Source organism: Gymnodraco acuticeps, unplaced genomic scaffold (genome assembly GCF_902827175.1).
Source record: "Gymnodraco acuticeps unplaced genomic scaffold, fGymAcu1.1, whole genome shotgun sequence".
NCBI lineage: Eukaryota > Metazoa > Chordata > Actinopteri > Perciformes > Bathydraconidae > Gymnodraco > Gymnodraco acuticeps.
This window is the reverse complement of record NW_022990856.1, coordinates 63646-205626: the sequence shown is the minus strand read 5'-3', so window position 1 is coordinate 205626 and position 141981 is coordinate 63646. Positions and strand designations below refer to the sequence as shown.

Here is a 141981-nt window from a genome sequence, read left to right as displayed (position 1 = left end):
TGCAAATTGACTTAAGTGCAATCTAAACTTGTTTAATTTGTTAAAAGGGAATATTAACATGTTTCTACTTTGACATATTGATAAGCTGACACTGATCTCTCTGCAATTTATTAAGCTGCAGTCATATTTGAGCATGGGGTGGTCGCTCCAGGGAGGCTGGGGGGGTGAGTTTCTCCTCAGTGGCTCTGTCGATGGGCCAGCCCCAGGACTTAAAGAACGCAGACAGGTTCATCCCCACAGTCTGGGAGAAGGTCTCAGCATACAGGTTCATCTTTCCACTGTTGTCACTGGGGTAGTTGCTTATCTTGTGGTAGGCAGCAAATACCTTTTTAAAGGCATCCCAGCCAAATATTCCTTGGAGCTACATGGAGAGACATCATTTCGTAAGATTTAACACATTTACTGCAGTAAACTAGAAAAGTGTTAAGGGGCAATTCTAGCCACACAACAATAGAGTAGTACAAATATATTGTTGCACGGCCATAAGTCCATCACCTAGTCTAGAGTGAAATATCTTAACATTTATTGGATAGATAGCAATGCAACTTGTTAAAGACATTGAGCTCCTGTGGGGATTAGTTATAACTTTTAAAAATGTTTAATTGTCCAATACTAAGGAGATTTAATTCTTCATAAGATTTGAGTTGACCTCTTGGACCGGGGTGTTATTGAGATTTTTGGCGTGAGCCTTACCCCATCTTTGTTCAGAGTCTGATTTACACTTATGAACCACATTATTCCTAACATGGAGTTATTAATTCTCCATGTCCCCAAAACCAGTCCAAAGTCTTTCCACCTTTAAAGTGCTGGACCATTGGCCAAACCGTTATGTTACCGCCATAATCATACGTTCTACAACAGTTGAGGGATATTAGCAGGTCAATTAACTTTCAGCCTTACTTTTTCCTTATTTTTTAGCCTGTGTAGGTTTCCATTTCTGTTTAAATGTCAACTGTAGTGATACCCAGGCATACGTATTTTTTCCACATAATGTAAAACACATCAACTCTCTTTCACCTGCAGGTATGTCTCCAGGGCCGTCCACACATTCCAGTCGCTGAGATTCTTGCCTCCCTTAACATACTTATCTACAGTATTCTTCCGATTTGTCAAGATCATCGATGAATGAGCCTGTATTGAACACAGTCAAGTCATTTTATTACAAGTAGGAAATAACAATAATTCTCTTAGAGATAGCTTTATTGGGCCTTTGGTCATACGTTTGAAAATACTGATATATGATATCCTTCTTCATACCTTTTCTCTTTTGAGCCCCAGCACCTCTTCATGCACATACACTGACCAGAGGTTGCATGTGGCCTCTGTGGTGTGTGGTCTGAACTCCGAGCAGCTTCTCTGTTGGTTGTGTCCCAGTTCATGAACTTCTCCCCACAGGCATGCAGTCCTGGTGTCATTTGGTTCGAAAAGCTCAGCAGCTGATTTTGTGTGTATCATGACTGGATAGCCTGCATGCATCCAACCTGATTCAAGAGGAATACATATCACAAATCTTACAGGAATGCTTCTTTATAGTTCATATCTTTATTTCATGAGCTCAACATTTGAGAATGAGTTAAAACACACAGTAAGCCTTTGAGCTGCAAACAAATGATCTCTATCAACCAATGCAGGTCTTGGAATAACAAAGCAAGTATAATCTGGGACTAAGACAGAAAATCTTTCCAAACTTGTTAACAGTTTTTTGAATATCTGAGAATGTGAAAGCAAAACACACTTACCGGCAGAAATCTGCTCATCTGCTACCATACGTTCTTTGCGGGAGAATTTGTGTGGTATGACAGCCAGTACGTCATCTCTAATAGAAAGTGACGTTTATTTGTAGCACTTTACAATAAGACTACCCTTATAAAGGGGTTTACGAATAGTTTGTCCATCCATCCATCCATCTTCTCCCGCTTATCCGTGGTCGGGTCGCGGGGGTAGCAGTTCCAGCAGAGAGCCCCAAACTTTCTTTTCCCTGGCGACATCAACCAGCTCTGACTGGGGGATCCCAAGGCGCTCCCAGGCCAGCGAAGAGATATAATCCCTCCACCTGGTCCTAGGTCTACCCCTTGGTCTCTTCCCAGCTGGACGTGCCTGGAACACCTCCCTAGGGAGGCGCCCAGGTGGCATCCTAACTAGGTGCCCGAACCACCTCAACTGGCTCCTTTCGACGCGAAGGAGGAGCGGCTCAACTCCGAGTCCCTCCCTGATGACCGAACTTCTCACCTTATCCCTAAGGGAGACACCAGCCACCCTGCGGAGAAAACCCATCTCGGCCGCTTGTATCCGCGAATATCCAACGAATAGTTTGTAATTAATTTATTAATTAGGTTGTGAACACTTTATAAATCCTTAATAAGCTTTTATAAGGCATGAAACAGGGCAACTGTGACTGGTTGCTTGCCAAATAGTGAGCCCGCATTTATCTGTACTGCTAAGCCTTATTGGTAGTAACTCATTAATACATGGGAATGTGTTTTACACTTTACAATAAGGCTCCCTTTTGGCAACTATAAATGTTAGTAACTCGTAAATAAATGGTCATAAAGAGATGCCAAGAAACATCAAGATGGAAGGAGGGGAATTAACTCAGTGAACAACAGATACCAAGGATGTTGGCTGATGAAGAAGACGAAGTAAGCTAAGTAGCCAATATAAGGCTTAGTCATCTTGCCAAATAGTGAGCCTGTGTTGATGTTAGAACTGGTTTATAAATGGTTCTTAAGGATTAATAAAATGTTTACAACCTAATTAATAACCCTTTATAAGGGTAGTCTTATTGTAAAGTGGTAACCATTTGTTTTACCTTACCTTAATTGTCCCCCTGAAAGGATGTCTCTCCCTCACTTTAAATTGTTTTTAATCCTAGTAGTTTCTTTGAGATCAGACCTCTTTTTCCAGAAAGACATGTGTTCAACAAACAAAACACACAGTTTAGCATAGACGGAGAGACAGATCATTCACCCACAGTATTCAACTTTGCAAATGTGTTGGCAAAGATAACTTTAATATTTTAGAATGTTCAAGTAAGATAAAAGAATGCAAGTTCATCTGTCATTGAGGCATGTTAAAATTTCCTGTAGCCTGACATTGTCAGTACCATTTAAATGTAGCTATAGCAGAGGTATCCATGCAGTTTTGCAGTAAAGCACAAGTAAACATACAATGATACTCCCTTCTGCTTGTTAAGGAAGAGCATTCAACCTTTTTATATAACATTTAATGGCGAGTGAGAAATGAATAACATTTGATGATGATTTTGATACATTTCATGACTTGATCTAAATTCTGAGCTTTGATGCCTTTAATGACTCTATAAACCGTCTCATTTACTTGGGACTCCAAGCAGAGAAGACTGGTCGGTATAGTCACAATGTCAAAACATCTATGAAACAGGTTAAGAGTTTGCCTGATGCACTGTGGCAAAGAAGATAACGGATGTGTTTGGGGTTATCTGCTAGTTTACTGTAAACCTCACTTTGTCTGACTGACAAAATAAAAATGTATTGTAGTGCCGTTGTGAAAAAAATATGATGTGAAGAACCAACAGATGGAAAGCCAGCACTTTTAGTGAGCTGTAAGTACAACATATTTCTAGAAGAAAGTTATGAATGATTAAACACTTCACAGACATTGGTTCTGTTGTTTTTTTTTAATGATTTCCCAATTCTCCCAAATTATTATGTTTTGCCAGAGGTATTTGCACGCAAGGACAAGTAAGAAGTCCGATTTGCTTTTTCTAAAAAGTATTGCATTTGAAACATCAAACCCCCTCCTGCACCTCATTGGATTGTAATCAGACAGGTTATAACACTTGGTACAACACGTTGATACACAGATTGTTGGCTGATTGCAGTACAGGGCTAGTAACAGGCCACTGCATGCAATAAGAATGTGTGTTGTTGAGGCACGACTTGTTGGCAGCAACAAAGAGTTTCATTATGTATTATCAAAAATTAAACCATCCTCATCCAATATCAGTTCCAAGGCATCTGAGCTGAGAATCTTGTGTGTGTGTGTGTGTGTGTGTGTGGCCTAGCATTACTATACTTGTGGGGACCTAAATCTGTTTACACAGTCACGTGTGGGGACTCGCCTCCCTTAGGGGGACAAAATGGAGGACCCCATGAGGGGAATCATCAATTTTAGGGGGAAGACTTGGTTAGGTTTAGGGTTAGGGTTAGGCATGTGTTGGTTATGGTTAAGGTTAGGATAAGTGTCCAGGAAATGTATGTAAGTCAATGTAATGTCCCCTGAAGTGATGTATACATGGTATGTGTGTGTGTGTGTAGTGATTATGTGAGCAACTGAGTGAGTGACTGAGTGAGTTTGAGTGTGTGTCTCAGTATTGTAGACGGATCACATTTTATCGAGAGCATTTGCTGCAGTTGGAAGCCAAGGCACTGGTAAAAATCTAAAATTTGACCCAAACATCACACAAAGGTTAACATTTACATTTTCCTTATTAGTATTCATTCAACCAACAATAGATGAGTAAAAATCAATACAGGGATGAAATAACTGTTTATTTGTCATCAATTTTATACAACTGGAAAATATGAAGTTATTATAAAGAAATCCATCAATGAAATACACATCTTACTGATCCCAACAAGAAACATATCTCTGATGGTGTTTGAGTTAAATGACCCTGAATGAAGTACTTAAGGTGGCTTTCATAATAGTGCCATACATCTAATGAAACAATTACCAATTGTATTATTGTTGCTGAAAAAGATATAAAGCTGCTTATTTTGTTGCATTTGTATTGACAGTGAGCCACATTAATCTGCATAAGTAAAAAGTGTCTGCTCATAATGATGAATATAAAGAGAATAATCACCCATCTCTACAGCTCTATGGGGTGTCTGTGATTTACAGGCTAACCAGCTGTATTAAACTGCTTTAAGCTGCAAGGGGGAGTCAACATTTTTTCATGAATAATCATAGAAGTGTAATTGTAATCTGTTACATTTGTTATGAAGAATATATTCTTTCAATTTGAATTTAGTTATTATCGTTTCACTATTAGGTTAAATCACTACAACTATTAAAATAAACCCTGTTCCCCAAATTAATGCCAGTTATAACACAAATCGCTCTGGAATGAACTCCGCTGCAGTTGGATGTTCAGTCATACTGGACCATGGGGTGGTCGCTCCAGGGACGCAGGTTGCAGAGTATCTCCTCAGTGGCTCTGTCGATGGGCCAGCTCCAGGCCTTAAAGAACGCAGACAGGTTCATCCCCACAGTCTGGGAGAAGGTTTCAGCATACAGGTTCATCTTTGCATCGTTCTCGCTGGGAAAGTTGCTCATCTGTTGGTAGGCAGCAAACACCTTCTTAAAGGCATCCCAGCCAAACCTTTCTTGGAGCTACATGGAAGGAAATAGAGTTTATGAAAAAGTAGAACAATTAACTTTCATAAAATAGAAGAATCCTCACAAGCATTTGATCTAAACAATGATGGTGCTGACGGATAAACCGTGGCGTGGTCAATCAGTCTAAAACCTTAGTTTACCATTAACATGCAAATGTTAGCATGCACTGTAGAGTATGAATGGAGAGGATCAATCGGTTTGAATTGGTACATTTACCAGACCAATCACATTGGATCCGATCCAAAAATGGTAATATCAACAGTTTTCTTTCTCTATTGCATCTACTTCTTTGCATTTTTATGCTGTTTAGCATTCCCATTCTGAATGAATGTTGAATGTCATCTAACCCAAGCATATTTTTTCCACATAATATAAAACACATCAACTCTCTTTCACCTGCAGGTATGTCTCCAGGGCCGTCCACACATTCCAGTCGCTGAGATTCTTGCCTCCCTTAACATACTTATCTACAGTGTTCTTCCGATTTGTCAAGATCATCGATGGATGAGCCTGTATTGAACACAGTCAAGTCATTTTATTACAAGTAGGAAATAACAAGAGAGATTGAACTCTAATATGAAAATGTCTCTTAATACAATAATACTCTTAGAGATGCAGCTTTATTGGGCCTTTGGTCATACGTTTGAAAATACTGATATATATGATATCCTTCTTCATACCTTTTCTCTTTTGAGCCCCAGCACCTCTTCATGCACATACACTGACCACAGGTTGCATGTGGCCTCTGTGGTGTGTGGTCTAAACTCCCAACAGCTTCTCTGTTGGTTGTGTCCCAGTTCATGAATTTCTCCCCACAGGCCTGCAGTCTTGGCAGAATCTGGTCTGAAGAGCTCTGTAGCTGAATCTGTGTGTATCATGATGGGATAGCCTGCATGCATCCAACCTGGATGGAGAGAAATAAGTAACACAGGAATGTATCTTTCAAAATATCTACACAAAGATTTGGAGAGATTGTACCTTTTGTAATTTACTGTGATGAGCTTATGTCTTATGTATGTCATAGCAGTTCATTAAGATAGTAATAACTAAAGTACATTATCACTGCCTTTACATTTCTGAATCATGTGGGCCCTGTCCCAAACACAAAACACAATACACAAGATCAAAAATACTATGTAGAAATGCAGACATTACATCAAATGGAAACTGCATAACAATATTTACGCCATTAATCCTGGCTACTATCAAAATTACAATCAATAAAATGCAATTCTATCCTGTTAATTAATGCATGCTGGCTTTTAGGGGTGGGAATCACTAGGCTCCCCACGATACGATACTATCACAATACTTAAGCCACGATACGATAGTATTGCGATTCTATGATATGCTAAGTATTGCGTTACGATATATTGCAATATTGCAAATCACATGCGTCATATATCCATGTCCTTCTTCCCTTCCTGGTTAAAAAATCCCAAATAATTCCACACCTTTGATTAAAACGCGACCGCCGCATTTCTGATTTCTTTCTCTGTTGACTCCATCTTTGTTTTGACTAACTTCCTGCCAATCCAAATGACATTACCCATGGCCATGACCCACAAGAACAAGCTCAACACCATCTAGTGGATTGAAAAAGCAATTGTTACCAAAACTTTAATTTGGATTTGCAATATGAATGGTTTATGTAAATAACCTAATTTGTGTTCTTTGAACCAGAAAAGTAGATGGAATTGTTTTTGTTACTAGTGCTAGTGGATCACCGGAGCTGTTAGCGGCGGAGCCTCTTGCTTATCTTTCTTACAGTGCAGACGCTTTTCTGCTTGCTCTTGCCTCTGCTTACTTTTTATGCTGATTTTCCTATTCTTATTCTCTGAAAACTTCGAGCAGCGGCTCCTGGACATTAACTTATCACTGGGACAGTTCATCTTCGTAAATAGACGGAGGGTTTCAGCCATATTTCAACATTTTTACGACGACGTCAGTCTTACAATAGCGTGGCCTAGCAACAGCTAAAGCCTGGTAGGCTACTGCTATTTAGCTTAAGCTAGTTGGTAGCAAAATGCCTCCGTTCTCTACAGATGACTTCCAGAAACTTATACAGAAGATGGCTGTGTTGGAAATGAAAATGCAACGGTTGGAAGTTAACGTGGAAGTGAATGGACTATGTCGTGGGAATGACACGACTTTACCAGTGTTGCTAAGTAATGGAGAAGGGTATGCTAACTCACAGCTAGTTAGCAGCTACAAAGATTCCAAGGAACAGGAGGGCTGTGTACCGGGTAATAAATCTACAAGTGGTAGTCCTCCCTGGAACTCTCTGGGTGCAAAGCCTAAGAGTAAATCACTTCCATGGGATTTGGGAGGACGGATAACAGGCAGAGCCCAGAGCTCCGAAATCTGTGATGCGACCGGCTGGCCTGCATTGTTATCACCCAGGAAGAGCGCCTCTTCAACCCCTATTCATACTAGGAAACAGCCGTGGACAGCTGCTAAAGGGAGAATTACAAACAATCCTCCTAAACCACCAAGTGTGCCAATCCAGAACAGATACGCTCCGCTGACCGAGAACCGGAGATCTGATGACTTGGATAACCTGTCCTCTTCACGCAGCAGGGTAAGGACCAATAGCTACTCTAAAAGTAAAAGGCTAGAGGGAAAGCTAACGACTGGGCCTGAAACTCTGATTGTGGGTGACTCTGCTGTAAGAGATGTAAAAGGTCTGTGTAATAAGAACAACACCAAAGTACTCTGTTTTCCCAAGGATGTGGTCTCTGACTTGGCTGAGAAGATCCTGCATATTGGGGCTGAACATCCGACTGTGAAGAATGTGGTACTGCACATTGGAACAAATGATGTTGTGAAACAACAGTCAGAAGTGCTGAAAGAAGACTTTAAATGTTTGTTGGAAACTGCCAGCTCTCTAAATGCAGAGGTGTTCATCAGTGGCCCTCTACCGCCAGTCAGAAGAGGAGTGGAGAGATTCAGCAGATTGTTTGCACTGAACACCTGGCTTTCAACGGCCTGTACTGACCATTCTGTTCATTTTATTGACAATTTTAACTTTTTCTGGGATCGCAGACATCTTTTCAAGGCAAATGGAGTTTGCCTGAACAAGTCAGGAGTGAAATTGTTTATCTCTAACATATTCAACTGCCTGCGTCATCAATCTGTTCCCTCTGCCAAGGACAAGCGGCAAGAGGAATCAAAACACGAGAAAGACACAACACATCACGCAGAAAACCCTGAAGAATTATCACTGCACCCGCCTGAGGAATGTTCTGATTATGGGAGACATATGAGACACATGGAGGAGTCTCCACTGCCCCCCCCCCCTGTCAACGCCTTTGAGGATACTCCGTTCACCCTTTCACCCTCGCCCACCCTCCTGGAGATCGATGAACACACAAAGGAGATACAGAGGGTTGGCACCGATTCCTTCCTGGAGTTCAAAGACCAAACGAAGGCGATACGCAGGGCTGGCACCATGTCCTTTACCCCCCGCTCCTCAACGACGCCCACCAAAATCACCGCGGAGACGCGCACCATCTCCCCCGTCCTCATCACCGCGCCTACGTCAACCACCTCCCCCCCCTGGCAGCATGTCCTCTACCCCCGCACCATCTAGCCCGTCTCCATCACCGTGCCTACGTCGACCACCTCCCCTCCCTTCGAGGGGGCTTCTGCAGTCTCCGAAGCCTGATAAGGATGTGTGTGTACAAAACACAACAAACTCTTACTGATATGTGATGGGTCCAGGCTCAAGGGCGTATGGCACTCTCAACTCTTTCAAGGACATGTCGGGGCCCTGCCTGCCAGTAGCTTTGCCGATATCTGTGTTGATAGGTAATAGATTAAGAGCGGTGAATCATAGAAACAGGAAGCGCTCAAACGTTTGTGTGAGTGTATCTAATTTAGCAGTGATTGCATGTCAGCCACAGCTTGTTACAAAAAACATGACTGATAGTGTGTTTAACAAACTTAAACTAGCTTTATTAAATGTCAGGTCTTTAGCAGGAAAAACATTTTTAATCAATGATTTATCACTGAGCACAATCTCGATTTTATGTTTTTAACAGAAACTTGGATTGAACAAAATAACAGTGCAGCTGTTCTTATCGAATCAACCCCTCCCAACTTTAGTTTTATGAGTCAGGAAAGAATGCATAAGAAAGGGGGTGGAGTTGCTATTCTGTTCAATGATGCCATTCAATGCAGGAAGACATCTTATGGAAACTTTGATTCTTTTGAATATGTGGCCCTCCGGCTGAAATGCTCCTCTCGAGCTCTGTTCCTAAATATCTATAGACCACCCAAATACTGTGCAAGCTTTTTTGATGACTTTACTGAACTGCTGTCTATAGTGTGTATTGACTTTGACCGTCTAGTCATTGTTGGTGATTTTAACATCCATGTTGACAACCCCCAGGACAGAGGGGCTAAAGAACTGTTTTGTGTTCTTGATAGCTATGGACTGACTCAGCATGTGACGGAGCCCACGCACAATAAGGGGCACACTCTGGACTTAATTATCTCAAAGGGTCTGAATATCTCTAAGGTTGTGGTGACTGATGTTGCACTCTCTGACCATTCCTGTGTTTTCTTTGAGAGCTCTATTTCTGTTCACAAAAATGTTCAAAAAGAGGTAACCACAAAGCGATATTTAACTGAAAACACTAGGGAAATGTTTACTCAGAATTTCTCTTCCACACTTGCCCCTGCCAACATCTCAGTAAATGAGCTAGTAGATCATTTTAATTCAAAAATTAAAAATGTTATAGATGCCATTGCTCCAACTAAGGTAAAGGAAGTGTCTGGCAAGAAAATATCTCCATGGAGAAAGGCCATGACCGTGAAAACAGAAAAAAGAGAATGTCGAAAAGCTGAACGCAGGTGGCGAAAAACAAATCTCCAGGTTCACTTTGAAATCTATAAAGAGAGACTTGGCCTCTATAATTTGGAATTGAAAAACGCACGACAATCGTTCTTCTCTGACATCATTACCAAAAACAAAAACAACGCACGTGCCTTGTTTGCTACCGTCGACAGACTAACTAACCCCCCAGTGTCAGTAGCCTCTGAATTTCTATCCACCAGGGCGTGCAATGATTTTGCCTCCTTTTTCACTGACAAAATTCAGAAAATCAGACAAGCAGTCAGTGCCTCTGCATCAGGAACAGTAAATGTGTTGTCCCTATCTCCACTTAACATCAATTCAGACATCATGACACAATTCCATCAGATTAATGATAAAAACCTAGAGGACATTATTCAACTTCTGAAATCCTCCTCCTGCTGCCTTGATATTATTCCAACAGGATTTTTCAAAGATGTTTTGCCTTGCATGGCCTCAGATCTACTTCATATAGTAAACAAATCTCTTCACTCAGGTATTTTTCCACAGGCCCTGAAAACTGCAGTCATTAAACCGCTCTTAAAAAAGAATAATCTAGATGCTTCAGTAATGAACAATTACAGGCCCATATCAAACCTCCCATTTCTAGGTAAAATCATTGAAAAAGTTGTTTTTCAACAGTTGAGTAATTTCTTGCATTTAAATGACTGTTTTGATGTGTTCCAGTCAGGCTTTCGTCCAAACCACAGCACTGAGACTGCTCTTGTAAAGGTCTTTAATGACATCCACTTAAACACAGACAGTGGCAGAACTTCAGTGTTAGTATTATTAGATCTCAGTGCTGCGTTTGACACTGTTGACCACAGCATATTACTAGACCGACTGGAGAACTGGGTGGGACTTTCGGAAACAGTTCTGAATTGGTTTGAATCCTACTTAAAGGACAGAAACAACTTTGTTTCTATAGGTAAATACACATCTGAGTTGACAAATATGACATGTGGGGTTCCTCAAGGCTCCATCTTGGGGCCTCTTCTCTTTAACATCTACATGCTACCACTGGCTCAGATAATGAAGAACAACAAAATAAGTTACCATAGCTATGCAGATGACACACAAATTTACGTAACAATTTCACCAGGAGACTATGCTCCAATTCAAACACTGAGTAAGTGCATTGAACAAATCAATGACTGGATGTGTCAGAACTTTCTCCAATTAAACAAAGATAAAACTGAGGTAATGGTTTTTGGAGCCAAGGCAGAACGTATAAAAGTTAGCGCTGAGCTTCAGTGTGCAATGTTCAAAACAACAGATAAAGCCAGAAATCTAGGTGTAGTCATGGACTCTGACCTGAGTTTCAACAGTCACATTAAAACTGTTACTAAATCAGCCTACTATCACCTAAAGAATATATCTAGGATTAAAAGACTAATGTCACAGCAGGATTTGGAAAAACTTGTCCATGCTTTTATCTTCAGTAGACTGGACTACTGCAATGGTGTCTTCACAGGTCTCACTAAAAAATCTATTAGGAAGCTGCAGCTAATTCAGAACGCTGCTGCTCGAGTCCTCACTAACACTAAGAAAGTGGATCACATCACTCCTGTTCTGAAGTCTTTACACTGGCTTCCTGTGTGTCACAGAATAGATTTCAAAATACTGCTGCTGGTTTATAAAGCACTGAATGGTTTAGGCCCAAAATACATTTCTGACCTCCTGCTAAATTATGAACCATCCAGATCTCTCAGGTCTTCAGGGACTGGTCAGCTTTCTGTCCCCAGAGTCAGAACTAAACATGGTAAAGCAGCGTTCAGTTATTATGCTCCAAATATCTGGAACAAACTCCCAGAAACCTGCAGGTCCGCTGCAACTCTGACTACTTTTAAATCCAGGCTGAAGACTTTTCTTTTTGTCGCTGCTTTTAATTGAACTATTCATATCTTAGACTGCACTGTAACTTTTATCCATGTACTTTTTTCTTTTAATGTTTAATTGACAGCACTGTAACTTTTATCCATGTATTTTTTCTTTTAATGTTTATTTTATTAGCTTTTCTTTTTAATGACTGATTTTAAATGCCATTTTCTTAATCTCTTTCATTTTTTGTAAAGCACTTTGAATTGCCTTGTGTTGAAAAGTGCTATATAAATAAACTTGCCTTGCCTTGCCTTGCCTTGCAGCGGGGAAACTGAAACTGTGAAATGCATTTGCGCATAAGATTAATTGCGCCGCATTCGCGCATAAATCATCCGCAATATGAGGGCCCCTCAGCAAGGTGAGGCCCCACGCAGTCTGCGTGATCTGTGTGTGGCGAGGGGCGGCCCTGGTCAAGTGTAAGACCATCTTTCGGATGGATATGCTACAGTTTATATAATAAAATATCGATACTTGGCTTCCATGTATCGATACAATATCTCCACGCAAAGTATCGCGATACTATGCTGTATCGATTATTTCCCCCACCCCTAGTTTTCTTTGTATTCAATGACAGTTAATGGGTTGAAAAAAACACAAATGTCATTCATCTTTTACAACACATGCAGCAAAGTTATCAATTGAATATGTGAGAATGTGACAGCACAAAACACTAACCAGCAGAAATCTGCACATCTGCCACAAAACGTTCTTTGCGGGAAAATATGTGTGGTATGACAGCCAGATCTGCAATGCCCTTCATGATGTCGTTCCACAGCGCTGCCACCTCATCAGGGCGCTCCAACTTTCTAACAACATCCGATGGTACGGTAAGGATAATGTTGTCAAACTCAAACTCTGCCCAGGGTGCTGGAGCTGTGCGCAGTGACAACCAATCAGCTGCTGTTGTCACACCTGAAATGAAAATAGGATTGGTGTTGAGGTGAAATAAAAAAATGGCTTTACAAGATTGTGATTATTTTTCAAATAATCCATTGGGGAAAGATTAGAGGAAGTATGGGGACCAAAAGCTTTATGATTGAAAAGAGAATACTTTACACCTATGTTGGCAAACTAATCATACAATATATTATCTATTGTTAAGAGGACAACTTCTACAACCCTAAAATCATGAAAGAGTAGTCTTTTCATCTCATGTTATCATGCAGGAGCTTCCAAACTTTTGAATCGTCGAGTACATTATTCATTTAATTAAATTTGCCTTTTTTGTGTATCAAAACTACCATTAAGGTTTAAACTGAGTGAAGTCAACAGTGACCTAATAGAACATGTTAATCCAGTTATAGGCTTTAAATCTTTTGTGAGGAATAAACTAGAGAGGACCCTAGTCCTGCAAGCAGCAAAACTGCGTCATGATGTCAATACGTTTATCTGAAGAGCACGGGCAGATTTTAACACACACTCACCAGACTTGTAGTAAGGAGCAGGCATAGCAATCTGCACCACGACCTCTGCCCCCTCCACCTTTGTGTTGGGTGGAGCCACCAGGTAGATGAGTCCCCCCCACAGGTTCCACACCTGCATCTTCTCTGCTGTGACAGGAAATTGCTCACAAACAGATCTTGCTCTCTTCAACTCATCCTGACGCAAGTAGTCTGTTTGGCAACCTATCTGGATCTGAGGGAGATATAGAACATGTTGCTGCTTTGAAAACCTCTTTATAAAGTCTGCTGTGCTGTCGTTTGATTTTTCAGTTGAAGAACACCGTACATTGGACACAAAACGGGCTATTCTAGCATAAATCAATGGCCGCATTATAGGACCGTATGTGAGAACAGAAATATCTCATTTCCTTGGTCCTTTCACGTAAACATTAACCTTGTATTCTCAACAAATTACAGCAACTTCTACTTATCAAGGCCCAAAAGATCTCTTTAACTTGATAACAATGAATAAAAGGCCTTGCAATGTTGCAGGTGTTGATTGCAAAATTGATTTGTTGATATGTCTGACATAGATATGTATATAATATTAATACATTTTACTTAATATAAATATTTAGAGAGTGTTGTCATTTCAAAGATTATATTGCTCTCAATGGAAAATCTGTGATTTGGGGCATTATTGATAAGAGTGGACCTGAATCGGTGTTCTAAATTTGCATCAAACACATGAAAACTATATGATTTATGTACTGTACCGTCCAGTTCTTGTTGACGATGTTTGCTGGTAGGATCATCTCTGTCTTCATACCAGGAGAGAGGTACAGACCTGTACTGATCCACTCATTCTCATCTGACACACAAAAAGAGCAGCAAACGTTATAGTGCATGTAGGACATGAACAAGAACAAAATCTGCCATCATTATGTAAATTCAAAGATATCAAAAACACAGCACTACATGCTACATTCTATATTAAATACTGACGAAGTAAAGGTCTGCAAGTTTATCTCACAATTATTTTACATTTCTTCACAACAGTGTGGTCTGACCTGCTGTGATAGTGCTTATCCTCAGCTTTCGGTTATAGACGAAAGTCATGTGATTATCCTTGAAAAGGTACGAAAGGAGAGCTTCCGGATCTGGGGATGCATCATAGACCTCTTTCCCCAATCTGAGAAGCAAGTGGTCTTTTGGACTCTTTACAGGGTTTTCCTCACTCACCTTAAAATAAAAATAATAAAATATATCCATTTCAAAAATCCTGTTCTCTCAATAGCCAAGACACTGATCTCCGATTCACTGGCACCACACACTATTCAACATTTGTTAACTTCTAAATATGATATTCTGATATAATATGAATATTGTTTTCTAATTATTTATATTAAACAGTATATTCATTACTTTGATATGTTCGACTGCGTAGATGCACCAAAACAATGGACTATATCCCTAAAAGAATAAATAATAACAAACAGCATCCCTCTTTTTACACATACTAAACTCAATCATATGAAATATTAAATCAGCCCACCTGTGGCATGCCGGACTTCTTCAAAATGTCAGTGAGTATGGACAGCACCTGTGTGTAGGAGTAGCTGTCATAAGACTTCATCATCAGGAAGTTGGTACACTCCATGCCCAGTTTTTCAAGTTGTTTTCCCTCATGCTTGGAGAGTTCTTTGCCTTGTGTAACATGACCAGCAAAGCTGCGTAGGAGGTTTCGAAAGTGGCAGGTGTACGTCATTTCGTGGCTGGGCACAGTAGCCTTGTAGGAACCTCCTGGAATTGTTGCCGGCCGCCATAAGGCTCAAGCCCAATGTGTTCAGGATCTTGTTTTCTGAAACACAGTTCAACAAACATGTCTTCATTTAATGGGTTAATACTCCAGATTTTATAGTCAGGGTTTGATGGGCTGTGTCAAAAAGAATCCCCATATAACCAAAGTGGTAATGATATAACTTAAATGTAAGTTAATCAGAGATCTGTAACATGTCAGTATATAAAGCAGCAGCATGGTTTTATTGATTTGGCTAGATATTCCACTGATCCAAAACAGACCCATGGAAAACTAAACCCAACATTGCAAACTAATGTTTATTTTTTTAAAGAGGGACCTGAGATAATTAATCCTAAATGCTGTCAACAAAAACCGACCAAAGAGAGAAAGGACAAAGACACTGTCAACAGCATGAAGTGCTATCAATTGGCAGCAATGGCCAAAATAGTTGCAATATAACAACAGAATAGCAATAATGAAACCTTCTTAAACCTTCTATAGCTAAATGGGGAATAGACGGAAAGAAGATAAAACATTTTTAACTGATTTAATTTCTGTTAAATAAGTTCCTGGTAATTTTTATTCAAAATGTTCTCCTACAATGATTATGAGGTACCACAGAATCAAGTAGGATTTTGAGAATGCTCAGACCGTAATCACTGACCCAGGTAACACCAGATTTTAGTATAACACCTGACTCAGAAACTAAACACCTTAAAACCCCATGATTCATCACTGAAAGCATGTCCAAGTGGCCCCAGAATGTGTATTCTGTACTGATAAACACGGATATTAGACCTGTTGCATTGAAATGACACCCTACCTAGTCGGATTTGACTGATGTGTCTGATAACTTTTATTCTGTCATTCCCATCTTGTCCTCATGGTGTCATTAGTGTTCTCCACTGCCTGACTGACATTCACACCGGCTGAAATTATTGCAACAATTACATTTTTATTTTTCTGACGCAGTTCCACCAGCTTAAAATATATGGTCCCATATATCAGCCCCGCCTTTTTGCATTCAACTCTACTCGAAAATCTGTCCATTCGTGGCTAACTACCTTTATTTAAAACCCCACCTTTGTGATTCTTCCTGTACTAACTGTTGTCCATTATGGATAACCCCACCCAACTTCTCCTCCAACAGTTGGACAGACAGTGGAGCTCCTTCTCCAACAGACAGCTCCAGCTCCGCTGTCACAAGGACAGATACTGTACAGGAAAAATATTCCTGCCTACTGCCATAACACTTTATAATAACTCACTTCTGGCTGGCAGAGAACTCACTGCTACATCGTTTTGGTTCCTCCTCCCATGAACAACCATGAACATTTAGGCACAACTGCTCTTTACACAACTGTAATTTATATACTATATTAATATATGTTACTGTAATATATTGTACAACAGTCTAAAATATTTAGAACATTTTATATTGAGTATTCTTGTGGTTCACATAATTTATACTGTAGATATGTGCATAGTTGCTGCTATCTGTCTGCCTGTCTGTCTGTTTGTTTGTCTGTCTATCTATCTAGTTATCTGAAACAGCAAATGTGTTTCTCCCTTAGCTCTGTAGAAGTCATTATGTTGATCTGTATTTACAGTATATGTCTGTGCCTGATAACTGTTGAGGCATTGAAACATGCACTGTATCAGTAATTATGTGGGGCAGCATTTGCATGCTTGTGTCTGATATGTGTAAAAGCAAACAGGGTTCAAACATTGCCATCTTGTTAGTGCCAGTGGGTTGAAATAGGAAAATTATTATGGCACATTATCATACCTGAGAAATCTGTTTTGGGGTTTTTTCCAGGATGTGACTGTGCCCACTGCCACACATGCCCACCAAGCAGCAGGCCTCCTCCCTCTGCTACAAAGTTTTGGATCTCCTCCACAGGCTGATTGTCGTACGCTCTACAGACAAATACGCTCAGGTCTGTCCTGAACGCTGTCTCCTTGTACTTTAACTCTGACTTGCTGAGAAGATTGTGGTTAGGCTGAACACCAATGATCCCCTTCCTGCCTTGGTCCAACCAATCAATGGCATTTTTCCAGAAAGGAGCCAGTTGCTGTAATGAAACACGTTATTTCAAAAGAGACAGTATTTACTCATGAAAAATGGTTTGGCAAAAAACATGAAACATTAATAAGCACACTGCAGAAACCAAACTTCCAGTGTTAAAATCGTACAAAGGAAATGACTTGACATACTGTAGCAACGTTTTTATCTTATTTTTAATTTAACTTAGAAAGACAGCATTCTAATAATAATCAAGAATTCAGACTGTACATGTGACATCAGAGGCACTTCATGTGTGATCACAACGACCCGCCCCTGTCCATAGTAGCTTCCTGCAAGAAACGGCCGTCCATCCTCAGTGGTACCAATGGGGAAGGCTAACGGGCCATGGATTAGTGCCTCAGAAGCTACTATACCATCGGTGAGGTCAAACTCTGAAACCCCCTGGAGTAAGATCTTCAGGTCTTCCTCAACATTTTTACGAACACTGCAGGACAGAGAAGGTAGAGGGACACAGAAGGAGATGGTTGGAGTAGGAGAAGAAAATGATTCACTAGTCACTAATGTGAAATGGAAGAGGAGTATTAACTGACCGTAAAGTCATCCATGAGGATGGGATCTGAGGGTAGACAGGCAGGATCTCTACCTTCCCACAATGCGCAGAAAAGTAGATCCCTGCCACAGCAGACACTTTATTCCCTGGGAAGTGTAGCAGTGTGTTCTCTTTTGGCTTGGTTAAAGTCCAGTGCCACGCCTGACCTGCTATCAGCACTCCTCCTCCAGCTTTCAGAAATGCCACCAGGTCTTTTGCATCTGCTTCCACGCCGTAGGCATCTGTCACATAGACACCAACCTCCCTACTGTCACTAAAGGACCCAACAGCTTTAACTTTGAGGCCAGATTTGATGAGGTTATCAGCGACAGCCTTCACTTTATTGTTGACCCCCACAGTGAGGTTGTCAGATCCTTCTCCTCTCAGCCAGGTCACAGCGTTCTCTACCAGAGCAGGAAAAGCGGTCAGATAGCCCTCATGACCGAGGACCACAATCCTTCCTCTGCCGTACCGAGAGGCTGCCATTAAGACCTGGCCTTGGCTGTCGATTGCTAAAGGAAAGGCATGGTCTCCATTCAGCACCAGGTCACAGGGAACACACGGGCCATTGAGGTCCAGCTCTTTCAAGCCTTTCATCAGGGACAGGTAGGCCCCTTCATGATAGGACTTTGTGGTTTGGGTGCTCATGGTTTGAAGGATTAAAGCTCTAAAGGTTGGACGTAAATAGTTGTGTTAGCTGTGAATAAAAAGAGTATTCTGAATACTTTAAATAAAAATGTCAACAGTAAGGTTATTTAATACAAAGGGCAATAAATTAGTTCAAAATTGAACGGAAATCAGCCGTTCCTCATCCATAATTTTCTTAATTCAATACAAACACTACAGAAAATCATTCTAACACTACAGAAAAGCAAAAACTGACCTTTATTTGAAAGTTGATTTGGTCGTCTGGTCCTATAATTTGATCGAGAACAGGACAGGAGGAACAATTTAAAGGAGAAGATAAAGAACAAATAAGAGGAGTGTTGGAGATTAAAAGGGATATCTGATCCGCTTTTTAAATCTCCGCGCGTTCCTATGAAGCTGGTTATAATACAGGAAGGAATCCATATCTACAAAGTAAACGTTAACAATAATCTACTTTAATGGCAATATGACAATGCAATACAATCATTACAATACAACATGATATATTACAGTTATATTGTAATGCTTAAGGAGTAATACCGGCTTACTCCTGCCCTAGTTCGCATACTGCAGAGCTACTTTCACCCGAGGGCAGCATGTGAAGAAGAGAGCGAACGCCAGGGATCCACCGGATATATACCAGAGTAAGAAGGAGGGGTTTGGTGTTAGGTCAGCTGGTCATCTTTTCAGGTCATCTCATTGGGAGACGCAACGCTGCAGGAAACGCAGCAGGAAACCAAACAGGCTCACTTTCCAACAAAAGGTCTCAAGGCCTGCATACCTACACCTCCCCCACAGAGCAATAAAACCCTGTTTACTCCAACCAGCCCAGAATGTTTATAGCCATTTGTAGTCCTTACATTTATGAAAGGATAAAACAGAGAAATCAATATAAAACACAAACACAGGTATTGTTTGAACAGTATTCACTTAACTGCTACTATTGATAAGCACCAGAGAAACCCAAGAGACCTCTCTTAATATCACAAACCACTGTAGCTCGTTCTAAGTTGAATGCAAATCAGGACATGCTCTCACCTTCCCCCATCTTCCTTTGTCCTCAAAAACACATGTCAACAGGCCCCAAATGCAGCTCACAGTTTTACCCAAATTATTCTCATTTTAAGCTTATCCATAGTTTGCTAACATGAATAAATACAAATATAACTCTACAAATCCCCCTTTTTATCTCCTTCTCCAGAGATAAACTTAGACAAGGCATTTTGAAATATACCCACTGTCATTATTTTCTACTGTGTCCATAAATCCATCCGAAGCTGGTATTTAGAGTACTTGAAACCTTCATGGAGACAGAACACCACTTTCCATGGCAGTGAAGGAACCATGAGGGGGTAGCTGAGTGCTAGAATCATCAGCCCCCCCCCCCCTCGGAGGAATAGCCCACAAGGACAGCTAATAGGGAGGGGGAGATGCAGCTTTCCCTTCACGGGTAGAACTGATCAGAGCGAAGTAGACTCCTCTGCTGCGCCGTCCTGGCTTGCCGTGTCTTTGTCCCCCCAAATCCGCTGACAGCAGCTTCTGGGCTGCCTGCTAGAGAGATGTCTTCCTCCTCCTCGTCTTCCGGCCCGCTGATGGCGGCTTCCGGGTCGATGCTGTAGAGATGTCTCCAGGGTCCTCCTTCTCCAGTCTGCTGCTTCCGAGTAGTCCACGTCTGCCAGGGCCACGTCCGTCCTGATGTCGTCCCCTGGTCCTAGTAGGTGGTTTCCCCGCCGCACACTGGCTCCCGTGGTACGAGCTGTCCCCCTTTTCTCCCAGGCAGACGGCATAAGAGGTCCGCTGGGTCACTCGGTCGGGGTCGGAGAGCCTGGGGTTGAGCCACTTTGTCCTCGTGCTTCTCGGGTCCCCCTTTTGGCGCCAGTGACCTGTGTGGAGAAATCTGATACAACTCCCTCAAGCCTACGCTCAGCTGTTTTGACCCACTTGGAGCCTGTTGGTGGGGTGTCTTGAAACAACAGCCGTCTGTGAACAGGTTTTCCAAATTAATTGTAGACCTCCTATCTGCCAGTGCAGCTTCAGAATCTTAATACTTGGATTGTGCCAACTAAATAAGAACCCCAACATCTTTAGGTAAACTAAATAACATATTTCAATAGCTCTGAATTTCTGACAAGCATCCGTGTTTATTTTTAAATGAAATCCTATTTAAAATCCAAATATAATATGAACTGCTAATGTTTCTGGCAAAGAAACACACTAATGTTATGGATTCAAAAACAACCAAAATCACGATACTAACAAAGTGAATGATTTCCTGGTGATTCTGCTTTTACCTGTCAGTGCTTAGATATTATCACGCTGAAAAAATGAATACAGAATTCCAACAAACTGTCATCAAATGTCTTTCTATTATAAATTTAGATGAAATGTATATCCCTATAATGACCTAAATAATAAAGTATATGGCTTTTACTCCTTTACCAGGCTAGTTACATGATGTTGTCTAAATTAAATTCTGTCTCAATACACTACTATGTTTTAGCTTTAACTGTAATATGTTCTTTCTACATTTCAAACCTCAGTTACTCTAATGTCTGTTAAAATATTACAAAATTGTTTCATTATCACAGGTCAACTTCTTCGGTTTCACAGTAGCCCCTTGGCCACTGCTTCTGTGTTACCTGTTATAATTCAAATCAATATTTAGAAACATCTCAACATTCATCAAACAGTATCTTATCCCCAGATATGGAGCAGGTTAATTACATTCAATGCTCAGTTTGAACATCTGGGTTGGGGCGGAAGGTTTCTGTCAATCCTTAAAAGAAAAATTTAAATTGTGAATTTTACAGCCATGTTGACATTTATACATTATACTCACTCCCCCCTTTTACACATGAAATAATGTGTAACAAAAGCCTGTAATGGGAGGGGAACAAAAACTGTCAGGTAATTGGTTAGGGACATAACGAACATTATTATCATTATTTCCACAGTGAACACTTCAGTGAAAATAAGTGTTCCTCTCCGTCCTTCAGGCCTAAAAGAAACAGAATCTTCAGATTGTAGTTTTACATTTGCAAACCGCCAACTCATGTGAGAGGAAAATATCACATGTGCGGTTTCCCCTTTTTGTGGAATTTTTAGGAAACCTCTCGTTTCCCTTGGAGCTCCAAAATAATATGTTAGTCCAAAAACATGCTTGGTTAGTTATTGTTTTAGAATCATGCAGTTACACTGATCACATGCCGGCATACATTCACACTCACACTGTCTGGTTGTCATGTCAAGTTTGGTCAGGTTCACCCCAGAGTCAGTCATCCACAGTGCCTTGTCAAGTTACACTGTCGGTCAGGGTCAAAGGTCAGTTGGTCTCCGTCTTTTTTGGCCATGTGTCGTGCTCTGCAGAGACTTTGACATTTCAGCATAGGCCAGTATCCTTTGTCTACAAAAATATGTCACGATTTCAACTATAATTTTCAAGATGATTCTCACTTGTCATTGGGACTTCCGCCTCCCACTTTTCCTGAAACTTGGTACAAAACTCACTTCCTTCGAGTACCACTACTACTGCAATCCAATTACACCTAATTAGTATTAAAATGTCTAATGATCTATTTCAGAAACTTTTGTACAATAACTATTATCTTGAGTCAAAACATTACTAGGATCTGTGTCGCTCTGCATTTCATAGCTCATTATAATTCTGGTCTACTTAAAAAACGATGTTAAACTCTTTAGCAGTGTGTGGAACCTTGGGTGTCCGAACATGCAACAATTACTCCCTCCTTTATCAAGGATTTAAAACCGAAGTCTGGTAATAACTATGCCACAATGGTGAAATCAACACTTTAGATTGGAATTTAATATGTGGCTTGGCACTAGCCATTAATACAAACAAAGATTTGTCCTATAGAGTGGTTCCTAAAACTATCCTTTTAATGGTGATCAATATTGTAACCAATGAGATCACTACTTTATTCACACGTGAATAAAAATGTCTTAAAGAATGAATTGTTAACATGATGAAAATATTGAAGAATATGGTTCTACTCTGTCAGTGTGTTTTAGGATGATTATCATTTTACTTTAATAGTTTCCTCTTTACTGCTATTTTTAATTTACCAAATGATTAATAAATCTTTCTGTCTTTACGTATTTATGAAGTTAATTCAAGTTATTTAAATGTGCGTTTCGTGAATAAGTGTGTTTATGTGTAACTCACTCATTCCCGTTCTCCTTTCCTCCTCCCCTGGTTTTCTCAAGCCTGACCCCGGCCTCCTCACTTCTAATCGACCATGCCAACTCCTCTGATTCTGTCTTCTCTTCAGTCCATCAGCTGTTGAATCCATCTGCTGTAACTTTTGTAGGCAGCCATTGGCCCAGTCACATCTGCAGCCCCATCATGCCACTGTTGTTGCACTCCTCCTTTACAGTCTCTCTGCTGTTTTTATGGAGGGCGGATTCTGCTCTCATGTCTATTGTGCCAAATCTCGCGGCGCAGTTTGGAACTTCATGTCCTGTTTGAGGGACCGATGAGAGTTTGCCTCTTTGTCAGCATACTGGTTTGGTTCTGGATGCCTCAGGTCGTTGTTGGTTCAGCTCTGGTTCTCTGTCTGTACGATGGAGAAGGAGGAGTCTCCTGTTGGGTTAGGTCTCGTTGTCTGCTTGGAGGGTCGGGATCAAAGCCTTTCTAACTCAGAGGGGGAGTCCAGGTCCCGGTACACATTACCTATAAGAAGTCTAGCCCACTGATGTTAAATAAATCCAACCCTTTCCACTCTGTCTCTTTCTAATCATACTATCTGTCTTAGTTGTTAAATGCCATGTAAACAACATAATTAATGTCTACTTATGATATTACAAAAACTCACTCCAAAAATTGTTTCATCCATTGTTACATATTTACCCAACACAACTCTGAAATACTTACATGTTTCCAGCATCACATATTCCACACACTATGAAAGAACATCTCCATATCTTCTCTCATTTTAAATCCCACTGTTACTTCGAACAATAGTAAACCTGCAGGGCACACCAATCGGATCACAGTAATGAAATTTGAATCAAGTGTAGGCATATGTCTTCTTTCTGAACATTTATTTATATTGTCTAAATTTGCAAACAGTTCGAGTGTAAAATGTGTTTTGCACAATGTATTTACACTACAGATTCTTGAGTTTACTCATCTCCTGGTGCTGTCGTTGTAAAAAATGTTCAATCCCTTATTGTTTTGTACCAGTTTTCCAAAATCCGTTATAATTAATATACTGGGAACGTGCTTCCCGTCTTCAATACCGGCCAGCAATGTAATGATTAAACTCTAAGCTCGCATAAGTTTCAAGGGTGTGATACCCCCTTTCAGCCACTAGATGGCAGCAGCAGAAGTTTCAAGGGTGTGATACCCCCTTTCAGCCACTAGATGGCAGCAGCAGAAGTTTCCAGACAAAGGGAAACGCTCTACCTTGGTTTAATATATAACAGACCTCTGGCTTTAAGCTTTTAGCATTGGTCTGTTATTTAAACCCCAGTTTTAAACGGCGACTCGATCTGATATATCGAGTTTCCAGGTTTTGCCGTGCAGGAATCAAACCTCGCATTCAAACAAACTGCACCATCTCTACGCCACTCAGGAATAATCTACCTGCAGATCCACGCCAAACTGCTCTATTTTACGTCACGCAGGACTTTCGTCTACCTGTCGATCAACGTTTACGTTTTGTATATAACTTTCCTAACATAGTAAAATATGCATTGTATATTCCATTTAAACTATAAAAACACTGTGAAACGCCTACAGACAATCCTAAAGTTTTAGCGTATCCAATTACAGACAGGCGACTTTCATCGTCTGCTTACCTTATTTGCAAAGTTGCAGAGTCCTGCTGATTGTCTGAGATGTTTGAAAGCGTCTGAATTCTTCCTCAGCTTCGTTATATCTAGACGTCGGGTCACCATTTTGTTGGAGATTTAAAGGGATATCTGGTCCGCTTTTCAAATCTCCGCGCGTTCCTATGAAGCTGGTTATAATACAGGAAGGAATCCATATCTACAAAGTAACCGTTAACAATAATCTACTTTAATGGCAATATGACAATGCAATACAATCATTACAATACAACATGATATATTACAGTTATATTGTAATGCTTAAGGAGTAATACCGGCTTACTCCTGCCCTAGTTCGCATACTGCAGAGCTACTTTCACCCGAGGGCAGCATGTGAAGAAGAGAGCGAACGCCAGGGATCCACCGGATATATACCAGAGTAAGAAGGAGGGGTTTGGTGTTAGGTCAGCTGGTCATCTTTTCAGGTCATCTCATTGGGAGACGCAACGCTGCAGGAAACGCAGCAGGAAACCAAACAGGCTCACTTTCCAACAAAAGGTCTCAAGGCCTGCATACCTACACCTCCCCCACAGAGCAATAAAACCCTGTTTACTCCAACCAGCCCAGAATGTTTATAGCCATTTGTAGTCCTTACATTTATGAAAGGATAAAACAGAGAAATCAATATAAAACACAAACACAGGTATTGTTTGAACAGTATTCACTTAACTGCTACTATTGATAAGCACCAGAGAAACCCAAGAGACCTCTCTTAATATCACAAACCACTGTAGCTCGTTCTAAGTTGAATGCAAATCAGGACATGCTCTCACCTTCCCCCATCTTCCTTTGTCCTCAAAAACACATGTCAACAGGCCCCAAATGCAGCTCACAGTTTTACCCAAATTATTCTCATTTTAAGCTTATCCATAGTTTGCTAACATGAATAAATACAAATATAACTCTACAGGAGGGACTTGGGTGAGCCATTAGCAAGGAAGAGGGTTGGATTAAAAAATTTATGAGATTAGATGCAACTGCCACTTCAAATGAAGTTCGAAGGAACTAATTAGTGCCTTGTAGGGACTTTTCCCTTTTTTTCTTTTACAGGCTAATGCCCAGTTTTTTCATCATCTTGTTTCCTGAAACATAGTTTAACTATTATCACTTTATCTACTGATCTTTGCACCATGGTCCAATTTATGGTAAGGGCTTGACTGATCAAATACAAATCTAGAGAAACATTAATAAACACAAGTTATCTTTGTTTTTACGTGTGCTCCATTGCTTGTTCATTCTCAACCTCGTCCTCATGGTTTCATCTATCTTTTCCACGGCCTTACCTAATCTCTCACTGGCTCAAATTAATTTAACAAATACATTTCTGCTGTAGATCCATTAGCTTAAAATACATACTTGACCTCCCCCCTTTACTTTCACCTTTTTGAGAACATTTGTCTTTCTGTAACCGCCTGTATATTTAAACCCCACAATAGACAGTACATTGACATTGAGAATGTGTTTCTCACTCAGCAGTGCAGTATCATTTTATTGGCCAATATATTTTAATGATAAAGTTTAATATGTGTCTAAGCATACAACATGCAAATTGGAAGTCTTTATATGCGGCTGTATTTCCATGCTTGTTTCTAATCATAAATACATTCTCTGTTGAAATTATAATGTATAATCCTCTTATTTTAACATGCCAGAGCACTCAACAGTGTGGTAGGTTGAAATGGGAACCATATAAGGAAAATATTGTCCTGTTTTATCACACCTGAGGAATCTGTCTTTCAGTTTAGCCAAATACCTGAATGCTTATCCGGTACCATCAATGCTCACCAGTGGCGAGCCGTCAGGGCCCTCTAGGCCCTCTGTGAGGGACTAAGATATTCTAAAAAATAATATTTTAAAACATTAAAAGAAAAACATTTTTATTTATTTTTTATTTTTTATATATTGTTTTTGTTAAATTTTTCATTAGTTTTACAAAAATAACTTGATTTAATTGTATTTAAAATAACATTTCCAAAGAAATAAATCCTTCGAATCCGCCTGTGTTAGGGAAAAAATGCTTATATAAAGAGGTACAGTACAGCGCTGCACCATCAGTGTCTGATTAAAACAACAACATTGTAACTGAGAAACACTTAAATGCTACATTTCAGATGTTTAACATCATGCAATAAAGCTAAGATGACATTAGTTGCATTGAACTGATCTTTTTAATAAGTTGTACTTACAATGTAGTGAGAAACATGGGCTTGTGCTTCACTGAGGATCTTTGTCATTCTGACAGGGAGGCAAACTGCAGTTATTACACTTCACGTTTTGAAATATGTGTAACTCTGTTCATATAAAACCCACACTGCTCAAACATCGTAACTTTTCCTAAAACATTTTTTTTTGGGGCGTGGGGAATGAAGAGAAAAAAAAATATGAGCATTTTATGAGCATGGGATTTTGACCCCTCATATAAACATATGCATAATGCTATACTTTGCGGCAACACACCGTTGCCAAGCAACGCTTATTGTTTAGGTCTTTTGACACGCAGGCAGTCATATTTGTTGATCCAACAAAAGGGTGTACCCCAAGGATCAACTCTGGGCCCACTTCTGTTCTCTATTTACATAAATGATTTATCTTCTTATCTCATTAATTGTTGTACTCACCTTTATGCTGATGACACTGTCATATATACATCCAAATCAGATTTTTCACAAATTCAGATCTCTCTCCAATCGGAATTTAATATCTTACAGGACTGGCTATCACACAATAAACTACTGCTTAACAAAACAAAATCTTATACCATGGTCTTTGGTACCAGGCTCAAATCCAAACCTAATGTAGTAATAACATGTAAGGATGGCACTTCTCTGCATAAAGTTGATAGCTTTAAATATCTTGGTGTATGGCTAGACTCTGAACTTTCATTTAAACTACATATAAAGCATGTAATACAAAAAGTCAATTACGGAATCAGTGTTTTACACCGCTCTCGCAATTGTTTTACGCTCAGTGTCCGAAAGAGAATTGCTTCTCAACTTATTCTTCCGATTATGGACTATTGTGATGTTGTCTACCAAAATGCACATAAATCAGATCTTGCTCCACTCAACATAGCCTACAACAGACTATGCAGATTTGTTCTTGTTTGTCCTTTTCGTACACATCACTGCACAATATATAACCAACTTAAATGGCCTTCTTTAAATGTAAGAAGACACATGCATTGGCTTCAGCTGATATTTAAATGCATTTATCTTAACTATCCCCCTTATTTAAAGCAGTATTTTGTACCCTACTCACCAATTAATCAAGTTAGACATTTTGTTCAGATGTATTTCTCTGTCCCCTCTGCAAAAAAATTCATTGGCAGAAGAGCGTTCATGTTTAAAGCCCCAACTGACTGGAATACTTTACCTGCTGCTATTAGATCTCTTGCATCATTGGGTATATTTAAACATGCATTGTTATCTCACTTTCAACTGGTCTGTACTTGTTATAACTGATATTGATGAAACTGATTTGCTTGACTGTCTCAAATTGTAATGATTGTGTGCATTGCTTGAATTTCACTTAACAGACTGTATGTGGTTTGTCTTGTGTGTCATGTTTTGCATTTTGTCTTTTTGTTTATGTATGTCTGTCAGTTGTTGCTATTGTCGGGACCCCCTTGAAAACGAGATGGTGCATCTCAAGGGGTTTATCCCAATGAATAAAATGTCTATATATAATTAACTAGAACTAGCTAGATCTGATAGATTTGGACATAAACGCGAGTGAAGTATAACCGGACGCGAGAGAGAGATCAGAGATCAGATCAGCTGCTGCTGACGGAGAACACGCAGCTCCGCATGATCACAGCTCCGTCCGCTGTGACGGACCGTTGAGCCGAGCAAAATACACTAAGAGTTAGACCTAACACACTTAGCTAGTTCATCTACTCTGGAACTAGCTAAACTAGTTATACATATATCTATTCTTTACTGTCGGGTCACTTATTACAGGTTCAGCGAGTTGCACGAGACTGACGGGCTGTCAGGAGAGGGAGAGGAAAAGAGAGCACCCAGTTTATTTTTCCCATTTTATTATCCAGAATTACTGTAAACCTTTGAATAAAGTAGTTAATCTACTATTAGTAGTTTGTTTAAATGCATTAATTATGTTTCTTTTTTCATTAACATAAAATAAATCTCACGTACCCCCTGCAGTACTCCAACGTACCCCTAGGGGTCCGCGTACCCTCATTTGAGAACCACTGCTCTAGGCAACTCAAGGGCTCAGGTAATGGGATTACTATATGAATAATGGTCCAAAATAACATAAAATGCATAGGGTTTTTTGTTAAGTAACATACTTTCGTCGCCGGCCGGCCGATACATGCTGCGCATTAAGTGGGCCTGTCTGTCAATTAATCCCCGGGCCACTTTTTCCCCCCAGTCCGCCCCTGGGTCCCTCTCTACATTCACAGAGGGCCCGCTATAGTAACTCAATGAGAGAGTAATGTCAAATGACAGTACAATTGACCAATCATATCTTCCCTCTAAATGGGTGGGCTTTATTTTCGCGGACTTCATGACAAGTTCCGCCCGCTGTGAGGTTTATGCATGTGTATAAAGAGGTGCAGTGACGCGTCCTAAAACCCGGAAGTAAGCTGCGCTCGGGTTCCCTCGACACACAAGCAATGGGATTTCTCCATAGGATTTTGGAAAATAGCTCGAAATAGATAAATGCACGTTTTGTTCAGCCGGATGTCTACCCTACTTTTATTATTTTCGAATCATAAATGTAATCGATAGATTTATGATCGATAGATTTATGATTAGCATAAATTCGTTCATGATGACTCACTTCAGTGATAGACATTGTTGCGAAATTATGAACCGAGTCATTTTCAAGATTGAGTTACAATGATAAACTGGAGTGGCAATTAGGATCAGCTGAATGACCCACCATCAAGTGCTTCATCCAAAAAGACAGCAGGATGGACTTTGTGTTTAAGTGATTTGATCATCAAAGGTAGGTCTAAGTCATTTTCCGTGTCGACTTAATTAATTTGTAATTGTTACTTGGCTGTGGGTGCCCTGTCATGATAGGTGTTTATATAAATGGTGTTGTTCTGTGTGGTAGAGGGTCGCTGTCATTGATGCGTTTTGCACCCCGGGCCGCTGTTTTGATATTCCGCTGAAGTATGGTACATACACCGGCCCCGGGGCGGGCCTTCCTGAATGCGTGCACAAGCCCCCCACCATATATAAGGCGGCCACACCTCCCGTTCCCGTCATCCTATGCTTCAGTTGTTGTTTGCTCGCTGAAGAGAAAAGGATCACGGGAATGGGAGGCGTGGCCGCCTTATATACGATGGGCTCTCTCCGTTCGCCTATGGGCGGAGGGTGGGAGCCCTCAGCGCTGTTTTCCGAGCACACCTCCGCGGGGTAAGCGCGTCAGAGTGTGCTCTGTCAGCCGCAGTCCCAACTTTCTCCACAGTTACGACCGAGGGAGAGGTGAGTGAGGCGCAGCGGCTGCTAACTAGAAAACCAGTCCGAGACAGTGAGATGGAACAGTGTTGTTGTGGGACGACAGCGCGTGTATACATCGGGGCTCCGCCCACTGTACCCATAGAGTCCAGTAGAGGGCGGTGAGAGATATAACGAGGGGTTACGTATGGTAACCCTTGTTATATAAACACAGGCGGAGCGCTCTACTCGGGGGCCCTGTCTGTCCTATGCTGCTCGCTGAAGAGAAGTGTAGGATGACGGGAACGGGAGGCGTGGCCGCCTTATATACGGTGGGCTTGTGCACGCATTCAGGTAGGCCCGCCCCGGGGCCGGCTACGTCTATAGAAATCTCAGTAGGTGAATGCTTGCATGATAAGGTAGTACCCATAGAGTCCAGTAGAGGGCTACACCTGTGTTTATATAACAAGGGTTACCATACGTAACCCCTCGTTTTGTCCCTAAATCTAATAATTGTATATTTTCTGGATTTCTCAAGAAAAATAATGGAAATAGGAGCTTATGGTTTGAGTGTTTTATTTGGGTGTGTCTTCTAATTCCTCGGTGTAACTGACCGCTACGTTATTTTAATATGCATGGTTAGGGGCGGGCGTAGGTATGGGTGTGACGCTGCGAACCCCGGAATCATAACTGATTTAAACTATTGCCAGGCAACGAGGTCTAGCCTGTGCTACGGACCTCTCAAACATACATGTAAGTTACTGAATTGCCACGAACATTGTGTTATATAATCGGTTTGTATAGGTTTTAATTGAAACTGTGTGTGTTGTTCCTTGGCTCAACTGTTCATAGTGCCAAGTGATATATTAAGATAAGGACTGCCATGCCTGACGTCGCACATATTGCACCCTGGGTGAGCGGAACGAGATACGTTACAGGGACTGTATTACAAGTGTTTGTTTGATCCGTGAATATATTTGTGATTTAATCAATGACTTGTACTTGTTCTATGTCTGTATATATTTTAGTTTTCACGATGATTGAAAGACCATTAAAGAAACTGCATCCGTCGAGACTCTGCTGTGATTATTGCCGAGGGCAGCTACACTCGGAAATGAATCATCGGTAATATAAATTATAATTATAAAAGATAAAACGCAGATAGCAAAACAGTACAGTCATATAACCGTTGCTTAATTTCTGAGGAATTAAAAACAGACCCTGGGAAAATGAGCCAATAACAGGAACTAATGTGATAACTCACAAACTTTGCAAACTAAAATGTTCTCTTTTGTCTTGGAAATAAAACAATTGAAACCATGAATTCCTGTTTCCAGTATTTTTCTCGAGATATCCAGAATTATACAATTATTAGCTTTAGGGGACACAACAAGACATTGGAGTAACTGTCTGTATATTACACAACAAAAGGTAGGCATCAGTGGCGAGCCGTGACTTTTATACCTAGGCCCTCTGACACCCCCCCCCCCCCCCCCCCCCCCCCTTCCCTCGAAAAAAAAGAAGAGTTATTAGGTCACAGTGTATGTGTCCGGCCCATAGACATATATGTCTATGTATTTATATGTCTATGGTTCGGCCGGGCCTACCAGATGTGTTCGGGGTCCGTTACGCTTACCAATGACGTCACACATTGGCTGTACGGCAACCCAAGAGGACATTTTACACGGGCAAATTCCGAATGTATTGAAACTCCAGACTCAACGTAAGAGCTTGAGCCTCTTCGGGGGGTGCTAACATTTAAACATACACTTCATTCTTTACTTTGTCCGAATATTCGGCCCAAGTGGGGGGGAGGGCCGTAGTAATCAGCAGTGAACCGCTTCAACACGTGTATTTCGGTGTATTCACGACATTCATTTTGTTATTCTACAGTATTGTTGTTTTATAGTTATTTGTTAATGTAACCCAATTTGTATTCTTTGAAATTGAAAAGGATATCGCATTGTGTTTGTTACTTTCGTTGCAGTTGTATATCTTAAGTGTAATTTGGCTTGGCTTCCTATTTATGGACATGCTTTTATTTTGAAGGAGAGGTAGCGCTGTTGACAGGAAGTTGTTGTTGCTTTGGAAACAACGTGACGGAGATTAACGGAGAAAAGTAATACCTCATTGGTATCCATGCTCCACGCAAGATCTCACCCCGTGGGGTCAAAATGATCACAAGAACGGTGAGCAAAAATCCCAGAACCACACGGGGGGACCTAGTCAATGACCTGCAGAGAGCTGGGACCAAAGTAACAAAGGCTACCATCAGTAACACACTACGCCGCCAGGGACTCAAATCCTGCAGTGCCAGACGTGTCCCCCTGCTTAAACCAGTACATGTCCAGGCCCGTCTGAAGTTTGCTAGAGAGCATTTAGATGATCCAGAAGAGGATTGGGAGAATGTCATATGGTCAGATGAAACCAAAATAGAACTTTTTGGTAAAAACTCAACTAGACGTGTTTGGAGGAGAAAGAATGCTGAGTTGCATCCAAAGAACACCATACCTACTGTGAAACATGGGGGTGGAAACCAGTAGCATAGGCAGAAATCTACTTTAGGGTGGGCCTGTAAAAAATAGGGTGGGCCAGATTTTTGTTCTGCGTATCAGAAGCTAACAACAATCCCCGCCGGTACCGGTGGCAGATTACTTTTAGAATACTTTTGGAATACTTTATTTCTCCATAACAGATGGGTATGTTTTGGTGAACAGCTGACCACGCCCCCCTGCAGGAGAGGGCAGCGTGCTCTGAGATCAGCTGCTGGGCTGTCAGAAGAGGGGGAGAAAAAGAGATCTCCCTCCTCCGTGTTTTATTCTTATTGAAGTAAGAAGAGAAGTAATGGGGCAGAAACCCTCCTTTTTACGCAGCGGTTCAGACATAGACATCAAACGGCAACACATATTCAGTTGCCAGTTACTTTGTCATTAGGGCAGGGATATCTAGATACTTTCCAAAGTTTGACATAATGAATTGTGCTACTTTTAACGCAAGCAATGATGTTTTCAAATCTGTAATCAAAAAGCTCCTCAAAAACACTCTTGAAGCAGTTCCTGCCGTTGCTACGTTAGTTCAAACAGTAACAACAGACTATTTTTCTTAGCGGATGCATGTCAATTTAAATACATACAACTCAATAAATCAATAAAATCATTTTCTAAATCCATAAAAGCATTTCATATTTCAATTAATATTGGGAGTCATGTCGTTAATTTGTTGAGAATGTGGCCATGTAATAAGCGGGATAATGTGCACATTGCATAATGTGCCTTCATGCCGATCTAGATCCCTCCGCAAAAAAAAAAAAAACCGGCTCGTTCGCGGGCGCGAGCCGGCTCCCGTCGTTCACTTAAAAGAGCCGGCTCTTTGAGCCGGCTCGTTCGCGACCGACACATCACTAGTGGCTACGCCACTGGTGGAAACATCATGCTTTGGGGCTGTTTTTCTGCAAAGGGACCAGGACGACTGATCCGTGTAAAGGAAAGAATGAATGGGGCCATATATCGTGAGATTTTGAGTGACAACCTCCTTCCATCAGCAAGGGCATTGAAGATGAAACGTGGCTGGGTCTTTCAGCATGACAATGATCCCAAACACACCGACCGGGCAACGAAGGAGTGGCTTCGTAAGAAGCATTTCAAGGTCCTGGAGTGGCCTAGCCAGTCTCCAGATCTCAACCCCATAGAAAATCTTTGGAGGGAGTTGAAAGTCTGTGATTTCCTCGATTCTTTCCCCCCATTCTGTCTCTCATAGTTGAGGTATACCTAGGATGAAAATTACAGGCCTCTCTCATCTTTTTAAGTGGGAGAACTTGCACAATTGGTGGCTGACTAAATACTTTTTTGCCCCACTGTATATACAAGTATAATTAATACAACTGTTAATTTGATTAGAGCTTAGACACATATATCTTTATATATGCATAAGTATGACGACTTCCTCGGGCAATATCATATGGTATAGCTAATTAATCTGGGTCAAAACGTGTTGTGGCCACATGCAAAGGTTGTAAACTCTGGCTTATCCCTGCGTGGTATTATAGTAATAGCAAACAGCAACATTCAACTCCTTTAATGGTATATTGCAAGTGCAATTAGAAGCTACAGGGATGTTAATCTACGTCGGTAATATTAACTTTATTTAATACAAGATTTGCATCATACAGCCCATGTAGTATACTATTTTACAAATGATTAATTACAGCAAACATGTGCAATATATCCATTATTACAGCAGTAAGGCGATATGGGTCCGTTCTTATTGTGCATCCATGGGTAAAGGTAAAACTCATGTAGTACTGAACACGTCACATGAACGTGCCGGGCGGCGCGGTCTCGTTGGTTAGATGCACGTTCATAATGCAGAGGGAAATAACTCAGAATGACGTTATTAGCAAACGTTTACAACTTGAGGAACGAATGTTTTTAATAAGGGCTATACAAGTGTTCATACTGGGTAGTTTATTTAGTTTAAAAAAATGTATCCAACGATTTACAGACCACTCTTTCCCCTGTAAGTCAAGCCGGGCCTGGCAACCAAACGGAAGTGTAGTACCGCCGTTTGGCCACCACGAATATTTTCATCAGAGTCCGGCGCACTTCCTGGGGGCTTGGTTATCCCCCAGTATGCCCTAGTCAGCGCCCCTAGTTACACTAATCAGCGTGCGATTACCGTACAGCCAATCACAATGCGTGACGTCATTGGTAAGCAACGGACCCCGAACACATATGGTAGGGTCCTTCTCAAGTCGATTATTTTCATCGGAAGTTGATTTGTCTGCGCCAACTTGAGTACCGTCCCATGGCGCTTATTTCTGCCAGAGGACCGACGATCGTGGAGCGAGGAGCGATAGGGGAGAGTGGGGTAAGTTGAGCTATTTTTTAGTTATGCTGTCCTCTAAGCAAGGATAAATGACACATAGTCAAAATGAAAACATACACCTATAATTCAGGATGTCTCCTATCAATGGCAATGATAATAATGATAACAATAGGTTCCTCGCACTTCGTGCTAGGACGCCGTTGGGTCCTAGCGCTCCGTGCTCGGGCCCTAAATATTTGATCAAGGACAGTGAAAATATGACTTCTTTAAAAAAAAAAGGCTCAAAAGGCTTGTGGCTCAACTGCCCAATAGGCAATGAGAAATGGGTGGAGCTTGCATAATTTCTGGTCACTTGATTACAACTATAAGGCATTGACTGGTTACAGGGGGTGGTTCAACTTACCCACTGGCTCAACTTACCCCCTTCTCCCCTAATGGAGGAGCGATAACCGAGGAATCACCAGACCATCCTCCGATGAAATCCACAGATTCTCGCTCCGCCCCCTTACTGTGTATCGCTCACTGATTGAACGATGCAGGGCATGCACTGATCTGATGCTTCTTGACATGATGCTGTTTCCCAGCGGAGTGAAGAAAATACATGAAACTCACGAGAGTCACTCCTCAGTCTATACTGTGTTTTGTTTAAATTCATGTATCATTTAGTTACAAATATGTGATATATCTGAACAACAAAGTGGTCAAAAAATGTTTTATTCATTTATTGGAAACATTTTCATTATCGCTTTTTTCGTTGGGAGAGTGGGGTAAGTTGAGCCATTTTTTAGTTATGCTGTCCTCTAAGCAAGGAGAAATTACACATAGTAAAAATGAAAACACACACCTCAATAATTCAGGATGTCTCCTATCAATGGCAATGATAATAATTAATATTTGATCAAGGGCAGTGAAAATATTAAAAAAAGTCTTGTGGCTCAACTTGCCCCAGTGTAGGGGTAAGTTGATCCAGGTCAGGGGGTAAATTTAACCACTGTTCAAACCTGGGCATATCTGTTCAAACCTGGGCATACCTACAATAAATCTTAAAGGTAACTATAAACAATAAATAACAAACCAAATACAAGCTTAGTTTTTCAAATATGTTTTATATACATTTCGATTGAATTGATTGATTGATTTTTTTTTTAACATGTTAAAAGGAAAAGTAATCATACAAATAGTGATACAATTTCCTCTTACCAATCAAACACAGGGTAAATTCAACTTTAAATGTAGCCTACAATGAGCTCTTATTATCAACTTGGCCTACTTTCATTAATTTCTCCATTGAAAAACTGGCTCAACTTACCCCAAGGTCCATGGTTCACTTTACCCCATAGCCACCATTTTAGAAAAAATAGCCTAGCATTAAAATTCAGTCATCTTTAGCTTAATGATTCACATGGTTTAATACGCGCCAACACATCAACATATACAATATGTGTTTAAACCTGGATAGGTTTTTTTTTTACATGACAGCCGATATAGCTGACATCTAGAAAATGTACTTTGACAAGCAAAAAACGTTTTTTTGTAAAAATGTTTACTTACCAGACGACAATGAGTATCTCTCTTTCACAGGCAATGAGAAATGGGTGGAGCTTGCATAATTTCTGGTCACTTGATTACAACTATAAGGCGTTGCCTGGTTACAGGGGGTGGTTCAATTTACCCACTGGCTCAACTTACCCCCTTCTCCCCTATACGAATGGCGTTTGTCTTTTTTGAGAATGAGTTCTTATTAGGGATGCACGATATTGGTTTTTTGAAACCGATACCGATACCGATAACTTCCTGCTTCTCAAGACCGATACCGATAACCGATAATAATATAATATATATATATATATATATATTAAATGTACCTGTAGTTTTTGCACACCTGGTGGTAAAAAAAAGACTAGTAGTGAGCTAATGACATGAGCATTACTACTATGAACAAAACAAAGCCTGGGGTCGTCTCTTGCAAACTTCTTGCCTTTTTCAAAAGCCTCGTCGATAGGTAAAAGCCCCGGTGCCTTTGCAGCTGGCTTTGGATTCGCTGCTAGTTTAGCAGCGCAGGCGTCTTCGTACGCTTTTAACACACCATCGTAGCGATGGCGATGTTTCAGGTGACTAATCAGGTTGGAAGTATTATAGCTCGTTGTCTTTTTCCCTCCTCGTGGAACTTCTGCATTGCATTTGTTAATACAAATAGCAAGCGAACTATCTAACTCTGAAACTTTGAAATAGTCCCATACTACCGACGACATGTTTGTTTACTGTCCTGGCTTCACGGCCGCACACCATTTACGTCACAGCCAGGCATGAGTTAGGGAGCGCTGGATTTGTGAAAAACTCCCCTCTTCCTAAACCACTAACCACAGTACTGGCAAAACGGGAGGAGCCGAGTGAAAAACAAGCGCCCCTCATCCCAATCCACCCACACTTTTTTATTTAAAAAAAAAAAAAAATGTACCCAAAAAATATATTGTATATTATCGGGGCTATTAATACTTTTATCGGGTTTATCGGGATGACGTCATAATTCCTAATATCGGACCGATAATTATCGGGCCGATAATTATCGTGCACCACTAGTTCTTATTTTATTTAATGTATTTGCGTCTACAACAGATGATACAAATGTTTGTGTCAGTAAATGTGTACTAACAGAGGTGGAGGTGTTTGTGAAAATAACGGGGACAGAGCTGGCTGCTGTCAAGACGATGGCTCCGTCTCAGGTCGACTATTTTCATTTCCTCGCTCCTCGCTCCTCGGTCTCACCGGAAGTTGATTTGCCTGCGCCATCTTGAGTACCGTCCCATGGCTCTTATTTCTGCCGGAGGAGCGAGGAGCGATAACCGAGGAACCACCAGACCATCCTCCAATGAAATCCTCAGACACTCGCCCCGCCCCCTTACTGTGTATCGCTCACTGATTGGACGATGCAGCGCATGCACTGATCTGATGCTTCTTGACATGAGAGCAGTTCTCATTCATAACACTCCGTTCGATGTCTCACTATGAGATGCGCCTCAACGCGTATGCAAACAGAAGCATCAATCTCATTACGCCAATCCTGATTGGCTGGTGATCTTGACGTCAACGTCAGGGAATCCACCCACCCTTTAAGTAGCTTGCGCTACGACTCCGGCTGCTTCTCAGGTCGACTATTTTCATTTCCTCGCTCCTCGGTCCTCGGTCTCACCGGAAGTTGATTTGCCTGCGCCATCTTGAGTAGCGTCCCATGGCTCTTATTTCTGCCGGAGGACCGAGGATCGAGGAGCGATAACCGAGGAACCACCAGACCATCCTCCGATGAAATCCTCAGATACTCGCCCCGCCCCCTTACTGTGTATCGCTCACTGATTGGACGATACAGCGCATGCACTGATCTGATGCTTCTTGACATGAGAGCAGTTTCCCAGCGGAGTGAAGAAAATACATGAACCTCACGGGAGTCACTCCTCAGTTTATACCGTGTTTTGTTTCAATTAATGTATCATTTAGTTACAAATATGTGATATATCTGAACAACAAAGTGGTCAAAAATCATTTTATTCATTTATTGGAAACATTTTCATGATCGGTTTTTTCGTTTTACATTTTCATTTATTGTCATTTCCATTCAGTCAGTCATTAAGTGCTATTTAAAATGTTAATTTGCTACATATCCACACAAACAAACAAAGTGTGCAGTCCAATGAATGTTAATCTAACTGGGTTTTGATAGATAATATATCTCTTTTTCTTCTCTCAATTATTTTATTTCTATTGTACACTCTAATCGTATTAATCAAACTATTGTTCGTTTATACATTTTAAGAATGGCGTTTATGTTGACTTTTTTGAGAATGAGTTCTTATTTTATTTATTGGGGTCTACAACAGATGATACAAATGTTTGTGTCAGTAAATGTGTGGCGGGGTTGTTTGTGAAAACAACGGGGACAGAGCTGCTGTCAGACGAACAGCTGTGCGCCGTCATCACAAACGGACGTCGCTTCACGTGACGCTCCGGAGGAAAGGACGTCCCATTGCTCTTAAAACTCATTTCCCTGCTTCTCGTGGTTTCCTTGCGTCCCTCCATGCTTCCCTGGTGGGGGGGACAAAACGCAGGGAAACGACGCAAGTGAGGGAAGCAATTAATCGACCTGAGAAGCAGCCACAGCGTCATTCAAACACCTCTTCTCGCTTCAGAGCACATCTCGAATTATCAGTAACCGGGCTAGCTTAACTGTTACTTTTTTGCTTTGCAAGAAGACTGAACAATATAAACACACCAGTTAATATTGTAATCTGCCTCGCCGTTTCTTTCTGTCGAAATAACGGTAAGGTTTGATTTTTTTCTTCAAGCTAGTAACATACCTGTTGCTAGTTTTTTCTTCCCTCCACACCGACACCACGGTAAAGAGGACGTTCTCTTTTCTCTCTCACACCAGAGGAGACAGAGATAAAACAAAAGGTATTAACACACCAGTTAATATTCTTTAAAGAATAAAATCTACACCGTCGCCTTTTTTCCTTTCGGCCTAACGGCAAGGTTGGATTTTTTTCTCAGTAACGTACCTGTTACTCGCGTCCACTCCACGCCGACACCCCGGCGAACGAAGATGGACCCTTCTCTCCCTCACACCAGAGGAGTCAGGGACTCGGAGGCTCGGCTATGCGGCTGCGGGTTTAAGATTTCAGGCACAGACTCACACCGGGTCTGCTCGTCCTGCCTCGGGCTGGAACACGCCCGGGAGGTTATCGATAACCCCGGCTCGTGCGGGCATTGTACCCGCTTCACCATTAAGAGCCTCCGCCGACGGTTAGCACGCCAAGCTAGCTTGTCGGGACGGGACCCCCTCATGTCCGCTGATTTGCCGGCCTGCAATCAAGACATGGTGGCGTCCGCCGCAGAGATTGAGCCCCGTGCTGTGTCAGACTGGGGCTCAACAACAGCGACAGCCGCTGAACCGGAGCCCCACGCCGTGTCAGGCTGGGACCCGGTGGCGGCAAGAGCCGCGAGAGCGGAGCCCCGCGCTGTGTCAAGCTGGGGCTCCCAACTGGACCTCACCATGGTTCCACCCGCGGAGGATGTCCTGGAGTTGGACCATATGGAGGACGAAGAGGATACCTCTGAGTTCCTCCTGTCTGACTCGGATGAGGATGACATCTTCGTTTCATCGGCTCAGGCTGCAAAGCCGGGAGCGATGTCCGCTCCCCCGGGCGAGAGCACATCAGTTTCGCCCGTCCTAAGTATGGACTTGCAGGCCGTATGTCAACGGGTTGCGTCCAGGCTGGACATCCCATGGCCTGAAGTGGCCAAGGAGACCTCCAGATCTCGCTACGAGGGGAAGAACTTGCCCTAAGCAGCGAGGACGAAGAGGCAGCTCCTTCCAGTCTTTCCGGAGATGCTGGACGAGGTGTCGGTCTCGTGGAGAGACCGCCCCTTTAGCAACAAGGCCCCAATCCAGGGTGCCTCCTCCCTGGACTGTGACGGTATGGAGAGGCTCGGCCTGCTCCACATGCCGCCCATGGAACCACTGGTGGCAGCCCACCTCCAACCGAGGCTGGCTTCGACACTGAGCAGGAACCCCATGCTACCGGCAAAGGCAGACCGGTTCCAGTCAGCGATGACCGAACGGGCCTATAAAGCCGCAGCTTTGTCCGCCAGGGCACTCAACGTCTCCTCGCTGCTGATCGCCTGCCAGGCGGAGCTCTGCGAAGACATGTCGAGCAAACCTGAGCCTGCCGTGTGGGACGGGATCGCAGCGATCATGGACATTTGCCTCCGTGTGCAGCGCTGTGCAGTCCAAGCCACGGGCAAAGCACTGGGAATGATGGTGGTACAGGAGAGAGCCAGGTGGCTCAACCTGACGAACCTTCCGGACCGGGAAAAAGAGGATGTTCTGGACATGCCTATTGTTCCCGAGGGCATATTTGGCTCCGCTCTAGCTTCAATGCAGCTGAGATGCGAGTCAAAAAGGAAGGGAGACGAGGCTCTCCAGCTCTGTCTCCCCCGAAGGGTCCAGCCGCCACCTTCAATGGTCCCGCGGCAGGCCTTCACTCAAGCTGTCTCACGTCCTGCCCGGTTCAAGATACCGAAGCAGCAGAGACCGCAGCCCGTCTCGGGTCCACAGCCCAGGCACGAGGCAAGGGAGAGCTGGCCAAGAAAATCTCCGGTTCCGGCAGCTGCCGCTCAGGCGCAGCCGACCCAGGTTTTCAGCCACCAGGCGAGGAAGAAGAAGCGGGCGGCCTGACAGCCTCCTCTCCTCTCCTCGATGAAGGAGCTGGAAGTTCCCTGTTCCCCAGCTCCAGAGCACATTCCAGTGTTAGATGCTCATGTGTTTTCGGGGTGCCACCCAGAGGTTGCGCTAGACTTTTTCGCTGCGCGTCATTTTGACGGACAGGATCGTAAAGTTTCCGTCAAAATCCATTATTACCCGTTGGTCTGTACACAACTGACGGGGGGGGGGGGACGGAAGAGCACGCTCGTGAACTGTCAACGGGGGGGGGGGGGGGATTAGCGCCGGTGTTATGCCGTGTTGTGCATGCCCACTGCACCTCGCGGGAGCGCGCAACAGCATAAAGCAAACTCCCAGACATTTCAATGATTTGTACAGCATAGTTAGGTTTGGAAACGACATAAGGGCATAACACCGGAGCCCTGCTGCTGGGAAACTTTGGCGCTGTTCTGAGTTTGTTCTAATCCGTCAAAATGACGGACTGCTTTCAGATCTTTCCGTCATTGTCAAAAGAATTCCGTCATAGACAGAATATATTCGGTTAACGCGACCTCTGGTGCCACCATGCCCCCATCTTCCCGCCGCCTTGAGTGATGCCAGAACGTCATCCTCAAGTTCGCGCCATCAGGGAAATGGACTTAACATCGAAGACAGCAAGTTCCGCTGCCTGTTTAAGTCACACAAACACATGTCATCATTGTTGTTTCAGAATAAATCATTTTCCACTGTCGTTTCCAGACTTGAAGCCAAGGGCGCAGTCAATAAAAATGAAAAGAAAAACAATAAAAACAATAAACAGTCTGTCGTCTGCCCCTCTTTTGAGAGCGGCTACGGCCTCTCTCAAAAGGCGGACAATAGACGGGATTGTGAAGGCACCACCGCCACGCGCATGCGCAGTGTCGGCCGGGGTTGTCAACCTGGGGTACCACCGTGTTCAGACACTAGAGGGCCCCATAACACAACAAATAGAGACACTGAGGGCAGACGAAGGGCTGTGACATCTCCGCTCGAGGGATGCATGCAGAGCTGTCATTGGCTGAGATAAGTCCGGCCGTGCATCACGCCTCCACCGTTCCCAGAAATGCATCCGTGGAGGAGCCGTGGAGGATGCATCAGTGTCTCCTCGGTTAGAGCTCCTCCAGAGAGCCTCCTCGATGCTCGATGCTCGGTCCTCGAAGTGCATTTAGAGAAATTAGTTGTCCTTCAACATGGCTCGCTGAAATTCATTTCCGGGTCACTACCGGAGGACCGAGGAATCGAGGAGGGGAAATTTGAGTATTGAGAAACCTCTTCTAAAGTACCGCAGTCTCTTCTCCTAAGTCCTTTTGAACCTAACCTAACCTCCTGAAGGGGGGTCCGGGGGGGGCATGCCCCGGGAAGTTGAAAGCATCAATCTGGTGCACTTTGAGAGCAAAATGAAGAGATCTATGATACATCTCAACACCCATGTAAAACAGAACTGTAAGCAGATTTACTTTTTCTTTATGAATATTTTCCAAATCACTCTCCTTTTAAACTGTATTCTTGTTTATTAATAACAACTTGTTTTTACTGTCATAGAGTATTTTATACCTGTTTTTTTTGTATAACTATAATGATAATATAAAGATGTGCCTTTACCTCACTGGTTGGAGAAAAAGCTTCTTATATTCGTTAGTATAGCTAGCTAACCAGATGCTAATAACAAAGAAGGTATTGACTGTATGCTCAGTACAGACCCGGCGCCAGAACAAATCTAAAGGGAGGGCATATGATTGTCATGGGAGGGCACACAAAACCGTCATGTGCTGCGGGCATGCGGCACAATATATATCAAACAGCAAGGCCAACAGCATTGCGTAAAGACGCACACTTATCGCAAATACATACACAAATAAAGGGCAACATAGAAACCACTTTTGAAACATTGTGTGCGTGGCAGCACACACACTGGTAAATCACGAGCAAGGCACACTGGTTAAGGATGGCAGCTTCCTCATCGCTGCACTCGGAGATGAAGAGTGTATCGCCGGCCACTAGAGGGCAGCGTCACTGCTGTCGCTGCCCGGATATGCCGTGCTTTGACCCGGTACTGCATAGCGGCCATGTTAGCCCACATGTTATTCATTCACTCCGCCTCGGGCTGAGACGTTCGTCCACTCACACATGTAAGACTGTTTCCACTACCGTTTAGTGTGTCTTTAATATATGTATGTGAATATATGTGTATTGTTCATGTTATACTTTATCAGCTTATCCTGCGGCATTGCTCTATTTCAGGGTGTCGTCATCTTTGTCAATAAAGTACCAAGACTGACATTGAGGAGTGTGTTTATTCAGGAGAGAAATAGACGGAGACGATGAACTGTTTAACCCGCCTTGGGCATGGTTTTTTTTTCCTATGCACTGCAGGTGCATCCTTTCGCTCAGCCGAGCTAACTTAGAACATTATTTTTGGCCAACTCCGCATCTTTGTGCAGCGTATACTCAAACAGCGATAGGAAGAGCCCACTGCCTGACTCGGACATGCTGTGGAGTGAATCGAGTCACCTCTGTGACTATATGGTCCGTTGTTATTGTGCATCCATGGGTAAAGAGAAACTCATGTAGTACTGAACACGTAACATGAACGTGCCGGGCGGCGCGGTCCCGTGGGTTAGATGCGCGTTCATAATGCCGAGGGAAATAACTCTCAGAATAACGTTATTAGCACATTTTTACAACTTGAGAAACGAATGTTTTTAATAAGGGCTATACAAGTGTTCATACTGGGTTGTTTATTTAGTTTAAAAAAAATTATCCAACGAGTTACAGACCACTCTTTCCCCATGTAAGTCAATGGGAAGAAAATATTCCGGGCCCAGCAACCTAATGGAAGTGTAGTACCACCGTTTGACCAGCACGAATATTCTCATCAGACTCCGGCGCACTTCCTGGGGGCTTGGGCCAACCGAATCTGGCTTCCCTTGGTGAAAAAAAATGGAGGGATTGACCAATCAGATGAGGCTCACGTGATGACCCTGCCAACCTGTGATTGGTCAGGGCCATGCCAAGGGAAGCCAGCCGCCTCTCCCTTGCCTCACAATCCAATCAAATCGCATCAACTTAGTGTTGCAGTGATGCATCCTAAAATCCGGAAGTAAGCTGCTCTCGGTTTCCCTCGACAAAAAAGCAATGGGATTTCTCCATAGGATTTAGGAAAATAGCTCGAAATAAGGTCAGTGGAAAACGAACCTGTTAGATAAATGCAAGTTTTGTTCAGTCGGATAATATCCACATGTCTACCCTACTTTTATAATTTTCGAATCATAAATCTAATCGATAGAAGATAGATAGCGTCACTGCATCACTCTCACCGCCGTTAGAATGTAGCAAGCAACTGAAGCAAGTGCAATTATGGAGGGTGGAGATTTGGAGTATTTCATCAAAAATAATTGTACTAAACTTCCGCTACAGCAGCAACAACAAATACAATCTGATGACAGGCCAATGCCCAAACTGGAGCTGTGTACAGCGAGGAAAAAAGGAGCGAATCGGACGTAAAACGTTAAAGGTCTCCTGATTTAGTTTGTGAATGAATGAATGCTTATTAGAGTTTCGGCTGGAGAGTGCGTCGGTTAGATAACAGGCGTGTGTAAGTCCTGTATCTGATACAAATGTGTGTAAAATGATACCGGGTGCTGTAATCACTCATCTGGTTACGTTATTACATTGACCACCACACCCCCGACCCAAAAGAAAGGACGTATTATTGGCTTCCCCTAATTTTTTTCCCACGCCACAATACTGACAGCCACGCAAAAACTGCGGCATGTGTACGGCTCCTTATGGGTGCTGCAATTTTAAAGTCCCGGAGCGGCGTTCTGGTGCTCTCCGTTAGAACTGCACCCCTGTCAGACGAGACATATACCACGTGATGACACGTTAGGCTCGTGTTGTGTTCAGACCATGACCGTTGCCAGGAAAAACAGGCACTCGCTTGTTTAATTAATTTGCGGTCTAGATTTCTTAATTTTTTTTCTTTTTTGCGTGTGTTTATAAATTACCTCGAGGGCCATACCAAATGGTCTCGCGGGCCGTATACGGCCCGGGGGCCGGAAGTTCCCCACCCCTGGCCTAGGGCGCCAGATCTGTGGAGGCGCTGCGCTGACAGCTCTGGGAGGGAAAAAAAATGTTTTGACCGTTGGTGCTCATCCTAATTTTCGGCCTTGATGTAACAACATTCATAAATAAGTACATTTAACACCCTTTTCTTCCCGGTTACACTTTTCATTTGCCCTGTACGATGGGCGCTGTAAGTGATGAAAATGGGGGATGTTGGCTTATCTGGCACCCGCAGCTCACAGCCAAAGTGCGAGTGAGCGTGGGAGCGAGCGGGAGAAAGGGACAGCGCTGTTGTTATTAGCATCTGGTGCTAGCTGCTCTAACGGAAGAAGAAGATGTTTCTACAATGATGTGGAGGGAGAGTCCTCTCCAGTCAGACTGTGGCTAATAACTACAGCTCAGTGAGGCAAAGGACTCTGAGTGTTTAGATAGTTCACTTTAGCCTAAGTTATCTCAGTGGGTCTCAAACGTTTTGATCACAATTTATGTAAACACATATTTCCAAGGCACTCCTTTATAATTATTGGGAGAAAACAGGTTTGAAATCATTCCAATGTATACTATAGGTCCTATAGTATAGGACAGTAAACCAGACATATCGTTTTAAACTGGAGAGATACAAAAATATGCATAAATAAAATAGTAAAATAAGATCTGAATGAACAACAAAAATAAAATAAGTGACATGCATTTGTTATTGGCTATGGTAGGTTATTGGTTATGTTCACATACTTATTTAATTATTAAAATGTAAACCGATCTTTTTCATATGGGTGTTTAGAGTTGTACCCCCTAGATCTAGTCTCTATTAATTCTGCTTAAAGTGCACCAGATTGAAGCATTTTACTTTAAAATGTTCAAACATTTCTTCCCGGTATGCCTGAGAAGGCAGATATGCTTGTTTTTCTCAACAAGAACTGTTTTTAAATGGGGGGGGGGGGGGGGTCCTTTAAAAGTTGGACTGTTGCACTGTTGTAACTTCAGTGGTTCTCAGGTTACAGTTACATAGCAGTGAATATAAACAGACTGATTAATGTGAATATTACTGTAAACTAACCTGTGTAAAAGTTTCTCGAATAAATGTAATTTTTTTGGTGGAAGAAGCATGTATAATGTTTTTACCCTGCCCCTCAAAGAATCGGAATTGAGAACCGTTAAGAACCGGAATCGAAAAGTAGAATCGGCAGTGGCGACTGGTCATTAGGGGCAGGTGGGGCACAGCCCCACCTAGTATCAGCAGAAAGTATTAAAATAATGATTACAACAAAATGCAAAAAATAAAAATATATTAAATATATTTTAAGATCATGTTTAATTATCTGATTCGTCTGTACATTGCTGTTTTAGTATGTGTTCTTCTAATGAGTGTCTACAGTGTGTGCCTATTGAGCTGTTTAGAGCCATGTGGGACAAAACCCGATCCTGCCCCTCCCTCTCACTGTCTAAGTGAACGGTGACTGTAAAAACTACACTGCGCATGCTCAGAGTATTTTCCTATTTAATGTGTGTGGCAAAAAATAATGACCATAGGGGCATAGAGCTGCCATCCCCACCATACGTCATCTTACATCATTCAGAGCTGATTGGCTGTAAGTACGTGTGCTGCGAAAAGTGTGGTGTGTGAAGAGGAGGAGAGAGACGCGTCCTAAAACCAGGAAGTAAGCTGCGCATGGCTTCCCTCCATAAAAAAGCAATGAGATTTCTCCATAGGATTTTAGAAAATAGCTCAAAATAAGATCTGTGGGAAACGTACCTGTTAGATAAATGTACGTTTTGTTCAGCCGGATAATATCCACATGTCTACCCTACTTTTATCATTTTCGAATCATAAATCCATCATTTAGATTTATGATAGACTTTTGAAACAACAAGAAGATAAGGAGGACTTTTACAAAAAAGTAATAGAGATTTTTGTCCAGAGGGATAGGCAAATGGACTTCATCTTCAAGTCAAGGTAAGACCACCATTTTATTGAAAATGGGATCTTACTAAGAGAGAACAATTCAATATTTAAATGATAAAATTACATTTTTTGGGTATCCTTCTGTTGAACTGTCTGTTTAAAATTAATTGAAGCATCAGACTAATAAAGCTTTTGAAAATAATATTATATTTTGATTTAGGTCAAAATATAATATTTGTAAACCTGAAGAGTCAGTGCCAGTGCCTCACCAGCCATGAACCTCACTGCAGAAGCTCATATATAGACATCTGAGTTTTTTGTGCCCCACCACTTTTGTACATATAGAAACGCCACTGAGAATCGGAATCAGAATCGTGGAAATTCAAACGATACCCAACCCTAATCCTGTGTTCTATAGGGAGCCAGTGTAAGGCAGCCAGAACAGGAGTAATGTGGTCCCTTTTCCTACATGAGCTGCAGCATTTTGAATCAGCTGAAGCGACTTAACTGACTTCTTGGTACACCCTGATAATAAGGAGTTACAATAATCCAGCCTTGAAGTAACAAATGCATGGACTAGTTTCTCTGCATCGTTTTGAGGCAAGATATGCCTGATTTTTGCAATGTTACGTAGATGGAAGTAGGCGGTCCTTGAAATTGATTTTATGTGGGCGTTATAGGATAAATCCTGATCAAATATAACACCAAGATTCCTTACAGTCTCACTGGAGGCCAAATGAATGCCATCCATAGTTAGTATATCTTAAGATAATTTGTTTCGTAGATTCTTTGGGCCGAGTACAATAACTTTTTTGGACGTATTTAACATCAAAAAGTTTAAGGTCATCCACGTTTTTAAGTCCTTGAGGCAGTCTTGAATTTTATTTAGATGATTAATTTCATCAGGCCTGATTGATAAATATAGTTGAGTATCATCCGCATAACAATGAAAATGTACACAATGATTCCTTATAATATTATCTAACGGAAGCATATATAATGTGAACAAAATAGGTCTGAGCACTGAGCCCTGTCGCACTCCATGGCTAACTTTGGTCTGCATGGAAGATTCATCTTTGACACATACAAACTGAGAGCGTTCAGATAGATAGGACCTAAACCAGCCTAAAGCAGTTCCCTGTATGACAAGTAAGTGGCATACTAAACTCTTTCATGCCAGCTTACCACATTATTTACATTTAGTATATAAGTATGGAGCAACGTGAAATACAATGCATATTACATTGTGGATTATACAAAATTATATTTGATTATATTAACTTTCGTTTTAATTATATAAATCAATATGGAAACCTACCACACTCATCTTCAAAATAGCCTACATGGTAGAAATTGTATTAACTCAAAAATGGAGGCATGCAAGAAAAAGCAACATTTCATTCAATAATTTTATGTAACACAGGGTGAGTAATTGATATACAAATTATAATTGTGTCGGTGAAGTATTAATTTAAGGAACCCTTGATTTTTGTTTTGTTTTATAAAATATTTCTTTCTTTTTTTTTAAATAAAAGCTGTGTAACTCTAACTTTTGGAAAATATCAAAATAAACATACTAAAAATACAACAATGAAAAAAAGTCCGTTAACCCACTAAATAGTCACTGTCCATTTGGTCCTCATTGGACCCATCTCCCTGCACTTTTAATGAGCAGCAGTCTGCAGTCAGCCATACTGGACCATGGGGTGGTCGCTCCAGAGAGGCAGGGTGCTGAGTTTCTCCTCAGTGGCTGCGTCGATGGGCCAGCCCCAGGACTTAAAGAACGCAGACAGGTTCATCCCCACAGTCTGGGAGAAGGTCACAGCATACAGGTTCATCTTTCCATTGTTGTCCTTTGGAGAGCTGATCTTGAAGTAGGCAGCAAACACTTTCTTAAAGGCATCCCAGCCAAACTTATCTTGGAGCTGCATGGAAGGAGACATAGGTAAAGGCAAATGTAAAAGGAAATATAAAAAGCAGTGTTCTCTCATTTTTCATTCAACATTTTCAGGTCAACCAGGGCCAGAGATCTTTAGTATTACTACATTTAAAAAAGAAGAGGCAGAACAGTTTCTGCTGGTTTAAATTATAATTAATTAATAATAACATTGGTGTGCAAAGTATTATATTTTGTTCATTTAAATTGCATGTTTTTTATACATATAGGCCTGAGTATTTTAATACAAATAATCATCAAAAAATCATCAAATTCTAAGCTTGGCGCTCTGCCTTCTCTTTAGTTCTCCTATTATACTATTTTTTAGGCATATACATTATAGGACTCAGATATATAAAAAACCTGTCTATGAAGTGTTTTGCTCAAAATACCAAACAGATCACCAATCTAGCCATGCCTCATACCCCTCTATTTCAAATAAAAGGGTGTAAAATACAGCAATTTGTTCTCACCTGCATGTATGTCTCCAGGGCCACCCACATGCTCCAGGTGGCGAGTTTCTTGCCCCCCTCAGCGTAAGTCTTTGCCCGTCCGTTTCGTTTTTCTAAAGCCATAGCTCCATGAGCCTGCATTAACAAGATGGAATTATATGATTGTTCAACAATTACATAAAAGATAAAAGCAACAAAGACATTTTTGGGACAGCCATTGTTATGAAATACTGTGATATTACATTTGAAGACCAGGCTTTTCTAGCCATTGGTTTCAGTTATTTTGTCAAAAAAATGGACTCTACCTTTCCCCTTTCGATCCCGAACACCTCTTCATGCACATACACTGACCACAGGTTGCATGTGCACTCTGTGGTGTTTGGTTGGAATTCCCAGCAGCCTCTCTGTTGGTTGTGTCCCAGTTCATGGATGGGCCCCCACAGGCCTTTCCCCCGAATATGGGCAGTGCTGACCAGCTGAGCTGCTGTGGCCTTTTGTGCCATGATAGGATAACCTGCATGCATGAAACCTGGATTGAGAAAAATCAGAAAAACATAGCAGTTATAGCAACTCCAATATATCGATAGGTGTGAACAAGAATGGTATTCTGTCTATATGTGATTTGGGGACCTGTCCATGGTGTACCCTGCCTCTAACCCAGCATTAGTTGGGACAGGCTTCATATTTTCTGGACTTTCAACAGGATGAAAAACAAATCCAAATACACTCACCATGGGAAATCTGCACATCTGTCACAAAGCGTTCTTTGCGAGGAAATTTGTGTGGTTTGGCCGCCAGATCAGCGATGCTCCTCATGATCTCATCCCACAGCGTTGCCAGCTCATCAGGGCGCTCCAGACTGCGAACAACATCTGATGGTACGGTTAGGATGATGTTTTCAAACTCCAACTCTGCCCAGGGTGACGGAGCTGTGCGCAGCAACGACCAATCAGCTGGTGTGGTCACGCCTGAAGAGAAAGAGGGTGGATGTGTTTAAAACTGAGCAATGAATGATTTATTTTACATACTACACACCAGTTATTACACATTCAGCAGAGACACAACACAGTGTCACCCAGCCACAGACTCACCTGATTTATAATATGGCGCAGGTACAGCCATCTGCACGGTGACCTCTAGGCCCTCCACTTTTGTTTTGGGAGGAGCCACAAGGTAGATGAGCCCCCCCCACAGGTTGAACACCTGCATCATTTGTGCGGTTATAGTAAACCGCGCATGAACACACGGTGCTCTCTTTACCACTCCAGCATTTAGGTGGTCTGTTTGACAACCTATCTGGATCTGAGGAAGACATATGATATGTGTTACTGACTGTAAGAATAATTTGTTCTATAAATAAAATAATGCTACCGATCCCCTAAAAGGCAAAACTGTCTTGTGAACACGAGAACGTTATTTAAAAAAATATGTGTCCAGGTTCCCTTAGGGTCCCCTTAGAATGCAATGCTGGATATATGGATAATCTGAGATTGCAGTACATGTAAAGACTGAATGGCACTATCTACCAGAAAGTGTTTTTCTCCTCATTTGTTGTTATCCGTGTGTGCTATTGGGACAACAGTGCATGTACTGTAGATGCAGTGACCAGTTGCTACCATATAATCCCATTTTATTTGTTGATGCAGTTTACATTCCTCCTAAATCAAATTTAAAAAATGCACTTTCAAGAATAAAACTAGTGTTTTTGTGTGGTTTTGTCCTGTTTTTATTTTTGTTGCATAAATGTACAAGGCTACAGCTGCATTTTACTGTGCAAACCTGTAAAAGTGACCCTTGAAACTTGCCTCCTAGATGTTGGGGGGAAGATGGGGCACTAATGCCTCTGCTGGGGATGTGCTTGATCACCTCTAGGAAAGTGAGCTGGGATATGTTAAGGGTAGGCCTAGTTGCTACTGGGCACAGTGGTATGCATGGCGTGGGCATTAACATAAACACAATTAACTCAGTTGAACTCAATATTGTTTTCAGCACCTTCCAGCCCTTGTTGACAATCTCTTCAGGCATGGCAATGTAGGTCTTCATACCAGGAGAGAGATAGAGACCTGTACTGATCCACTCCTCGGCTATAGACACAAATGCAACAAATACACATACAGTAATTAGATCATCAAGACCATATTTACATGGATAACATTTGAAATACGCATTTATCTTATTCCCTTTTAACTCTACGATCGGTAGACTAGTGCAATTTAACCATACAATCATTACTGCAAAATAAACAAAAAATAATCATGTTTGTGCAAATACTGTCTAAGGGTTCAACTCATAAACTACAAACTACATGTTCTTAACAACAAGGTCTTACCTGCTGTGTCAACATCAGTCTTGATTTTGTGGTTATAGACAACCGGCATCAAGGGGTTATCCTTGATGAGGTACGGCAGGAGAGCATCAGGGTTTGGGCAGACCTTATAAATCTCTGTCGCCAAACTGAGGAGCAGGTGGTCTTTGGGAGTCTTCACAGGGCAGCTGTCACACACCTTGGAAGAAAAATTATGAATTATCAAAGATGTTTCTGTGACACATCACTGGTTGTTAGCTGTGTAATCTTCTAGTTTAATTGTTTTGTCCACAAACCTGAGGCATACCTGACTTCATCACAATGGCAGTGAGGGAGGACACCACTTGTATATAGGAGGAGCATTCCTTGGCATCCATGTGCAAGAAGATGGAGCAGTCTCTGCCCAGCCGTTTGAGGTTTTCCTCCTCATGTTTGCTTAGTTTCTCCCCATGGGCTACATGGCCAGAGAAGCGGTGGAGAAGGTGGCGGAAGTGGTAGTTGTCTTTGATGAACTGTTTAGGCTCAGGGGCCTTGTGTAAACCTCCTCCGATTGTTCCTCTCAACAGACTCAAGCCCATTGTGTTCAGGATATGGTTACCTAAAAAGGCAAAACCTAACTTTATCTACTGTGTTTCATTGTTGAAATTAGTACAATGGCTTATAGAACATTTACAACTTAAGTTTATGCAGGTCTGTTACATATGTAAAGCAGTAGCTGGACATCCCATGGTAAATCCTCACTTTCCTGTTTGTAACTGAGCTTCAGTTACATGTTTGCCAGGGTCAATGGCCTATACTTAAGTAGCGGGGGGCCAAGCTCAATTAAGTCACTTTGTCAGTAAGTTATAAACTGTGTCTGGAACTTGTCTATTTCAAGCTTGAATCCTATTGGGCTTTATGAGCCTTCAACTCTGTTCAGTAGACAATTTTATAAGCATTTTAGAATTATCTATAATATTATTGTATTTATACTTTGAACACATGTTCTCTCATTCTAGTACTCACTACCATGTTAATGAATGAAAATGTGTGGGGATTTACCTATTACAGTTTTGAATTGTGATTTATGACTTATTGCCTATACATCCACACCAGCATAAGTATTTAGAAGGTATTACCCGAAATATGTTTAATATGCATTATGATGTGTTATCATGCATTTAACTATACATAATTATACAACTTTGGGGGTGCATTGCCATACCTGGGAAATGTGTTAGTTCGTTTTGCCCAGGGTGTACCTGTGCCCAATTCCAGGCATGTCCACCAATCAGCAGGCCTCCTCCCTCTGCCACAAACTCTTGGATTTCCTTCGCATGTTTATTGCTGTACGCTGTGCTCACAAAAACACTCAGACCTTCCTTGAACTCTGTCCTCTCACACTTTAACCCTGAATTGCTGAGAATAGCGAGGGGATGTTCTGATGCTACTCCAACGACCCCCTGCCGACCTTCATCCAGCCAATGAATGGCATTGTTCCAAAACGGAGCCAGTGTCTGTATTGAGACAGTTATCACAAGAAAGGAAGCAATTTGTTAATCACAAAAAATTCTGATGGCTATAAGTAAATATGTAACAAAATAAATAATACAATTATCTGTCTGAATGAGATCATCATTCTTTCAGACAATACATTTCACTACAAGAGCAAAATCTGTACTGAATTTTCACTTTTGAAGGTAGAAATTTCCTATTTGAATGTAAACTCTACCTGTCGTCCCAGAAATCCTTCATGTGAAATCACAATGACTCGTCCCTGCCCATAGTAGGATCCTGCCAGGAACGTCTGTCCATCCTTGGTGGTACCAATAGGAAAGGCAAGCGAGCCGTGGACCAGAATCTCAGAACTTACTGCTGAACCCTGGAGGTCAAACTCTGAAACCCCCGTGAGTAAAAACTCCAAGTCATCCTCAAAATCCTTACCGTTTCTGTTTGTGAAAGAGGACAAGGGAAGCATAGATGCCAACTATTTGGGTCAGTCTATTAATAACCATATAAATCATGTGAAAAGAAAAAAAATACCACTAAATATGGGCTATGTAGTAAGTTTTATCTTTTAATTTGGGTTTTGATTATTTTCCGTTTTGTTATGGATATCTAAATGACAGGAAAACCATTGGTGCATGGCATAATCCTCGGGTCACAAACATATCCTGACAAACAGCAGCTATGGCATATAATTATTATGATATACATAATATACTTAATGTAATGTATGGTACATAATATATTTGTTACAATAATTTCAACATGAATAATAGCATCATAGACACGTGGGCAAAATATTCCTAATAGAAGGTCTCCCTCTCAAATATTTTTTAAAAGTGCAATAAAAGAAAAGTAGAGTGTACACTTACACCACAGCCATCCATGACGATGGAACCTGAGGGTAGACAGGTAGATACTCTATCTCACCACGACTCTTAGAGAAGTAGATCCCCGCCACACCAGACACTTTATTTCCCTCAAATTGCAGCAGCGCGTTCTCTTTCGGATGGTTTGCAGCCCAGTGCCACGCCTGACCGGCTATCAGCACTCCTCCTCCAGCTTTCATGAATGCCACCAGGTTCTTTATGTCAGCACCCATGCTGTAGGCATCTGTCACATAGACACCAAACTCCCGGCTGTCACCTAAAGAACCAACCATTTTGACCTGGAAACTGGATTTGCTGAGGTTATCAGCGACAGCCTTCACTTTATTGTTGACCCCCACAGTGAGGTTGTCAGATCCTTCTCCTCTCAGCCAGGTCAGAGCGTTCTCTACCAGAGCAGGAAAAGCGGTCAGATAGCCCTCATGACCGAGGACCACAATCCTCCCACTGCCGTACAGAGAGGCTGCCATCAGGGTCTGGCCTTGGCTGTTCATTGCTAAAGGAAAGGAATGGTCTCCAATCAGCAACAAGTCACTGGGAACACAAGGGCCACGAAGGTCCAGCTCTTTCAAGCCTTTCATCAGGGACAGGTAGGCCCCTTCATTTTGATTTTGGGTGGGTTGGTTGGACATGGCTGGAAGGGTTGATGCACTGAGGGTTCACTGAAGAGGGTGGACAGCAGGATAGCAGAAACAGGTGTACAGTTCCACCTAGATGTTTGTTGTGCCAGTTGGTTTTCCAGCTGGATAAGAAAAAACAGAGAGGGAGAGATTCAAACAAGCATGAAGACCGAAAGTTTAGCTGTCATCCACCAAGTGCCAACAAAAAGAGTTTACAAATCTGCATTACAACCAAACACTACCTTAAAGCAAAGGTATTTACATTACCTGTAAGTCCAGTTTTATTTTGTCTTGTATTAGTAGGCAGTTTTTCAGGCAGGCAATCAACCAACGACACTACCTGGCGGAGAGAGGAGTGAAAATAGGTGAGAGTGAGAACAGGATGAACATCGCAGAGGTAATAACAATAGGAGCAGAGCCTTCAGTGAGCATATCCTAGTGAGAGGCTATTATTGACTCAGGGTTCTCAGTGTGTGAATATGACGCGTTGGACTGAGATACACCCTGAAATAACCTAACCTAAAAAACCTGCTCATCATGTAAGAGCAAGTCAATATTTGTAGATGTTGAGAGGGCAGGACATTGGAGCTTTGCACTCAACCAATAAGCCTATCTTAGTTTCTTGAAGAAATGTATGATGACCATTGAAGAACATTTTAAATTAAATGATAGTTCAAGTGGAGTGCCAAGATATGTGACGTGTGAGCCTTTTGTCAACTTTCTAAACATTTTTGCAACATGTAAATTGTGAATTACAATAAATAATATTATGTGAATGTACAAAGCAAGCTGCTTTTCTTTAATAAGCTTTAAGCAGCTCTCTCATATGCCTCTACAATAGATCAACAAAAGTGCTCTTCTAAACAAAGGGATTTTCTGCAACCAGACAGCCCACATGCATTACAAAACCTGTCCATCCTGTTATGGAAGCTGCTACAAAAAAAATCTAACGATATAATCAGACAGTGACGGGAGAAAATGACAAGCAAAAAGTCAAATGTCGCTTACACCAGTAAATGCATAGGTGGAACGTTTATCATTTTGATCCAATGTGTTCGTTTGACCTAGCTTTCTTCCTTAACTCTTGTCATTGAGTACATACTGTATGTGCGTCACTGTTCTGCGCAACACACAACCTAAACTCCTTAGATCGCGCAAAAAAGGACATTTAGGTGATGGTGAAATCACAAAGTGAAAAAAAGTCTAATTTACCATTCCGTTTTATCAATCCCTAACACATTACGTTACATTGTTAGTCCACAGATAACATAAAATCATTGTTTGGGTGTGTATGGAATCCCGGAAAAGTCAAAGTCAAAAGCGGAACCTTCGAGGGGATCATGTTTCCGAACGACCGTATTTTTATGATGGTCTGCGTCTACTACACTACAAAACATGCTCCATCCGGTTTGTTTTTCCTTCACTCAAACAAGCAACTCAGTAACAAAGAAATTGGGGCGAAACTAGTAATGTTACATATTTATTCATATACACAGCCCCCTTGTTGCGATAAGTAAAACTTCTATGTTTGATTTATTCATGCAGCGAGTCTTTCAGACATTGCACATTGTGTATTGTTCAGAGTAAAGCGGCAGTGTTGCTGTGCAGGTGCCCGCTCGCATGTCGTGCTTGCTGGTTGGTCCCTCCGGAGCCCGGGTCCCTCTGGAGGACCGACGAGCAGTGATTCTGGGCCGGGGGCCTGACACGGGGGTCACCGACAAGAAATGCTCCAGGCACCAAGGTAAGGAAAATGTCAAAGTAAAGGCATTGGTGCTTCCTCTTGTGACAGTACGCGCGGGCAATTTATTGTCAAATTGAGTCTATTAAACTGCAGGTCTGCTGCAACTATGGTTTCTTAAATCAAATAATGATACTTTAAAATTGCAGTATAACATTTATTCTGAGATTTTAAACTCGTTTTATTCCACTATCGGTTTTTATTTTTCAATTTGCATGGCTCTAAAGTGATATTCAAGTTTTAGGTTTGATTTTCGACAGTCAATGTGGTTTTATTAATCCGTTTCAGACTGACCAATCCAATGACACAAAACCAATGTTATTTTCAATAACTCCTTGCTAAATAGTTCACATCAATTAAACTTATTATTTACTTTCATTTCATTAAAAAAATCATATGAAAATGCACTTGCATCCAAAAAAAAGAGGTGTGTCCTACTTTTCCTGTGTAGTAATCATAGACTGTATGTAGTATGTAGTATTACAATTCTGAATTTAGACTGACTGGGTCACATAGCATGAAAGTTGTTGAAAAAACCAAGAGTATTCAATAAAAAACAGCATTAAAATATGCATTTAAAACAGAGATAGCACTACAATCCAATAAAAGAATATGTGGTTTGTGTGTCGAGTGCGGTATCACAGGACATTGGAAGCTATAATTCAAAAAATCATACTTTTAATAGAGAAACGTCTGAATTTTCACAACAACACTATTATGAAATAGCACCTAAATAACATGTAAAGAGTTGTTACAGACAGTAATATATTTCTTTATGGTTTTTGAGCCATAAAGTGTTTAATAAAAAACGAACTTATAGTAAAAACCAATAAAACTGGTAGTGTCCTACTCGTCCAGTAATTATGTCAGATAAGATACATTTATTATAATTTCCCCTAATATGGGCAATTTAGTGCAAAGGTATTGAACATTAGTTTTGTGTCTTTCAAGTGGTAAATTATTGGTGAATTGTAATCTGGAACCTTGTTTTAAACAACTATTTAAAAAAACCTCTTTGCAGTGTTGTTTAATAAATAGTGACTTCAACTACTAAATAATTATCAAGTTGTTATAAATTAGTTTACTTATGTTTTCAGCTCTAAATTAAAAGCCAAATATGTGTGTGCATGTGTCTGTATGTTTATATGATAATACTAATCCCTTTTTATTTCAGTGAAGGTGGTGGCTTGCTATGCAGACCAGGATGTCCTTGTTACACAGGTATGAAAACAAACACTTAAGCCCCACCCACATATCTCAGTTTATAGTTCAGTTAGTCTCCCTGTGAAGCTGTCCGACTAGAAAAACACCACTGCTTGACACACTAGACAACACTGGCAGGAATATTGGGCTGACCCAGCATTGTCAAGTATGTACTTCCTGGCAAGAGTCCCCTGTTGCGCATGTGGGATACTTGGGCACGAGGTGGAATCACAAATAATAACTCATTATTATATTCATATTCACTACTGTTACCCACAGATATTTCCCCTGTTTACTGAGGACAGGCCTTCAGTAAAGTACTAAGGTGCACCAGAGAAAACAAGTGTTGCTATTTAAATGTAAATAAATAAAATAACCCTAGTAATGTAACCCTTTTCAATGCCTGCAAGCTATTATAGCGATAACTAGCATAAACAGCTCAAACTCCCCTATGACACATATTTAACATGTTAAACTTAAGTCGCTTATGATTGACAAAAAAACACAGAGAGAGAGAGAGAGTAATTATTTGTCACAACAAGCGTCAGCTTCGTAATTTTAACTGAAAACCTTATGTCAGCTCACCTCACCGCACTATAACCTCACAGTATCTGTACAAAGACTCTAGTTTAATGTCCATACATTTCTATTTTCTTCCACAGCTGGGTCCCAATCCCAGTTTCTTGGATGATAAGAAGCTGGGTCGAAGCCAGTCAGGTAAACTCACCCATGGAGGCACCATCTTCCTGGTAGATCAGAAGTACCCGTTTAAACTGCGCTACTCTGTGAGCCCAAACGGATCAGCCGCCAACGAATCACGAAAAGGACTTAAAGCCACGGATAAGACAAAAGGAGGAAGAAACGGGCAAGAGAAAGAGGCACAGTCCAGTCCAAATATCCAGCGCAGTATAAAGGATTTCTGTTCTAAATCTCCTACGAAGGTATCCCCTCTGTCACTGTGTTCAAATCGATTTAGTGTCTTTTTCACATGTATCATAGTTGCTTATTCCAGCAAAAATAACGTTTACTAAAATAAATGGAAGTCAAGCTGGTGAAAAGAAGTGTATTTTAATTTGTTTTTCTGTTTAGTCGTCTAAAAGAAAGCTGAGTCCAGAGAGGGGCAGCCCTAAAGTTAAACGCCGAAGAAGAGATGAGGAGGCCTCAGAAAGACAAGTAAAGGAAGTGGAAGAGGATGATGAGGAGGAGAGAATAGCTGATGAAAAGCTCAAGCAGCTGCAGTCGTGGGCAGAGAAGTCAATAGCAGAGAGGAGTAATAGCACACAGCCTTCATCATCTTCGAAAGGCTGTCTCAAGAGCAGCTGGCAGCAGATCGGCAATCTGATGCTCTACACTGCTGCTGGTGTCGAAGGAAGTGACAAGGTGAGACTTCTTGCAATGTGCTTATTTTTAAATGTAGTATTTCTTTAGTTTCTAAGGTCAGAAAATCAAACAGTGTTGTGGTAAGTAACCTGATATTTCAATGTTATCGTTTCATATAACATTTTGGCCCTTTTGATAAAATAGGAAATATTGCAGAAATATTTAAATTAAAAAAACTCTTGTCATGTTAAAAATCAGCCATTGAATAAAAATCACAATTTTAGAAAATGCTAGTTCTGCCACTGTAGATCAATCAACGATAAGTCTGTTAATGTATTAGTTGCACAAATAAGCTAAGAAAAAAATATTGATATCATTGTAAATTGAATAACTTATTGGACTATTGGTTGGACAGTACAATTCATATATTTCTTATATATTAAAAATCCAGAAATATTCCTTATTTTAATCAATAATACAAATAATTAACGGCATCATCTTTAGTCACAGGAAGTGACTAATAAAACCTTAACAGCTGTTGTTCTTTAAACACAGAAATGTCCACTATAAAAACATTTGTTCACTTCCTGATTCGAATTGTCAAATTGATTATATATGTTGTCATTTTTTATTGTCGACATATTTTTTCCAGTGTTTTTTTTATTTCCTTTTCATATTTTAATTGATTATTTTCTGCACTAAAACACCAAGGCCAATTCCTTGTAAGGGGAAACCTACTTGGCAATAAACCAATTTCTGATCTTGATAAGGTTTTACTTAGATCACCTTAAATGATTTCTGGTGCAGCTGAAGTGTAATCGCGGAACATTCCTCTCGTTGTCTTTCTCCAGATTGCTGGGTTTGACATAGATGGTTGCATCATCACTACCAAGTCTGGTAAAGTCTTTCCCACTTCGCCAGATGACTGGAGGTATGTCTGCACTCCTTAATATACTATTTGAAATAGTTACTCATCATTATATCATGAATTGTCATATTTATTTAAGTATTTAATTTACAGGATTTTGTATCCTGAGATTCAGCCCAGGCTGGCCAGCCTGCTTAAGAAAGGATACAAGGTGAGGAGAGTCAAGACGCAACAGTTGCAATTACAATATAGTGCAGTTTAGAAGATGATAACCTGTGAAATATGCAACAAAACTGTACCTAGTCTACCCTGTCTTTGTTTTTATAGGTGGTGTTCTTCACCAACCAGATGGGCATTGCTAGAGGCAAACTGAGACCAGAAGTCTTCAAGTCTAAAGTAGAGGACATCCTCACCAAGCTGCAGCTACCTGTGCAGGTTGGTCGTGTTGTGTATTAATTCAATTAATTAAGCAATCTTTTTCCTAATATTGTACAAAAAAAGGTTATTGTATCCCCACATTGTCTGTGTTTCAGGTGTTTGTAGCAGCGGGTTCTGGTATATACAGGAAACCAGTGATGGGAATGTGGAATCACTTGTGCGACAAGGTAAATGTTTCGGAGTCGCATGAACACACACCCATGTTATTTCAGAAGTAAACCTCAGAGACGGTTTGCATTGTGCAAAGTCTAAACTTCTGTACACTCATTTAAGCTGAGTCATAGGAGCCGCCCGTTAACCCATCCCCGGAGCTGTATCTTCAGGTTTGATAATAGTCTATTTCTGATCTTTGTCTTTGCTTGTGTTCCCTACTCAGGCGAATGATGGCGTGACTGTTGACAAGACACAGACCTTTTATGTGGGAGGTGAGTTAGGGTGGGCGTGAAGTAATGTTGCCATGGTGATAAACATCCCATGCTTAAAGGTTGCCAAACGTGTTCCCAGTTATGAGGTACGGTATGACAGAGAAGGACACACACACATGTATTTATTTTTGTTTTCAAAACATAACTTTGTGTTCACTGTTATAGGCCTAATACTAAAACTACACTTAAAGGGGCCCTATTGTGCTTTTCGGGTTTTCCCTTTCCTCTAGTATGGTGTATATAGGTTTTTGTGTGCATGTAAACGGTCTACAAAGGGTGAAAAGAGGTGCTGCAGCACAGGCAGTATGAGGAAAATAAAGAGCTTTTTGAACATTAAATAATGTAAACATGTCACAGTCGAGACACAAAATACAAATATAAACCTGAAAAAGAGCAGACTATGTCCCCTTTAACAGCCAATGTGATGCCTAGATCTGAATCTACCCCCCAAGCCAAGCAATGATGAAGAATGAACAACTTCAAAATCCCAAACGTGCACACAGAGCCTCAGACTTTACCTTTGTGCACAGATGCTGCAGGTAGGCCGGAGAACTGGGCTCCAGGGAGGAAGAAGAAAGATTTCTCCTGCAGTGACAGAATAGTAAGACTCAAGATTTTTACTCTGATTATTGTTTACTGCTTTGTGCCGTTCCTCCTCTTCCTCCTACTGCCATGACGTTTTATGTTTGTTTCTTAAATGTCATTAAAACATCATGTAAATGAATATGACTCAATGTTTCTTATGACCCATTCATGTGGAAAGGTTGCACACCACTGACACAATGTGAGCATTATGTACCCACTACAGTCTTCCTTCTTGTTTTTCTAGTTTGCTCTGAACATTGGGTTGCAGTTTCACACCCCAGAGGAGTTTTTCCTGGGATGGAAGAGTGCCCCCTACAGCCTGCCTCATTTTGACCCTGTGAGTACAATTTAGTTATGACATTACATTTGTCTGTTTGATCTGATTCTGTTAAACATATTTCTTTACCTGGACCTTTTAGAGGACAATTGACTCCACTGCGAGACTCTACGACCCCCCGACTGCCTCATTAACCTCCAGCAAGACAGAAGTCATTGTTGCGGTGGGCTTCCCTGCATGTAAGAGGAGAAGCGTTGTGTATATTTCACCTTTTCTGTCCTCTCCTCCCACCAAGGTTTCCCAGCAGTTAAATCTAATATTCTTTCCTCTGCTTCCTCGTTGAAAAGCTGGTAAATCCACGTTCTTCAACACCCACGTCATTCCCAAAGGCTATGTTTACGTCAACAGGGTGAGTGGATCTTAATAAACAGGGCTCCTGTTCTTCCCCAGTACTGAATGCGTTCAGAGCATCTGTTTTTATACAGTGGTGATAAGTCACTAAGTGCATTTACTTTACTTAACTACAAATTTGAGATACTTTTACAATGTATACTTTTACTGTGCTACATTTTCGAGGTGTATATTGTAACAAATGTCTTGTAAATTCATAGACCAACAAATGCATATTTAATGATTAGCCTATATATGAATTAAAGGTAACCATTTTGATCTTTTCAGTTGTTAGTAGTGTGAAAAAGCTTCATGTTTGCTTCTCAAATGCAAGGAATACTTCTTTCACCACTGGTTTTATACATATATTATTGTTGGTTTACTTTGTTTATTTCCTACCCTGATGGCATATTTGATACACAAGTTTCTAACTGTTTTAACGATTGTATCGCAATAATAATGAGAACCTCACGGTTTAGACACATTTGAGTATTGTTATTTTATACCATACTGTGGGCACTTCTGTTAGTCTTCCCTGACATGTTCTGACCCAGCACTATTGATGGTTTGTATCAGGACACACTCGGTTCGTGGCAGAGCTGTGTGACATTATGTGAGCGTTCTCTGAAGGAGGGCCGCAGCGTCGTCGTGGACAACACCAACCCAGACCCGGAGTCTCGCAAACGGTAAAGCAAAACTGAAACTCAATTATTGACCAAACTCTTGGCAAAAAGTATTCAAGCTCCCTGTAAGTATTAGCTGAGTTTTTAGCCAGTTTTAATGGACCAGCGGACAGCACAAGCCCAATTTGTGTCAGCTAAGGACAGAGAAATGATGTAGGCACAAAAAAAAAATGGGATAGTACCGTTGTTACTGAGTATTGGATCTCAGCCAACAGAGATACCACAAAAACAGGGATGGTAGTAGAGATTGTAGGTCATGAAACAATACACCTTATCTCATAACAAAGAACAAATCAAACCCATTAATTTTTTTTTGAAAAATGATAGTCATACCAAACAGCTGGTGTCAAAATGTTTATCTAATCACATTTTCAAAATGTTTAAAATGTAAACCTTGTCTTTTAAATTGATCGTTTTCAATACTGCATGTCATGATCCTGGCCACTAAAGCTGCATTCTGTAAATATTTTTGGTTAAATGATAATCCTCTTCATTTATTTTAACCCACATTAAACCCAATCTGTGTCGAAATGCTTTTCATGTCTTGTGTGACAGATATGTGGACGTCGCCAAGGCAGCCGGAGTGCCGTGTCGCTGTTTCCACTTCTCCGCCTCTCTGGAGCAAGCCAAACACAACAACAGAGTATGACTCTCCTCTAAACTCACTCTTCACTCTTTGGTTGCTTTATCCTGTTTTTATTCACCAGTGTTTGTATTCATGCACATTTGTTTTCAGTTCCGAGAGATGAATCCATCAGAGAGCAAACATATGAAGGTCAATGACATGATTTTCCACAGCTTCAAGTGAGTGACACTGACGATGTTTCCTATAAACTTATAATATAATATATATATCTATAATATAATATATATAATATATATCTAACCCTTATAATATATAAACCGTTTCTTGTGCAAAAAAGCTTAGCACTGAGGTTAAGTAAATCTAGCTAAATGCATGCTACACAGATTCTTCTTCTTTGCTTCCTGTTATGAAAAAACAAACTTCATCTTGGTAATAGTTTTACTGGTAGTGGCTCTGGTACTGATCTGAATCTCTTTCTGGACAGGAAACACTTTCTGGCTCCTGCTCTCTCCGAGGGATACTCCGAGATCCTCCAGATCCACTTTGTGCCGAACTTTAAAGACAGCCAATCAGAAATCCTGTTCAGGCAGTTTTCTGAGGGCTGATTGGAGGATAGGCTTCTAACAACTTTGACCTCCACATTCTCCCTGCCACAGCAAAAATAGAGATAACAGCCAGTGAAGCAGCTGAGGTGTGAGATCTGAGATTTGTGCAGAGCTGATTGTCATTGCTCACAGTATTATGCAATCTGAATGGCTAACTACAACAATGATAGAAGACCTGTAATGGTAACTAAACTTGGATTAAATCAGTGTTTGATCTACATTATTATGTCAATGTACAGATATATTTCCATATGATATATCTGCCTAGTTTCATGCATATGTTATACATGTTCAGTATATAAATAATTCAGTGTTAAAAAGAGGAATATTTGGTTTTTATATCGTGTATAATAAGGACGTCCTTCTGAGTGAATTAACTCTCATCTATTTGACAATAAAGCTTTGGAAAACACTTGATATCACTGTCTACGATTGTCCTTTATTCCTGTGTGAGCTATATTGAAAACTGCATTACGTTATTTTGGCGTAAATCTTGGCGGTTCTCAGCTGATGGATTATTGGTGTTCGACCTCGGGCAGGAACTGGATCTCTTGACCCAGATGCTGTTTCAGCCACGGCATTATCTTGAAAAGGTCGATGTGAAAGTCTCGTGCATCGGGAGGCGGATTGTCGCTGGTCCATCTGAGGCCTGTGTCACATACGTTTGTGGTGCCCCAGCTCACTACTCCCACCTGGAGATGAAAGTAGGAAAAACGTCTATATGATTCTGATTGGAAAAAATATGTTGTTTGATAAGAAATAACTTCTTATTGACCTGAAAGTAACGCTTTCTTTTTTGCAGATAAAGGGATCCACCAGAGTCCCCTTAAAGAAAAGAGACAACATTAATGTGAATCCCATGTTGGTCAAACTGGCAGAGAGATACAGTAAGTGCAGAGTCCAAACCTTTACAGGTGATGGGGTCCTTATATGCTGTGGACCCCCCAGTACACAGGAATCTGTCTGGTATGTACTCATCCAAAGTCACATTGGTGGGGTCTTTGAGTGTTTGCCTTGCCTTCTCCACACAGCTGGGTCTCTGCAGACAGAAAACGAGTTACATTTCAACACTTTCACAATAAAACAGAAGTATATCCTCAAGGCAGTGCTAAGAAAAGGAGTGGGATTCTTAAGTAAAAATAGATGGAAACACTAATTACAATTAAAAGTCCTTAAGTAAAAATATGTAAGTATTATCATTAAATGTACACAATAGTATTAAACAGTAGCACTCTTATAGATCTTTTTTAAATATAATATTCAATTATATCGCTGGCAATTATGTATTAATGCTGTTCATCAATGTCTAGCCAATTTACACGTATTTTACCTTGTACAACACTTTTATAATAATATAGTATAGTACGGCATCACAACAGCAAAACGTGTGTTTTATATTTTAGAAGTTTCTAGTTATTTAGTTTCAAATAAATGTAGTAAATGTTCAATATTTTCCTCTCAAATGTAATTCAGTAGAAGTTTAAAAAAGCATAACATAGAAATACTTAAGTACAAGTACCTCAAAATAGTATATAAGTACAGTATTAAATATACTTAGTATACTAAGCACAACCCACCACTGCCTCCACATTATTAATTGAGTGTGAGCTATAATGAAGCCCACAGTCTTTTCATCGACTGTCACTCACATGACTCTCCATCTGGATATGTGTTTGTTTGATTTTGTCGTTCTTATTGATGAAAAAGGCGGCTGTCTCCTCGTGCGGTAGTAGTGCCTTCCCTGTATCGACAGATACATTTTGTATTAAAATACTATGGGATCTTTCAGGATTTTCTTTTTGAATTCTGAGTCTGAATTCTACGTTTTATTAAAATAATTACAATTTAACATTGTTGCAATATATTTGTTATACTCCTAGTAATATGAATGCTTCTGTGCAGTCAAAAGTTCACTTACTGTGCTCCTGACAGGTGGAGTTGACTCTCTTCATGGCTCTGCTGGCTGCCACAGTACATGGCAAGCAGATAGGCCTGGAGTGTGACACACACACACACACACACACACACACACACACACACACACACACACACACACACACACACACACACACACACACATACAATTAATCTTAATTAACGCGTTAAAGTCCCGGCCCTAAAAATAATATAAACCATAACATAAAAAAGAAAGAAATGTCTTGTAAATAAAATGATAAGTAATAATTAAAAAGCTCATTTTTTGGGTGTATCACTTGTGTCTAACAACATTTTTTCCTCCTGCTGTCTTACCTGGCTTTCCATGAGAGCGGGATACTCTTGGTCACCTGAACCAGAGCTACATCGTAGTCGTAGAACTCCGATACATTTCTGTGTTTGAGCGCCCTGATGTTGTACTTTGGGTGCATGATCACCCTCTCGGAAACCACCCTGCCCTCACCTGGGAGACAAAGAAGCAGCTTGTCATTTCATGAAGTTAATAGAAAACCTATCTAGACCTTCTGTTTGACACAATCTGTTACTGTAGGCAATAACACTTGGAGAGTTTATGTTTTGACTCGAGAAAACTAATGCCAGAAATCTATGAAACTGTTGATTCTTTTGCACATTTTCAACCCTGTTCCCATACCGGGAATTGAACGGGTTGGGTTGTAATCTTTCTGCACAACACATGAACTCTCTCAATTATATATGTACTGTATAAATGATATCTAAATACTTTATGTTCATTGTCTGGGGCCCTATTCTCAAGCTTCCTATAGCTAATTGGGACATTACACATATCTCCATTATCTCGTATGATTGTAGTTGTATTTTTATTGACACTTGTGAATAAATAAATTAAAGTAACCGGGGTGAAAACCAGGAATCCTAACCGCTAGAGTAGACTATGTGCGACTTGTTTATTTGTTTTATTTAGGATTAGTTTTCTATTTGTTGATATGTACTATGCAATTTTTCAATACACTATCCCATGTCGTTTGTTTGCATATTTTCAACATACTACATACTATGTTATTATTTCCAATATTCTGGAAGTACTATACTATGTCGTTTTTTCTGACAATTTGAACATACTCTACTATGTTTTTCTTTTATCTTTAAAAGATGTTCCTTTGATGACACTGACCGTAATCAATGTGCACCTTCGGAGGGTCTTCTGTGCTCGCCCTGGCGAAGCAGTGAGCAGCTGTCAGCACCCAGTTCTGGCTCACAATGGATCCAACACACGCTGGCGTTATCTATAAGAAAGGAAAAGTTTTATTGTGTGAAAATCCAATTTCTCCATTATAATTTTAGTGACTGACCTTAGACTTAGACTGACCTTATTGATTGTTTCCACAGTGACATGCCAGGGTCTGGTGAAGGTTTTCGTATACTCCTCCCATTCCTGAGCTATCCCACACATGGTCACACTCTTGTCACCTGGATTATGAGACATTTTAATGGTTAGACTTAAGTAACTCAAATATTGGTATGATGTTTTTTTTTTTTAAACGAGCAAACATGTTTTTTAGATAGCCGGAAAGGCAAGGGGGAAGTACATTTCTGATGTAGTCTGCTCTCAATTGTTTTAGCATGTGTTTAAAACTTTAAATTCCTCAAATAATATTATTTTATCTGTGAAACAAATGTGCGAAAAGATAGGCAGGTAAAAAATGCCAAGATTGTTTCTCAAATTATAATTATTTAATACATTTGAAAAACATAAAGAAAATATTTGCCAATGAGTTTTTAAAAAAATGGTCAGGAGTATTTTCTGAGTCCTTTCTGTTGTTGTATTTATTCTGTGGAGCAATATGGTCACTTGTGGTTGAATTTAGTATGACAACAATAATAAACACTCAACATTTATTTTTCAATAAACACATAAAATAGAATAATTAAGCTAAAAAAATACGACAGATTGATTTTGTCCTTTGCCTTTCAGGGCCTTTGTATATTTTATGTTCTCAAATGTTAATCTTCTTCTGACTTTAGAGCTGAAATCTGTCCAAGAGTGATCTCCCACTTACTTATGATGCTGTTGAAAACCTCTCCAAGTATTTGGTAGTCTCGCACAACGAATAAGTGCTGCTCACCACGTTTCTTTGAGGCCAAGGAGTTCAACTGATCTTTTTTTACTTTGCTGCCAATACCAAATACATAGACATCTGCAAACAGACACACAACTTATAGGCAAAGCAACCATGTCAACACACTAAAACTAACTTGCTTTCCATGCTAGGTTTATGATGCACATTTAAACTAACTATTGTACATGGTCCATTAAAACATATTACAAACATTCTTAAATCTTGATACCCAGCTTGGTTTCATCTGTGTTATCACTGGTTTGATCTCTGTAACCTAGCAGATTCCGGATTTGGGCCAGGGCAATCTCAGGCTTTTTGCCTGTGTTGGAGTAACCTGCAGGCAGAAAGACATAAAGAGGGTATGAACGCCTTCACTGTATCCTAAAGTTAACCCTCTTATGTCTTACAAGCTCTAATGAGTTGTAAAATATTTTCATGAGCTGGAGATGCTCAAAAGATGCTGTTGTAAGACATTTGTCTGTGTTTTTACCGTCTGTTTCTATAATTATGATGTTTTGAGTCTCATTAAAATGGTTGTTGGCGCTGTTTTGCTTGAGGAAGTTGATCTTCTCACTGACTCTATAGAGGGCAGCGTAGAGGTTAGTTCCTGTCTTACGCCCATGGCCTGCAGATGTACAGATGCAAAAGATAGGACATTTCTTGAACTATTAAACACATGGTACATCATGGTTGTAGCCTGGTCATTAGATGAAAGCTTTAAGCGAATGAATGAGGACAGTCCTACTGGTATAGTTGAAACCCTCCAGAATCCAAATGATGTCGTCAATGTTTCCACTGATATCCGAGTATGTGATGTCTACAATGTCTTTTACCATAGTGGCAAATGACAACACATGGAACCTCAGCTGAACCTCGTAGCTGTCCAACTAGAAGGAAAATACAAAAAATACATGTGGTCTATGTTTCAAACCTACTGAGAGGGGAAGACAGGAAAAAACGATAGCACCAAATTTAAAAAAATGGTCTCTGTCTTTCACCCACACCTGTTGAAGCAAGTAAGCTTGTGAGACACAGACCTTTCTGATGAGAGCAATGGTTGCATTCCTGGATAAATCAAAGTCCTGCTTTGTGATGCTTCCTGATGTGTCCAGTAAAATGTAAAAGTTTATACGACTGCCTTCAGACACAAGGACGGTGCGGGCAAAGGACGCCGACGATTCTAACATGCACAGATTAAGAAAAAACAATTGCAGTTTCATTCAGTATGGTTCCCTTTGATTTTGCAGTTAAAACTGTTGTGTTGTTTATGCACTGTTGAAATGTCATGTTGGAAATCTCTGTTACAAGTCATACTAACCAGTCTTTTTGGAGTCCGGTGAGATAACATCCATGACTCCTGCAAAGGACCCGGCCATGGCTGCTGCCACAACACTGGGGGAGTCAAACATATGTGCGCCTGCAGAAAAGCACAAAGATGTCAAGGATTGTATATAATTATGTAATAATTCACAGTGTACTGTTCTGGCACTGCTTTGATGTCCAATGCTGCAGATCATTGTTTGGCCTTAAAAAATGTGCTTCTGTTATTTTAAAGGTAAAACATCAAAAGCTCCTCTGCACCTTGGCAGCGTGGTGTTGAGCCGCTCCACTCCCTGTTCTCCAGACACTCCCTTTCAGCCGACCCGAGCAGATCCAGACCAGCCTGGCAGCGGTAGATCACTTTCTCCCCTGTTTGAAAGCGACCCTCTGACCTCGAAGCCCCCGGTGGGATGCCTGGGTTACTACAGTCGTCAGCTGCAGCGTGGCGACAGGTAGCAGAATATACAATGTGTAGAGGAAACTTCTGTGTAGCTATGCAGTGGCCAGTGGGAGTCACCGACTCAGGAAGGAGACACGGGAAGAGCAGTAGCTTTGATGTCAAACACATGATGGTTTATTTGGAGTTAACGGCCGGAGGATTCACATCACAAGTCCAAGAGTCAGAGGTTCTGACTTCACGGTAGAGTTGCCACGTCAATTCTGAAGAACTCTACCCCAGACCCATGTATTTAGCTAGTTCAGAGAGCATCATCAACATGCTGCATAACAAGATAGAATGATAACACCTCTATCAGCTGACGCCAACAGGCAGGAACAGGGAGACAAAACACTGAGAGCACAGCAGCCAAGGTTACAGGTGCCTGTGCTCAGTCAGGACAGTTTGAACTGATACACTGGGTCAAAGTTATGGGCCTTGGAAAATATTCCACAACACAATGAATACTATTATTTATTTTTGTTTATATCCATTGATTTAGAGCAGATATGTATGTCTGTGCTTGTATTCAAATGTTCAGAACATAACTTTATTTGTAATAAAAAAAATATTTGGGCTGTCTCACTCACTGAGAGTGGGACTTGGCACCATGCCAATACATGCCTGTTTGCCATACTGGCTCCAAAATGGTGGAATGAGCTCCACAGAGATATCAAAACAGCAGAAAGTCTACACATTATCTGTCGCAAAATGAAAACCTATCTGTTTTGACTGCACCTTGGACAGGAAAATACTTTTAAAAATAAATAATATTTTTTTTAAAGTATAATTTCTGTATGTAGCACTTAAAATGGTTTGGCTTATTTGAAGATAATGCAATTGCAGGATTATTTCAAAATGTGTACTCTCATGGTTGATTGCAGTTGTTGCTTTGAAAAGAAGCACCAGTTTAATGAAATGTATGGTAAGACATTGAATTCAATCAGTGACCTGTTTTGTGTCACAGTAACCACAGTAAACTACAGTATGAAATCTATTTACAGGGATAATTATATGCATTCATCAAAAGCTGCTTTACAATGTAAACCTAAGTAAGCAAGAGCTTAGTCAGTGCATGCTCACTGTACCATAGGCTCTAATACACCTGATAATGGGAGCTCGGGGCCTCATGTACTTAAAGTGGATATTCTTTGTTATTCTATATTGCACTGAGGTGTAGTAAGAGGAAAAAACGCAGCCATATTGTAGTCAGACACATGATTTCTGCTTTATCATGAGTGAGGTTTGTTATATTGTCCGTCCTCACCGTGGTTGTCACAGATGGGAGTGGTTCCTGTCCACTCCCCAGACATGGTGCAGTTCCTCTGGGCTGAGCCGTACAGGGTGAACCCTTCCTGGCAGGAGAAGGTCTGCGTCGTCCCAACACGGGCCCACTGGTCCCGGGGCCAGAAGTCACCGTGATCCAGCTGGAGCTGAGCCGGACACAAGATGTCTGGGAGCAGAAGAGAGGTGGAAAAGAGGATCAAGGGTTAGGAGAAGAGGATGCATTGAGAGGTTAATACATTTGAATATACTAAACCAAAGGTAATCGTCACCCAAACTATTACCTTTGCATATGGCCCGTGAAATCTGTCTTCCATTGTTTGATCTCATGACCGACCACTCCTTATCATCGCCGCAGAGCCTGGAGCTGACCGGGAAAGGGTATTGGTCCGGGCCACAGTGATAAGTCAGCACACTTCCCTCCATCCCTCCCTGCAGAGGAAGCACATGGTCACTTTTGGAGCTAAATCGAGAGACAGAAAGATTTCCAGTAAAGGGATTCTTGATTCCTTTCACTTCCCTGACCTCGTAGTTCCTTTTTTTATAATGATTCAATAGTGAGAAATGCAGTGCTGTGCCTTACTTTGTCCCTGTTTTACATTTCTAAAATTGGATTATTATACATATTGTGTTTTTGTCATATACATAATGGAACAACTACATCAGGGTAGAGCTGAAACGAATGCCTATACACAATATCATCTTTCATTTTGATGTAAAATGTGACCACCTAGACTTTTTGTCATGAAGTAATTAAAGGCTTTATTAAGGTTCAGAGTAGAGCTGCAATTAATAATCGTTTTCACTGTGGATTTATCAAACTACTTTCTCCCTCATTGAATTAACACATGGTCTTTACATTTATTTAACACATTTTTTAATTATCTATTGAGAAGTAACTATTCAAAAAGGTGATTTATTTTCAAATTGTGTCCGACCACCTACCACCAAAACAATATTACATTTAAAACGATAAAAGAGAGCAAAGCATTACATTTATTTAGTTTTTTTGTATTTAATTTTGAAGATAAACCTAGAGAATATTTGGTGGTATTTGTCATGGTGTGACAAAGGTGTCTGTGATTACATTTTCTGTCCTCTTCAAAATCAGTGACACAGCTGATATGTTCAGCTCAGTGCTCAGAATCAGATCAGAAATCCTTTATTAGTCCCACAGCGGGAACAATATGTTATCTTTACCTGTGAGTAGGTGACATTTCCACCTTTGATGTTCTCGGTGGTTGAGCAGCTCAGAGGCTGTAGATCCTCGTATGTTTCATCATCATAATTATACTCCTGCAGTGACACTTGAGCACACACAGAAATAAACATGCATCACTTCATGCAAGGATAATCAAACAGTGGACACAGACACAAGAGTCAAAACAGCCATATGGTTCCATGTAAATTGGATGTAATTACACTCAGTAATATACAATTAAAATGCTCACCCTCTTGGACAGAACTGAAGAGTAGGATCCAAAGTATTGGTTTGACATACATGACTGCACTCTATCAGTGCTTTGTGTCTTTGAGTGACAGAAACCACAGCAAGAGTGTCCTTATCGAACAACAGTCAACCGCTTTATTTGATGACCGATTACCCATTAACACAGCAGCACCAAACAGGGAACAAATGATTGAGCAATTTAGGTCAGAACACAGATTTGAGCTCTAACTTTCATTTTTGATTGCAAAAGGATTCTCTTTTTAGGATTCTGTGGAGTTTAATATGTCTCTGGTGACTTTTTGGGATAGCTTATTAATTTAAAGTCAAGAGTGGTCTCATAAAGGGTTTTTCCAAACCTTTTAAAATAAAGTCTATCAGGGCACTTAACTGAAGTGCAATGAGCCTGTTAATGCAGTCTTTAATCTCACAATCTCAGCATGAATTGCGTTAATTCAGCATTGTCAAATTTAATCTCAGCACAAAGCCGTTTTTATTAATGCCTAATAACCCCAAATTATTACTCAAGACCGTCTCTGTGCCAATGCTATGGGCTTTTAAAGTGTGTGTTGTGCTCATGTGTATTTGTTTTATGTATTAATGCACCTGCTAGCCAAGGTTTGGGCATGAAAACGTATGTGAATAAAACATTTTAGGAGCTTAAAAGATCATTATGGGGATTATTGAGCTTTAACAGGGACCCACACCTCCACCCTCACCCCATCTCTCCTTTCCCCCGTCCTCCCTCCTCCTCCGAGGGGCTCAGTCCTCTCAGCTGACTCGGATTTGTTCAACACTGTGAAGGAGTTTCTAAAACTCCTTTGTAACCACTCACCTACACACAGAAATACAGACTAGTGCTGCAAAAACAGACCCAAGGCTACAGGATAGCAACAAACATGGATATTCTGTTAACTGGAGTTTGACAATTATTTTACGTGAATTACATTGTTTTCGTTTTTTAGTTTTTTATCTGGATTACATTTATGGATGTCCAACAAAGAGCTCTGCTGTGCTGGGAGAGTGAAGGCAGTAAGCTTACTAAACCAAGGTGGAAGTTTACTGTAGGAGCCAGAAGTGAACAATGTTAAGAAAACCAAGGAAAATATCTTTAACACTCCCTCATGTAGAAACGGCTTTCTTCACAATGTCACCATAGATGTCATTAGCACAACCTCAGGCTCTTTAAGAAGCTCTGAAAGAGTGACAGCGGACCGAAGATGTCTGACCTCAGCCAAGTTGCAGTGTACTCAGACTCTTCAGATATCTACAAGGTGAGTGAGGATGATGGGATGAATGATGGTTGAAGGAGATGTGGAAAAGGTCACAGGGTTACTGAGAAATTAAGCAGGAAATTGTCAACCTATATGCAAACTAGACCCTTTTTATAGTCCATTGTGATCTTTGCTTTCAAAATGGAGGGCTTTTTTTTTTAATGGGTATTTTTTCCCCCTCTCTAAAATATATTGTTTATACGTATTTCTTAAACATTGTGGACCTGGAACCTTTTGTATGCCAGTTCGTCATGCACAGTTCACAGTCATTGGCCTTCAGTCCTGCTTTTATGCTGTTATTTGGACCATGTTAACATTTTAGGCTGGAAACCTATTTATCATTTATGCATTATCAATGTAAACGTTACAGTACTTTATGTTAAGCATTGGAATGTAACTAAGTATTATCCAAGTACCTTTTTGAAAAAATTAAAACGTACTAATTTACTTATTACTTACGATTTCCATGTTATGTTACTTTATTGTTTTCAACACTCTTATTCCTCTTTTCATTGGATGTCTTACTCCACTATTTTTATCTGACAGCTTAATTTACTTTTCAATTTTGTATACCCTTCATGTTCAATAAAACCTTGTATCTCTATATGTGTTTGATTTGAATGTTTTTGGTACACTGAAGGGTGAAGTGTTCCTTCATGTGTAGAGAAAACTCTTCTTCTAGATATATTTACCATTCAAAGAAAGTCCTGGGTTTAGCTGGAAAAGCTACAAAAAAGCATTGCCGTTATACTATTCTCATAAAAGGTTAAACTACAGAGTATATGCAGGAGTTCAAATGAGCACAACTTCAAGCACTCACAGTAGTAAGATGCAAGATATTAATGCAGTAGTGAAATTAATCCAAAAACATTGTATAAGGAAAAAAACTGACAGGGAACATTACACTGTTGCATTGTGTTGATGAAAACATAACAACCAACCTTCAAACAAAAGTTTTGAATGACCATACAGTAAACAGAAAATAATTAGCAAACTGACTTTTATAGATTAGTTATACATCAATGTCTAGTTTGCTAACAGTAACAACCATAAGCTACCAAACAATGTAAAGCTGCAGCGGCAAAACCCTTAAGCACATACAAAAAATGATGATATGTTTCTTTGTTAACTAATTCATCTTTATATTTAACAAAATAAGATTATTTACATATACATTGTTTAAATTGTATACAATCTTGCTTTTAAATGAGCACTTCTTAACACAAATGTTGTCTGTAACTGTATGAAGTTTATTTATTGATAGTTTCATGACTTCTTTCTGTTCCGCTTTCCACAGAATGTGTTCTGCAACCCTGCCTTTGAGCTGGAGGGGGAGCGAGAGGAGCGGGTGGAGGGATTCAGGACATCCTCGTCCACCCCTGAACCAATCAAACCGCCGGCAGCTAGTGAGTCAGCCAATCAGCTTGCTGCTTACTGTATCTATGCTTGAGCTGGATTAGACTGTGTATGTGTTTTGGATTGGTTACATTATTGCATCACCTTAGACTCTGCTGGCTTTAAGTTCAACTCTCGTGAAGAATAGTACAGAAGTGTGTGTTTGTTAACAGGCCAGAGGAGTAACCCCTAGATTTTGTATAGATCAAAGATCCGTTCAATGGATATGGTTAGTCCCAGAGCCAGTGATAACACTTGTAAAATGTATTTTCTTGCTCTTTTTCTTAAAAAGTTATAAAAGAAAGCCTGTAGAGGAGAAGACATGGGTGACTAGCAGGCATGTTGTGCTTATGAAAGACACCACTGTTGTATCATGGGAAATAGGGCCCTTACATCCAAGGAAGTAAAAGTATGATGGATTTGGTCATCATTCTTTCAAACTATTTCTCAAAAATTCAACAACTCCATGAAAGGGCAATACAAATCACACTAACTGAAAACAGTAAATAATTAATCAAACAAAAAAAATTACACATTTAGAGCAGTATTTTGTCCGGTTGCCAAGCCCGGGAAAGTCTAGTAGTGTATTTTCAGCTTTAAATCTTAAATCATTGTAAAATGTGAGAGAGAAGCATTGCTCGGATTGTGGAAAGTGTCTAAGCCTTGGAGAAGTTGACAGCCTTCTTTAATATTACATATGATGCATATTGTAATACCAATTAGTTGTTAGCCAAAGAGTAGACATTTCAAGTGCCTCTGACTTCACATACCCATATAAGTTGAATGTGTGCCCTGTAATTCCGGTCCAGGTTGGGGTCTGTTGGGGGTGTGTGCGATGCGTCTGCGGGGCCCAGGGCTGTGGCTGGGGGGTGGCGGTCTCTGCTGCTGCCCTGCTCCTGGTAACAGCCCTCGGACTGGCGCTGGCTCTTCTCCTCACGCGTGAGTTACTGCTGCACTGCGATGTCACAGTGAAAAATAAATACCTGAACTTGATTTGAACAGCTTTCGAGAGAACAATAATACATTTATTAATTCAGGTTGCATACCTAGATGTGTTCCTATTTGTAATGCAAAAACATACTGTATCAGGACTTTACCAATACAGCACTGTTTTTCTATCTGCAATAAGCCTTTTCTCTGCAGTCTCCCTGTAATGTTTCCATCCATTACAGTTGTTGTTTTCTGGCCCTGATTTAGAGATAAAAGGCCAGGCAGTGGAGAATGAGTTGATGTCCACCACTTCTCCAAATCGGCTAAATACAGGATATGAAGCGCCACATATTACTCTACCCACAATCTCTGCCAACACAAGTCAACAGGAAAGTACAACAGCACCACAGCCTGCTAGGATCCCACCCATCCCACCTCCTGAAACACGTAAGTGATTACAATAAAATGGCCATTTAGTGTGTTTTATAAAATACTAAATGTGCATGTTCATGTCCATCCTCACTGAATAACATTTTGTTTTTCTTTACTTTGAGGCCCTTTTGCTTTCTGTAACTAAAATAAAGTGTTCCTTCTCAGGTTGCGGAGGGGTGTTGTCCGACTCAGAGGGCAGTTTCAGTACCCCAAACCACCCTGGCTCCTACCCCCCCAACTTGCTGTGTGTGTGGGTGATCCGAGTCCCACCCTCCTCCGTGGTGCAGATCCACATTTTCTCTCTGACTGTGGAGGGGCCTTCTCCTTGCCTCTTTGACTGGCTGGAGGTTCAGGAGCAGAGGGATCAGAACTCTGTGGTAACCAGGTTGGTCCCACTCCAGCTATATCTGGGAATAGCCTACTGCAATGCCAAGTGTACTCATTTAAAAGCCCCATGCTTCTGTTTAATAAGACTTTGAACTTTGCACTCTAACTTTTTGGTTGCTTGGAAATGTTTCGATTGCAACCAGTCACTCTAAAGTAGAAAAACAAAGTTGTATACATGTGAGGGATAAAGAGGCAAAGTATAGAAATGTATTGTTGCAAGTACACTTTGGAGTGTATAGGTATGAACAATTAAATTAACCTCATTCATGCACAACTTTCAAACATTTCTGAACACATTCTTTTCTGAGGGAAAATTATAAGGTTCATTACCATTATAAATACTGTCTGTAATCTACAGATGGATCTTAAACTTGAAAAGATAGTTCCCCCGAATGACTCTGCATTGTGTCCAGTGCTGTCTGCGTGTAAAGGTTTTATCTGATTATTACTCAAAACAATATGCTTCTTTGATTATTGTTTTAACTTTGCACTGCTGCAACTTTTGGCAAGATCAATTGGACAAACCTGGTTGGCCATATAATGGCCATATAAATAAGTCAATATCTTAAATTGTTGGTAGATGGCACCAAAGGTCTGTGCAGAACAGAAGTGTGCTTCTGGGTACTGGGAGCTTCTGGGAAATATTTTGGTACATGTGAAAACGTTGACCTTTTTGCTTACTTGCATTCTGGGCAAGGGTTGTAATTGCCCACAACCCTTGGTCGAATAAAGGTCAGACTTGAGTGGCCCGTCCAAAGCCATAATTGCTCAAACGAAAGTTTAAGGTTATTCAAAAGGTCTATTCTCTTCCTGCAGGTTCTGTGGTAACGTAGCGCCACCGACAGTCAACACAAACAGCAGCACAGTGTGGGTCACCTTCCACTCTGACGGCAGCATCGCAGGCAGCGGCTTCACTGCGCAGTACAGAGCCATCCAGCCTGGACACAGTCAGTGTTGTTTGTACGCATCTGCAAATACAGGACTCTTTAACTCATGCCCTTTATATTTATGTGCATGTATGCTGTGTGTGTTCTCAGAGAGCTGCTCCAGGGAAGAGTTCATGTGTGACAGAGGGCGCTGTCTGCTGCCTGTGTCTATTTGTGATGGGCATATAAACTGCCATGACCAAACAGATGAGGCAAACTGCAGCCATAAACACAAAGGTGAGAGCATGCAAACAAAGGTAAAAACAGGCACTTAAAGCAAATGTATGGACTTTGTTTCCACCCTGCTTTTTCACAGAATGTGGAGGGCCAAAAACCGGGCCATATGGTTACTTGTCAAGTCCAAACCATCCCAGGCCTTATCCTCATCAGCAGGTCATTCTTTACGGCCAGACACATACACACAACACTTCTGTTTACAGGGCTTTGAAACGTGTGTTTCTCACTAACCCGGTGTTGTTCTGTGTACCATCAGTTGTGCGTATGGTATATATCTGTTGAGGAGGGTCACGTCATCACACTGAGCTTCAGGAACTTCAGTCTGGAGACTCAGGATGTGTGTGAGTTTGACTACGTGGAGGTACACGACAGCATCAATACTGGATCTGGAAGAGTACTGGGAAGGTGAAACCTACTACATCCACATGCACAATAACGTTAGCTCAAATTATAAAGTTCAACTGCTTTTACTGTCATTATTACTCCTGACAGGCAAGTAAAGAAAAGGACAAAATACAGTATAGTGAATATACAACATACATGTCCAAAGAAATAACATCCATCAGTGTTTCCATCTTGTCTTATCTCAGGTTTTGTGGCACCACCTTCCCACCTGACCTGACCTCCTCCGGCCCCCACATGACGGTGGTGTTTGAGGCTGATGATGGAGTGGCAGACAGCGGCTTCAACGCAACATACCAGGCATTGTCAATACTGGACCGTGAGTTCTTGCTTTTATAAAGCATAAAGTGCTTTTTATTTTCTTTCCCCACTCCCTTTTTCTTTGCATATGTTCTCCTCTCTTCTAGTGTTTTACTTCCTATTTGTTCTTCTTTGCCTTCCCTTCCTTATTTTCTTGAAATCCTACCTCTTTTGTAAGATCTCTCCCTCCGGTCCTTGCTTCCTTCTTTCCTTATGACCTACAACTTCTCTTCAAAAATTGGCAGTAATACCTGATGCTTTGCTAAACTCCCTTGGATGCCACAATTATTGTTCCTTTTCCCTACACATAAATGCTTTTGCTTCCTAAACCCCTCTCCTGTGTGTTTTGCCTTTATTTAAAAAGGGACATGTGGTCCCAGCCAGTTTTCCTGCAGTACAGGGGAGTGTCTCCAGCAGCAGTGGTTGTGTGATGGATGGAACGACTGCCCTGACGGAGCAGATGAGCAGGGCTGTGGTAACTCCACCTACCCCACCTTCAGTGAGTCCATCTTATCTCTGACCCCGATCAGCGTCCTGCTAGTGTCACATATACAGTAGCTTTTGTGTCCAGAGCCACACTTCGGCAGATTACCTTTGTATATTAGAGACTAAAAGTTTTCTGAATGCCAAATATAAGAGTACAAACATGTAAAATAAGAAAAGGGATGATTTATATTCCTCTTGCCCTCAGCTTCATCGTGTGAGTCCATAGAGGTAGAGATGTGTCAAGGCCTCAGCTACAACCTCACCTCATTCCCAAACATCTGGCTGTCCATTGCTGATCAGAGGGAAGCTGCCATACTCTTGGGACAGTACCGGGTAACAGCCGTCTTCACTACCTCTTTCTTTTCGCCACTGTATGATCTTTCAAACATTGGGCCTATTTCTCGGCTATAGCATCTTCCTACAAATGTACAGCTTCTTTCAAGGCAGACGTTCATCATCCCAACCACACAAACCTCTTTTGTGCATTTCTTTGTCCAGGTGTTGATGGAGCTGGCGTGCTTCGAGCCCCTGCGGAGGCTGGTGTGCGGGATGTTCTTGCCGCAGTGTAGTCCTCAGGGTGGGGTCCTCCAGCCCTGCCGCTCAGTCTGCTCCTCTGCAGAGCAGCAGTGCAGCCAAGCCCTGGACCTCTTCTCCTTCAGCTGGCCCTTCAACTGCCACCTCCTGCCGGACTCACAGGACCCCGTGGAGTGCTCGCTGCCTTGATGCAGCAAGAGTTACAGATGTGTTGATAGTTAAAGATAAAGACATTTCACACAGAATTGCAGCTTTGTTCGAGGGCCAAAAGGCCAGAATCTGACTCAGACCAGCTGTTGGAGCCAAAATGCATGTGTCTTTGTTTGTATTTTATCTGCACAAGTTTAATTAATGATGCAGTTCCAACATTGAACACAAGATGGAGTATTCACTTGTGAGTCTGTATAAATGTAATCACAGTGGGTGATCAGTGTGGGACGGTAGCAAACAGTTTTCGACCGTGTCGATATGAGCTGTGTTAACCTGTCTGTATCAGAGCGTGACTGGCAGGCGTAATGTTCATCGAATGGTAACAGAAAGGCAATATGGATACAATCAACATGGTGAATATATATGGAAAACAAAATAAAGGATATTCAAGGATATACACTCGGACATTGTTTTATCGCCTGGAACACACGTCCGAACTTAGTTCTCCCGTTCCCATCCCTCAGTGGCTTAAGTATGGATAAGGTTAAAAAGTCACTACACCAGCTGTTTCAAGAGTTGTAATGAAAGCAGTTTGACTTCTGGCATGACTGAGACCCTCATTACACAATGTGTCCTATACAAATGGTGGTGTATGCAGAACATGATGGCAAAGTAGCTTTAAAGTTAATAATAAATGAGTTTCATGTTTCTGTGTGATTCGCATACAAACTAAGCAAAGAAAGTGTTCAATCTCCCACCACCAGAATACCTTTAAAATAACCTGTATTGCATTGTTCATCAACACGCCACATGATGTGCTTATATTATTTCAGTATTTATAACAGTCCAGAATCATAAAAAGCTAAACTAAATGTGCATGAGCTGAATCACTGTTATAACTGGGCCCACATGATAAGACGTAACACCAACTAGCCTCATTTGAAATGCATAAGGAAAACGTTATCTCGGACTCAGTGATTTAACTTGTTTAAATACTTTTAATTGGTAACATAAGATTTCAAGCTGAATTGAAAAGGATGTGTACGGATTTGAAAATGAAAGCAGTCCAACAATGAGGTATAATAAAGTATAAGGATAGCTTTTCAATGTTGTTACTTCATATGTCTTCAAATTATTGAAAGATTTCCAACGCCAGCTCTTTATCAATGAGAAAGAAAGTGCACAAATGGAAAAATCCTTCTCCTTACTGGAGAGGACCTCACCTTCATAAATGAAATCATGAACCGATTCCAGCGCTGGATTGCACATTATTATGAAATCTTTAAGTCACATTAGGGGTGTACTGTCAAGTGTAAAGAAGTTGCTGCTAAGAAGGGATGATAAGTTTGAGGGTATGGTCTAGAGCGATGGCTGTCAGACCCCACACTCGATGCTTCCCGTTACGAAACACTGGGACGGTGTATCCATACTTGTTGCCGGTGCGGAAGTGTGTGTAGCCACGGTTCTGAGGGTTACACAAGTGGGACAAGGACAGGGTGAAAATCTCCTCCACCTGGGACAGAAACAGGCAAAGAAGGCACAGTTTACAACTTTGGATCGAAATAAAAACAAGCAGAAAACATGTGTTTTGAAATGCATGGAGGAAGAAAATGAGAGATAATGCCAGCTAGCTTAAACTGATTAACTGAGTATTAAGGTAGATGATAACCAAGTCAGACCTGGAGATAATTTGATACAAAACAGCAAAAAAAGAATATAATACCTATAAAGTTATTTAGAGCTGGCTATGATAGTGGTGTGACATCATAGACCTACAAAGATATATCAGCTCTTTACTAGTATCTGTTATAGAAGAAATTACTGAAATAACATAGCTGAAAAAAAACTAAACAGTAATATGGAAACCTGTCCCTCAGAGGCAGATATAACATTTATAAAATGCAAAACAATAGGATGACTGTACCTCTCCAGGGTTCGGTTTGAAGGACATCTCCTCGAGGGGCCCGAGGTTAACAAGCACAGGAGCTATCATCATGCCTGACTGGTGAGAGAGACAAACTACCTTTACAATCAGAGCAAGTCTCAGTATTCAGTGTGTGGGTGACACAAAAAACGTTTTTCCTTCTTAATTGTTAGGATATGTTTATCTGTGGCCTATGACAAAGCACAGTCTGTCTAATAGTGAACATAACGAGAAGTGCCTTAGGCCTAAACAGGCTACATTTAAGGCTAGTGCAGGGATAACTCTAGCGTTAGGTGAGTATTCAATTTGCAGATAATTAATAACAAACAATTGACATATTCAAGTGAGTGTTAAAAAAACAATCCAACTGTTTTATAGCATCGTAAATAGAATATTCCGGGGTTTATATATAGTCTATGGTTGCGACCGATAGTCCTAAATAAGAAGTCTTAGCATGTGCTCTTGTAATTTCTAATAGAGATCATTTAATATTTTCACTACCATCAACAGACTGATGGCATTGTTATTGGATGAATACTTTTTTAAAATCTCTTTACAAGATTTTTTAAAATCTCTTTACAAACCTCATAAAAAATAAACTTTTAAGAGAAGCAAATTGATTTAAAAGAATATTGAAAAGCAAAGTTTCTCAGTGGCACCCTACCACAATTGTTTTAGTGACTGCCATACATTCATAAACAGCAATAATTATATCATCACATTTTAAATGTATTATTTGATGTAGACATAACACTGCACTGACACCCACCATGTCCCTGAGAGGCTTCAGGATGCCCCAGACCTTCTCTGTTGCCACAGAAACACCAAGCTCCTCCCTGGCTTCCCTCAACGCTGTGTCCACCACATCCACATCTGATGGATCACTCTTTCCTCCTGCAAAACTAGGGGAAAAAAACTGGAAATAAGAACGGATGCAGCCTTCTACAGGAGTTCAAATGCAATTGATATCCTCCCACTTACCTGACATCTCCCTTGTGCCTGCCCTTCAGTGTGCTGGAGCGCAGAGTAAAGAGAAATGCAGGCTCCCCATGATCAGAGCACAGAGAAACTAGGACTGAGGCCCATCTCCCCTGGTTCTTTCCCTGGCTTGCCCGCTGTTTCCCCTTATCCACTTCGTACAGCTTCACATTGGGCCCCAGTCTCTGTCGACACCTGTTTTCATTCTCATGCGACAGACAATCTCTCCAGGTGTCGGCCACCTGAGGGGCAGCCTGATGGACGCCTCTGGTTTTGTGGGAAGAGAGGCTAGAAGGTTGTTGTCTGCTATTTAATTGGTTAAAAATCCATGGCCTGTGTGTCGACAAGCTGAACGATCTAACAAAGTGCTGTCTGCTATATAAATGGCTTTGAAGAGGGTTACACTGAGTCTTATCGGTGAAACTGAGTGACGGTTGGCTCACATCCCAAGCCCTTCTCCAGGGTTGAAGAAACGTTTTGTTGATAAAACAGTTCTGGTAAGTGCTCACAGTCTTGTGGTTTTCAACTGTAGCTTTCACTGCAGTAGATTTCAAAGAGGGATATGCTTGTTTGGCTTTTGCAGAGCCAGAAACCTGAGGGAGGTGATGATTGCTGGACAAACTGGCTTTGGATAGGAGGTTTTGAAATGAAGCATCTTTCGGATTATTACAGTCCACGTTACATAAAGGCAGCTGTGTTAAACAGGATACAGTCTCTGTGTTTAGTGATGACCCCTCCTTTCTTCCTCGGGTCGCTTCATATCTCCTATTCTTTACATCTCTTGCACCCTGCCATCCAGAAGCAGTGTGTTTAGACAACGCAGAGAAGGGAGATTCTCGTAATAGCAGCAATGGCCTTATGGGACAAGACCAAGTCAGGACCCAGCGGGCCCTAAACATCCTATAAAAAAAAAAATCACATAAAAGCATTAAAAAAGCAACATCATTTGCCAAATTCACAAACCAAGGGGAGTGAGGTGAGGGTAAACATGTGAGGTCAAACGACTGATCTGAGCGCACAAGTTTGTCCAAATTTAACAAGCACTATTGTAACACCAGAGTGGGAAAAAGTACTCAGATCTTGTACTTAAGTAAAACAAGTATAAGTACTAGATTGTATGCACTTGTAAATACTTGAAATACTCAAGTAAAGCTCAAGTCTCTCAAACTTAAGTACAGCACAGTAAATGTACTTTACAGCACTGTGTATGCCATCTCAGAATCAGATCAAAGCTGTTACGGACACAAACACTTATTTCATCTTAACGTGATTTCTGCAAACCCAAAGAGTGCAGCTCGTAAAACCTAAATGTGCTGAAGTTAATCAGATCAGCTGCTGTCAAATTTTGGATTACGAGTTACATCTGCTGGTTACAACTAGCTTAGCTTACTTTTGTTAGTTACGTTAAGAATATTTACAATGACATGTCATATTACGTTAAAGTGCCAGGCTTGTTAGCTTCTCAATTTACAACTATAACTAACACAAGCTGGTATTCGACATCATCTACTTGTTGTTCTACTGGCTCTGAAATCAGGTGTTAACATATAACATGAACAGGCTAACGCTAACTAGCCTGTTAGCAAAAAACAAATGAACCCAAAAGCTAAACCTTATATGTGGTCAATGGGACGGATCCGACAAGTCGAACAGAAAGGGAAGCGCAATTTGCGACATTAAAATGTAAGTTAAAAGAAAACACTCACCTTGAAAGTTGAACAGCAGTTGGCCTCTTACCCAGCTAGCCGGCTCAGCTGCCAGTAGTCAAAATGGCGCAGAGTAGCTTCATGAGCGTCAGAGTTGCCCTCACTGCGCTGTGGTGACCCGCAGGACTTTCTTACACAATTATTCCAACAACTCTTACCCTTTCTAATAAATAGAAAGCAGGGGTTGAGATATAATACTAAAGAAAAAGATGGGAGGAAATCATGATAGCTAGACTCAGAATAAATCACACAGCATTGAATGGTACGCTGTATATCATGGGGGAAAGTGACAGAGTGACAAGTGTAGGAACTGTGGCGTTAAAGCAAATGTAGAACATATCTTGTTACATTGTGACATCTATAAAGCTGAAAGAGAAAAACTAAACGCTAAAGTTATAGAGGCAGAGAGGGAATGGAGTGTGGTTGGTATTTTGGGAACAAAAGGAGAGGGAGTAAGAGCTACCAGAAAGGCACTGTTTACCTTTCTGAGTGAAACTGGGGTAGGAACAATAATGTAACATTAGGTCAGGAAAGATTATAGATTTTTATTTTGTTTTATTTATTTTACGGTTTTTGTTTATTTTTGATTAGATCATATACATATACGTCCATGAGTTAAGGGATGGAATGATATGATGATTCCCACTCATGTACAGTAGGTGGCGGTATGCACCTTTAAAGTTGTTTGCAATCTGCCAAAAACCGAGAGAAGAAGAAGAAGATATAATACTGACATTATTTACTGATGAAATCAGTTGTCTGCAATGTACGTCACTACTACTCAGGCCTCACAGGTGAAACAGCTGTCTAAATTGAACTCCACAATAACGAGGCCTGGACTAACACACATGTTCAAAATATTTAACAAGCCCTAACATCACTATCTGGCTTAATTTCGTAACGTTAATGCAAGATTTTTAACAGTATTTTTTCAGAGTGATTGACAGTACGTTGGCATTTAGCCCATATGATACCATTTATCATTTGACAAACTATAGGAAGCCATGGCCCCATGACATACACATTATAAACACCTTACCAGACCTGTTTTACCTCACCTTGAGTACGGCTGCCTCTGCTCTTAAGCAGCATAGTTTCATGTGAACTGGCATTTCAGCTTTGCCCTCTGCGAGTTTTTGCTTTAACTTAAAGCACTTGCATTATTTCTAGTTCTGACTATTTTTCTAGTTCATTAACCTATTTAAACAGGGGAACTTGTGGTTGTCTAACGTCCAGGTTGATCTCCAAGAAATACAGAATTATTCTACATTCCACCCGGCACCATGGCCTCAGCCTGGTCTGAAGAGGAGACCTTTGTGTGCTCAGTATGCCTGGACACCCTGAAGGACCCAGCCACTATATCCTGTGGACATTCATACTGCTTGGCATGTATCCAGAGCCACTGGGACAAGGGAAACCGCAAAGGTGAGTACAGCTGCCCCCAGTGTAGACAGGTGTTTAACCCTCGACCCTCGCTGGCTAAGAGCACTGTGCTAGTGGAGGCTATGGAGAAACTGAGAACAAACAGCCTCAGACAAAGCTCCTCCAAAGCTGTCTCCTCTGCCCCGCCATCAATGCCTATCTACCTGGAGGTCCTACCAGGAATAGGGCCGCGTCCGGGCAGCATGTACCCTCAGCTTCCAACAGTGGAGCCCAGGCCCTGCCCTCAACACAATCGACCCCTGGACCTGTTTTGCCACGAGGACAAGGAGTGTGTGTGTGAAGTTTGTTGCCAGCATGGACACGAGGGACATCGTGTGATCAAACCACAGGCAGAGAGGAGGGAGAGACAGGTATGTAATGGACAGGGCAAATATCAAACGGGAATATTATCAATACTCTTTTGTCCTTTCTATGTTTTATCTCATGTTGGTCAGAGAAAGTGCAGTTAAAATAATAACTGTGTTGTCATAAGTGTAGCATTTCCAAAATGTAGATGAACCTGAAGTACTTGTGAGTTGTTTTTATTGTGCATTCCTGTGTGGATGTGTTCTTACACTTCCTTAAGGATAAACTGCAGCTTTGCAAATGACCCACCTCAAAGTTCAATCTAGGTCACTGTCCTTCATGCAAAAGTTTATATTTCTATATTAATGTCCTTGTTTTCTTGCTGTGCACATACGGCACATACCCAGGTTTACAATACACAAAACATATAGTTACAGACAGTAGTCGGACATTTCCTTTCATTACACAATTACAAGTTATTTAAACACTCGCTCCTTAATAAAATATTCTGCCTTTTTATTCCAAGCTTGGCAAATGTAATCTTGACAGAAAAGGATCCCTTCCTCAACTACAACTCACCATTTTACTATAAAGTACATCCTTTATGTCCTCGTAGTCACCCAAAGGGGACTTATTTCTCAATTTGACCAAGACCACCAAACAATCAACGTCTGTCTTCTGAAATGGCATTAAAGTCGCAATTCTCCAGGCTAAAAAAAGAATTTAAACTGAAATGCCTTTTCAGTAATGTGTGTGTGTGTGTGTGTGTGTGTGTGTGTGTGTGTGGTGTGTGATGTTGTGTGTCTGTGTGTGTGTTGTGGTGTGTGTGTGTGTGTGTGTGTGTGTGTGTGTGTGTGTGTGTGTGTGTGTGTGTGTGTGTGTGTGTGTGTGTGTGTGTGTGTGTGTGTGTGTGTGTGTGTGTGTGTGTGTGTGTGTGTGTGTGTGTGTGTGTGTGTGTGTGTGTGTGTGTGTGTGTGTGTGTGTGTGTAGTGTGTGTGTGTGTGTGTGTGTGTGTGTGTGTGTGTGTGTGTGTGTGTGTGTGTGTGTGTGTGTGTGTGTGTGTGTACACACAGAAAGAGCTTAATCAGATGCAAGTAGAAATACAGAAGAGAATCCAGGAGACGGAAAATAGGCTTATAGAGCTCTCACATGCTGCCCGCCAACACAAAGTAAGAAGTTATGTAGTTTTGAGGAGAAACCTTTGAACCCATTCATTTTTTGATGTTTTGATTGTTAGAACAAACACATTTAAAATCCTTGTACCCTCTTCTCCTCCTCTTTGGGGATTCCGTAGGCCTTGGTGCAGGCTCTAAATCATGAGAGCACAGATGTATTCTCGGAGCTTGTCAAGACTGTGAATCAAGCAGGCATCCAGGTCGGTGAAGTCCTCAGCACCCATGAGACCTCCTTAGGTAGCCGGGTCGAAGGACAGATCCACAGACTGGAGCAGGAGGTGGCACCGCTGCGCTGGAAGAATGAGGAGCTGAGCAGGCTGAAGGACATGCAGGACGACATCTGCTTCTTGAAGGTAATTAGTGGTTGGGTGTGAACTATAAATAATCGAAACCACTTGATGTTATCATGATGCACAGAGAATAAGGTTCACCAGTAATGAAATTGAAAATCCTGTCTTATTGTTATACGTTTTGTCGTTTCTTTCTAAAGAATTTCTTCATCATGGAGCCGCTGGGTCAGACAGGTGCAATAGGAGAGTCGATACTGAATCAGGAGGAAGCGGTGATAGCCTCTGTTCGCTCTACCATGAAAGAACTACAGGAGTCAATACAGGAACTCTGCAAAGCCAGTCTGGCCAAGGTCATCACATTAGGTCAGTGTTTTATTTCTCTTCTCTCTTTCTTGCCATTCTTCTCAATTTCAGACATTCAAAACCTTCCTTTTTTTTGGTGAATCCTGATGCAGTGGCTTCAACATCCAATGATGCCTCAGCAGCAGCAGCAGCAGCAGCAGCAGCTAGCAGTGGCCAGGCAACCACAGGTGCAGTAACTTAAAATCAATCAACCAGTGTGATAAAAGCCCAGAACACAATCATGTTAAACAAAAGTTTGTATTAACTGTTTTACTCAGATACTATAGGTGTGGACTCGATGCACATGACTTGAACCAGAGTTGGACTCTAATCACAGTTGTTATCACTAAAGCCCCTGTCACACTGTCCCGAAATTGACACCCGATGGACACACGATAAAGGAAATGTTCAAATTCGGCTGTGATCGTAGCAACATCGGGCCATTCGTGAGGGCATCTAAGCCATCGTATGACCGCCGGTGGAGTTTCTCAGGCTCCGGCAGCAACTTTGTGAGCGGCAACTTCGTAAGGCACTCGTGAGGGCATCTTGTCAAATCGTGTCATCTTCGTGTTATCATCGGTGCATTCACCCTCACTCTGATCGGGGCGAATGCCCGATGGCACCGATGATAACAAGATGCCCTCACGATGGCCTTATGAAGGGCAAAATTGACACACAAATTCAACACGAAAATGAACCTTCGCAAGGTCCTTCGGCCATGCCAAAGATGTTGCCACCGCTCACGAAGTTGCTGCCGGAGCCTGAGAAACTCCACCGGCGGTCATACGATGGCTTAGATGCCCTCACGAATGGCCCGATGTTGCTACGATCACAGCCGAATTTGAACATTTCCTTTATCGTGTGTCCATCGGGTTGTTTTATTGCACAACAAAATCATGTAAACATATTATGTAAATAACCCAATTTGTGTTCTGTGAAACTAAAAAGGATATAATATATTATTTGAAGGAGAGTTGACAGGAAGTTGTTGTTGCTATGGAAACAACATTACGGAGAAAACGTAATATTTTCTACATATAAAGACGGATAAAGTAAAGAACAAAGTCTGAAGATATCAGTACAGTATCATAGTACTGTAACATAATTGTTTTTGGTACTTTCATTGCAGTTGTATGTCTTAAATGTAATGTAAATGTTGCCTTCGTGTGTGGTTCGGGGCCATCTTCGTGCGAAATTCACAATTCCATATTCGTGTGTCCATCGGGTGTCAATTTCGGGACAGTGTGACAGGGGCTTTAAAGGGGACCTATCATGCAAAATGCACTTTTGTACGTCTTTTATACATGAATATGTGTCCCCGGTGTGTCAGGGAACTCACCAAGTGTCAGAAAACACAACCCTCTCTCTTTTCCTCCATACCTAAATCTCTAAAAACGGGGCGGCAACAGATCTGTGGTCAGCTGCAGCTCATTTGCCACAGAATCAGCCCTTGCAAAAACAGGGCTGTAAAAGAGCGAAATGAGGCATGGCTAAAATGCATGATCTGTTTGGTATTTTGAAAAAAAAACTTCACAGACATGTTATATAGGTATGGCCTTCAATATATTATTCAAATATAGCATGATAGGTCCACTTTAAGACATGATTTGCTGAAATCTGAAAAATAATTGATTTGCTGGACATTATACAGAGTTTATTGAGCAAAAGGCTTTGGACTTTGTCAAAATTACCTTCACTTGGACTTATGACATGGAAATACTTTACATTCTCCTAAGCCCAAGAATTAAAGTGAATGTTAAAAGTATCATCCCAAGGTTTCCCTTTATTTCTTATTTATTCATAAACTGAAATAAAGAAACCTTTTAGATATGTTTTTTACAACTCATCTCCTTTTTCCTGTAGTGTATGAGATGATGACAGACCCTTTGCCACCTCCACGACCTCGGTGTAAGTTACTGCAGAAGCATTTTATACTATATGTCTGTGGTGTTTAAATATGTCTGTTAGAAATGACCCAAGTTATAATGCTTTATCTGTCATTTCTGTTTCCCTAGGCCGGCATGAGGATTCATTAAAACGTCCTGCATGTGCTGAAGGTAAGAATAAGTAATACTGGGGCTAGACTACATGAAAATGTTTCAGAGATTTTATATCATGGAATTGAGATTTAATTCAGTGTACCGGTTCCTGTGTTTCCTTTCCTCCATGAAGCTTCAGCCCCACCTTCCCCCTTCCCTGCTCCCCAACCTCAGGGTAAATACAAAAGTATTTATCCATCAACTACTTATTTTTGTAGAAGTAAAACGTGTATATCATTTCACTGATTTTAATATAAATATTTGTTACCTTGTAGCACCTCTTGTAACAACCGTTGGACTTGTTAACCCAGAACCAAAGACAAGAGAAGAATTACTGAAATGTGAGTCCATCATACTCTTTAATATAAAGCTAAATAAACAACACAGTCTAATAGTCTTTGGGGAGATCCAGAGTCTTCACTAAAATGCGTCCTCTCCCTTCAGTTCGCTTCGAGCCCACCATGGACGCCAACACCGTTTATCGCCACGTACAGCTGTCCGATGGAGGTCATAAGGCCACGATGCGTGCTGAGAACCTGAACCTACCGGAGCATCCTGAGCGCTTCCTCTTCTGGAGGCAGGTTCTCTGCAGAGAGGCTCTGGCAGGGAGCCCTTTCTACTGGGAGGTGGAGTGGACTGGCAAGAAGGTGAATCCTTAGACATTACAACTTTAAATCTGAGGTCAATATATAAGTCAAAATAATCTTGGTTTACTTCATATCATAGACATTGCATACATGGATTATCAGTGTAAACAACCATGTGATTAATTTTCATTCGAATTGCAAAATAATCTTCGCCTTAGGATGAATTGAGACACATTTAGAGATCCCTTAACTTTTCATCATTTTAAAATGTTTTCCATTACTAGATAAACTACTTGATAGCTGCAACAAAATATATTGTTCCACCTGCCTCAGGTGCATTTTGTACTGTGTTGTGATGGTTCACACAAAAAAGTATTTTCTTAATAATAGTTTTAAAAGATTTATTTTTCGATAATGAACATTTATCTTTCCAATAGGGAATTGTGTACAAATAATACTATTATATGCCCTGATGCAGGTGATCAATGGGAAGCTTTTCTTTAATATTCACAAAATCAACCACGTTCTGAAAACTCAATATCACAAAAGTTAAGACAGAAATTAAATCTAAGCTCTCATCTGAAAACCAGCTCAGGGAAATTGTAGAATACAAATAGCGCAATTTGTGAACTAGTGCAAGGGAGCTTCATTTTCTTATCTAGTTTTTTTTCTGTCCCACCATAAAGATGACCATAGGCGTGGCATACAAGGAGATGGATCGTAGGTCTTCTGATGACAGCAGCCGTTTGGGCCACAACGCTCTGTCTTGGAGCTTGTACTGGTCCGGGACTGGCTTCTCTTTCTGGCACAATGGTCAGGAAAAACAGCTGGGCTCTCCTAAGGCCCGGCGGGTTGGCGTCTATCTGGACCAGCATGCAGGGGTTCTGGCCTTCTACCGCATCTCCCACAACCAGGCTGAGATCATCCACCAACACCAGAGCCAGTTCACAGGGCCGCTGCACCCAGGGTTCAGGTTCTGGACCGGAGTGGGAGCTACAGTGACTGTTAGCCAATTGGATTGAGTTGTATATGAAAAATGTGCTGTCGGCTTTTGATATAACCAGCATGTCTGGTTGGCAAATTGTAATAAGTTTGTCATAAGTATAGAAACGAAACAAATTCAGAAATGTCTGGTTTTCATATTCTTTTTACACAAAAGCTTAATTGATGAGATTGATTTGTAAGTGAATAAAAGAGCAGAAAACACGCATTTCATCGATACGTCCTTATTAAAACATGTTACTTTGGGGATAGGTTAACTTACGAAGTTTGAGTAGCCCTCAGTATTGGTTTGAGTAGGCTAATACAGATTGTTTAAGCGTACTAGTAAGCAGTGTTGTGCTAGTTACTGAAAACCAGTAACTAGTTACCATTACTAGTTACTTCATTTCAAAAGTAACTCAGTTACTTTACCAGTTACTTAAAAAAAGTAATGCGTTATTGTGAAAAGTAACGTGTTAGTTACTTTAAAAAGGGGGTCCCATTAATGCCCTTATAGCCTTCATTTCAGTACTGTTATTTCAATAATACTATCTGTTGATCAACTTGACATGCATTTTATGCAATCTGGATTGCATCGATATTAGCTGGCTTTCCATTTTTGTATATTCTTTCTCCAGGTAGTTGGAAAAAGTTTTCCGTCCCATATGCCGTGTGCCGCCCGGACATGCTATCATGCTAACTAGCTCCCTGAAAGCGGGTGACTCCACTGTAGCAATAGCCTGCATGTGTTCTACAACATACCGTGCAATGGCTTTATCGACTTTTCCCTGGCCAGCAGTCCCTTGGTTAAAATCCAGCCGCTGTTGCTTAGGTGGAGGTGGAGTGGCGTCGGCTGAGTCTCTGTGGTCTTAGCTACTAGCTTCGTCCCAGCATGTTATTTTTGCAGATGTTTTAAGAGATTTGAATGACTGGTTTGGGCAGTAGATAGGATCTTTGACCCGCCAGGACACAACTTACATGTAACTAAAACGTTCTTTTCTTTGTGCTCGACAAAAGTGAAATAGTGAGAATATCTCCAGGTGGAGAATCTAGACTTGAGCTCCGCCGCCGCCATGATAGTCTTGTTAGTAAACAACACAAACACGCCCACAGCCCGTCTCCGCATGGGACACAGGAAGTATCTAAGTACATTTACTCAAGTACTGTACTTAACCATATATCAAGACCGATTGTCGATTACCAATGATCAAATGTAATTGTTTGCCTGTCTGGCCATCGTAATCGAGCTCTTTGAAGATCCAAAAATCGACGGTTTTCAAAAAATGTTGATCGGATTGGCAAAAACTTCAGAATTTGTATTGACCGCCATTCAAATGACAGCGTTGTTTTCCCCCAGAAGTGGGCGGGGCCGTAATTTTTGCCCGGAAGTGACGTAGGTGTTACTCTCATCTAACAGCCAGGCGAACAGAGATGATAACTGTACTTAAAGGGATAGTGGAAATGGAACCTCAAATAGTTTCGTTTTAACTTATATACAAGCATAATTACGTACCAAAACAATCACACCTGATTAAAAATATATAATAATTGCCTTACGCATGTTAGAAGCACTTTATTGCAGCTTCCCCGAAGTTTTTTAGAAACGAAATTATCGCTTCAGCCAAACCGGAAGTGACGAAAACTCAGGAAGACGATACGATAACAAACCATGGCGTCTATGCAGAATGAACGTGGAAGGGCAAATATACCAGACAAAGAAGAAGGATTGTACGAGGTATCCAGTGATGATCTTTCCTACGAAAATGTCGTTTTAGGAACTGAATCTGAATCCGGTTCAGTAAGCGACGATGGTGACAATATTGAGCCAGACGATGGACCATTACGTCCTTATTTGTTCGAGCCCGAGCCCGAGGTGATGGTTCACGGCATGGGCAATGGCGAGGATGACCAGGACCAGGCGCCAGATGATGCACCCCTACGCACAAATAATCTTGACTGGTAGGTCCCTAAGCATAGCTCACGCATCTTAAGATCACCTGTAGCCTTTACAAATATTAATCATTGTTAACCAGTTAAGCCCGAAGGTCCCCCCAGTGGACCCCTCCCACAGTTTTTTTTCTCTCACATGTCTCAGGGCTTCTTAACATTTATGAAACTATTAATGTTTCATACCCTTTTAAAGGTAAGAAACTCCGCTAACTGACAATAAGAACAATTGTTAGCTAGAAAAAACACAAGAGTAATACCAAGCCTTTGAATTAGCATTGAGCGAAACAATGCTAACTAATGCTAACGCTTTTTTACACACAACACACGGTAGAAATACCCTTATTACTATCTTAACTGCACAAACAAGATATACGATTTAAAGCTGAGACTCCACAGATTCCACACATGTAATGTCATCATCACTGTAAGACCTCGAATTCCTGGAGCTATCAGCCAGAAAAGAGAAAGTAAACAACATCCGGTTCCAAAAATATTACAATAATTACGTCTTACCTTTTTTGATTTGTGATCAAAATAAAAACGCATCTCAAGGTTAATCCAATGTCGTTGTGTCACGTAGAATTTTTCTGTCGCACTACAGCCATACAAAACACATCTATTCACCATAATAAAGGTCGGCTATTCACATGCAAATGCTATTGAATGTCCGCCATTGTTTGTGCCCGTCTTCCTATGCTTTCGTCATCACCCGAAGATTCCCGACGATTCCCGAAGTATTTCGTTTCATTGAGAGGGCGCAGTAAAATTGAAAATGAAATGAAACTAGGCTCATGAAATTAAAAAAAATGGTTTATTATGCTTCTTTTTAATAAAAATACATAAGTTAAACCCAAAATTCGCGGATTTCCACTATCCCTTTAAATTAAAATCAGTAGGCGAGGCTGTAATTTCTCCTGCTGTTACTCTCATGAGCGAGGCGGAACATAATAGTTGTATCATGCCAAAAAGCTGCTGTGTCGTTTATTACACCTCAAACATTAAAAATAATCCAGAGTTCAGTGTTTCTGTACTTCCTCTAAGAAGAAAGGACAGTAACAGAAGAGCTCTGTGGCTTCAGGCTCGATCGCCATTCAAATGACAGTGTTGTTTCCCCCAAAAGTGGGCGGGGCCGTAAAGTGACGTCGATGTTACTCTCATCTATGAAAATCGATAGCCTACTGCTATATTTAACCATATATCGATCCCGATCGTCGATTTCTAATGGCTTAATGCAATTGTTTGCCTGTCTGGCCATTGGAATCGGGCTCTTTGATGATCCAAAAATCTCCGGTTTTCTTAAATTTCTGATCGGATTGGCAAAAACTTCAGAATTTGTATTGACCGCCGTTCAACTGACAGCGTTGTTTTCCCCCAAAAGTGGGCGGAGACGTTATTTTTGCCCGGAAGTGACGCATTTGTTACTCTCATCTATAGAAAAAAAACTAACGGAGTAACGCACCATGTAGTAACGGTCTGAGTTACTGAATAAAAAAAGTAATGCGTTAGTCCCAACACTGCTAGTAAGTAACACAGTAAAGGTTTATATTTGCTGTCATAATTTGCTCTCAAAGATACAATTTATGATCAAAAATATTTTTCATACGTTTTCCATAGTGCACCAGGAAAAGCGCTATACAAATGTAATTTATTATTATTATTATTATAACCAAGGTTTTACGCTACAACTTAAAGAAGTGGACATACAATGACAATATGCTATAATTTAGCAATGAAAAGCAAAGTATGAGCATATGCAAATGCAACAATAGTTTGCACTGATTAAATGTACAAAGAGAAAGAACAAAAACCACAAGAAAATAAGTGAAAGCTATAACAACGACTAAAGTAACCATCCTACATTCAATCAAATATACATTTTGACTCAAATAACCACCCTCTCACTTGTTGCTCTGAGGGAGGCCACTTTTTTGTGTGTCTTCTTCTCTGGACCTAACACTCACAAGCATAGCCTGGTTTTGTGCTAGTCAGGAAATTCAACACTATTCACAGGAAGACAATAAAGCTCTCGTGTTACACGTGTGGCCACAGCTTGTTGTGTCTTGCCCTGATTGAAAAAGTAGGACAAATTAGAGAAAGTAATAATGAGTGAGGACATGGCTTCTGGAAAAAGTAAGAAGTAATTGGATCTGTAAGACAAATGTAGGGAAGTATTAATTAGAAGTAGAAAGTAAGTGACATGACAGATTTGAGTCAAATTAAAAGTAGCTCACATTAGTACTTAAGTACAGTATATGAGTAAATGTACTTAGTTACATTCAGACACTTCAGGTCACTTCATTTTAATGCACAATATATAATTGGAAAGAGAGGAAATCCATGCATACATATTTGCGTGTGATGGGAACGCTGAACCACATAGACAGCTAGCCTCCGAGGACAGATAATACCTGACCTACATCAACAACACAAAAACCTGGACTGTGTTTGTGTGGGTCTGTGCTGCCCCCACGCAAACATAAAGGAGTTAAGGCATACAGGTACATATACAGGCATAAGGCAACAAATAATGGTATAAGGTGAACTGGGAGGAGCTATAGAAGAGAATTGATGGGAAACGTATATAAGGGAGACCCTGCATGAGTCAATCACAGTCTGTCCTCTTGAAGCCTTCGTCAACTGCCAGCATCACCATGCGAGGTGAGATATAAATAGAAAAGTTGTAAAATGTTTTACTTTCAATGATAGGATTCTTTCTGGGTTATTGGTTAATAACTTTTGCTCTTCTCCCAGCTGCTGTTTTGCTATGTCTATTGGAAGCTGCCTTAATTCAGGCCAATATGTATGCCTGGAGGGGACAGGTGGTTGATTCCAAAACGGAAAATGGTGAGAGAAAAACAAAATTATAAAAAGTCATGGGAAATAGTTATTGAGTCGGCAGAATCTTCAACCTACTGAACTTCTGTGTGTTCAGCAGGCCTTACTGACCAGGGGTCGTGTGGTTGCTGTCTGATGCAGCAGCAGATACAAAGGATGAAGATGTTCTTCAACACAAGTCTCACTGAGCTGGAGCAGGAACTGACAAAAACAAAGAACATTCTCAACGATATTAGAGTATCCATCAATCTGGGTGATAGCTACAGTACAGAGACTGGTATCTTTACTGTTCCTCGCTCTCGTGTCTACAGCCTGGCCCTCACCGTCTAAAGCAGGGGTGCCCAACCGGTCGATCGCGATCGACCGGTCGATCGCGAGGAGATTCCCAGTCGATCGCGAGATGTGTCTAAAAATAGAACAACAACATTCTGTTTTATCGTTAATGTCCTGTAACATAATGTTCCTGTGCCAGAATAATGCACTTGAACGCATCAAAGCTTTGTGATTGGCCGGCATGACCCCATGTGTCGGGGCGTGGCTGGTGGGCAGTGGGCACTATAATTTCGCTGACGTTGTTGTCCGACCGTGTCAACAGGAGTGACAGTCCGCACACACACAAGACCGCAATTATGGCAGAAGCAAAAAAGCCAAAAATATATCATTTTCACTCCGAGTGGGAGGATGATTATTTTTGTATCTATTCCAATTCAAAGTCCATCTGTCTCTCATCTGCAATGCGAGCGTGGCTTTATCGAAGAAGGGTAATTTAGGAGCGGCATTTCAAAACAGTGCACAAACGCTACGAGACGGAATTCCCTCCTAATTCTGCACTACGCTCCAAAAGGGGAGGGGCCTGAAAGGACAGCTAAATGCACAGCAGTCCATTTTCACCAGGCCCAACAACAAGAGCAAGGCTGCTACCATAGCATCTTATCGTGTCAGTCACGTTCTTGCGAAACACATTTGAACTTATTCATTATAATTATTGTACAAAATGGTATAAGAATGCAAACATTAAGATCTGTTCTGTTTAAATTGATTATAGTCTATTATCAATTCAGGTTAAGAAACTAGTGTTGCGTGCATCCTATTTTAAAGGCATTTCTTTTTATATTCAACAAAAAAATTGTTTGATTCTATTAATTTTGTCTTTTTTATTGCACTTTGGCAGCAAATTCCTGAGTAGCTTCAGATCTGAGTTTTCTTATTAGTAAGCCGAATGTATACTTTTGTAGCAACACTATTTTTATATAATGGCAAAGAAAGGGTTCAGAGTATTTTCTTGTTTCCCTGTGTCATATGTGGCAGCACTGTTCAATGTTTCTTGAAAACATTACCCACTGTAGTGACGTGTGAATAAACTCCAACTCTGTATCAACAACACTGTTGTGTAACTTCAGTTAAATACTTGTATGTGTGTAGATTAGAAAGAGGTAAGATAAAGGATCTGCAGTATTTTATGAAGTATTCATCGTACAAAGGTCAGTTTTATACAAGTAGAAGTGTGTATTTACCTGGTAGCAGGCTGTCAGTAATGGCTACGACTCTCTATTTGGACTGGTAGATCTCGGCAGACTGGCCACTTTAAAAGTAGCTCTCGGTTCAAAAAAGGTTGGGCACCCCTGGTCTATAGTGACGCCGGGGCTCCTGGCAACACGTTGGCCGCCTGTGCCAGTCTGCAGGTTAACGGCCTGGTGGTGGCAGGATCCAAAGACAGAAATATGCAAGACCAAGAGGACAGCGTCACTATAATTGTGGCCCTCCACCTGAATGCTGGGGACAAGGTGGCTGTCAACCTGCCCATTGGATGTTTCCTCTGTGATGACAACAGCCACTATAACACTTTCACTGGTTTCTTGCTGTATGCTACTGATTAAGCTGCCCTGGGATTTGTAACTCTTGACCTCCTGATGAGGTTTGAGTCTGATACATGAAATCTTTCTGTAGTGAGAGGTGTGCTTTTTAGTTTTGAATCTATCTTCTCCATTGTTATCTTCAATCCATCTGAACACTCTCATCTTTACCTCCTAAACCTTTAGACCTTATGTCATCTTTTGACAGAAGCAATTATTTATTACAACATTTGAGGCCATTTCTAAATAACAGTTCAAAATGTTGTATATCTTTTAACCTATTTCCCATAACAACTAACTAATGCCATACAGTGTGAGTAACTTGGTTCTTGTGAAATCTTGTGTCATTTACTGATTTTATGTGACGGAAATGTATGATTTTTCTTTTTTATGTGGACAAAATAAATCAGGATTCTCAACAAAACTGTAGCCTTATGTGGTATTTTGTTTTAATCACCACAATGGGACCGTGGAAAGTCGAAAGAGTACTCCATTTGATGTAGCATTGAACTCATGACATTATTGGACTCACGGTGGGAAGATATCAGCTTTTTCCCCAACACATTATTTTTCCTTATCAAAACCTGCTACTAAATTAACATCACTACAACCCTAAATGGCCTCCAAACTGAATGGTATTTTAAGCCGGTGGCTCCTGTGTTTACTGCAAGACTAACTTTAAATGGCTTTTCTCTTGTTCGTCACTTCCTTTGAAACGGACACACTACCTTCTCTCAGGCGATACATTATACCTGGTTGGCCTTACCAACAAAGCCCTTTAGGGTGTGTGTCTGCGTGTGTGTGATTTCTACAAAATGAGAGCCCCCAGCGATGAAGAAATACAGCTTTAGTCATGAAAGTCATAAAGGCAAATAGGGCAACAATAAAAACAAGGACGAGCGATGCCAAAAGAGGAAGAATAAAAACGAGAGGTGACAAGGGCGGGACTCTCAGAAAAATATAAATATCCAAGTCTTTTGTCTCAGGATCAGTCTACGCACTTTCAATCCATCTGAAGCCATCATCCTTCACCAGCATCAACATGAGAGGTGAGACTTAATACAAGTTTCAACTACAGTGGCATAATATTTAGGATGGTAAGGGTTTCTAGCTTCACAGACAATATGGAATCCAGAATGACTTTTCAACTGAAAGGTCAGACATAATGGAAGAAGAGCAGGTTAGAAATATCCTAAATGAAGATGGCTTTTCAATGTGGTATTTAACAACGAAGAAGAAACACAATTCTGGGGACACATGTACAATGTAATGTAGGAGGGAATGGTCTCTTTTTAAAGCTTAAAGGCACGGAAACAGCAGTCCAGAGTAAGGTCATTTTTCCGAGAAACTATAATGCAAACCATTTTCTGCGTTTTATTTGTGTGCCTTTGCTTTCCCCCCAGCTATTGTGTTTCTTTGTATGCTGCATGCAGCTTTTGGTATGGACGAATATGGCTGGGTGGATCCTTCCTCTACTTCTGACACGGCATCCAATCGTAAGAGAGTTTTAAGAAAATATGTTTATTTTTTCCGTCAATACATAGTCAATGTGTCTGCACATACTTGCACCTGCAACCTTTGTCTTAATGTGTGTGCTTTTTTGTTTGTGAATGTATGCATGCACAGCGTGTTATTTGGATCAGCAATCGTGTGGCTGCTGTGTGATGCAGAAGCAATTGAACAAGATGGAACAGTACTTTAACTTCAGCTATGAAGGAATGCACCACGTCCTGACAGAATCAAAGATGGCCCTCAACAATTTCAGAGGTGAGCAGTCAGATCCCGCAAACAAACCAGGAGTCAGTTCATAACGTCATCAAAATATCTTAAATCAAAGACACGCTTTTTTATGCACTGGTTACACCAAAACCTTCCATTTGTATTCTGAAGGTATATTCATTCATGCCAGATTTATATAAAAAATACACGTCCCATATGTTTTATGGTTGTGGACAGTTTGTTGTTATTTATGGAGTGATACAAACAGATATTCAAAGTTGCTTATTTAAAAACATTTGACCCTGAATTTTGAACCTAGCCATATCCAATGTTAAGATTTCTGTTCGGGAAATCAATTTAACACATTTTCAAATAATGAAATGCCTCATTTGCTTATTGAACATAACATTGTGGAAAATGCAATATGTGAAATACAAAACAGAATTGTTTTAATGTTACTTATCAACTTGGTTAGTGAGTCAATGTTGCTTTGAAGAACAAAACTCCTTCACCTTATTCTTCCAACCTGATTTTCTATTCTTCTCTGCTTTTTCAGAGAGCCGCAGTGCCTTCTCTGTCGCTCTCAACAGCAACGCTAGAATGCTCTGCTTTGGCCCCTTCCCTGACGACAAACGCATCCCTTTCAAACACGTCTTCATCAATCTGGGTGATAGCTACAGTACGGACACCAGTATCTTCACCGCTCCTCGCTCTGGTGTCTACAGCCTCGCCGTCACCATCTACAGCGACATTGATTCTCCTATTAACCCCTTTGCCGCCTGTGCTAACCTGATGGTCAACGGCCATGCGGTGGCTGTTTTACCGGAACATAAAGGCAATGACCCTGAAGACAGTTCCACGGTGGTGGTGGCTGTGGGACTGAAGGCTGGGGACCAGGTGGTGGTCCTCCTGCCTGCAGGATGTGTCATCTGTGATAACCTAAGCCACTTTAACACTTTCACTGGCTTCCTGCTGCATACCACCGACTCATAGGCTAATTCTAACTGTGTAAGGCTTTGCACTTAACTGTTTTTGAGTCTGTTAGATAAATGCCCGACTTGAAGGCTCTAATATTTTTCTGATATTTTTACTATCACCAATCCTGCCGATGCTTTCATAATTTCCCTTTGAGGGAAGCCAAGTTTTTAATCAACTTATTTTTTCTTTTTCTTTCGTTGATGATCTTTAAAGCTACTAAGATGATTTTAAGTGAAATGTGATAGAAATGTGAATTCAAAAAAATGTTGTACCTGAAACTTACCACTGAAATAAACCAGACTTTTGAACAGACATGTTGGCATTGTGAGTCACTTTGTTTCAAACACCACTAAATATGTTATCGATAAATAAAGATTCAAAATTGATGTCTGCATGTTGTTGTTGTAAACAATGATGGTTAAATAATTTATTTGACTTTGTTCATTAGAACTATAACACATAGATTGCTTTTAGGATTAAGATATTTCTCAAATACATTTTGAAACATATGTTTGAAGCCCATAAGAAACAATTGTATTTACCCTTACTCCCCAAAACTCAATACAAGCATGACTACAGTACAATACATATTTGTAAAATCTCTATTTGAAGAGTATAGTCCAAATGTAATCAAATATGTTATAACTTTTTCTGAGGTCTCTTATTATGTACATTATTCTCGACAAACACCATATCTGCAATAAATCCAGTAAAAAAAGCCAATGTCAGCAGGAAATCAGAAACACATCTATAAATGTTTATTTTTCACAGTCATACTGAAAATACTGTTTTCATTATATCAAACATCGATATGATCTGGTGCCCAAAAACAATCATTATGCGCAGAACAGTGCACACATTACTTAAAAAAGCCATTCTTCTTCTTCTCCTTGTTCAACAAATCATCTTGGTTAACAGAGTAATATATCTAGATTCAGATGCAGATTCAGAATACCTTTGTGGTACATTACATGTACATATAATGTGTCTTTGGCACTGGTAAACATAAAAAACACTCACCATAAACAATACAACATACAATTCGTACACTGAAAAATCTGAAACGTTGAAATGCATTATGTCAACAGATTTCACATCACTATTTGTGGTTAGTTGAAAGCAATAATATTAAGTTTAAATAGTACTAACTACTAACCTAATACAGTTTTATTAGTAAAATGATACATTAAAATAAGGTGATGGTGTTAGTGGCAGAATGTCCTAAGAAGGTTCCTTTGGGCTTGGAAAGGGGGCTTACGTTTGAGTCAAGGTGTGTGTGTGTGTGTGTGTGTGTGTGTGTGTGTGTGTGTGGTGTGTGTGTGTGTGTGTGTGTGTGTGTGTGTGTGTGTGTATGTGTGTGTGTGTGTGTGTGTGTGTGTGTGTGTGTGTGTGTGTGTGTGTGTGTGTGTGTGTGTGTGTGTGTCTGTGTGTGTGTGTGTGTGTGTGTGTGTGTGTGTGTGTGTGTGTGTGTGTGTGTGTGTGTGTGTGTGTGTGTGTGTGTGTGTGTGTGTGTGTGTGTGTGTGTGTGTGCATTAAAAGAAATAAAGTTAAATATTATGCAGCAATGTCAAAGAGGTAATACAAACTCCTCTTTTCAGATGACAGGTGATACCTGTGACCATCCACACAAAACCCTGCAGGGTGTTGATTGAGAAAATGATAGTGGTGACGATTGAACATATAAAGACAAATAGGGCAGACGAATAAAAAAACACAAGCATAAAAAAAGGAGGAGCGCTGACAGAAGAGGAGGAATGAAACTTACAACCAGGGAGGGGCTCTGATAAAAAATATATATCCATGATACCTCCTCTACTGATCAGTCTATCACATCTTCCATCCTTCTAAAGCTGTCAACATGAGAGGTAAGACATGTTTAGAGGAAGTTAAGGTTCATATATACAACCTAAAGAACGTCTGGGTATATTACTACATGCATATGCTTTTTCCCTCCAGCTATCTTACTGCTGTGTCTGCTTCAAGCATCCCTAGCTGTTCCTTCCTTTAAATGGGACACCTCAAATTCAACAGCAGGGCCTGTGAACCCAAACGAAGGTACAGTAATGGTGCTTGGAACTGTGGGTGCATAATCAGGTGTCTGCATACAGTATGTTTATCTGCAAGTGTATTGTTGTGTGTTTGTCTTCAGTGTGTTCCATCGACAAAGGATCGTGCAACTGCTGTGTGATGCTGAAAGAGGTAAACAGGCTGAAGATGCACTTTGATGAAAAGCTGAGTGAGTTGGAGCAGGAATACGTACAAACAGTGAAAAGTCTCAACAGTATTGAAGGTGGGTCACACACACTTAAGACTTTTCTTCATGATACAGAAAACTCAATGATTTACTTTTTCTAACTTTCAATTCTCCTTTGCATTTACAGCCGGCCGCGTTGCCGTCTCTGTTGCTCTGTTAGATACCGATCACTTTATGTGTTTTGGCAAGTTCTCAATCGAAAAAATCATCCCTTACAAACACGTCTTCATCAATCTGGGTGATGGCTACAGTACGGAGACCGGTATCTTCACTGTTCTTCACCCTGGTGTCTACAGTCTGGCCGTCACCGTCTACAGTGACTCCGGGGCTCCTGGTAACCCCTTGGCCGCCTGTGCCAGTCTGCAGGTTAACAACCAGGTAGTTGCAGGATCCAAAGATAAAAATACAAGAGACCAAGAGGACAGTGCCAGTATAGTTGTGGCCCGTCAACTGAATGCTGGGGACGTGGTGGCTGTCAAACTGCCCAGAGGATGTTTCCTCTGTGACGACGGTAACCACTATAACACTTTCAGCGTTTTCCTGCTTTATCCTACTGAACAGTAGGCCTAGTGCACATACTTACTTACCAACTCTTGCCCTACTGACAAGGTTAACGTCTGCTAGAAGAAGTATGTTTGTGTGGTGCCTTGTAGCCCTCATGTCAATCTGTTGAGCACATGTCAATCTGTTGAGCACATGTTTATATCTGTCACATCGGATTTCGACCATTGTAATGTGAGTGTCTTCATTCTGCAACTGCTTACCTTTTGCTTGCTGTAATTCAATCTTGATACGATTTGGAGAAATCAACTTAACACTCATGTACCTGTAAAACGACAAGAAAATAAATCAAATAATCAAAGAAGATGGCATTGTGTGGTGGATTGTATTCAAACTGTGAATGTTGACACAATTGTACAAAAAATTGCCCTTACTTTGCTTTTCTTAATTCACTTTTACCATTGTGTATGGAACTGACCTATCTTGTATATAAAATTAAAATTGTAACTAATAACACATACATGAATCATAATGACCCGAGGGGGTATTCATTTGAAAGTCATTATAACCACCCAGGTGAAATAGAATATTTTATAAAGTGTAGATCACAAAAGGACACATACAGCACATCTAGATATGTAATTTAACATTTAGTAGTAATTTGTAATAAGTAGTAATACAAATGTATGCCACATGTTCACTACATTCAAAAATACTAGCAACTGTGATTTACATTCTGGTATTAAAGCTTTAACAAATGGTATCCTAAGGTCACGTAATCATATAACAGATGCTTTGGCATTATATTGTAATGATGCTGTTTTGGAAAAAAACACATGTTGTGAGGTCTTCTGATGAGTATGATGTTTGGGTCTATTGTGATTGGGCAACCAAGTCACATATAAGGTTCTCCAACTCATCAATTCTCTAGAGCAGGGGTGTCCAAACCTTTTTCACCGAGGGCCACATACAGAAATATATATACGAAGCGCTGGGCAACTCACTAGAGGTATTTTGCCTCATAAGTTAAGTTATAAGTTGGAAAAGTCAATCCAATGTAGGTAAATTATTCTTGATACTTGAAAATGCTTTAAGAAAAAAACAGCTCACCAGAGGGTTTTCATTTATTTTGTTGGCAGCTCATTCCTTAAAAAAGAAGCTTCAGATTGCTTATAATGAGAGGAAATAGGAAGGGTATATTTCAAGATTGTTATGTACATTTGTTATTGGGCTTTTTTCTTGTTTTCAACTTTAATTGACTGCATTTATTATAAAATTGGGACTATTAACACATGAATACTGTGTAATATACTTACATTATACATTAAGAAGTACAATATAAGTCATTATACTTTTTAATTTGCTGAGTGAGGGCCGATTCAAAATGGCCCCCAGGCTGTAGTTTGGACACCCCTGCTCTAGACAGCAGCTGATTTTAAGTTACAACAACACAACACATAGAACTGAGGTACAGCGTAGATATAAGATCTTTTTAAAAAACTAAAATGAGTTTCATATATTTTGGGGATACTGCTGTGTTTATGTTGAAGAATTCAGCAACAGGGTTGATTATTGAAAAGGTATTACACGTGGAAAAAACTTGTATGTAGCCTTTTGTGGCTGCAGAAGGAGATTAATAAAATCTGATCTGAATTGCTACTAAATATTGTGCTTTCTTTACTTTTTAAGTTCATTTTTCATAATTCTAATCTTACACAAACACATTCATTATCCAGCAAAATTAGCTTGCATTTGGAGGTGTGAATTTGAAGGTGTCAATTTATTTTCTTTGAAGCTTGAACAGCAAATAGCAGTTTTAGTCATTATATGTTACACAAGTAAACAAAAACAGCAGTGAGTTCCTATGGTGCATTGTTTTAATTGGCATCAGGAGGAATGTACACAGCAGCAACAAAAACAGCGATTATTGTTCAGGCATTCGGCCATCAATATTTGCTCTTTTCTAACTGTGTCTGTGTTCTGTTATGAGCTGAGTATGTGGCAAACATCTCTAACATTTTGCAGAAATAAACATCAACTTTGGAACAAAAAATAACCAAAACATTGAGCTAAAAGATGATAAAAGGGTTAGATACTGTTAGTGAGAAACTGCAGTCAGATGATACTTCTTTATGGGTTGCCAGCTTCCTCTCCTACATAAAAGTAGGCATGTAATCTATTGCTTATATCATAATTTTGATCATAGCAACTGTAATGACCCAACAACAACAACAACAACAACAACAACAACAACGCAATAGTGGCATTCTAGTGCAAACAAAAGTGCTTTTTTAAGAGTATTTCAAATGTGAATAATTAGCTTACAAATTCACCTCACAAATAGGGGAATCGATTTGTGCTCTGAATTTGTTATTGATGTTGACAGTTTTAGAAAACAATGGCCTATCAAATCCCAAATACATTTTTCTTGGATTCCTTTTACTAGACATTTAGACATTTTCCAATCATTTGTTCAGGAAGTATAGGGTCAAAAAGAATACTATGTTGGATAACATGACTTTATCTGCAAATAACCTTTTGGCAAACACAATAAATGATTATTTCCTTATGCATAGCTGATATGAAATATAGGACAGTTTTGCCCTATTTAGTGTACTCACTTACTTTATGATCTTTTCTATATTGTCAGCTTCAGGTGCAAACCCAGTTTGGTTTTTACTTTTTTACAAATTGTGTGTTAATAAGTTCATTAAAAAAGTGACATTTGCAATGACATTTTGTAGGTTATGTTCCTTTTATGAAAAGCTCAAACCCCAGGAAAATTAAATGAAGCTGAATTTCATGTCGCTATCAAACAATCTCAGAAAGATGATCAACTCTTTTATGTTCACTATTATAAAGTAATTCAAAGCTCTGAGGTCAGGGTGTAAAATTACCCATTTTTATAACATGAAAAATGAATCATCTAAAGGACTGTTTTGAAAGTGTAAAACGGACATGAGAACACATGATACACCTTGACCTCCTTGTAGAAGGTAAAACAATGTGAAGAACCAGGTCAGTGGAGATCAGACACAAACAATACAGCTCCTGTTGCTAAGACAAGTTTACTGTCAACACGGAAACACCCTGTTATCTAATAGGTCTAGAAGATGATCAACAGCGATATTGAAAATGACAAACTAAGGCTTTGAAAAAAGTGTATTGATAAATAACTGTGTATAGTAATGTGACAGACTGCTGAATGTCAAGCTCTACAAATATAAAGACAAGCATGTGTGGCGGAGTGGTGAGGGTAGGTGTTTAAAGTCGGTTGCGGACAACGCCACCTGGGGGAGTTTCGCCCCCAGGAAATTATAAAGACTAGGTCTAATACTGCTAAGGACAATCAGGTTCGTTTTACACCACGGGCAGAGACAGTTTTAAGGGTCAGCATACAGTTTTATTTATAACATACAAAATATCTAAAAACACAATACATTTGAATAAAATACCCACTTTGTGGAAACGGACAGGGCTTGGCTTACTACGGCGGCAGTTAACAAAAAGGGGAGTAAGGGGTCCAACATAAATCACCCGTGACACATGCACATACAAACACAAGCAGTTTTGTGATACAAAAAAAAAAAAATATGTTTTGTCAATTATTCATCATACATTTTAAAATATTCCTGTAATTCTAAAACAAATTCTAAACAAGAGAAAAACAACGGAATGTTTAGCCATATTTAGGATTGATGCCATATTTTGAGGTTTCCAAATAAAAATGCCAATGCGTAAACCTTTCTGTAAAGATTTTTCTAATTGAACAATTAAAATGTCAAACTCCATCTGCTGGTCAAGATCATGTCATGTGACTGAAATATTTTTAGTTCAATTGTTTTGACACAGATTAGATGAATACCACATATTTCACTTCATGCTTCTCACATGTTAACATGTTCCCCATGACATGGCAAAGATGTAAACGTTTGTTAATAAGCACCATCAATGTATGTGTAAGAATGTAAGAGAGATTGATATGGTGACACAACTTAGGCATGCTGCAAACAGCTAAAAATGTCAACAAAAAAAATAATTTAGAAGAACCAAAGCCCCATTATCGAAAATCCCTATATCATGAAACAATCAGCTTCTTTACCTGTACATTTTTTTCCAAAAGCAGCTTGTATTTCTTTCAGGTATTGAGATTCTTTGAATCCATCAAAGACCAGATAAAAGATGGCAACACCTGGCTGTTCATAAAATGGCTTTATGTCTTATTATTGTATAAATATTGCTCCTAGATCAAGATAATTTAATTCAAAAGAATACGTCTTATTTAGCCAGGATAACTATCGCATATCTCAAACCACAAAAAAAACATCATCAATACATCTGGGTTACCAACAATAACCCAAGGGAAGGTCATAATGGGAACACAGAGTATCACTACTATCTTCCTGTTATCTCGGCATGAGAACCAGGTGACGCTGCACGTTGTTCTCCGATTTAGGCTTTTATCGATAAAATAATAATACAGTTTCAGCTTCTTTTGTTTTCTGGCTTTTAGGCCATTATATTTCCGGGGACAATGTTATCCATATATCAGCCTTTCTGAGACACTGTTGTCCTCTAAGAGGCTGGTAATCTGAAACTGATGTCCTAATAAGGGCTATTATGGTCCAACCACAGTGTGCTGAAGGGAGCAACAGGATCAATTCTCAATTTTCCAGTGAAATAAAAACTATTGTTGTGCAATATTACGGGTCCTCTTGGTGTAAGTATTAGTGTCTGGCTTTGAAACCTGCGTGTGGATGAGTGTGTAAGTTTGTAGGTGTGTGTGTGTGTGTGGTGTGTGTGTGTGTGTGTGTGTGTGTGTGTGTGTGTGTGTTGTGTGTGTGTGTGTGTGTGTGTGTGTGTGTGTGTGTGTGTGTGTGTGTGTGTGTGTGTGTGTGTGTGTGTGTGTGTGTGTGTGTGTGTGTGTGTGTGTGTGCATGTGAGGAGGCGTAATTAACCTTCTCAAGGGGAGGTTCACCTGCTGTGCATCAATAAGAAGCTAAAACCATCCCCTGCTTTAAACCCTAACTGTCAGTTTGACAAACTCACAAGAACTTGACCAAGAAGAGGAAGGAAAAAAAAAAAGTAAGTGTTATATTTCTATACTTATTTAAGGCTTTCTAAAGGCATTGTTTGAAAGAGAAACACATTTGTCTACATGGCTGTCAACCACCAATTACTATACCAACAATTGAATAAAAAAAAGTATGATGAAGGGTGGTGGATGTACAGGTTTGAGATGTATATATTAACACATATGGAGTTTGTATGTCATCTCAGTTATTGTTAGTCTAAATACATCAAATCACCATTCATATAGTAAGCACTGGGGTTACTATTTCAAGCTATACTTCCAGTCACTTTTGGGTCATTGTATATCAATATCCATAATAGTGTGAGCCTATTTCTGATCACAATAAAAAAAATGTGAAAAGCAAATGTACACAAAGTTTAAGGCGTAACTATTTGGCTTGTTCAGAATAGATTTGTTTTCCTAGTAAGCATTCATTTGGTGTTTTGAAGGTCAAACAGATAAAAAACCGTGCTAGTCTTTAAGTAGAAATGGCTGCTCTTATTTACACATAGGGCTGCTTTTATTTCCTCACATAGAACGTCATAATTCCAATTAAAAAATATAAACAATGGTTGATGAACTGGTTGAAGTTGAAAAAAATATTTGATTTGAAAGCCTGTCTGCTCTGGGTGAATCCATGACTGATCCAATACTGAATAATTCTTTTTTTATTTCAGATGGTTGTTTTACCCGTTTTGTTCCTGTTGGGGCCGCTGTGTCTCAGTGGTCCTGCAGAGGCTCTGACCGTAGCTGAAACACTGAAAGAGGCTGCACGTAAGCTGCCAATAATCTTATTGTTTATTTTGTTCCACTTTAAAAAAACATGTACACTTAGAGCAGTTTATAGAGCCCATGCTGGAAAGGAGCGTGTAGAAGAAAGTCTTATTTTACCTGTCAATACAACAAATGACCATCGACAGCAAATCATACCTGACATCTTTCATCATACATTTTCTTAAACCACAAGTCTATTGAGACCTTTAAATCATTTGGTTAAAGGATTATTTTATAATCTAGAACTGATCCACATAGTTAAATGATGTCATGGATATATATCATCATGTCAGCTGTTCATCTATTTTGAATGCTTTGCAACCCTAACATGTTTTGTCTTCTGTTTTATAAGTCAGATAAAGTCGACAGAGAACTTCCTGGTTAAAACTGACCCCTCTATCCCTCCATTTTGAACGTCTCCCTCACATAAACTATTCTGGTTTTAGTTTTTTTTCCCTGACCATTCCTCCTTCTTATTCCAGTCAACTTGGACAAACCTCTGGACTGTAACACATGGGACTGCAAATGTGCCTTTGAACACCAGCGTGGCTGCTGCTGTGCTACCAAAGACATGTTTCAACTAGAAGATGACAGCTTCATGAGGACTAAACATTTGTGGTTCAATATCAGTGCACTGAAATACAGAGTAAAAGAGCTCACAGGTGAACACACATTCACTGATGGATGGTACATTTAGACCAACATATCCACAGAAAGTATGCTTCAAAAATCTTATGTGTACACTTTGTTGTTCAATACAATACATCTCTCTCTGTTACTCCCAGGTGGCGTCCGGGTTGCTTTCAAAGCTTCAAATATTGCCTTTTCAACTGCTCCTGGATCTAGTGACGCCTGCTTTGGTCCTTTCAATACTAACGTGCCAATCCCATACAACCATGTCACTCTTAACCATAACAATGGATACAACCCTGCCTTGGGTAGGAATCACATGCATACACACATGAAGGCGTTCACTATATCATTCTCAATGAAAGTGTGTAAAGCATTCATAATTGCAGTTACACCAACTATTTTCCTCCGTCTCCAGGTGTCTTCACGGCCCCTTCTGCTGGTGTTTACGTCTTCTCCTTCTCAGTCTTCTCTCAAGAGAATGGGCGTCTGTACTATCAAGTAAGCCCAACACAAACGATTGAACAAATACAGGATTTCTGAACAACTTCTGCTGATTTACTCAAAAAGCAGCAGCAAGTCATTTGTAACTTAAAGGTCACCTATTGTGCAAAATCCACTTTTTCATGTCTTTTATACATCAACATGTGTCCCCTCTTCTTCATGTCTTTTATACATCAACATGTGCAAAGAGATTCTGAAAGTTTCAGAAAAAAGATTCGCTCACTTTTTGTCCTGATCCATTTCTATAAAAACCTGTCTGAAAATGAGCTGATCAGATTTTGCCCACTTTATGATGTCATAACGATGTTTTGGCTTGTGTAACCATTAGCCAATCACCAACCAAGGTAACCCCCCCCACCTTATCACCTGAATCTCCTCCTAGAGCACCATTGTGTTCTTTTTAACCAAATATCTCGCAGAGGGGCGTGGGGAGGGGCTCCTTATTTTCATCTAAAGTAACAGACACAGAATCAGCACTTGGGGCTGAAACAGAGGGGATTATGGGATGCTGCCATGATCTGTTGGGTATTTCAAGCCAAACACTTCAGAGACATGTTTTGTATATAACTGAGACCTATAATATATTGATGAAAAACAGTATAGTAGGGGACCTTTAATGTTTCGTTGTGTCTTTAGGTACAACTGATGAAGAATGGAGAACGGATAGTCGGCGTGTGGGAGAACAATCGACAAGACTCTGAGGACAATGCTAACCAGGTAAGAAGTGAAAAAGAGAGAAGCAATAACGGGTGATCAAATATTACAATAATACATCAAGATTTTGCACTGGCTTTGTTAATCTTTGTATTGTGTATACTTTCAGAACGTGGTGCTGGAGCTGCAGAGAGGTGATCAGGTGTACATTGAGCTGATGTCCGGGAGAAAGCTCTGTAAATTCCTCGCAGAAAATATCTTTACTGGTTACATGCTGTACCCCCACACCAACCCTTACATTGATATGTATGAATATTACATTATGTCAGACTCCTGGACCTTAAATTAGAACATTTTAGGTGAACAGGAAAAGACGTTCACACTTTGATGTGTGCATTTGTATTTAGGCATTTAAGATTTATGATAGCATGAAAAGAGAAATGTTTGAATCCATTAAAAAATATATCTGAGAATGCCTGGCAATAACCAACACTACAATATAATTCTGTGTGCAGAAGAAGTGTGACTTTGTTTTGATTTGGAAATAATAAAAGTTTATTTGAAGCGTGATGTTATTTTATTTTCAAATTTCTTATTGATCTATCTATTTGGTTTATCAGTTTAAGTCACATTATTGCAAAAGTTAAATTACATATTGCTGAATAATGAAGTTTCACTGAAAATAAAATAAACATCCATTCCAAATTGAATTGAACTAATCGAGAGAGAGAGAGAGAGAGAGAGAGAGAGAGAGAGAGAGAGAGAGAGAGAGAGAGAGAGAGAGAGAGAGAGAGAGGAAGAGAGAGAGAAGAGGATGACCTGTGACGCGAACGGAGCCTCCTCATTGGAGCGGAGGAGAGAGAAAGAGAGAGAGGGGGGTTCATTTGAGAGAGAGACAGGGGCCATGAATGGAAATCGGTAGCAGTCAAGACTTTGACAAAATTAGGGAATGATAATAGAGTCATAACGCTTCTGCTAGCGTTTGACCTACATGACAATATCGCGAAACACTGTAAACAAACGCCTTTAATGGAACCACATGCCAGACCAAGTAAATTCCTTCAGTTGGATAAACACATGATGTAGCTCACACACATGCTGCACACACACAGGCACACACACTATGAGAGTTAAGACATGCCAGTCATTTCTGTAGGAATCTTCTGAGGTGTGAGGAAGCACTGGCTTGTGGGTCCATGCTCTCTTGCTCAGAGTAAGATGATTGATACTTCCCATATCTGTCCGTTATGTAAATAAATAGCTATGGCCAGGTGAGCCTGAGCCTAGGTGGTGGATTGTGTTATTATCTTGTTCCAGTCTTTATGCTAAGATAACCACCTGCTGACTGTAACCTTATATTTTGACTGACAACTATGTGAGTGGTAAAGCACCAACATGTAAAAGGAGGGGTCGTCCCAATTATGATGAACTATTTCAGTTTTGCTTTCTATTTATAGTGGCAATAAAATGAATGTTAGCTCTAACACATATCATGGTCTGACTAGCTGGATCAGCAATAAAAGGCCTTTGACATTAATAATATAATTGTTCCCTAACTATTTAAATATATGCTCACGAATAAACCATTACTCAGTCAAACTGTTGAATGCTTTGTAAGGTGTTTGGTTGTGAACAACACTTTCATTCACCAGGAAAAACACAAAAAATCAATAACAATTTAAAGAGATCCATTGTTCATATCCTAAAGTATTACACACTTTTAAGTACAGTATTGATATCACTTAAGAAAAATGATGTGATCAAAGTTACTTGAAGACACTGTGACTTGTTTTCATGACCAACATCTTTCCCCAACCAAACGTTATGGAGGCCTAAACATAAGCTTTGAGGTTTAATAATTTGGAATAATAATACAAATGAAATCGATCGATGAACATTTAACTTATGTTAAATATTAAAATGTTTTGTCGGACTGGAAGAACATTTCATTATGTTAGTATAAAACATAATCCAGGAAGAATATAATTTCCTGTGTTTGTTATCTAGAGCAAATCAGTTGCATAATTGGAAAACATATAATGAGTACCAAATTCTTCCTTATTATTTTGTATAATTTACTTTATTAAAGCAGGATTTAATAAGATGACCTCAGCCATATGGGATATCACAGAAACAAAACAAGCTAAACATTTTGTGGTTTTGGCCAGGTTGTTTTTTTAATATCACAAAGGAATAAGGATGTGTATCACTGTGACCTTTTTACCTGTGGTGGACTATGGTGATTTGATTTATATGAATGCACCTGCCAATTGCCTGGTCAAGTTAGATGCTGCGTATCACAGTGCACTGAGATTTGTGACAAACTGTAAAGCATTAACCCATCACTGTACCCTGTATGCAAGGGCAGGTTTACTTTCACTAACTGTACGGAGGCTCAGTCACTGGTACATTTTTATATACAAAGCCATGTTAGGGAAACTTCCATCTTATATCTGCTCCCTGATCTCACGGTGAATTGTAAGTGGCTACTGCCTGAGATCAAATGCTGTGGTTTTATTAAATGTGCCAACTGCTAGGACTGTCTTAGGGAAGATAGCTTTTAGTTGCGCAGCTCCTCTGTCTTGGAATAGTCTGCAATTGAAATGGAAACTGAGCAATCTGGTGCCACTAAATGTTTTTAAAGCTCGGTTGGATGCTACTCAATCGGAAGCTGTTGGTACCTGCTCATGTGGATAGATATTGTAAATTGTAATCCCTGTAATGATGCTGTATGATGTCCTTTTTGTTGTTCTGTTTATGTTTTTATGATTTATGTAGAACCTACTTGAGCAGGTCTCCCTTGAAAAAGAGATCAATGATCTCAATGGGATACACCTGGATAAATAAAGGTTTGAAATTAAATGAAATGGCCAGTATTACAGATTGGTTTGTGTTTGTGTGCTAAAAAGTGAGTGTTTAAATAACAGTTGTTACATACAATGTTGTCCTCCTGAGAGCGATCAATTCAGCTTCTAGCTTTCCACTAAAGGAGTGAAGCCAACTGCATCTATGAGCATATGATCAACACCTCTCTCATTCAAACAGGACTGCCCAAAAGTGACTGGTATGGAACAAAAATGTCATAAGTGGTGGTGGCGTGGTATATACACACACACACACACACACACACACACACACACACACACACACACACACACACACACACACACACACACACACACACACACACACACACACACACACACACACACACAAAAGGTGGAGGTCCAGGACTTACAAGGAGTTCTCTGCCTGAATTATGATGACAATTTCCTCCTCACTCCCATCTTTCTCACCCCCTTCGTCTCCTCTCCTCTCTCCCTTCTTTCTCCCCTTTACATCCCTTTTGTCTACAGAGTTCTTTTTTTCCTTAACCCATCAGTCTCCTCTCCTATCCTTCTCTCTCTTCCTTTCATTGGTTCATTCGCTCCTCTCGTGTTTCATCTTCTCCTTCTCATTTCCTTTCCTCTCCTTAGTCTTCATCTTCTTTTCTCCTTCGTTCTCCCATCTCCTCTCCTATTATCTTCCATTGGTATGCAAACATCTCTAAACACAAAGTCATATTTTACATAATTCCTTCCTTACAGTGGGATAGGACCAACGCCTTCATTCTTTTGTCCACATCCTTGTCCTCGTTTTTTGTAAAGTCCTTGTACTTTTTTTGTAAAGTCCTATTACTTCTCTCTCCGTCTCTACTCCTCCCTTTCTCCCTTCCCATCAGCCTCAATCCTCCACCTCACCATCTTGCTACAACTTTGACAGAGGAGGGATGTGGCAAAAGTATTTGGAGAATTCCTGCTGACCAAACCAACGCCTGGCTGCTGTCTCTGATCTACATGGAACAGCTCTACCCAAATAAGGCTGGGCTTTTTAACCAGACGTGAGGGGAGGAGACGCACAGACAGAGAGAGGGAGCTGCTGAAAGGCCATGCCCTTTTAAGGATTAAGTTTCCTTTTTTTCCTCACCCTCACTCCCTCCTATTTCTCCTTCACGTTCACTACCTCCTCCTCCCTCCCTCCCTCCCTCCCTCCCACCCTCCCTCCCTCTCTTGGTAGACTAGTGAAGTCATCTTTCCTCATCTGCTCCTTTTAAGCCGTCATTTTTGAGAGGGAGGTCCCTACGACGCATATACAAACACTCAGTCAAGCATCCTCACTCGTCCCAACACGCTGCACTAGTAGCCAGCAGACAACTGACCTATTCCTTCACACAGTGAGTATACTTTTATTTTATTCCTCCAAAAAGCTCTTGAACTGGATTTGGGACAGTTAGTTTGAGAAGATGGCAAATGGGAAGAGGCCATCGCTCTATTTTTTAGTCGGTAGTTTTGAGGACTATCTAGTTATTTATCCTAAATATGCGTGTCCTTTGTCTTCTGTGTTTTATATGTAAGATCATTTAAAAAAAGAAGGGCATTGTAGACATCCAAAGATCAATGTGTAAATACCTTGACTTTGAAATTCATGCTGCAGATTTTGGTTGTGAAAATTGTTTAAGATATTTCTGTTTGAATTTTCCTCAAGTTCCTCAAATGTATTTATTGAGTTGGTTTCATAGGATCAATCAAGTACTGTTCTCTTGTTAAGTTTCATAATAATCATCTTTTAAAATACTGGGATTGTCACAATAACACAAAAACCCTGATTGTGTCATTGCCACCATGTCTCCTAAATATGATTTGGATGTGAGGGGAGGAGAAGCAGAGAGGTGAGCCAGACAGCGATGCATATCTCTGCATGCAGTGCACATACTTTTTATTTGTACAAGCAAATGATACTCCCACACATCCATGCACAGGCTTTGGAGGCCTGTGAATCCACAAGGCATGAAAGGTAACTGCATACTGAGCACAGAGATGCATCTATTAACTACATATTTTATAATCAGTCACACAGAAATACAGTATCTCAACTCAAGACATGTAAACTCCAAACTTTCACTTTGTGTTCATGGGGACTTGTATGGATAAAGACTTACTGGTAAGGATGGCAGCACACCCAGTGATTCCAGTCAAACCAGTCCAGCAGTAACGTGCAGGACGTCCCAGGGGGCAGTTCAGCTTCTAAGCAGCAGATAACACTATCTCCTCTGCCAATCAGGTTGCAGCACATAAACACAGCAGAACATAATGGTTTAAACGACCAGGAACTAACCACATCTGCTTAAAGCACTCTTTTCAGAGTCAGGAGAAAAACATCAGCTCAGACACACAGCAGATCTAAAGTCTGTCAGAATGTTCCGAATCATAAAGGGTCAGCAATTTCAGAAAATGCTTTCAATGCTCATAAAAGTCTGGAAAGGAAAGCATTATATAGCCATGTAAGAAAAGGATGTTCAGTTTGTCAGTTGCAGAAAGGGCATCCTTCAACCAGAGGACTGCAAATACATTAACACTGATGCATTGTTTTCCATTTAGCCAAGAATCCAGCTGCTTTATAACAAACTCTGACCTCTACCAATTCATCATGTGGTGGTTAGCTAGTTAACTGAAGAGGAGGGGAGGCGGCATGACGCCATGTCCTCTCCGGCGGCCGCAGTCGCCACAGCCCTCACACTGGTTTCCTGTTCTGGCATTAGACAGATTTACCATGGTGATAGAGAAACAGAGCAGAAACACAGCTGAGACAGATATACGGATGGAAGGACGGAGGAGATGAAGTCATGTTTGTGGGATAAAGCATTTTAAGCTGTCTTAATTTAGCTTTTGTTCCTTTTTGTTTTATAGTCTTTTCGCTTTTTGTAATGTTATTATTCATGGTTTTAACTTTATCGTAATTCAGAATGGTACATCAGAAGTATTAATCGATTAAAACTGCAAAAAGTACTACAACACGGCATTTGCTTTATGATCGTACAGACTTTCTTTTTATGCACGGAAAGTTAGATTTGTTTAGAATGATTGCTGTTGATGCTGTATGACAAGAAGTATTAGCATCAGCAGGGATATTTGTATGACTTCTAGCAGGACCTAATAATTGTGTAAAGTGTATGAAAAGTTGATAGATCAGGCTGTAGACTATTCAAAAAAGCAGTTATAGTTAGGGTTATATGAAATGCCAAGTGAACAGTGAGTTAAATGTTCAAGGAGAAGCAGCCAGATAGCACAGAAGCTTGTTTAGCAGACAGAGTTATTGGTCCTGGGCCGGGTCCCAAGGATAACAACAGGTCCCTAGATACACATGAATACCAGAAATAGAGGCCCTCACGGACTTGACCTCTTAAAATATTATGAGATGTTTGTACGGTTGTCATACACTGACTGCACACAGGACATAAGTTATAGGGGAAATACAATCTTCTCGTCTCTTCTCTCCTCATTTCATTTATTTTCTTCCATTTTCTTCTCTTCCCTTCTCTTCTCTTCTCAAGACACGAGAAGGCATTGAGTGCACATTGTGGTGGACATAACTTCTATTTTTTTCCCTACAAAGAGTGTAGTGTGTGTTATTCCCAATTGTGGTCCAGAGAGAAGTTTATAAGGCCAGGAACTACAAGCCAATGGCAAAAAGTTAACGGCATACCAGACAAACATTACTCTGTAATAATGATTATAAAATGACGCATGTCAGTGGGAAAAAGCAAGGGGTACGAGTGTGTGTGTACAAGTCAGAGCTAAAGGCAGACAGATGAAGATAATGTATCTGAACTTCTGAGCGGTTGAGTGTAAGTGAGCGTGGTGCCCAGCATGTGTGTTTGGTTTTTTGCGGCCTGGAAAAGCACCACAAGGAATGTGAGGAATATTAAAACAGGGTTGGTGGTAAGGCTCAGCGAACACTGGGCAGGAATCCATTAATGTCGTTGGCATGCAAACTCTCACATGCAGTATATCTATTTGCAGTTTTGGAAAAAAGTATACATACATCTGCTGGTGGACATAAACCCATCTTTAAATGTCATACTGACAGGTGTGACATATCAACATGCTGAATAAAGAGCATGATTAAGACATTGAGCAAAAACAATGATTCATATTTTTCTTCAGTTGAGTTTGTATTCTGGCAATATGAGAGAACAGTTCTTAATTTAAATATTTGTCCTACATCAGTCCAGTCTTGGCCGAGATTGTCATTTGTTTGCAAAGTCTGTTTAGGCCGATTGGAAACATCCTGACACCAACAGAAAAGACTCAGCAAGGGTTCACTCTTATCCATCCAAGATGAGTGTCTTCCAGTCAGCTCCTGGGTTTAACCTTTGACATTTGAACTTTAACCTCCTCAGGAACAAGTTGAAGTGACCTGACATCAAGATGGCAACAAAGGTTGGGTGGTGCAGACAGCACGTTCATTGGGCTTTGCTACACTTGGCTTTTGGCCAAAGGCTTACAGAAGCATAAGACAAAAAAAAAGTGCTCGCAATAATTATTGTGTTAACAGAGACAAAGAGAGAGCTAGAGAGAGTGTGTGTGTGGTATGTGAGTGTGTGTTTGTTAAGGCACAAATAAGAATATATGCAAAACAAAATCAGCTGGCTGATATAGTGCTCCCATTGTACACCACTTTGCCTCAGACACAGGTCCTGATGGGCTAAATGGTGTGTATTAGGAGACAAAACGCTGTAAATGCAAACGTTCTGGGAGCGGTGATTAAAATAGGTGCTGGGCATTTATGCTTAAATACACGCTTTGACATGCATGTCATGTATAAGTGTATACTACAGTACATTATAAAATGATATCTGTGTGTGGGTTAGGGTTATTATTATTATTTTACATCTGTGCATGTTTGTGCTTACAGGCTACCTTCAAATGTTATTGCAATTGAATGTGAGTGCTGGCTATTGTTTATATTGCAAAAGCTTTTTGGACTAAAAGACAGTAAAACTGCAATGACGCACACAAATACAGTAAGTTCACAACATCTGTCTGTATGATGCCGTTAGTTGTCATGATGGGAGATGAATCCAAATGCTGATCCTCTCATTTACTTTCATACTATGTCCAGAGATAATATTTATTTTTTCTTTGACTCTTCTTTACTTCATCTCTTCATCTCCTCCACACTGGCTTGCTCTCCGATCTCCCTCCACCTTTCCTCTTTTTCACGCTCTCTCAGGGAGTCGGCATGGCTAACAAAGGTCCATCCTTCGGCCTGAGCCGGCAGGTTCAGGATAAGATCGACAGCAAGTACGACCCTGAGCTGGAGCAGATCCTGGTGGAGTGGATCAGCCGTCAGTGTGGCTCCGGGGTGGGGAAGCCAGAGGCCGGCAAAACTGGCTTCCAGACCTGGCTGAAAGATGGATGTGTGAGTGCAACACAACGGTTTAATAGATGTTTTTTTTAGTTCTTATGGTTCATGTTTTTAATGCCTCTCCTTCCTATCTTTCCCTTATTTGTCTACCTCTTTTTGTACCCTGTGTCACTCTATCTGTTCTCCTCAGGTTCTTAGTGAACTGATTAACTCTCTGTTCACCGGGGACAAGCCAGTGAAGAAGATTGCGAGCTCACCCGCAGCCTTCAAACAGATGGAGCAGATCTCCCAGTTCCTCAACGCTTCCGAGAAGTATGGCGTCACCAAGACTGACATGTTCCAGACCGTGGACCTTTGGGAAGGTAAGAGGGGGTTCATTGTCTTAATTCCTCGGTTAATGAAAAACATTTAATGCCAGGCGACAAGACTTGGCTTGGGTTCAAATTCTTCTTTATATCAATTACTCACCCCTTGTTATCTCAAATGATTGAAGACAACTTAGTTTCACTCGCATGCTTCCACATTGAACAAGGAATCAAGAAACAGAGAAAAGTATTGATCAATTAAATTAAACTGTCAACAATATCAGTCAGCAAAATAAATAATCTATGCAGTCTAATCCAAGTCTCACTTATCCAGTCCTATGATCAATATTTCTCAAACACATGCATATGTGCTTAAAATGATTTAACACTGCACGTGCGAGACTGTATATTTGGAAGTGATTTAAGTAGCAGGGGATATGGCAGACATGCAAGTGTTTGGACTTAGTGAGCACAAAACTGAACACATGAGAATTTGATTATACCTCACAAGTTGTTTAGACGTTTGTAAACAGATGTTTTGATTCAGTTTTGCTGTTGTTAACGAGCACCCCATTCACATGAACCTTTGGAGAATTTTCTCAGTCTTGTTTATCCTGGGTTTGTCATGGAAGCAAACAAGGAAAAACAAACACGGCGTGAGAAGCTGAATCAACATTTCATTTAGTGTTAATCCTATCCATTATGTGTGTGTGGACAGGTAAGGACCTGGCGGCGGTGCAGAGGACTCTGTCAGCTCTGGGCAGCTTGGCCATCACTAAGGAAGAAGGCACATACAAAGGAGAGGCTAACTGGTTTTTCAAGTGAGTGTCATATGCATGATCTAACCAACACCAATTACCATTAGCTGTATAGCTGTATTAACTCCGAAACATTTTCAATGACGTGTTGCAGGAAAGCCCAGGAGAACAAGCGAGACTTCTCAGATGACCAGATGAAGGCGGGCAAAAACGTGATTGGCCTACAGATGGGGTCCAACCAGGGAGCCAGTCAGGAAGGGATGAGCTATGGAAGACCCCGGCAGATCATGTAAAACCACTGAGCCAGATACCCCTAACCTCCTCAGCCCCTGACACCTTCTTACAGCCTGTTAGTTTAACCGGTACACTACAACTCCCCTTTAACCTTACATTTCTTTCTGCTTTAGATTTTAGCTTCCCTCTAACAGATACCCTCGACTTCCTGGTCTTGACACTTTAGTTTACACAGAGTTCACCATGCTTTGTCCTTCCACTGCAGTTAGGAACAGTACTACCTTAGCAGTCTTCAGTGGAAATAGTAACCAGAAAAATGACCGATGCATTGCCTTGGTGGTAAAAACAAAACAGTGACAATGTGCCAAACATTGGGCTTTTCCTTTCTAATATAAATCAGCACTGATATTACAGATAACTGACCACTGTGTCATCTCTGATAGCCTCAAAACCATGTTGGAAATAATAATTATTAAGTATTCTATTAGATTTTAGAAACATTGGTTCTGGATTCCAACACAAAGAAATCATCTGTATTTAGATAGATTGCATAAGGGATATTCTTACCAAATTGAATAACAACAGAACCCACGACGTACCTTAACTTGGTATAATTTACAATATTGTTACTTGTTAATTGTTCCTACCTACCACTTACCACAATGCCTGCTGTATCAGCGCCGATATTTTTTGTACATTGTCTTATTAAATAATGACTTTGAAATACATTTCTGAATTGACTTTGTGAATCTGGGTAATTCAATTTGACAATGATGCATAATGGGAATATTGACATGTCACCACTCACTGGATCTTTTTTTACTACTATTATTTCAAAGACTAGCTACATTTATTAAAAGTGTGTCCGAAAATACAAGTTGCATGCTCGTATTGGGCATGTGACCAATGCTAAATAAAATCCACTTGTGTCTGTGCAAAATGTTCAGCTAAGAAGAGATCTCTTCACAGACAGAAGTAACGAGAGCCACCAAAAACTCTTGATAATACAGATATGTTACCTAAGTTTTAAAACAGACTTTTGAAAAAAATAAAGTTTTGATTCTGGTAGTTTAAGGTTATGCCACTTTGGGGATTTCACAGTTCCAAAAAGGTCATACAGCCTTAATGTAATTTAGTTTTAACTTGTTTTAGATTTAGGGCATGCTTGCAGTGTGGTTTTAGGAATTGCAATTTGTAAATGTTACATTATATGTATTTTAGACTAGTATTGTTAAACACAAAATCGAAAACAACCATATTATATCATAATCAGTATCACTGATTCTAAAAAGTGTGTTACTACGTCTTTCCCTGTGTTCAAAACATTAATCTCAGAAGATTTTCCATCAAGTATTTTATTATCATTCAGATCACCTGTGACTTGCACAGCAAAACACAGCTTCCAGTTTCCCTCCAAACACTCCTTACATTATAAAATTAGAACTCTTTAATACATTCTTACAAAACAATGTGTATAAATCATTAAACACACTTGATATATATCTGTACAGCAGGCACACATTGTGTATATATTACACTTCATAAAAAAATACCTATACAAATCCCACACTTGAAAATCCCACTTCAAGTTTTTATCAGTAGTTGGTTATAACCTGCAGATAATAACCCAAGACTTTAAAATAAAATACATCAAATAACACCTCAGAATTAAAAAAAAAAAAAAAATTCCTCAGCAATCTCATGGAGCCTCACATTTGAGGAAACTTTTTCCAGGGAAGACCATAACAAACACACCCGCTCATGTCACAGAACACACACACACCCGCTCATGTCACAACATACACACAGTACAAACACACTCAGGGGCAGCACACACTCACACACATATCGATATTTGTACATTCCTATAGCGCACATCAAAAAAAATTAAACAAACCATCTTTCTCTTGGTTTGATTACCCCCACTAGAAGTAAATCCCACCCGTCTAAGCTCAGTTCTTCCATGGGAACACATGTACACAGACCATTCTGTATTTACCCTTTCACGCATGCAAACATGCAATTGTACTGACACGTTAAAGGAACACTTCAACCTTATAATACTATATCAATGACTCACCCTGTGTTACCTTGAGTTCTGATAGAGAGAAAGGTCTTGATGAAAATATAAAAGGGGCGGCATTTAAGACATTTCCAACTTGCACAATGAGTAATGTGCCTGTGCAAGGGGAAGACTGTTAAGCAGAGGGTTTCAACAGGTTTCAAAAAGTGGCTGTGTTTGAGAAGTAGTGAGCTATACTGGTTAAATACGTGTGTAAACAGATGTTCTGATACAGTTTTGCGATTTTAATAAAACGCGGCCCTGATTTACTTAAATCATCAAGACCTTTTTCAGTTTTTTCGTTTAACTTGGAAGTAAATGGTCCCTTTAAACCATATAAGGTCCCACTCCAGTTCATGCCTGACCCAAACCTAATCCTGATGGGAAATGTAACCCCAGGACCGGCTTAATATCCCCACTTTAAAAAGGATTGTCCTTATTTCATTTTTATGTTTAGAGGACATTAGTTATTATGACAGGTGCACGAGAACACCCACTGCCCAACACATACTCACATTGCCACAAAGTAAGATTTTCATAAAAGGCCACGTGTTTGGAGAATACAGACAAAAGGTCCACTTCTCAGTCAACTCCATCTGCAGCACAGCACCACAGATACAGTTGACTAGAGGCTGAATATGTTTGGAGAAGATAGTGAGAGCCTGAGACGTCCAATGAGCAAAGAGAGACGGGATATAGCCCCATTGTTTGGCTCAATGCTATGTTGCCGGCCAGTCTCCATTTAAAAGCGGCACTTGGGTCTCGGATGCAAACACTGCATGCAACTCCACCCCGGAGTCCTGCTCCTCTTCCACCTTAACTTCCTCCTCCTCTGGCAATGCCTCCTCCACTCCTCCTCTCCCCCGGCGCCCCCCCCTGGCCCGGTGGCCCTGGCCCCGTCTCTTGCGCAGGCAGAGGAGGCCCCTGAGGTCCATGTGGGCCAGCGTGACCTCCAGTGTGTAGTAGAGCGACCAGAAGAGAGCAAAGCAGCCCAGCAACAGCAGGAACTGGAAAATAAAACAAACAGAGAGACGGAGCGAGAACGTAAATCACTGAAGGATGCATGTGTGGATGATGTGGTTAAAGATAAAAAGAAAGAACAGTTACAAAAGAGGAAACTAGAAAGTCAAATGGATGAGCGAATGTGACCTAAGTATTCCTTTCTGGTGTGGTTTAGCTGGGATCTATTACTGAAGGTCTATGGGATTGATTTTCATCTTTGCTATAAGGTTGGCAAAACACTTTAATACTTCTTTGCATGGGTTGACCTAATTCACTTTTACTCTCACAACGTCAAATTTCACATCCAAATCCTAAATGAAGGTGAGCATTATTTGTTTGTTTTTTTAACACAAAGTAACTGGCAGGGAGAACTTCTTGCCAGCCAGCGTCTATCCCCCAATTTCAGATGTATAAGGTTTCAAATGAGAGGTTATGGTTATATAGCATACACATCTGAGGTCTAGATCTGCCATTAAATAAAAGGCGTCTGTTCCTTTGAAATAATATCCACAAAAAAGGAAAAATAAATAATGTTGGGCTAGCAATTCCATATTATCCTGAAATTGAACTTTAATGTAATGAGGCGTGTTCCTGACATGTCTGACATAGTGAGTCAGTATGAACATTTTTTAATTTCCCAGTATCAGAACTATTGGTTTTATTCTGTGAGGACATTCATATTAAAGAGAAAGATGGTTAAAAGTGAACGGTTTACCTTGAGGCTGTTGGAGGTGAAGGGGCTGATGATTTCTGGAGGGATGTCCAGGCCTGGAGGGCAGGGCAGAGAGAAGCTGCTGTCCAGAAACTTTCCACTCATAGCCTCTTCCACCAGCCTGTCAATCAATGAACAGCCAATCAACAAGCAGATCATTTATTTTAAATTGTATTTATTTAACAGGGACAGTTAATTAACATTGAGTGTGCCAGAGTTAGCCAAGAAGATATTTTTCATCTGTAGTCCCTGGACATATTTTATAAGTCAACCTAAAACACATTTCATTTTAAACAAGTAAATACAATCAAATTAAAAACATGCAACATACATTACTGGAATACTTTTTAAAAATTTTTTTTTAAAAAGACAGAATTTTACACATTTTAAAATCATCTTTCTGAATTTTGCCAATTAAAATTCTCTGAATCAAATCAGTAGCTACAACGATTTCAAATGGGAATAAAAAACAAAACACAAATCCAGGGCAAACAGGCGTTCAACAAAACTGAAGATGTCCATACACTGTATGGCAGCGTGTTCTTACCTCTGCCTCTCCTTGACCTCGCTGAAAGTCATAGAGGAACCATACAGAGTCAACTGCCACCGCTTCAAGAACCCCACAGAGGCACACTTCTCAACGGATGGCTCCTCTACAGAAGCAGAGAGAAGGGTCAGTAGGGAGGGGGGGGGGGACGTGTACATGAGGTCACAATGAAACAAAATGACAGAAATGGGGACATGTCAGTTGTGTGACTGTGTCTTACTGTGGTCAGATATCTTGATGATGTACTGGCCTTCAGCCTCCTCTCCCCAGCAGCGCACAGTAGAGAAGGTCCAGTCCTGGTAGCCTGAAGAGTCGCTGTGTGCAAAAACACAAATATACAACTTTATTAGATTATAGTTTAAAGCAGAGGTGGGAGTAAGTCCTACATGTGCAAGTCATGTGCAAGTCTCAAGTTTTGACCTACAAGTATCAAGCAAGTCCTAAGTCACTGTGATGAGAGTCAAGCAAGTCAAGTCAAGTCATTGCTCAGGTCAAGCAAGTCAAGTCATACAAAATTCTGATGAATAAGCCCAGTTTCCACATTTAAAATCAGTTAAAAGACAGTGGTTATGAAAATGGATTCAACCCACACTGTGATCTTCATTACATACACAGTTAATCATTTGAAATCTAATTTAGACCGATGACAATCATATTAGATTCATATTAACCCTAGAACTGCAGACAATATAGCTAGGACTCAAAAAGTCTGTTCAAAAAGGCAGAATTCTAGGTTAGAAAATCATATATGGCATTTGCAATTACATATATTTAATTTAAATGTATGTTAACACTAGAACCGCCAACTACTGGTTAAACCTCTGGTTTAAAGGGATAGTTCGGATTTTTGTGGGGTTATACGAGGTAGGTATATTTCCACCTCTACACCTGAGCCGTCAGACACCCTTTTCCAGTGATGAACTGAAGGCTATGCTCGCGATGAAGCCGTCACACTCATTTAAAAAAGTAAACCCCAGTAATTTTACTTTACATGAGACTGAGTATCTGGCCTACCTCTGCCTCAATGGGTTTTGTTTATGTTGCTGTGGGACTTTAGGTGTTTTAAAAGGTTAGTTTGTATTCACTAAAGATCCACAATAACACAAACAAACGAGCAAAAAGAGACAGCGATAAATCCAGCTACATCTTTGTTGTGCAATGTATAATACATTGTAATACACTGACTATGGATGAGAACCTCATACAAACTTCCTTGTAACGATCCAGTCTATCCTTTTAACATCTTACGTACAGTTATGTGGGATTATTGCTGATTTCCCTTTGTGTCTACAAGACCTAAATCTCATCCTCCTATTAAAAGGTCACCTATCATGCTATTTTTAGGCAATAGCATAGGTCTCAGATATATAAAAAACATGTCTATGAAGTGTTTTGCTCAAAATACATCATTTAAAAGACATCAAAAAGTGCATTTTGCATGATAGGTCCCCTTTAAAATAAGACAAAGATTTATCTTAGCTTTTGAACAAGTGACGTTTACTGTTCTCAAATGATATCAATGTGTGGGTTTGTACCTGTCGATGGCGCGGCGTGCCCCGATGACTGACGTCATATTGCTGGGGCAGACCAACACGATTTCCACGTTGCCACGGCAAGGGTTGGTTAACGTCACGGTAACGGCCACGTGTTCCAGTGTCTTCATTCCAGAGTGTTTCAGGTCAGCAGCAGAGACTGAGAGGGAGGGAGTACATTTTACTCTTCAATATTATTTGAACATAATACAAAAAATCTTTAGAAACATTATTATGCAATCTCCCTGTTTTTAAGAGTTTTTTAGAGAACATTTTAATGGCACACAGATTGCAATGTATTCTGTTTTCCAATTATCCAAGATAAGAATCAGAAAATGGATGGATGGATGGATTAACTGATATTAGAGGATGATCTCCTCAAAATACATCAGTTTGAGCATTGTTGCATTCTGGGTAAAAAAGTGGCAAATTGGCATCAGACTCTTGATGTTTATTCTTTACATTCTGTCCTTAAAAATATCTGTCAGTGGTCCTCACCACCCCCCGCCCTGCCCCTGTAAGTGTCTGGTATTTCCCGTGCTCTGACTGCTAATGAGCCGTGTTGCTCTCTGACCATGTAGGGCTGCACACGTCCTCTGGCGGGGGGGGGGCGCAGGGGGTGAGCAGTGTAAACAGCAGAGGTGTGGAATGACAGACAGAAAGTCAGGGGACAGATGTAGAGAAAGAGGGAGGGGAGGGACGGTCAGGAGATGGAGACCAGTGGAGGAGAGGCACTGAGAGGGCGAGTACAGTGGATGGAAAATGAGTAAAGTGGAGGGGCAAACAAAGAAAAAAAGAGGGCAGGGATTGAGCAAATATTTGTTCTTCTGCTGCTGCTAATGATTTGAAGTTAGAGTTGGATAAAAGGCATGGCATGTTGAAGCCTGGGGGTCTCATAGCCAACTAGATGTTCACTGCTTGAATTAACAAGGCAATTACTTTAATGGACTGCATTTATATTATCCTTTTCTAGTCTTTGCAACCACTGCAGTATTCACATTCCCTTTCACATTCATAGAGAGGAAGAGGCTGCCAAACAAGAAGCCCCCTGCTCATCAGGATCAATAGAAATACACACTCACAAATCATTTGCCATGCCATTTGTGATTCAGTACCTTTCCCAAGGGAACTTTGCCATGTTGAATGCAGCGGCTTGGAATGAATGCTTCATGAGCAATAGCAGCCCCTATTATTAATATTTGTTATGAAGGACAGGCCGCTTTAATAAAATCTATAAGTGACTATAAGCTCTGAGCATACTGTCTTGACAAGAAAAGAGAAATGTAGTGCTCCCTGAGGTACACTGTGTCCTCTGTCATGTGTTTTTCTCATTTTCAGAACAAATTCCATCCCTTTTTTTTCTCTTTGATTGATAATAAACTCAATATTTGCTGTCAAGATTATCTATGAGCGCACAGTTCAACTGCTGAATGATTTTATACATCAGCTAAAGGCAATCCAATCCAATACTGTGGATTCGACTGGTTTTATGATTAGGATAAAGCCAGTCGCTACGGGCAAAGTGCACACAAACACACACATTTGTAGCGACTGTGTTCACATGGAAGTCCAGCAGTTTGAAAGGCTTCAGAGGCACTACAACAACAAACACTGCTGAGTGCAGCATGACAGGCAGACTGAACTCTGGCAAATAGTCTGCCAGAGATTTGGCCAAGACTGATTGAATAAGAGATCGAATGGAAAAATGTTTATTATAGTAGTTTGATTTGATGACATTTATTTTTTAAATTAAGCCCAGACACATTTTTTAAGTCCGTTCTGCAACTGTCAGCAACTCTAATTTGACACACACACACACACACACACACCACACACACACACCACACACACACCACACACACACACACACACACACACCCACACACACACACACACACACACACCACACACCCACACACACACACACACACACACACACACACACACACACACACACACACACACACACACACACACCACACACACACACACACACACACACACACACACACACACACAACACACACACACACACACCTCTGGCTGTGCTCCTTACCACAACGAGGCCATAAAAGAGGGAAGATACAGATCGAGTGAGGAGGGGAAAACGGAGGAGGTAGAGGAAAAGGCTTTTGCTAGAATGAGGTCACCATGTGTGAAAAAGTGTGTGAGGAAGTTAGAGACACAACACATACACAGACAGTGGAATATAACAGAATCAGAGCAAGAGAAGAGCAAAAAGGAACTGAGGAGAGTTGTCAAATACAGTGACAGATGAGGAAAATGTTGTTTTTTTTTAAGGAAGAATCTGGAAAAAACGTCATCTAGTATTTCAATGTTGACACAGAAACTAACAAACAAGAGAACATTGCCTTATAAGGAGATGCAGACTGAGTGAGGAGCAGGCAGGGAGGGAGGGAGGGAGTCAGCTGTGGTGCAGTGTGTAAACTCAACAGGCAGCTGTCCAATACCAGGCGGGGGAGAGAGGGAGAGAGGGAGAGGTGGGTTACCTTTCCAGGTGAGGATCATCTCGCCGGGATAAGCTGGGATGCGCTGCTCTTCTTTTATTACTGAGCTCTGATAGGACACAAGAAACGGCACTGACTCCCATACCTGAGTCAGAGTGTGGAAGGAATTTTAACATCATGATAAACAGGAATGCAATGCAGGCACTCCAAAATATAAGAGCAAGTAACAACAAGGAAGGAGATATTGAAGAGCCTTTATTGTAGAGGCTAAGATCCAAGATACAAATAAGGGAAAACAAGGAAGCCTATACACAGAGAAAACTAAATAAATATACTTTGTGAAGTCTATGTCTTCATAAAGCCCATGGTACTTAAACGATAAACCGATAAGAACGTTCCCCTTTCCTTTGATCCAGTATCTTGGAAGCTTTTTTCTAGGAGCACCAGACACATTATTAATCCATGGCTGAGTAACCAATCTAAAATAGCTAGTGATTTGTGTCCTTATATACCTTAGCAGCGTTGACGAGTCTCCACGCATTGAGCACACCGAATCCGTGCTGGTGGCTGTGGTTGAAACCAGCTCCGTTCGTCCTCCAGTCTGCACTGTTGTCACACTGTAAGAACAGATAGAGATATAGAGAACACACATCACACACTAAACAACTAAACTAACGTTTGTGGGAAAAACAATCAGTCAATAAATGGATTGGCCTGAAAAAAAAGTAATTCAATCAATCAATCTGAAGAAGTAATCTATCGTTTGAAAAAAGTGATCATCACATCTTTTACAGGAAATTCAATGACTCAGGAAAAACATAAACCAAGATAAATACTCATTTTATTATTTTTAAATTGAGGTCACATTAAAGATGGCCTGCAGTTTTTGACCAATAGTAGCACTAAGCAGCATATTTGGGTCCCAGTTACATTGAGCAAAAAACAATCTGCATTGTCGTGCTGGGTCTTTATACAGTAACATCTTATGCAGTGACACACTTCCTGAGTGTTACCATGGTGGCGGTGTAGGTGATGATGTGCTGCACGTCCCTCCAGCTGAGACAGGGACGGACCTGCAGCATGAGGGCCACCATTCCTGCCGCCAGGGGGGCTGCAGCAGACGTGCCAGTGTGGCCCTCCGTACAGCCGGTCCCCTGCAGCATGGACCAGTCTGACGTCACCTGTGGAAAGACGGATGGGCTGAGTACGACCATGGAACGTTATGCAGAGAACAAACACATCACAAGGGTGGCAACAGCTCTGGCAGGAGTCTACACAAACTGCCAGTATACATTAACCGCTGATTGAATGCAAACCTTTCGAAAAAGTACATCCAACACAAGCTTTGCTAAGGCACAAAGGTTCTCAACCTAAACTAACAACTTGAGGATAACTCTTCATCAGACGCCAGGGCCATAAAGAGCCCTCCTGACAAAACGGTATATTTACTGCAGGAGGCCAGAGGTCAACACTGTCTGTGTACAGTTCATGGAAAACATGTATGAGAGGGGTTTAAAGCCCTAGGGAGGTCCAGCCTTTAAAGACATGAAAGGATGTAAAGGGAAAGAAACACATTGATGTAAAAATTCAAATGAAGAATAGTACAGGGACTGATAAGGTTTTTTCAAATGGCAAATGCTGAAAAAGGTGGCTGATATATATAATGCCTTTTTTACCATCAGATAAGTAACAAGCATTGAATAAATACTAACAATTGAGAAATAACATTGCTGATCAACTTAAATGATCATTTATTCATTAAAAACTGTTTGTCTGCATTTTTTAAATAATATAATAACTAAATATATGTCTACACTGGGTAATTAAGTTTCAGTGCACTAAAGACAGTTTCTGAGAGACAACTTCATTCTTTAGACCATTGATCTTAAAATGGCATTAAACACCCCGGTGTATTGGGTCTTATATAGATATATATATCTATATAAGACTAATACAAACGAGTTACATAGTGGTTGAACTGAACAAAGGTAGGAAAGGAAGGATTAATGGAAGAGATTACAGGTTTGACTCAATGTGTGTGGCATCTAGTAGACAGTAATATCCACCAATATGCAAGGTGTACATGATCATAGACACCTCATATGTCTTCCATGTACACTGCCCTCTATGTACACAACACTCTGGTACACACATTAGGACCGCAGCGATGTGAGGTTGAAGAATTCTCAGCCTTCTGCCCTTTCCCAACAGCTGTTCCAGTCATGCAGAAGGTGGAGCTAAGGAGCTATCTATATGATGACTATATAAGCCTCTGGAGGCTAGACATTGTTTTCTTGATTCCCAAATGTCCCCTTATATTGAATTAGTGAATCCATTACTCTTGAAACAAGATTGTAATCCCTATGAGGCTTTAACTTGATTTACAGGATGTTAAAAAAAAAAAAAAATCTCTCTCTGTTAATGTATTATATGTTACCCCTTGTTTTTCTTTCTTAGGGCTAGCATAATCAAGGATGATTGCTGGATTAGTCTCTAGAATGGGTTCTTAAGATTAATACACTAGTGCAGGGGTGGCCAACCCGCGGCTCTCGAGCCGCATGCGGCTCTTTGCCTAGTTTCATGCGGCTCTTCAGTTCATATCGAATTGTATATGTGTGAGTTTGGGGGAGAGACACTGACTCCTGACTAGTGTTGCACGGTGTACCGATACTTGAAAGGTATACCGCGATACCCTGTCGTTAAAATCTCAAGCACGTTCTAAGTCCCTCCCTCTCAAGCACGCTCTAAATCCCTCCCCTCTCTCGTGCACGCGCTAGCTGCCAGAGCATGTGAGAAAACGAGAAGCATGGCTGCAAGTGGGAGTGCAACTGCCGCTGCGCCTCGGCTTGTTGACAACAAATATGCCAGAAGCTACATTTGGAAGTATTTTAGCTATATCTCTGACAGTGAGGGCAAGCCTACGGACACCACGAGGCCTGTCTGTAAGAAATGTATTAATTGTATTTAATACGAATTATTGTCATTTATTGTATTTACTGTTCTCATTGTTTAAAAGTTTGTGTTATGGTTATGATTCTGGTGTGACATAAAGCACAATAATTACATTTTAAGACTGTTTCCCGTTTTTTAAGAAAAATAATCGGAATCGCAATTCTTGACTTGGTATCGAAACCAAAATGTTGGTATCGTGACAACACTGACAGTTACACCTGATATTTAGTAGGTCTGTTAAGTATTGAATGCCCATCATTCTGACGTAATTTGGCCGGTCAAAGTTGTTTGGGCTCGGATAAAATCGCTCCGTTACTTTGGTCCCGTGTTACTTTCGTCCCGGCTCTCCCTACGTGTGTATGTGTGGTGTCAGGTGTCAGTATGAGAGGATGACAGCGCGTCTCATTTTGATGTGGCCCAACAGCCAATCACAATAATACCTGCAATGCAGTGAACCAATCACCTTTGAGGGGGGGAAACCTATTGTTGATTAAACACTATTCAGTGTTTCCCCTACCATTGTCTTGGAGGGGCACTGCGAGCCGCCAACGGAGCCCCGCGCCCCCCCTGAAATTCAAGGTGTTATATATATACTTTTTAAAATATATATAGCATCAAATTGCAAATAATCTATAACTACTGTCACTTTTCACATTGAACATGTGCTCTTTTATTAAATAAACTAAACGCTTTCATTTTAATTTGTGGGTTTAGTGTTTTTGACCCTAAGAAACACTGATGCATTAATCAATAACAATAATACACAGCTCCTCTCTCTGCTCCAGAGGATTTTAAAAATATATCCCAATGCCACAAAAATGAATCAGTGACGTGGTTGAAATCTTGTCTCCAGAAAACAAAAAACTGAAACAAGCGGTATCAGTGACTGTGTGTTTGATGTGGCTCCTTGCAGTAACATAGAAAACATGTGGCTCTTAACCTCTGACTGGTTGGCCACCCCTGCACTAGTGGGTAGAGTGTGGTAAGCACTTGGCGGTCATTGATTGATCAGATTTCTCGTGAGAGAGCCCATCCTGGCTAAGCTCTTCTCTTCCAGGCAATGACAACCCAGGGCAAAACTGTGTTGCGATGGTAACACTCACAAACAACAGAAAATAAAATCAGTGGCTTCGACCGGCCTTTACTCCAGCCATCCTCCCTCGTCATCGCTTCAGATAAAAATAGCTTCTTGTCTTCCCGATGTGGTGCTGCTTATGACTTTTTAAACATTTGTCACAATCAATAAAATTAAGGTTTTCAGACCACACTGAAATGGGTACATATATTTTACATGTCATGTTGCGGACTTCATGGAAAAAATACAACCAATTATTCCATTGTTAAAATAGGAACAATTATAATAGACTTTGATGAAGTTACTTGTCATAACAGTCATAAAAACCACCATCAGAACCGCTGGGTTGAGGTTTTTTACAAAGGTAAATTATAAACAAAATGTAGTTTTAAGTCATTAGCTTTGTTACAAATGTCCGAGGGTTTTTGAACAAGAAGCTGGAAGTTGCCGTTTCACTGTGACTCTCTACATAAACTAATATGAGGAAATGAAACTCCTGTGACTGACAGCAGCACTTTACTGTGTACGTTCATTTATCTTCTCAGGTGTCACAGAAGCACATAGAGAAGTAACTATATGTTAGAGAAATAACTATATGTTAACTTTGGATTCAAATGTCATGAATAGAAACCATATTTAACATTTAAGGAAATGCTAAACTGAGATATTAGATCAACCAAACCTCTGTTTAAAGATATATTAACATGGTCACCAGATTTCGCATAAATGTATAGTATACTCTGTCCAATTTGGATAAAGTAAATGCATTTTATAGTTGTTAACCTTGTATAGTTGTTAAAGTTGAATTCGAACAGAAAGCACCCTTATTAACAGGGCTGCACATAAGTGGTGCGCATGCGCACCCCCCGCCAAAAAAGGAGCACCGGATCATTTGAAAAAATGAGAGAGAGAGAGAGAGAGAGAGAGAGCGAGAGAGAGAGAGAGAGAGAGAGAGAGAGAGAGAGAGAGAGAGAGAGCGAGAGCGAGAGCGAGAGCGAGAGCGAGAGCGAGAGCGAGAGCGAGAGCGAGAGCGAGAGCGAGAGCGAGAGCGAGAGCGAGAGCGAGAAAAGAGAGAAGAGAGAGATATTTGCGAGTTGCATAAGAACTGGTAAGATAGCAGGGTTTCCCACACATAGACTTTACTTGGGCGGGACTCCCAGGTATATTAACGGCCGCCAAAGTATAATTCGCGAGCCATTTAGGTTTAATTTTTTTAATCCGTCCGCGAGCATGACGGCAACTGCGATCCCTCGCTCTACCCCTCGCTATCGCGTGAAGGGTCTACTTTATGTTCTCCGCACAGTAACCCTGCTGCGAGGCACGGGCGAACAGTTCATGAGCGTGCTCACTAGCGCACCTCCCCCCCCCCCGTTCATAAAGTCAAGTACCCCTCAAAAGGTCAAAAAAGTTATGTGCACCCCTGCTTATTAACCTTGATTAGACCAACTCCAAAAATCACTTCATGACACCTGCTTCATTGATTTCCTGCATCCCTGTTGGTTCTTAAGCCAGACTATAGAGGCTACTCAATACTCAAATTTCCCCTCCTCGACTCCTCGGTCCTCGGTCCTCCGGTAGTGACCCGGAAATGAATTTCAGCGCGCCATTTTGAAGGACATCTCATTTCTCTAAATGCACACCGAGGACCGAGGATCGAGCGTCGAGGAGGCTCTCTGGAGGAGCTATAACCGAGGATACACTGATGGCTCCTCCACGGATGCATTTCCGGGAACGGTGGAGGCGTGACGCACGGCCGGACTTATCTCAGCCAATGACAGCTCTGCATGCATCCCCTGGATATTATTTTAGAAACTGCTTTCATCGCGTCGCGATGTTTCCAGAGAGAACAGCTGTGAGGTCCATTCAGAAAGCAGAGCAGTGTGTATAATATATATCACTCAGTATAACAGGCCTACTCTCTTTATTTGCTTTAGTTTAGTAGATATCTACAAACAAAGAGTCGATATTTTTCTAAGACCATTTAGTGCTTCACATAATAAAATACACAACGGCTTATGCTTTAGGAGCTGTAGGTGTGTGTGGTACAGTGTGTAGGTGTGTGTTGTACAGTGCGTAAATGCGGCGGACAGACGGGTCTCAGTTGGTTTGGTGTCCTCTGCTTACTTTTAATAGGCCTACTTGTAAATACAACTTTTGGCCCGTAATTTCAATTCCCCATTTCAGCGACCAGAGAGAGGGGGGGGGGGATATATCCAGTCTCTGATTGTGTTCCGTTATTATGAGAGTGCTCTCATACTTTAAATTGTATATATTTATATAAATATATTTGTGTGTGTGTGTCCGCATCTGGAGCCTGTTATTGTCTCATTATACCGCACTCTCAATGAATTCAAAGTAAATATGCGGGGGAACTAGCGCTATGACAAAACACTCGACAGCTGATGCAGCTGTTGCCACGTAATAATGAACGGACGTCGCTTTAATATGACCGCTCAGAGGAGAGGAGTTCTCATTTCTTTAAACGTCTGCTGCTTCCCCCTCCTCGACTCCCCTCCTCGGTTCCCCTCCTCGGTCCTCCGCTCGCATCTCCTGTGGGCGGGACTAAGTCTCGAGGAGGGGAACCGAGGAGGGGAGTCGAGGAGGGGACATTTGAGTATTGAGAAGCCTCTTGTGTGTGTGTGTGTGTGTGTGTGTGTGTGTGTGTGTGTGTGTGTGTTGTGTGTGTGTGTGGTGTGTGTGTGTGTGTGTGTGTGTGTGTTGTGTGTGACCTACAATGCTCCTCAGCTTGTTTCCTCCCCCGCTGCTGAATGTGACAGCCAGCATGGATGCACACTCTTCAGCGTAGAAGGGCTTTTTTCCTTGCTCATCAACCGCACCTACAAAATACAAACACACACAAAATAATTATTGATGGCCCGATGCCCAAATATCCACATCCAAAACACTTACACACTTTAGCGCCTCTGCGTCTTACCGATAGTGATGGTGTAGATGGAGTTGGCGTAGCCGTCATAGTTGCAGTTGTCGTTGTATTGACCTCCGTTGCCACTAGCAACCACAAAGATGCTGCCGAAGCCTTGTCTGCCTGCAATCACCCCGTGCTGCAGCGCCGCCTGAGGATGAAAACAATGGCCATGCTGTGATGAGAAGAGGGAAGTTTGTACTTTGGAGTTTTTCTACATGGCTACTCTACTGCTGTAAACGATCTGTTGCAGTGCACTGCCTCCTGCAGGACAACATCCACACAATCGTCCTTTTTCTTACCTTGCCCAGGGGATGGGGTCCATCCACAGTGTGTCCATCATCATCTGGACCCCAACTAGAGGAGAATTGAGCCACAATCAGATTCCAAGCAAGATTTTCCTCATAACGTAATATGGCATAGTAAAACATAGCACTTAAATATAACAGACCTCAAATTAAGAGCAAACAAAGGCTGTAAGAGCTTTGTTGAATAAGTGACAAATGAACATATGTGATATTTTTACTGATATTTTACTGTTACATTTTTACTGTTAGAAAAGCAACTTCCCTAATTAAATAAATACCAGGGATTAAAAAGAGAGGTGTTTGTTACCTGCAGCTGTAAATATCGTTGATCTGGTAGTGCTTGTTGAAGGCTATGGCCTCCAGGCTGTCTGTCAGTGGGCCGTCCAGGACTCTGATTCCTGAACAAAAACAACAAGGGAGACAACAACGTTTTAGCTTCCGTCACTTTCTTGGGTTATTTACATTAGGAAGTCCAAGTTTAATATTCCAAAAAGTCTTTACCTGCCACCTTGCTGCCGTAGGCCACCCCCACAGCACAGAAGCTGTTGTTGGGAACGGCTGCGATCTCTCCGGCACATCGCGTCCCGTGGTGGTTGTCGCTGTGGGGGTCTGGGTGAGGCATGGGGTCGGGGTCATCGGAGTTCAAGTCATAACTGCCCTCAGGACTCTAAGAGGGTAGAGAAATTGTTATTGGAAAATGAATGTCTGGTTTGCACATCAATGATAAGGTTGCAATTCAATTCAGACTTGGTGCAGTAGACACAGAGTTAGAAAAAAACGGCTACTACAATGAGAAACTCTCACAACACATTATTTATGTTAATCACTGAACTATAATAGGAAATATAATTGAATTTAGTTTAGATTAGATGTATTCTCTGTACTGCTCTGCTTTAAGTAACCATGAGGTAAAAAGGACACTTGCAGTCATGCTTCCAAACATCCAAATTGCTTCATATTCAGCCATGACAGCAAGACACACAGCTCACTTAGATTTAACATTAAATATTTACGGTCCATTGTTCATAGTGTGGAATAACCTTTTGTTTCCACTTACATAGTTGGACTGGATGTCCAGGTGGGTGTGCTCCACCCCGTCATCTACCACCACCACTGTGACTCCTTGGCCAGTGATGTTGCGCTCCCACACCCCTGTCACGTTGATATCCATGCCTTTACTTCTGAAATTGTGCTGCCAAAACGAATAAGGGAAGCAACAAGACGGCAAACAGTGAAGGAATGAATTCCAATAAGTACAGGTATTTCCTGTGTCTACTTTGCGGTGGTGCAAAGATAAGCATAAGCATCACAACAGAGTATTTTCATTTCCTTAAAATATTTCGGTTGTCTGATGGTTTTTTGTATGGTTGCCATCTTGACTATGACTCCCTGGAGAAGGAGATTCTGTACCTCAAAAGTACCTTTATGGTTGAAAAAGAAAAATGAATAAAATCACCCTGGGTAATGATTAGTAACGTGAACTCTCATGTGTATATTTCCACCTGACCTAGCCCTTTATACATACAGGATGCTGTGTGTTAAGAAATGTAATAGAAGGTGCAACAGGATGTACTGTGCCTGCACTCTTCACTTAGTACTTTGTATACTGATTGAGGAGTTACAAAAGAAACTTATTGCTCAAAAAGTTACAACTTAGTCAAATATTACATGCAGACATGAGACAAATGTATATCATCTAGTGTGACTTCACTTTCAGCGGACATCCTTTTCATTGTGTGTATAGATATATACCAGTTAGCTAGACTGTTACAAAGAACAATAATAGCCTAGATTCTTACCAGATGCCACTGTTTAGGGTAGTTGGGGTCGTTGAAGGCCATTGATCTCTTTGAGCGGCTCAGCACTCGCTCCTGAGAGTACCACAGGACATGAGGGTGGGCTGCCAGGATGTCCCCAGGCCGGACACTCCTGCTCCAAACACTAGCTACAGATCCAGGCTTTTCAGAACACAGCAGGTAGTGGCCTTTCAGCTGTCCAACCTGGCCCTGGTTCTTCAGCCCAGCCTGCTCTGCTACCTGGGATGCAGAGATGATAAATTAAACTAGGACAATATTTCTAAAAGCGGGCACCTTGTTGTTCCCTAACCAAACTTCAGTATTCCCTGCAGATAAATGGGTTTGTTGCATAAAATAGGATACAGATGGGGAGGATTCAGCATAAAGCAAAACCCCTGTTCTTAATCATCCCTGACTTTTGGGAGAATTCACAGAAACACTATATAGAAAATACTCAAATGTTGGCTGTAATTGTTTATGAGCTGTAGCGTACCCTGTTTGCTATCACATCCAGGTTCACAGAGCTCAGCTCACCGTCTTCTTCCTCATGATCTGGGTCAGAGTGGAGCCGGACGGCCCAGGACTGACCCAGGCCGCAGGAGGGTGAGGGCCAAGGAGAGGGGGGAGAGGAGGGGGGAGAGGAGGTAGATGGGGAAACAGAGGGCAGGAGAGTCAGAAGTAAGAGAGTGATGGAGGTAACAAAAAGAAGGACCAGGAATGTGGGATAATATGGTGTTGCCATGGCAACGGAGGGTGACACACAGGGCTGACCAGGCAAGCCCTCATCAGCTGAACAGCAACCTGGAAAGAAGACAAAGACAGACGAGGGTGAAGAAGGTCTCTTGTTAGTTTTGAGGCCAGATGGGAACGTGTGGCTGGTTGCTTATCATCTGTGTGCTGCATTCAGAGGCCACTTATTAAATTCGCAGCATCGCACTAACTGGACGCCAGTTCACAGAGCTGCGGCTGCACCACATTCCATTAACACTGTGGTTACATCAGTGTTCCTACGCATGCTACTGTGAAGAGGCTTTCACAGATGAATGCTAATCTATTAGCCTTGTTCATTTAGACAATTTCAATAATTAGAGGAAAATGCCTCTGCATTGAAGTGAAACATGTATACTTGTTTTGACATGAACAGGTGGCAAATGCAGGCATGGAGATGAAGTAAACTGCAGTTATAATCAGTGATCAGCCAAAAAAACGAAAAAAAACAACTATAATTGCGTCCAGATTAACCTGTTAGGGAGGTGCGGGTAATATGTCACTCCCAATAACACGACGGTTTATACATGGTCAATAATTATTTGTCCTCCAGACACCTGTTGTGTTACACTAACCCCATACGTTGTCAGTCAAATAATGGGGTGGGGTGGGGTGGGGAGGAGGGTGACTTGGGCCCCCATTAAAAATAATAATGAATTGTATAAGAAATAAAGACCCATCAGATCAAACGCCCAAGTTGTCTGATTGTCCTCGTGCAAAACACCGAACATCAGCCAGCTGCTCTGATCACATTATAAAGCATATATGTGCCTATCATGTACACGTAACGTTAAAGGGAAGTGTTAGCAACAGATTATTTTTAAAAGAGTGACAGTATATTATTTGAAATTCCGCCTCTTTTTGAGTTGCATGTGGATGTGGTGAACCACCTGCGGTCTGGTAAAGCTAGCTCTCAATTTTGCTGATTATTTAGTTTCTATTAAGCCATGTATGCTAATCGCACAGCTAGCTGGGTTAGTCATTTAAAAGACTGGGACTAGGATAGTAACATTACAGCTATGATACAAATAAATACATCAGTAGAACAACAGAATAAAAGTCAGAACTTGGACTGGTACTCCAGTTTCAACCGAGGCATTGTTGTTGCCATAGTAAATCAGCTAATGTCCCGAAGCTCACTCTTAATATAGCTGTTCTTTAGTGAAATAGCACAGGTCAAATCAGAATCAATCAATCACGATCATAAATCTTTATCCTACCTTTCCACTGAAACCGTCTTTCATCCGTTCCTCGTGAAATTCATGAGCAACATTAGGCTTATCACCTCATTTCCGCAATACACAAGTCATAACATCAACGTAGTACGTCATAGAGTTATTTCACAAACGTCGTGCGTGCCTCCTGATTGGTCCAAAATGATAGCGGGTACATAGGTAATCTACCCAGCGCCATATAGACTGAGGCCCATTCCCAAACCGCCCCCTACACCCTACCCCTCCGTTTGCGCGTTCACGCGGAGGGTCCGCCATATTGAGGGCTGTTCCAAAGCAACGAGTGGGATATCAAGCCCTCAAACAGCGAGTCTGCAGCGGTGCTGATTTGAGACCGGTCTCTACCTGACCGGAGTCACGCTGTGTGTGTCCGTCAGGAAACACGCTGTTTACAAGTAGTTCCAGCAAACATCCACTGATAAATTGCGATGTTAACAACCTCATGATAACCTCATATGTTTTTAACTTAGGATCATACCTGTGTTTAGTCTAGAAAAAGGTAAATGTGTGCATTTTATTATAAAGTTGTGTACATTTACAGACTGTTGCAAAAACTAAGAAGCTTATAAACATCAGGTTTAAAACTAAAAGAGCTTTGAAACACAATGAAAGATGTTTGGAGTTTTATTTGAGTTATTCATTTAAACTTTTTGTTTAAGAGATGCTGATTTGAAACCGTTGTTACATACAGTTACGGCATTTCCTGTTTCTGCCGGAGAGAGGGGAGGCCGTCCCAAAGCTTGCTGCTGTATTTACTCCCTCCATCTGACAGGAGGGAGCCTCGTTGAGCTGCGAGTGTGGCTACGGACGGAGTTCACTCCGTCACGGAGGGGTAGGGTCGAGGGAGTGGTTTGGGATTGGGCCTGAGACTATCTATATGGCGCTGAGTCTACCCATTCAAATGCAAACCACTCACATTAGGATGGATTGACACATGATTAACTGGCTACTGGCACTATGTCTGTAAGGTAAAAATAGACAGTCAAGAGTGTAAGAACTGCGAAAAAAAATGTGGAGCATATCATATTGCGATGTATGAAACAGAGAGTTGATAAGCTCAATGGAACCGAAGGCGAGGGGTTAAGAGCTACCAGAAATGAACTTTTCAATTATTTGGGTGAAACAGGGCTGATAAGAAGAGTTTTTAAATAGTTTAAACATGGTTGTAAAATGTGGCCTCTAGAGGACAGTAAGCTCACATCTCTCACCATCAACAAAAATACAATTGAAATGACACAAAACAAACAAGTCTGGCAATTGTCATCTTAATTGTTTGCATGCAACAAGATAATTGCTATGGAGACTTGTCAACATACATATTTTTTGTCATGCAAATCAATATGATGGAAAATTGATTCATAATACAAGCTGGGTCAACCTTTTGGTACAAATCTGTTCTTGCGTACAATTCTTTAAAAAAGTGGAGCATTCGGTAGCCTAAATAAACTCTTATGCTAATGGGATCTTTTATTAATCAGATTCAACTTTATTGTCATTACATACATAGTACAGGTAGGCCTACTAGTAACGAAACGGAGTTTGGCATCTGACCAGACGTGCAAAATAGCAGTGCAAGTGTCTACACCACATGTGTCAAACTCAAGGCCCGGGAGCCAAATCAGGCCCTTGGTGGATTTAATTTCGGCCCGCAGGATAATTTTTAATTACTATTAGATCTGGCCCGCCGGTATATTGCACGCACACCTTCACTCAATCCTGAGGATTTCCTCAGCTCAGAGCCTGACCCCAAACATTGATGAACTTGCACCCAAGATGCCAATATCTGGCTTGAACTCAGTGTGCTGCTCTGTGATGAGCAGCACACTGAGTTTAAATGTTTCCTTCGGCACGTTTTTTCTTGAGACAACAGGGCATGTTTGTTTTTTTCTTTGAGGGAAATTGTTTTTTTGAATCTGGTCTGTGGAAAAATATAATCATAAGAAATGACTCTGGAAAAACTGCAGATAGAGCCATAAGAAATGAATGCAACTGATTATTTAATGTTTAATGTTGCT

General features: G+C 40.8%; 11 protein-coding genes across 20 annotated transcripts in view; 5 read left to right on the top strand and 6 right to left on the bottom strand.

Moving 5' to 3' along the window:
- The window catches only part of LOC117557395 (TRPM8 channel-associated factor homolog), a 3237-nt gene extending 300 nt beyond the window's left edge, over positions 1-2937 (bottom strand). Inside the window, 6 exon segments of the mRNA XM_034233229.1 lie at positions 91-162; positions 164-361; positions 1018-1131; positions 1258-1481; positions 1740-1816; positions 2815-2937. Of these exon segments, the coding sequence (XP_034089120.1) occupies positions 91-162; positions 164-361; positions 1018-1131; positions 1258-1481; positions 1740-1767 (636 nt within the window). The 5' untranslated portion in view covers positions 1768-1816; positions 2815-2937.
- Positions 2938-4510: 1573 nt separating this feature from the next.
- Positions 4511-18973, bottom strand: LOC117557386 (TRPM8 channel-associated factor homolog). Its single transcript, XM_034233213.1, is given in 13 exon segments — positions 4511-5376; positions 5779-5892; positions 6063-6286; positions 12797-13033; positions 13546-13756; positions 14280-14374; positions 14574-14745; positions 15059-15307; positions 15309-15364; positions 17094-17379; positions 17601-17817; positions 17924-18589; positions 18806-18973. Coding segments are annotated over 12 exon segments (2751 nt in total). The 5' UTR covers positions 18571-18589; positions 18806-18973; the 3' UTR covers positions 4511-5133.
- Positions 18974-48369: 29396 nt separating this feature from the next.
- Positions 48370-55876, bottom strand: LOC117557376 (TRPM8 channel-associated factor homolog). 3 transcript variants are annotated; one of them, XM_034233199.1, is made up of 13 exons: positions 55750-55876; positions 54805-54877; positions 53903-54659; positions 53257-53473; positions 52750-53041; positions 51842-52143; positions 51570-51744; positions 51233-51324; positions 50332-50542; positions 49972-50208; positions 49546-49769; positions 49262-49375; positions 48370-48777 (listed from the first exon to the last, which is right to left on the bottom strand). In XM_034233199.1, the coding sequence occupies exons 3-13, from the start codon at positions 54547-54549 to the stop codon at positions 48538-48540; spliced, it is 2751 nt and encodes a 916-aa protein (XP_034089090.1). In that variant the 5' UTR covers positions 54550-54659; positions 54805-54877; positions 55750-55876; the 3' UTR covers positions 48370-48537. The 3 variants fall into 3 exon arrangements, with proteins under 3 accessions (XP_034089090.1, XP_034089091.1, XP_034089089.1); XM_034233200.1 differs by having other exon boundaries at positions 54805-54873; positions 55750-55849; XM_034233198.1 differs by lacking the exon at positions 55750-55876 and having other exon boundaries at positions 54805-55006.
- pnkp (polynucleotide kinase 3'-phosphatase) lies at positions 54884-64072 on the top strand. 2 transcript variants are annotated; one of them, XM_034233203.1, is made up of 18 exons: positions 54884-54902; positions 56146-56278; positions 57450-57496; positions 58141-58419; positions 58568-58858; positions 59650-59729; positions 59820-59877; positions 59994-60101; positions 60200-60271; positions 60481-60529; positions 61060-61130; positions 61359-61451; positions 61534-61630; positions 61739-61800; positions 62358-62467; positions 63020-63107; positions 63201-63268; positions 63535-64072. In XM_034233203.1, the coding sequence occupies exons 2-18, from the start codon at positions 56158-56160 to the stop codon at positions 63653-63655; spliced, it is 1815 nt and encodes a 604-aa protein (XP_034089094.1). In that variant the 5' UTR covers positions 54884-54902; positions 56146-56157; the 3' UTR covers positions 63656-64072. The 2 variants fall into 2 exon arrangements, with proteins under 2 accessions (XP_034089094.1, XP_034089093.1); XM_034233202.1 differs by lacking the exon at positions 54884-54902 and adding an exon at positions 54905-54934.
- si:ch1073-280e3.1 (complement C2) lies at positions 63145-72322 on the bottom strand. The gene is made up of 19 exons (XM_034233201.1): positions 72181-72322; positions 71930-72036; positions 71014-71161; positions 70713-70898; positions 69271-69444; positions 69008-69106; positions 68727-68869; positions 68435-68576; positions 68180-68314; positions 67919-68023; positions 67630-67767; positions 66939-67039; positions 66744-66855; positions 65906-66053; positions 65574-65647; positions 65305-65396; positions 64562-64694; positions 64431-64480; positions 63145-64347 (listed from the first exon to the last, which is right to left on the bottom strand). Exons 1-19 carry the CDS (start codon positions 72230-72232, stop codon positions 64171-64173), a joined length of 2316 nt encoding a protein of 771 aa, XP_034089092.1. The 5' UTR covers positions 72233-72322; the 3' UTR covers positions 63145-64170.
- Positions 72323-72988: 666 nt separating this feature from the next.
- On the top strand, positions 72989-80086 carry mfrp (membrane frizzled-related protein). The gene is made up of 13 exons (XM_034233216.1): positions 72989-73450; positions 74748-74856; positions 75655-75784; positions 76043-76222; positions 76373-76592; positions 77411-77541; positions 77632-77757; positions 77837-77913; positions 78014-78162; positions 78348-78478; positions 78824-78958; positions 79151-79278; positions 79444-80086. The coding sequence occupies exons 2-13, from the start codon at positions 74749-74751 to the stop codon at positions 79666-79668; spliced, it is 1740 nt and encodes a 579-aa protein (XP_034089107.1). The 5' UTR covers positions 72989-73450; position 74748; the 3' UTR covers positions 79669-80086.
- A 521-nt stretch (positions 80087-80607) lies between these two features.
- Positions 80608-84391, bottom strand: nudt8 (nudix (nucleoside diphosphate linked moiety X)-type motif 8). 2 transcript variants are annotated; one of them, XM_034233217.1, is made up of 5 exons: positions 84238-84391; positions 82535-83431; positions 82323-82455; positions 81554-81631; positions 80608-81142 (listed from the first exon to the last, which is right to left on the bottom strand). In XM_034233217.1, exons 2-5 carry the CDS (start codon positions 83428-83430, stop codon positions 80957-80959), a joined length of 1293 nt encoding a protein of 430 aa, XP_034089108.1. In that variant the 5' UTR covers position 83431; positions 84238-84391; the 3' UTR covers positions 80608-80956. The 2 variants fall into 2 exon arrangements, with proteins under 2 accessions (XP_034089108.1, XP_034089109.1); XM_034233218.1 differs by having other exon boundaries at positions 80608-81094.
- A 654-nt stretch (positions 84392-85045) lies between these two features.
- On the top strand, positions 85046-91608 carry ftr86 (finTRIM family, member 86). 2 transcript variants are annotated; one of them, XM_034233214.1, is made up of 11 exons: positions 85046-86030; positions 87039-87134; positions 87260-87493; positions 87631-87793; positions 87886-87960; positions 89636-89680; positions 89788-89829; positions 89945-89998; positions 90087-90152; positions 90256-90458; positions 91085-91608. In XM_034233214.1, exons 1-11 carry the CDS (start codon positions 85521-85523, stop codon positions 91418-91420), a joined length of 1824 nt encoding a protein of 607 aa, XP_034089105.1. In that variant the 5' UTR covers positions 85046-85520; the 3' UTR covers positions 91421-91608. The 2 variants fall into 2 exon arrangements, with proteins under 2 accessions (XP_034089105.1, XP_034089106.1); XM_034233215.1 differs by having other exon boundaries at positions 85048-86030; positions 89945-89986.
- A 1685-nt stretch (positions 91609-93293) lies between these two features.
- On the top strand, positions 93294-101026 carry LOC117557397 (caprin-2-like). 2 transcript variants are annotated; one of them, XM_034233232.1, is made up of 4 exons: positions 93294-93338; positions 99421-99513; positions 99644-99784; positions 100293-101026. In XM_034233232.1, exons 1-4 carry the CDS (start codon positions 93305-93307, stop codon positions 100727-100729), a joined length of 705 nt encoding a protein of 234 aa, XP_034089123.1. In that variant the 5' UTR covers positions 93294-93304; the 3' UTR covers positions 100730-101026. The 2 variants fall into 2 exon arrangements, with proteins under 2 accessions (XP_034089123.1, XP_034089124.1); XM_034233233.1 differs by lacking the exon at positions 93294-93338 and adding an exon at positions 98612-99066.
- A 14117-nt stretch (positions 101027-115143) lies between these two features.
- Positions 115144-121317, top strand: tagln (transgelin). 3 transcript variants are annotated; one of them, XM_034233191.1, is made up of 6 exons: positions 115206-115318; positions 118325-118364; positions 119158-119346; positions 119483-119654; positions 120316-120418; positions 120510-121317. In XM_034233191.1, exons 2-6 carry the CDS (start codon positions 118353-118355, stop codon positions 120646-120648), a joined length of 615 nt encoding a protein of 204 aa, XP_034089082.1. In that variant the 5' UTR covers positions 115206-115318; positions 118325-118352; the 3' UTR covers positions 120649-121317. The 3 variants fall into 3 exon arrangements, with proteins under 3 accessions (XP_034089083.1, XP_034089084.1, XP_034089082.1); XM_034233192.1 differs by lacking the exon at positions 118325-118364 and having other exon boundaries at positions 115144-115318; XM_034233193.1 differs by lacking the exon at positions 118325-118364 and having other exon boundaries at positions 115196-115318; positions 119108-119346.
- Positions 121318-121926: 609 nt separating this feature from the next.
- pcsk7 (proprotein convertase subtilisin/kexin type 7) lies at positions 121927-140077 on the bottom strand. 2 transcript variants are annotated; one of them, XM_034233187.1, is made up of 17 exons: positions 139955-140077; positions 138460-138767; positions 137970-138206; positions 137228-137362; positions 136672-136837; positions 136478-136568; positions 136165-136219; positions 135875-136013; positions 135673-135776; positions 129926-130093; positions 129425-129529; positions 128955-129057; positions 126448-126604; positions 125133-125227; positions 124913-125018; positions 124369-124486; positions 121927-123658 (listed from the first exon to the last, which is right to left on the bottom strand). In XM_034233187.1, exons 2-17 carry the CDS (start codon positions 138706-138708, stop codon positions 123371-123373), a joined length of 2316 nt encoding a protein of 771 aa, XP_034089078.1. In that variant the 5' UTR covers positions 138709-138767; positions 139955-140077; the 3' UTR covers positions 121927-123370. The 2 variants fall into 2 exon arrangements, with proteins under 2 accessions (XP_034089078.1, XP_034089079.1); XM_034233188.1 differs by having other exon boundaries at positions 128955-129021.
- Between the last annotated feature and the right edge of the window lie 1904 nt (positions 140078-141981).

Coding starts and splice junctions, on each gene's coding strand:
- LOC117557376 (XM_034233199.1), bottom strand. CDS start 54,549: ATGTCCAACCAACCCACCCAAAATCAAAATGAAGGGGCCTACCTGTCC. Junction 51,745..51,841: donor TGAAGTCAGGTATGCCTCAG/GTTTGTGGACAA, acceptor TTTTCTTCCAAG/GTGTGTGACAGCTGCCCTGT. Junction 51,325..51,569: donor GACTGATGTTGACACAGCAG/GTAAGACCTTGT, acceptor TTGTGTCTATAG/CCGAGGAGTGGATCAGTACA.
- pnkp (XM_034233202.1), top strand. Junction 60,102..60,199: donor AGCTGCAGCTACCTGTGCAG/GTTGGTCGTGTT, acceptor TCTGTGTTTCAG/GTGTTTGTAGCAGCGGGTTC. Junction 61,131..61,358: donor TCTCCTGCAGTGACAGAATA/GTAAGACTCAAG, acceptor TTGTTTTTCTAG/TTTGCTCTGAACATTGGGTT.
- si:ch1073-280e3.1 (XM_034233201.1), bottom strand. CDS start 72,232: ATGTATGTCAAACCAATACTTTGGATCCTACTCTTCAGTTCTGTCCAA. Junction 69,445..70,712: donor TCCCATCTGTGACAACCACG/GTGAGGACGGAC, acceptor GCCACGCTGCAG/CTGACGACTGTAGTAACCCA. Junction 68,577..68,726: donor CCATTGCTCTCATCAGAAAG/GTCTGTGTCTCA, acceptor TTTTCCTTCTAG/TTGGACAGCTACGAGGTTCA.
- mfrp (XM_034233216.1), top strand. CDS start 74,749: ATGTGTTCTGCAACCCTGCCTTTGAGCTGGAGGGGGAGCGAGAGGAGC. Junction 77,542..77,631: donor AGCCATCCAGCCTGGACACA/GTCAGTGTTGTT, acceptor GTGTGTTCTCAG/AGAGCTGCTCCAGGGAAGAG. Junction 78,163..78,347: donor TCTGGAAGAGTACTGGGAAG/GTGAAACCTACT, acceptor GTCTTATCTCAG/GTTTTGTGGCACCACCTTCC.
- nudt8 (XM_034233217.1), bottom strand. CDS start 83,430: ATGTTTAGGGCCCGCTGGGTCCTGACTTGGTCTTGTCCCATAAGGCCA. Junction 81,632..82,322: donor TGAAGCCTCTCAGGGACATG/GTGGGTGTCAGT, acceptor CTCTCTCACCAG/TCAGGCATGATGATAGCTCC. Junction 81,143..81,553: donor TCAAACCGAACCCTGGAGAG/GTACAGTCATCC, acceptor TTTCTGTCCCAG/GTGGAGGAGATTTTCACCCT.
- ftr86 (XM_034233214.1), top strand. CDS start 85,521: ATGGCCTCAGCCTGGTCTGAAGAGGAGACCTTTGTGTGCTCAGTATGC. Junction 86,031..87,038: donor CAGAGAGGAGGGAGAGACAG/GTATGTAATGGA, acceptor GTGTACACACAG/AAAGAGCTTAATCAGATGCA. Junction 89,999..90,086: donor ACCTCAGGGTAAATACAAAA/GTATTTATCCAT, acceptor GTTACCTTGTAG/CACCTCTTGTAACAACCGTT.
- LOC117557397 (XM_034233232.1), top strand. CDS start 93,305: ATGATGCACCCCTACGCACAAATAATCTTGACTG. Junction 99,514..99,643: donor TTCTGACACGGCATCCAATC/GTAAGAGAGTTT, acceptor ATGCATGCACAG/CGTGTTATTTGGATCAGCAA. Junction 99,785..100,292: donor GGCCCTCAACAATTTCAGAG/GTGAGCAGTCAG, acceptor CTGCTTTTTCAG/AGAGCCGCAGTGCCTTCTCT.
- tagln (XM_034233191.1), top strand. Junction 119,655..120,315: donor GACCGTGGACCTTTGGGAAG/GTAAGAGGGGGT, acceptor GTGTGTGGACAG/GTAAGGACCTGGCGGCGGTG. Junction 120,419..120,509: donor GAGGCTAACTGGTTTTTCAA/GTGAGTGTCATA, acceptor GACGTGTTGCAG/GAAAGCCCAGGAGAACAAGC.
- pcsk7 (XM_034233187.1), bottom strand. CDS start 138,708: ATGGCAACACCATATTATCCCACATTCCTGGTCCTTCTTTTTGTTACC. Junction 137,363..137,969: donor ACCCTAAACAGTGGCATCTG/GTAAGAATCTAG, acceptor TCGTTTTGGCAG/CACAATTTCAGAAGTAAAGG. Junction 136,569..136,671: donor CTACGGCAGCAAGGTGGCAG/GTAAAGACTTTT, acceptor GTTTTTGTTCAG/GAATCAGAGTCCTGGACGGC.